The sequence below is a fragment of the Acinonyx jubatus genome, chromosome B1 (assembly GCF_027475565.1).
Source record: "Acinonyx jubatus isolate Ajub_Pintada_27869175 chromosome B1, VMU_Ajub_asm_v1.0, whole genome shotgun sequence".
Taxonomy (NCBI): domain Eukaryota; kingdom Metazoa; phylum Chordata; class Mammalia; order Carnivora; family Felidae; genus Acinonyx; species Acinonyx jubatus.
In genome coordinates, this window is record NC_069382.1 from 18438580 (window position 1) to 18582758 (window position 144179).

A 144179-nucleotide genomic window follows, 5' to 3' on the forward strand; every position below is an offset into this window, starting at 1 on the left:
TGTGAAACAAGGCTTTTCGCTGGACCTGCTCAGGTGGTTCTCTTCCTCCTTCTTCACCTTCTTTGTCTTCCTCTTCCTTCTTTCCCCCTCCCCCTCCTCTTCTTCCTCCTTCTTCCTATAGAAATATCCTTATCTAGGTGGGCCAAAGGTGGATAGGTTTTCTTAAGCGAAAAGCAAGTGTTTGTGTGGAAACTTTTATCTGTGCAACTGCTGAAAACATTAAAACACATTCATATGCACACCCATTTCTTCCTTATAGTAAAAAAAAAACAACTGTAAATTAACTTACTGAAGGAAACCACAAGCTTGTGTATGTATACACCTATACATATATGCACATATATTTGCATATTTAATTTCCTAGGTGAAGTCTTTTTCTCCTTCTAAATTCAAACCTGCCCCAGAAATGAAGACTCCATTTTATGAATGAAGATGAAATATTCGTTGAGTAGTGAATCTTTTCTAATGAAAGAAGAATTCAGGTTAAAGCAAGGGGAATGATCAGTTCTTAAGGACCTTGGGTTATTTTTTTTTTTAAGTTTTAATTCATTTAGATGTTCAAAAAGAAAAATATAAATTATTCTCTAGGTTTCTGCTTAGCACACAAGTGAGTTCTAAGATATTATTTGAGAGCATTAAGACAGTCGAAATTGTCCTGATGTAAAAGAAAATCAATAATATTCAGTAATGTGTAATTGCATTTTATTTTAGCAAATGTTAGAATAATGATATATATGTGTTAAACCACAGGCATCTTAAGGGCTTTAAAATATGTGTATTTTCCAGCTGCCACATATCCTGCCAGATGCTTTGGTTTTTTGGTCTATTCCACAGTTCCGGAATCAAGAAACTTACTCGGCAGAAGTACTGTCCCCCGCATTCTGATGGTTTCCTCCAGCTGTGGGGCTGTGTGCAATTCCCGTCCTCAGGATCTCTGACAATCAAAAGCCTTGGCTTGAGTTTTAAAATGCTGATCACAATAACAGACATTAGAAGAGCTACTTTTAGTTACACGAATTTAGAGCTGAAGAGTTCTAAGTTTTCTTTTGGTATGGTTATTCAGATGAAATTGGAATACACAGTAACGAAACTTACAAGGTTAAAAATTAAAGGCCAAAATCACATTTAAATAAGACATGGAACACACAGCACAATCATAAAGCTGCAGAGTAGTTTCCAAAAGTCACTACAGAAAAATAATCTCATAAACTTATAATGAGTACTATGTACATAAAGATATGTATGCATAATAAAAGCTTAGGTATCTTTGCTACAAACATTTGTGATACAAATAACCTTTTCAGCAAACATGTGCACAGGGGATATTTTGAAACTCACAACACTTGTCAAGAGGAAATTAATTTCCATTTGAAATAAGCTAATATGAATGTCAGAAATGCCCTTTGGAAATTTAATCGCAAAACAAAAGATCATGCCATTAAGGAGTAAATTTACATATTAAAAAAATCTATAACATGTCCTAAATATTGCTTTATTACAACCCAGTTTAGTAAATAATCTAGCTGTGTGATCTTGGGTAAGTCACTTAGTTTCACTGTCCTAATATAAATAACTGATTTGTGACGGTATAGTAGGCATGCGTTCAACAATAATAAAAATAATAACGCAAGCCCATGATACATTATTTTAAAAATTACAAGAAACATTTATATTTATACACATATATGCATAGATATGAATTATTATTTGCATGACTAATGGTGGCTATACTTTCGTATTTCCATGTTAAACACAGGTATACATGCACTTACAAAAAGTTTAATTTTTAGATTTGATGTTTTATAAGTTTATGATATACTCTTCAAAGAAGAAAAATCCTACAGAATCTTCTTTTCCAAGAGTAATAATAAGAGAAAGTTTGTTCAAAAATTTTTTATTTATTTATTTTGAGAGACAGAGAGGTGCAGAGAGAGAGAAAGAGAGAGAGAGAGCCCAAGCAGGCTCTGCACTGTCAGCAAGGCGCCCGACGTGGGGCTCAGACTCAGGAATTGTGAGATCACGACTTGAGCCCATGAGAGTAGGATGCTTAACTGGCTGAGCCACCTAGGTGCCCCATGATTTCTTCAAAAATTTAAACTGAATGTTGAAAAATGTTGAAAAACCGTAGGAGAAATTTTACCATAAACAAAATAAATTAAAATGCATGGCTAGGGCTTTGGAGTGTTTATGTAAAACGCTATAAACTTTTATATTTGGGACTCAAACTAGCAACATCCAATAATTGTTTCTTTTTTAGATTTCCAGAAATCCATGGGTTTGGATGACTAAGCTCTACAGTAAGAATGGGTTTGCACATGTACGTATTTACCTTTGGACACAGACCAAGCAAACAAATATGAAAAGACAAATGAAATAAAAAGTTTGTAAAGATTTGTTAAACTGTGAAATAGGATACAGTCCCATTACAAGAGCAGAAGAAAATTTTTATTTTATTTCAATTTCCCAAGCCATATTTTTAAGAACTCATCAGAGCGACATTCTTGTGGCAATAAAATCAGCATGTTGCTCATATTGGTAAAGGAGAATCAGAAATGAATTCTGGACTTGCTCCAAAATCAGAGACCACAGAAAGAAAATCAAAATTAAACTTTAAAGCTGAAACACTTAAGACTAAACTAATAAAACCTAAGATTTTAAAAATTAAAATAATCCTAAATTTTATTGGCATATGGATATCACTGACCTATCTTAACTATGTTCCATGGTACGGGAAACGAGGTGGCATTATCACTGAGATTAATTTAAGCTGTCACTAAAGACAATGCTGATGAAGGGTTTATTTCATGGTTTATCCTTTACTTTCCTCTCTTTTTAACTGAACAAACGTAGAGCTGAAATGCGATTTTCTCTAAAGAAGTTGGTGGCTCTTTCCTAAGAGATTTCCAAAATCATGCACAACTTGATTTATTCATATGTTCAGTGCGGCTTTTCCAATTTTGTTTTAATATTATGATCATTTGTTTTGTTTCTCTGTGACTTTCTGGTGTGCAAAGAGCATCCTGTGTTCCCTATTTGCTTTTTAATTTTCAACACAAAGTATGGCATTCTGCACATTCAAGGTGATTAGTAAGTGTTTGACTAAAGAATTAATGAATGAAGTAATAGGTGAATGCACAGTAACACTCAGTTGTTCGCAGTATCAGTTAGGGAATTACACACTCCAGACTTTTGTTTCCTTCATTCACGAATGCTGAGAGGGTGCTTAATGTAAATGAAGTAAATGCATCCACAGCTACCTATCAGCTGAACGTAAATATGGGAGATGATGGAAGAAGTACCCAATGGTGCTCAAAGCCCCAGGCAAAAGCTCCGTGGGCAGGAAATTTGAAGTTCTTATGAGCCCCATAAAAAAAACAACAAAAAAAAAACCAACAGAAAAACAAAACAACAACAACAACAACAACACACACACACACACACACAAACTAGATATGGTGACCTTGGCTGCTTAAACTTTCTGGTTATCAGTTTCTTCATTTGTAATATGAAGGGCTCACCTTAATAATCTTTAAATTCCCTGTACATCTAACATTTTATTCTTATGATCAATAGTTGCGCTGTTTAGGCACAAGTTCTTTGGGCTCCTCATCACATTGCTTGAGGCACAGGCATCAAATCATTCTAAAGGATATCAACAGAGGGAAACTATCGTTCCAAAATTACTCTCTGTGCAAAATGCCGCAGAAACATAGAGGCAATAAGAGGTCAAGTGGTGGTGGTGGTGCGTGGTGGGGAGAGAAGGCTTAAGTGTTGAAGAGAAGAGTTACCACAAAATATGGGCCCTAAACCTAGGCTTTCAAGGATGAGTTTTGCAGGGACACAGCAGGGGATGTAATGGAATGAGTCATTCCAAATGTCAGAAACAGCATGTGCAAAGAATAAGGGTTTGAAGTAGTGGGAACATAAAGGAAATTGGAAGTAGTTTGGTTTTGTGGGAGAATTAATTTGTGTGACAGGTCGGAGACTGGAGTTGTAAGCAAGAGCCAGACCTAAAGCACCTTGCGTTCCATGGCTGAGGGTGTAGACTTTCTTATTTGTGCCGTGACAGACCACTAGGAGGCTTTAACATCGGAAGGAAGTGACCGATCATTGCTGACAAAGATCACGATGATTTGCCCTGGAAAGACTAACTCGAGGAAATAAAACCAGAAGCAGTGGGGTCTCTAAAAGGGAAGTGAGGTGACACAACTCCAGGGGAGATGGTGAGTGAGAAACTAGAATAGCGAGTGCACGATGAGAGATACTTGTGAGGAACAATCAACAAATAAGATTCAGTCACAGACTAGATTTGGAATTCAGGGAAGAATTATGAGGCAGAGTAGGAGATTTTTTTTAAGTTGGGCAACTGGGAGGAGATGATATCATTAAATGAGATGGACATTGTAGAAGCATAAACATACTTGTGGAAGAAAGATAATGAATTTGGTTTTAAATACGATAAATTTGGAAGTGCCTTTGAAACATTCAGGAAGGAATAGCCTTTGGCAATTAGACTCACATCCATCAATCTTACTAATCCTGCCTTGAAGTCTCTCCCCCCTCATTCCTTACCATTCTCTGCTTTCCTGCTCTGGCCAGCATCACCGTTTTTACCTTCCTTGAACATGCCACACTTTCCTACCCCTGAATGCTTGCATTTAGTATTTACTCTCTTTAAAATAATTTCTCCCAAAACATTTATGGTGATGGTTTATGTTTATGTTGTTATTATGTATCACAATATCATCTTCTCAGAATCACCATCTAGTACGATCTCAAGTTGTTCAATACCTCAGTCATCTTTATCATCTATTTTATTTTCTGCATTGCTTATCTGACTACCTAAATTAGCCTTGGTTATTTGTGTATTTACTTGCTAATTGGCTATTCCCACCCTCCCCACGTGACAGAAAAGCTCTATGGGAACACGGACTTTGTCTTATTCACTATTACTACACCGACATCTAGACACACGGGGCCTGAAATACACTAAATGCCCTGCAAAATGTATTTAATGAGGAACTGAACTATCGCCATGAAATTATGGAGAGAATGGGCTGATACTCAGGGGGGCAAAGAAGGATTTACTGGCGAGTTTCAACAGTACCAACTCCTTCCAAAGCTGTGGGAGAGTTTCTAGCAATGAGTTCACATCATCAGATGTTTTTTTGTGAAATGAAAAGTAAGATATTTAACCATAATTGTTAAAAAATTACTGTTTCTTTTTCAAATCTGACTTTCTCTCTTCCACCCTCCTCATGTCAGGTGATGTCAAAAAAGACATATTTGAGATCTGGCTTGAAAAGTTAAGTTGGGATGCTTTTAGTTTGATTTTTAAAGGGTGTCTTTATATGGTTTGCAAAATACAAAATTATAAATGCAGAATTATATATGAAAGCAACATTTACTTAGAATGAGAAAGGGAATAGTAAATTACAAATTTTAAAAAGCTAACAAATTCTTTAAACATAACAAAGTCCAGAAAACAACATAATGTTTTCACGTTATTTATGCCTGACATACTTCTATAATCCTTCTTTTCTTATATTTTGGCTGTGTGCTCTTTGACCTGCTCTTCAAATCGAGGTGCTTTTATAACATACTTTTCTTTAGAAAAAAACTTTTTTATGTTTATTTATTTTTGAGAGAGAGAGAGACAGAGAGAGAGAGAGAGAGCATGAGTCGGGGGGGGGGGTGCAGTAGGGCAGAAAGCGGGAGACACGGAATCCAAAGCAGGCTCCAGACTCTGAACTGTCAGAATAGAGTCCAATGCTGGGCTCTAACCCATGAACCATGAGATCATGATCTGAGCCCAAGTTGAATGCTCAACTGACTGAGCCACCCAGGCACCCCTGTAATATCGTTTTCTATAAAAATATTAGAAGGAAAATTCTATTTTTCTGCTAGCATGGTCAATTTAAAAAAACACACACACCAGTTGTTTAAAAAATATTTGTAGCATTGTAACTTGTTAATGGAATATCATACAAGTTTAGGGATTGTTTTCAAATTTGGGGGAAATCTCAAGTTTCTTTCACATAGGAGTTGTTACTTACACACTCACTGATTTTATGTTTGTGCCCTACATACCCAGCAACTCTGATAAATTCTATTTTGTGTAATTGACACCAAAAAAATGGTATGATGTGTTTATCTTTGTATATGCCCCAAAAGAGAGAACTTCTACTACTTGAGAAACAAATTCTCTAATTACATGTTATTCATTCAGTATGAGAAGAATTTTCAGTTATGTACATTTCAAAATCGATTTCTCCTCCATTCTTCAAATGCTTCTGGTGCTGGGTCCCATGGGATACGTTCATATTTCAATGACATCTTTGGTCTTGCCTTTCTGTCACTGCATTAGAAGAGTCAGTATTAGGGGTTATCCCTACTCCAGGAGAACTACTAATAAGTTGACTATATACCTACACAGTTATATGGAAGTGGTTGATGGAAAGAGGAGATCGACAAGATAGGAATTCTCACATGAATTGTTTAGGTAAAGAATCAGAAAGAGACTTAGGGAATAAATGGGCAGAAAGGAAGAATCATAACAGGCCAAGGCAAGTATTGGGGAAGAAACGCCAGGAAAAATTTCATGTCTATAAATATGTTTAAACAATGTTTAAACAGTTCTAAACCACTAACCATTATGAACTGATGTTTTAAAGAATTAAAAATTAAGATGATACAACATATTCGATAAAAGGTTTTAAAATGAAAGGTTTTCACATAAACTTGAAAAGAATGTACCTGTATTAGTTTCCTAAGGTTGTTGTAACAAAGTACTGCAAACTCAGTGGGTTAACCAACAGAAATTAATTGTCTCATGTTTCTGGAGGTTGAAAGTTGAAATCAAGATGCTGGAGTGGCCCCTGGGTGGCTCGATCAATTAAGTGTATGTCTTCGGCTCAGGTCATGATCTCACAGTTCATGGGTTCGAGCCCTGTGTGGGGCTCTGTACTGACAGCTCAGAGCCTGGAGCCTACTTTGGGTTCTGTGTCTCCCTCTCTCTGCCCCTCCCTGGCTTGAGCTCACTATCTTTCTTTCTCAAAAGTAAACATTAAAAAATATATATTAAAACAAAACAAAATAAAATAAAATAAAATAAAATTAAATTAAAATAAAATAAAATAAAATTATATTTAGTGTTATCAGGTAATGAGTAAAACAATGTGATGGTAAGAAAATGTGTCTTGATTAACCAAAACAGTTTGTTCTCTTCTGGTTCCTTTGATTGAGGGAATGCAGGTCACTGGAAGAATGAGTATTTTATTTTATTTTATTAAAGTTTATTAATTTCTTTTTGAGAGAGAGAGAGAGCGTGCATGCATGCGCATGTGGGGGAGGGGCAGAGAGAGAGAGAAAGGGGGGAAGACAAGGTAATTTTATAAGAATGCTGCATATTTAAAGCAATTTTACTCTACCCTCCAGTTTATTTGCCTTACATTGTAGCTGTTTTCTCTGTAGATTTTTTTTTTTCTAAGGCTGAAATTCTACCACTGGGGCAGATTGTACCAAAACAAGCAGAAAGGGTCACAGCCCTTGGTCTAACCTTTGTTATTTAAACCAAAATCTCAAGCCTTTTGAAAATGTAAATTGTCCTGGCCAGTTCACTGAAAAGACAAGAACATACAGTAAAAGAATTATTTTTTTGTAAAACCTAAATCAGCATGTTTTCCCCTAAGCACTTCTCAAGTGTTAAATTTAAAGACAGTTCATTATCATCCATTCTTTGGAGACCAGGAAAAACAATTTAGTACTCAGTAAAATGAGCATGCAATCTACCTTATTAGTTGTTTTTTTGACGGGTGAATGTGAAGAATTTACACGTTCATGCAAGAGAGGCAATAACAGTATTCTCTTGAGAAGACAGAACCATAAGAAAGACACAAGTTGACACTTGCTTAACCAAGTCACAAAAAAACATCTTCACCTGGCTGATGAAAAGTACTAATATATCTAAGAAAGTGGCAGAGAACATGAGAAACAACAATCAATAAACCAAAACTACCACCGGGCATAACATTGACTTTCAAAGGACACAGTGGGCTACCAATTTTTGTGACCTTTGCTAACTTAATTGAAATACTCTCAATAAATCCATTTCTGCAGAAATAGAAAAGATATCAATGCTGTGCAAACTCATAGCTACAAATTAGTACATGTCTGATTCCAGAAGATGCTCTTTTCCGCAGATGTTAGCAAAGCCCCGGGAGGTTAGCTGTTGATGGGTCATGGAATATAGCGTGAAAAGCCACAAAATCAATTGCTAAAGGGGTAGGAAATTGTGGCTTGTAAAATCCACTCTTGTCTTTTGTGTGCATTTTTTTCTTTAATAGACTTTATTATTTTTTTAAATGTTTTATTTGTTTTTGAGAGAGACAGAGAGCACAGGAGAGGGGCAAAGAGAGGAGACACAAAATCTGAAGCACGTTCCAGGCTCAGCACAGAGGCTCAGCACAGAGCCCCACAAGGGGCTTGAACTCACAAACCGTGAGACCATGATGTGAGCCAAAGCTGGATGCCTAACCGACTGAGCCACCCAGGCGTCCCTAATAGACTTTATTTTTTAGAGAAGTTTTAAGTTCACAGCAAAATTGAGAGAAAGGTACAGAGATTTTCCATATGCCTCCTGTCCAAACGCACATACAGCCTCCCCATTATCAACATCCTTAAAACTTACAAATGATGAAACTATATTGTCAAATCATTATTATACAAAGTCCTCAGTTGATATTAGGATGATTCTTGGTGTTGTACATTCTATGGATTTGGGCAAATGTATAATGGCACAGATAGAATAATACATTATTCTACAAAGTATTTTCACTGCCCTACAAATCCCCTGTGCCCCGCCTATTCGTCTCTTCCTCTCCTGAAACCCTTGGCAACCACTGATCTTTTTACTGTCTCCATAGTTTTGCCTTTCCCACAATGTCATATAATTGAAATTACACAGCACGTAGCATTTTAAGATTGGCTTCTTTCACTCAGTACTACAGGCTTACTCATTTTATCGTGCATTGCTTTACTGCTCTTTGCAGATATAATGTTTTTAACAAATTGAATGTTTGTAGTAACCCTGAATCCAGTAATTCAATCAGTGCCATTTTTCCAACAGCATTTGCTCACTTGGTGTCTCTGTGTCACATTTTGGTAATTCACATAATATGTAAAAGTTTTTCATTATTATCATATTTCTTCTGGTGATCTGTGATCAGTGACTACAACTCACTGGAAGCTCAGATGAAGGTTAGCATTTTTTAGCAATTGCTCAGGTTTCTGTAAAGGTCTTTGGCCTATTTTTTAATTGGGTTGTTTTCTCATTAGTCAGCTTTAAGAATTCTTTGTATATTTTGGATAACCATCTTGAGAATTAGTTTATCAATATCCACAACATAACTTGATGGGATTTTGATTAGGACTGCACTCAAAAGAGAAATCAAGTTGAGGAAAACTAACATTTTGACAATATTGAGCCTTTCTATCCATGAAGATTGAATACCTCTCTACCTGGTTCTTTGATTTCATTCATCAAAGTTTTATAGTTTGCCTTATATAGATCTTACACATATTTAGTTAAATTTATATATAGGTATTTTATTTTTTAGGGTCCTAATGTAAACAATGTTATGTTTTTAATTTCAATATCACCTGTTCATTGCTGGTATATAGGAATGACATTGACTTTTGTATGTGAACTTTGTAGAATACAGCTTATTAGTTATAACAGCTTATTAGTTACAATCATTTATTAGTTCCAGGAGTGTTTTTATCCATTCCATTGGATTTTCTGCATGGATTATCATGGCATTTGCAAAGTTTTACTTTTTCCTTCCCAGCATCTTTTATTTGCATTAGGTAGGACTTCCAAAATAATGTTGAAAGAAGTAGTGAAAAAATACATCCTTCCTGTGTTCCTGATTGTGTATTTGTGTACTTTGTTGCTAGGTACATACATGCTAGTATTTTGATATCTTCTTGGAAAATTAACCCCTTTATTATTATGTAATGCCTTTTTAAAAATTTTATTTTAGAGAGAGAGAGAGAGGGAGGGAGGGAGAGGGGCAGAGAAAGAGAGAGAATCTTAAGCAGGCTCAATGCTCAGCACAGAGCCTGACTCAAGGCTCGATCCCATGACCCTGGGATCATGACCTAAGTTGAAATCAAGAGTTGGATGCTCAACCAACTGAGCCACTTGGTGACCCCTATAGTGCCTTTTTCAAAAAAATCGCTGATAACTTTTCTTACTCTGAATTCAGCTTGGCCTAAAATTAATATAAGTTTTTTCATTTATTTTTTAATTTTTTTAATGTTTATTTATTTTTGAGAGAGAGACAGACAGAGTGCCAGCAGGAGAAGGGCAGAGAGAGAGGGAGACACAGAATCTGAAGCAGGCTCCAGGCTCTGAGCTGTCAGCACAGAGCCAGACATGGGGCTCGAACCCACCAACTGTGAGATCATGACCTGAGCCAAAGTTGGTTGCTTAACCAACTGAGCCACTCAGGTGCCCCTTCTGATTATTGTTTGCATGGTATATCTTTCTCCATTTCTTTACTTTTCATCTATATGTGTTTTTATACTTAAAGGGGGTTTCTTACAGACACACATAGTTGGGTCTTATCTTTGATTCACTTTCACAATCTCTGTCTTTTTATTGGTGCATTTAAACCATTCATGCTCAAAGTGATTGTCAATATAGTTGAGTTTATATCTGCCATAATTGTTACTATTTTTTATTTGTTGCCTTTGTTCTTGTTCCCATTTTGTCTTCTACTATTTTTCTGCCTTTTGTAGTTTGTCTTTGCTTTTTATTGAACAGAATAAACAAGGAATTGATAGTTTTCTCAAAATCAACTTTTCTTGTTATTTGAAACTAGAGGAATCCTCTGGAAATGACTTTTAATTTTATATGCTTATTACTTGACATATACTTTTCACCAGGCAATGCCCTTTATTTCCAAAGCCATGGGTTTTTGATCCATTTGCTTCCTATTTTCTAGTTTTGGTTTTTACACATTTTTAAAGTTTTCTAGTCATTGTTAATCTTTTTAATTCTAAGTGTGAAAAATTAGGCCAATGTATTTAGAGCATTGAAAGCAATTTTTAAAAAGATTTCTATGAAGATTGTATTTCAAATAGAAAAAATTTCCTTTTTCCATTTTTCACGGTATGAACATTTTTTTATCATTTGATTTTTTACATCAGAAAAACATCTGATATATTTGAGATCTGAGATATCTTCTCTCATCTAAACTCTCATTGAATTTTTCTGTACCATGTGCAATGTCAAGAGGTCTTGCTATGAAATGTGGAGGCAACAGTCATATTGAAGTGCAACAGAGCATTTATTGGCTTCTACTGGGTTCTTCTGCTTACAAGTTCTGCTTGCCTTTCAGACTCCTCATCAATAAATGAGGAAGTATAATGCCAACTCATACTATTATCACAGGTATTAGCTGAAATGTTTTAATGTAACATATCATTTAAAAATTTCTGAAATATATGAAGGCCCCTCAAACTGCAACATCACCTATTCATTATTATTTTCTCATCTGCACTGCAGTCTTATGTTATTTTTTTCTCCCATATAAACAATCTTGAACGAGAATTTGCATTTATTTGCAATTTTTTTAATGTTTGTGTGTTTGTTTATTTATGTATTTATTTATTTTATTTATTTATAGAAAGAGAGAGTGAGTGGGAGAGGAATGGAGAGAGAAGGAGAGAGGGAATCCCAAGCAGGTTCCAGGCCCAGTGCCGAGCCCTACGTGAGGCTCCATGTTACAATTTTGAGATCATGACTGCAAGATCATGACCTGAGCCAAAATCAAGAGTCAGACGCTTAACCCACTGAGCTGAGTGACTCACTGGGGTGAGTCAGGCACCACAAGACTTGGGTCTCAAGTTTTGAATCCCTAATCATTTGATCTCGCTTTTAGTATGAGCTCAATATACGTTTGTCAAAAGAAAAATATCCTCAATTTTAAGCACTAGTGTAAGCACTTATTTGGCTACTAAGAAAACATAATAGTAATTGATATACTTGAAAACTTACAAACACACCTGAGAAATCCTTAAACTGTGGATGATCAAACTAAGTCATCTGGGTGTCTGAATTTATTCTTAATAAAGTCTTTGAACAGTGTCGACGCAAATGTTTTCTTTCCAATAAACCACTTTTAAAGACTGAGGCTACAGGTTGAACACTTAATACATATTTTCAAGGGTTTTAGTTCTACATACATGGACACGCTTCCAAATTCATCGTGTGGAAGTGAAACTATCTACCTATTCTTCTTATAATAATGGCCATGTAATGTGACTTTCTTGTTTACTCTGATGTCCTTTCTGCAGGCTGCATTGCCCAGCCTATCTTGTCAGCTGACTTCCATCTGGTTTACCTGCTGTGAAGTGGGAAGGAAGGAAGAAGAAAAGGTGCTCCCCCTCTCCTCATTCCTCAAGCTGAGGCTCAGACAGTGACTACATATTTCTGTGGGTCTCTCCAGAAAGACCCAGTGTGGTTTCAGTTTTCACCGGAAAAGCATTGTCCCTGAGCTCTGGAAAATGCCATTGTCTTTGAGACCCCAGCCTAGGGAAAAAGAATGCCTTTCTGGTGTTCCCGCCTTTCATGCCTCCTCATGCTCACTTGATTGGCTTCTCAGCTCTTCCGTAACCCTTGCAGCTAATTCCTAGGATTAAATTGTCCTGTTTCAAAACCAGTAAAAGGTTTATGAGTTTTTATTTTTATTTTGACTGGATTGTGGCAGATATACTCTGCATGATGATATGCTAGGAGTCACCTTCACTGAATACATTTCTTTGGTGTTGTTCTAGGCACTGTAGATTATGATTCTGTTTTCAACTGGAAGTATTAAATTTTACACTTTATATAGTAAATTGAGAATTAAATGAGACTTCTCTTTTTCTAAGAAAATATTTTCTATTATAACAATACACAGCAGCATAACTTTGATAATTAGTTCTAATATATATTGAGAACACATATATAAGTAGATAGAAAGCTTGAATCATGGAATAGTACCATGTTATATGTATTATACATGATATAGATTATATATAATATATAATACTATATATATATATATATATATATATATATATATATATATATAACTTATTCTTATATTAACCCAATAAGGATATTGTGCAACTTAACCTCCTATTATGAAGTTTGTAATATATCTCCAAACTACACCCAGGCTGTCTTAATCCAAGCCTAGAACGTTTCTATTCTGTAAAATCATCCATTCATCCAAGAAAATATCTGAACAGCAGTGGCAGAATATGAATATTCAATATGTATAATATGGAAATTTGTCTTTATTTTTTTCTTTATTTTCTTCCCTACATTAGAAAAGACTCCTTGCAGTACTTTAAGATTAATGTTTCCCTTCCCTCAAGGAAAGAGAATAGAGCAAAACAAGTTTTGTTTTTAATGACTTAAGCTCTGGATTTAATGTTTTAAGCATACAGTATGAAATTACAAGAAGAAGAAAATAATGTATTTGGGGGTGAGTATTAGATGGAGGTAGAACTTCATGAAGATAACGGGAATAAGCAAAAGAAGTTTATCAGGTGGGGAGCAGAGGTCTGGGAACGGATGATGAAAAGATTCCCAACAGGAAAGGAGCCACTATTTGATCAGAGTCTCAAGAGCAGTTCTAGTGGAGAAGCAATTAAGATAAAAAATTCAAAGTCAAGTTGTTTCTGTGTGATAAGGATGGAAGTACAAATTCACTCTCTTGCTCCTGGACTATGTTAACTATCCTGTCCTCTATCAAAATGTAACTTTTGGAGATCTTTATTATCTGGATATTAGACAGGGCATCATGCTCGTTCACTAAATGGTGACATTATCTTAATTAGACTTGATACAATAAAGCCTAAATAAAAAAAAATTCCCCAGTAAAAAATATATATATATTTTAATATATTTTTAAAAATATAATATATATTTTAAAATAAATATAGAACATAAATATTCTAAATATATACATATATAATATACATATATATATATATATATTATTTATATATATGTATGTATAACCATAAATGGTGGCAGGTAAACCAAATAGAGAATCAGAGGCTTACCAAATTGGTGAATTTAGACGTCCAGTGAACTGGAGCATGCCATGAGGTAGAAATTTCACTTTGTACCTTCTATCACCAACAAAGAAGCCCAGGTCTGGATGGGCAATTTGGATTTTGGAGGCAGCATTACTTATTGGGTAAGTTGAAAGGCTACCAGTTTTAAGTGGGATCTAGAGAAACAGAGGGCTCTAGAGCACAGTTGACTCTGCCAGTTCGGCACGTGACCCAGAAAATCCAACATGCTAGACATACCTGTAGTAGATAATGATGCTCTAGGAAGTCTATAACAAGGCCAAATATAAAAGTTGTAGCATGGACCTGTGAGACCTGCATAAGAGTCATGCAACTGGACTGCAGTAAAGACTGAACACCTTAGCACAGGATGTGAAATGGTTTTGCAATCAGATTTTTCCATTGTGAGCTGGATATAGTCAGATCTGCCCATTGATGAATATGAGAATTTGCAACATAACATTATACAATGGAAAGACACTGTATTCATTTTCTATTGTTATATACAAAATCACCACAGACTTAGTGGCTTAAACAATACACGTTATCTCAGAGTTTCTCTTCGTCAAGAGTCTTGGCACAGATTAGCTAGGTCCTCTGCTTTGACAAGCTCCTGTCAAGATAGACTGCACTGTGTTCTCATCCAGAGATCACTGGGGGGAAATGAACTTCCAAGTCCACTCATATTGTTGGAACAATTAATTTCCTTATTATTACAGAACTGAGGGCCCTGGTTTCTTGTTGGCTATAGGTTTGAAGTCACCTTCCATTTATAGAGACTGCCCACATTTCCTAGAGGTCACCTGCAATTCCTTGCTAAATGGCCACCTACTTCATTAAGCCAGCAAGGAGAATCTATGGTAAGTTAGCATGCAAGGCAGTTATATAATATAACATAACACACATGTTATATCCTATCACTTTTGCCAAAGTCTATTGGTTAGAAGCAAGTCACAGGTCCCAATGACGCTTAAGGGGAGGAAATTACACAAAGCATGGACACCAAAACATGGGGATCATGGAGGGCCATCTGAGAGTTTGCTTGCCAGAGGTAAGTTCAGGCGTAGGCCTGTGAAGATTCAGAAGGCACAAGTAAATCCCAAGTATGAGTTGCCCAGGTGCTCTATCACATACATCTGTATCACCAATGCCTATTCTTCAGCTTAGGTAGACTTCAAGAGAGGCACACTAGGATTAACTAATAAAGAAAGAAAAAAAATTATGGCATTCTGCACATTCACTCAGAGAAAGGAACTGATTTTAGGGCAAAAAAAGTGTGAAAATGGTTCCTGGCCACAAGATGCATGGGGCTAAGGAGCAACTAGTAGAAAAGTAGAATAGATATAAAGGGCTCAACTAAGAGCTTGAGGAAAGCACGCTGTATGTTTGAGGCTTACTCCTCCAGAATGCAGAAGAGACACTGAACCAGCAACCAATATGTGGTGCTGGAACTCAAATATCTAGAACACATAATTCTCAGAAACACAAGGTAGAAGCAGGGTTGACCTCTCTCTTCATTGTATCTAAATAATTCACCGGTAGAATAACTTCTGCCTCCCATTCCCGCACATTAGACTTTTCTGAAGAAGAGATAATGGTTCCTAAGAGGGAAATGCACCTCTAGAGGATATAGAAAGAATTTCATGTAACGTGAAGTTGGAACTACCACCTGGTTTCACTGAGTTTCTCATGCCAGTGTACCCACAGGCAAGGAAAGGGGGTACCATACTAATGAGGTAAACCACCCATTCCATGAGGAATTAGTGTTGTTTTTACACAATAGGGACAGTGACAAATATTGTGGACCTCAAAGGAATAACAATGTCCTCCTCTGGTACTTCTCTTCTCAGTGAAAACAGTAAATTGCAGCAATCATGGTCCAACGAGAGAAGGAATTTATGGCTTCGATACCTTGGGGATAATGGTTTGAATCAACCTAACTGGCAAACAACTCAGACCAGCCAAAATGCTTCGTTCTTTATATACATGACACATGAACTCCTTTACTAAATCTTACACTACTTGCCTATCACTTACTCTTCTGGATTTTTCTGTTGGCACATGGAATATAATGTCACGGTGACCTACTGGTGCTCTAGAATGTGCTACTTAGGAGTGTGGGAAGTTAATCTAGGGGAGAAATCTTTTGAAGAAAGGAGTGTGGGAGACAATGGATAAACATTTGTCCATTTTTTTTCCAGACAGATTGTCTTGAGACATATTCCATACACCTCTTTAGGAGATAACATTGAACAGAAAATCAGTTGCCCATAGCTGTGGTTAAATTGAAAATGCATCTCTCTTTGCTCTTTCTTCTTACCTGTTCTGTTCCCCTGCCTCCTAGATCACATACCTCAATAAAATGTTTGCACTTAAGCCTTCACTTTAGCTCTGGTTTCTGGGGAATTAAGGCTAAGATCCTGCTCATTATAGAATATCAATATCCATGTCAAGTTTATTAATTCCAGATGGTCTAAACTCTCTGACATGCAGGGATTCAATTCACTGGAGGATTCTACTCACAGGCAAAGAGAAAAGCCTCCATTCAAACGATACATCATATTTTGCCAGCCAGGCTCAGAAGTAGCTCTCCTTATAGCCAAGGTCTCACACATGCCCTCTAATATGTCCATCAGCATCTAAGGGATGACACAACCCAGCATCCACTACTTTACCCTTCTCTTCCCCCATTGGTGTTATTACTCTGGACTAATTCTATAGCAATACTCCCATGAATTTGAATGGGATGAATTCAAATGGCAACAGCCAGCCACAGTGCCAATTTGCATATCTACAAATCTGGACTTCCTTTCTAGTTTTCCCCTCTTATGTTTCTTCTCCTTTCAAAGTTCCATTTTAGTACGTGGGTACTTCATACTGTGGTTAGTACTGTGAATGAAACAAACAAATTCCTTATGCTCAGTCAATTAACACCTTTACGAATTCCTTATCATTCATTTATCTTAAAAATCCTATTATATTTTTATTTTGGAGGCATTCATTTTACATTTGTTTATGGAAAATATGTCCATTTGAAAAACGAGTTTAAAATAATGAAGATGGCAAAACAAAATAGAACAAATAAACATTCACAGAATCCTTTGTCTAAGTATCATCACTTTGAATAGATAGCTAACATGGTTATTGTGTTTTTATGACCTTAACTCCATCATTAAAATTTACCTGTGAGTAGCAACAATAAATTTCATCCAGGGTCACAACACATTAGATGTTGGTCTGAAGAAGGGGAATCTTGGACCACTACTATTATGGATGATAAAAGGCCAGCTTTTTGTAGAGGTGGGTCTAATTTGGTTGGCACTCCTCCGCCTTACTCTCAGCATCCTCTCTTCCACCCTGACAGAAAACAACCCATATCTCATTTTTTTCCTGATGAGGTTGTTCTTTGTTTTTTTTTTCCGGATCCCAGGTCCATGTGGCCTTGGTACCAGCCAGCTTCTTTCCAAGGAAAACATTTTCACTATCACTTGTAGCCAGAATTCTCTTAATTCCCTTCCCTACATGCACTTTTCATTGTTATTGGTGTTCTTCTCTCTTGAAATCTTTGTAGCCACTATTTCCCACAGTCCTGGCTTTAGACATAGGGGTGTTTCTTTTTTCAACGCATCCCCAGGCTGCATTTGCAGTCTTTCTTTGCGTCAAGGTGTCTTGAGCGGAAGCCAACTCTTTTCTCAAAAACAATGATTTCTCTGTTTCCGCAGATTTACTGAGTTACTGACATTATTATATTCCCTGTGGTTTAAATTTATAATAGGGTTAAGTTGCTAGTAGCCCCTAAAGATATGTAAATTTTGATGAATTGTTACCAAATACAGAAACTTGTTCAAGCCACAAAATGAATTTCTAGTGGTAGAATTTAGGCACCTCTGACAGGTAGATATTTGCAAACTGGAGTACAATATGTCTATATGTTTGTGTGTGTAACCTTGTCTATCATATTAATCATCCATCTACTTACCATTCAATCTAAATAGATCTAGTATTAATGCTAGAAGGGAAACTATCATATTTTACTGAGTGAAATAATGAAGAAAAATGGGGGAAAGTCATGTCACTGGTTGAGAAAAAATGACAGACTCTAGCTGTGCAGAAGTGTAATAGACTACAGATAATTTGGCTAGTAAATTTTCTTTATGTATGACCTTGTTATTTTAACTACACTGAAGCCAATCTCCTACTCTCTTTTACACACTGCAGAACTTACCCAGTTTTTATTAGAAATCAGAATAAAATACAAACAAGTGAGATTTCAGACACACTCACTGTTTACTTCTGGGCAGTTACTACTCTCCTGGCCCTGTACTGCAAGTTGTGGAACTGAAGATAATGCAGTTGATGTGGCCCTGTTCAGAATCTACATGAAACACTATAGATTTGTTTGACATTACAGTTTGAACAAGAAAAAAATTGACAAAATCTAAGTGGTACCAGGTAGCATATTTTGAAACAGGCGAACAGGTGTGGGAAAAAAATCTAAAAGTCAAATATTTATTATTCTCAGTTGACATTGTCAACAACAATGTTTTTTCCATTTGTTAAAATTTTTTTCATTCATTAAAAAAAGCTTTTTTTAATGTTTATTTATTTTTGAGAGAGAGAGAGAGCATGAATGGGGGAGGAACAGAAAGAGAGGGAGACCCAGAATTCAAAGCAGGCTCCAGGCTCTGAGCTATCAGCACAGAGCTTGAAGCGGAACTCAAACACACAAATCATGAGATCATGACCGGAGTCGAAGTTGGAAGCTTAACGGACTGAGCCACCAAGTGCCCCTGTGTGTCCCTTAATAGAAACCACCCTTACTTGTTACATCGCTGCCCCAGGTACTATTGCTCTGGTGCAGCCACTTTCACTTTTGTTTATTTTTCTGGTGTTTACCAATTTATCTATGAATAATGTACACATAATGTTATTTTCTGATTTAGCAATTTATGCATTTATCCGTTGTAGATATTTTGATATCCTATTATAATGGATACAGACTCAATTCTCTATTAGAATTAAAAGAGAAAAAGACAAATCTCTTAGTCATGAAGTGAATTTGTCACACCATACAATTTCAGTGTCAGACTGGATTTTACATTTTATCTAGTTCAGCACTATCTAATCCTTGATTTTTTTCCTCCTAACCACTCCTCAGAGGACATCAGCTTCTGCATGAATTCCTTCAGCCGCTGTGAAATTGTACCTCTCAAAGTTGTCCATTTCATAATTCCACCGCTAAGAACTCTCTCTCAGATTAAAATCTCTATTCCTGGGACTGCTCCATCTTGATCTAGAATTCCAAATGGAATTACTACTACTCCAGCTAACAGATCTAGAAATATTTTGAAGACAATATTCATTTTTTTCCTTTAGTATCCTCTCTTCAAGGTTAAGTATTATAAATTCCTTAAATTATTGTATCTCAAGCCCTCGTTCCATCCCCAGTGCTACCCCTGCAGTTTTACAATGTGTCAATGTCACGGTTAGAGTGTGGCGCTTACAGCGGACACTCTGAATGACACGCAAAACGTGTTGTCACCTTTCGTTTCCTACTCAGCGTTTTAGGAAAGTCATCTCATGGCGCTCACTCACACTGAGCTGATAGGCAACCAGAATACTTTATATAGAGTGCTTTTTTGCTGAGTTTAAATTCCCTTATGCTTGAACTTGATATTTCGGACCCAAGAACAGTGCCCAGTATTTTATCCCTGTTATGTTTCCTTGCTAGTCAGATCCGACATGTTGCTATGTTTGGGACTCTTTTGAATATGAATCCTATCGTCTGTGCTACTTCTCAACACTTTCATACTTGTGTCAACTGCAAATGCTCCTTGCCTGCCATTGGTACCCTTACAGGAGCCCTTAATAAAGACATTCAGCCAGAAACGGTCAAGGTTAGACCCTCTAGGCATCTCCCTGTCAGGCCAACATTAATTCCTTGATAAATATTTCTGAGAGTTAGGTTGTTAAATTGGCTACGATAAGTTTAACACTTTGTAAAAAGAGACAAAGAGAGCCCAAGAAACAAAAATACTACTACTACCAATGACTTTTTTAGATGTTAAGATAGGAAAGAAATAGAACCTGGGGGTTCTATATCATTAGTGTATTTATTAAACAATGTTTTTTTAAAAAAAATAATTGTGATTTTGTTATATGACAAGCAATTATCTATAGGTGTTGGGCAAAGTGGATTAAAGCAAAACACATATTCACATTAATATAGATATTATAACTTAGCTATAAACTTTTGGAGGATGATGACTTTGTCTTGCTGTGTGTGTGTGTGTGTGTGTGTGTGCGCGTGTGTGCATGTCATGGGGACTTACGTGTAAAGGCTACAAGGCACCCAAAAGCGTTTGTTTTTCAACAAGAGTTAGAAACACACGATAAATCAACAACCAGCAAATAATTGCATTTTGCAGTACACAAGTAGATGCTATGTTGTATGGGAATTACTGTTCAGCAAGTATAAAATACGACTTTTAGGAACCTTGTCACCTAGGATATATCTGCTTTTATCGGCAAAGAGATTCTCTGTCCCTGTGAAGTCATCGTTACCAAATTTGACATTTTAACAGTGTGTCAGTATATGCATTAAGATGTTTCCTCTTTCTTCCCATTTTAGGTACTGTTTCCATCTCTCCCTGGGAATGAAGGTTGGCCAGACCATCTGAGATTAGAAATAAAGAGGAAAAATGCCCCTTTAAAATGGAGACACTATAGGAAATGTTTCTCTTCCCTTTGGACATTTTCACGGTAATTGGCTTATTCCTAAACATGCTACTGAATTCAAGATTTTATTTTATGAGTAAACCAGGACTGAAGATAAGATTTGGAATAAATATGTGCTTTCTTGCTTTTATCAAGGTGAATAGCTTGTATGTTACTCCTTGCTAATTAGTAAATTCTGTTGGTTAGCTCTTAAAAGAAAACAATCTAAAATGAAAATTTATGGATACTAAAAAATGTAAACTATCACTATTTTAATGTTTCTCTTTAACCAAATTTAGCAAATAAAAAACTGTTCTATTTTACCTCACTTGAGTTTTGAGATATGTGATTACATTAGCACTGGTTTATGACGGAAACATTCTAATCTCTTGATCTCTAAAATCCTGTATTATTTAAATGGATTAAAGATCTGTATGTGAAACATAAAACCATAAAGCTCCTAGAAAAAAACATAGGCAGTAATTTATTTGACACTGACCATTGCATCATTTTTCTAGATATGTTGCTTTAGGTCAAAAAAAAAAAAAAAACCAAAAAAGAAAAACAAAAGCAAAAATAAACCATTGGGACCACACCAAAATAAGAAGATTGGATAGCGAAAGAAACAGTAAAAAAAAAAAAAAAAACCAACTTAATGAATAGAAGAAATTTGGAAACAATGTATCTGACATGGGGTTAATATCTAAAATATATTACATATATAATATATATTACATATATTACATATACAGATGTATACATATATACATATAATATATATTACATATATAATATACATAGATAATATCTATTATATATCTACAACTCAACACCAAAGGGAAAAATCTGATTAAATAATGGGTAGAAGATCTGCATAGACATTTCTTCAGAGAAGAATGCAGATGGCCAACAGACGCATGAAAAGATGCTCACTATTACTAATTATCAGGGAAATTCAAATTAAAACCACAATGAAATATCACTTTACACTTGTCAGAATGGCTAGAATTAAAACAAAACAAACATAAAAAAAAAAACAGAACAAAAAGAAATAAGTCTGGACACGGACGTGGAGAAAAAGGAAGCCTGGTGCATTTTTGGTAGGAACATAAATTGGCGGAGCCATTGTGAAAAACAGTATGGAGCTTCCTCAAAAAATTAAAAACAGAAGTACCATATGAACTAACAAATCCACTACTATTTACTGAAAGAAAATGAAAACACTAATTCAAACAAATAATTTGCACCCCTATATTTAGAGCACCATTATTTACAATAATCAAGATAAGGAAACAACCTTAGTGTCCATTGATAGATAAATGAATAAAAAAAGATGTAAATATATGCAGTGGAATGTTACTCAGCCATAAGAAGGATGAGATATTGCCATTTGTGAGAGTATGCATGAATTTAGAGGGTGTGATGCTAATTTAAATAAGCCAGACAGAGAAAGACAAATACCATGTGAGTTCATTCATAAGTGGAATCTAAAAAATGAAACAAATGAGTAAACAAACAAGTAGAAACATACCAGTAATACAGAGAACAAACTGATGGTTGCCGGAGAGGTGGGATACAGTCAGAAAAATGGGCAAGATGTGTGAAGGGTATTCAGAGGCGCAGGCTTCCCGTTATACAATGAGTAAGTCAGGGGGTAAAAAGTATACAGCATAGGGGATATTGTCAATGATATTATAACAGTGTTGTATGGTGACAGATGGTACCTATGCTTGTGATCATAGCGTAACATAGACTTGCAGAATCACTGTGTGGTACACCTGAAATTAATGTAACATTATATGTCAACTATACGTCAATAAAAAAATAAAAAATAAAATAAAATCCTGATTTTTTTAGAGAAAGTTACGAAGTAAAAACATTTTGAGTTTAATACACGGTTAATCAGAAGGGAACTTCTTTTATTCATCTTCATGTGTACCTAGAAGAGAACAGATTTGTACCGGCAAAGTGAATGGAAAGGGGGTTTCGGGTATCAAAGAAGTAGGTGAATAGAAAGGTAAGAAATATGTAAAGATACATATTGCCTTACAAAGAAACCAAAGAAAACAAAGAAAGGAATGGAAGGTTTAATTAAATCACACAAAACACAGGACAGTATTATATGACAATATACTTCCAAAATGCAGAACCAATAAGGAATACTATAAATAGAAGTTACTCCAAAGAAACATGAATTGTGTTATAAAACAGACTTTTGGCAACATAAGATTGTATATTAAGAAAAAACATCCTTATTCCCAAAGAAGCGGCGATCTCAAAAAAAGACACAGAGTCCGTAACACTTTAGAACTGGCAGGAGCCTGCACTATTGGTAAATTAACTTCAAGTTTATCTGCCTCTCCACCTTTCCCCTAAAGACATTAGAGAAAGCTGCTGAGACTCATTGTTAGAAGATCCCTCCGTTTGAAGTCACCTGAGATTAAAGGACTCCTAAAGATGGTGTGAGTTTCACAGAGGCAATCAAGTTTCCAAAGCCATTTTTGCTTTGTATTTTATTTACAGCACTACCTTTTCCTATCTGTGACGCTTAGGGAGAAAATCCTTCTTCAGCCTGATGAAACCACGTGGAATAGTAGCCAAACCCCACAACTTTTAGAGTTTCTATCCTGGGGAGACCACACATCTACTGGTCTGTAGAAATAGAAACTACACTAGATCAGGCTATCACTTTCATTTTTATGAGCTCTAGATATTGACTCCGAGCCTCTGAATTCTATGTTGAGTATAACTAGAAGCCAAAGTTTGTAAAATATGTGTGTGTGTGGATTCTCTTGATGATGATTAATTATTTTATAATGACCACAAATTGGATATACAATCAGATTGTATATTCAAATATAAACATAAAAATTACTTTTTTCCCTGCTACTTTAACCCTATGGTGCTGTATTATCTTGTTTTTATTACCCTCAGAAACCTTTATGGAAACACTAATTAATGTAAGTCAACTGTTTAACTTTTAATGTTATTGGAGACTTTAAGTAGGCTTAAAATCAAGTATTTGTGTTTAAAGTACAATCGACGCTTTTAAAAATTTCTCATATATATAAACTATAAAACCTTTTAATTATGGCTTGCTCTGTATATAATGGATTCTATTATCATAAAAGAAATTACTTAACTGCCTCTGAAAGAAAAGTCACAGGGTTTGCAGTTTCCAGCTTATTTTTTAAGAAAATAAAAACAGCAAGCCATTTTATAAAAGGAAATATAATACTCTTTAAAAACTTGTAATTCTGCAAATAGTTTATTGTTTGAGAACACAACTGAATATTCTGGGCAGCACACCGGGAAGAGGTAGAACCAATTCAATTATTGGACATTTTTGGAGGGGCCAAAAATTGCTAAACTCAGGAGCTGCATAGTTATATGCCTCTTGCAAGCAAGCTCAGCATCAAGACAGGGGTTTTAACTGGCTAATAATTATAAATATGTATGAATATGAAGCCATTTATTTCTGATGCCTGTAAGAAACCAGGTGCTAAAACAAAACAAAAAAAATGAATTCTCTTCTTCAAACTTCTTCAGAAGATACAAAGATCGTTCACACGTGGAGACTTAGAGAATGACAACTCACTGCAACACCCAGAGAACACAGAAGGTGAGTAGCACTGGGATCCTGTTGGTTTTTTCAGCCGCAGGGAATGTGGAACCAAGTGTTGAGTGACCGTCCTTGAGGACAGTGTAAATTGTATGCTATCATTAGCCAGTGGTTTGACTCAGAAGGAACAATCCAGAGCTAATAACTACCCAGCAGCCCAATCAGATGTATAAGTGTCTGTATTAGAAATCTTCATAGACTCCAGGAAAATTCAAAGAACTAAATATGGATTCTTCTGCCTGTATAAGGCAATCTGGACTAGTCAATGCAGAAATATGATATTTCCACCATGAGCCACTTTATCATTTATAAATTATGTTTCGATTCTTTGTCTTTAAAAAATTTTTAATGTTTATTTATTTTTGAGAGACAGAGACAAAGTGTGAGTGGAGGAGGGGCAGAGAGAGAGAGGGAGACACAGAATTCAAAGTAGGCTCCAGGCTCTGAGCTGTTGTGGGGCTCGAACCCTTGAACCCTAGAACCAAGAGATCATGACCTGAGCCAAAGTTGGATGCTTAACCGACTGAGTCACCCAGGTGCCTCTTCATTGTCCTTGTTAATCCTCAAAACAATCCTGGAAAGGCAATCCTTGGGGACTGAGAGAAGTTTAAGTGACCTGGATAAGTTCATATGGTAAAAGGTAGAGAATTAATGCTAACCTCTAGTGTGACTTGCTTAAGGAATTTCCTCATTTGTAAAAATAGTGTCTATGATACTTGTCCCTTCTCTCTCATAAGCATTATGGTCATGAATTATGTACAGAGGTCCCCAAATTTATTGAGCTTCATAAAATTCTAGGATCAAACAGTATCTGGGTAAGTTAGGAAAGCCCCTGAGAGCATGCGCCTTCCTGAGAGGAGAGGAGGATTGGCATGAACCCTTTGGATGCTCAGTTGCAACAGGGAATTTTAGCAGAGTCTTACAAAAGGTCTATCATACTCTTTCAGGCTGACTTTCACCTTCTTTCAGGCATGGCTCACTCTGGACTGTGTCATTTAGACTTAATTTTAGTGGGTCTCCTAGTCAGGTGTGGACCCAGGGCTTCCAGAACCAGCACTGGCCATAGCCAGGTAGTATTACATTGTTTCCTCACAGAGCTCAAGGTTGCAACCACCAGGGAGAGAAATGGAAAAAATCACAGGGAACTTGATCCTCCTAGAATCACTTTGTATCTACAATCATGGATTGTTTGCCTCTACTGACCTCCACAGAGGCATCCATGGCTTTCTGATCTGCACAATAACAAGAGAAGGAGAAGGTAAGAATGTTACGCCACGAGACAATCTGTGCTGTGTGGATGTGTGAATGTGGGTGGCCGAGAGGGCCGAGGAGGGGGAGATGGAAGTTGAGAGGATGGTAGTGAGTTAAAAAATAATGCTGTACCCTAACAGGTACTATGATTTGCCATAAGGTACTATGGATTAATTAAAGGACTGACTCTTCCCTCTGGTAGCTTACAGTGCAACAGAAAATACAAGCAGGAAAGATGACAGGTAGGTTAGCAGTTGGGTGCCTCTGGGGGAAGAGGAGCAGGAGTGGGGAGTGATCGCTAACGGGTACAAAGTTTCTTTTTGGGGGTGATGCACATGTTCTAACATTAGATTATGGTGATGGATGCATAGTTGTGTATATATACTAAAAAACCACTGGATTGCACATTTTAAATGAGCAAATGGTATGGTATATAAATTATATTTCAATAAAGCTGTTAAAAAGAAAGATGGAAGAATTTTTTTTTCTAAAACAAGATAAAGGTAGTTATGAATATGTAATTCTCATCTCTGTCTCTGCAATGCCTTTCAAAACCGTTTTATTCTTTCCATTCATTATGCCTCTGTCTTAGTTCAAACCTTCATTTAGCTCTTTGTCCAGCACTTACACATAGATAATAGCATGTGTTTCTTGAAGTGGCATCTGGTTGATTAGTTGTAAGCCCTCTTTTACAGAGACTGCTGCATTTCTTACCACTGCACTCTCTCTCAAATTTTCTTAAAGCACAAACCTGATTAGGTCCTACACTTACTAAACATTTCAAAGAGTTCATCATTACATACAGAATGAAATGCAAACTTTTAGGTTGATCTGTCTTTCTGGTCTTATTTTTTACATCATAATCCTACCAAAACACAATTCATTTGTGGCATACAAAAAACTTGTCTTTGTCTTAAAACATACTCCACTTTTCCACGTCTCTGCTTTTTTCCCTTCTCCTAAATTCAAGCTGTCAAAATTTCACCCATTCAGCTCAAGTGCATCCTCCTACTTAAAATCTTCAATTGCACACATCAGAATTTCAGCCTTTAAAAAATGACACCTTTCTTTGGATTTTAATCAGTTGTGTACGTGTTATTTTTCTACTGTAACTCTCCAGTAAATACAGTGAAGTTGAATTTTCAAAAAATGTCATATCACAAACCTCTTCCTTTGTAATAATAGACAAGATAGATCTTCGCAGAAATGATGCAGAGCAAAATTCCCTTGGAGCCAAGATGGACCTTTGGTCACATCTCCCAATAACATGCATCTTCAAGTTTCTGCTTCTTTTTCTTTTCTTTCTTCCTCCGCAAGCATTTCCATGCACTCCAGACCCTCTTCTCCAGGATCCTCAGCACTGAGAAAGCTCTACTGCTGTCAGCCAGACTTGGTTAGCGCCAGCCTCCAGAATGCAATTTTTATTAACTTATCTCATTCAGGAACAACTCTCAGTCTGAGACTAAATTGTACAAATGGAATACAGGAGGGTAAAATGTCCCTTTGCTAGAAACTGTACAATATTGAGACATTCTAGGGTATTGATTTATGGAAATTAAATTCCTTTGAATATTCTTCCTAGGTGCATTTTCACTGAGTTCACATAGAGATCAGCCTTCTGTTGCATAATCGGAGATGATACAGGTAAATATATTTTAGATATCAGTCTGAGAAGTGATTATCAAGAAGCAAGTAAGATGATTGGTGGGGGGGGGATGGAGAACAGAAATTTGGTTTGGTTATGTGTGTGCGTGCGTGCGTGTGTGTGTGTGTGTGCGTGTGCGCGCACACACATTCCTACATTTACTGCTGCCGATCCCTGTCAAGGTAGAAAATACGGGATGGATTTCGAACCTTAGCGGTATATAAGAATCATGCTCTATAACTTTTAAAAATACAGATCATTGGGTCCTACATTGATTATTTTCAGAATGCGAGGTTCATGAACTAATGTTTTTAAAGCTTCTCAGGTAGTTTGAAAATATCTGGTTCTTTGGCATTTTGGGAACAATTTAATCTTTGGCACATATTTAATGACATCTAGAGTTTTCTGATTTTCCAGAATACTGTCCAGATGTTAGAACTTTTCGCTGTAATTTCCTTGGAAACCCTCATGCAGAAAGACTTTTAGATCTCATTCTATGATAGTCTTAAATGAGAAAAAATAGTTTTGTGGATATTCAACAATAGACTATAGTTCAGTTGAATCTAGCTCAAAGAATCTTAAAAATTATTTATGTCCTTACTTATTATACACACATACACACAGTATATATATATGTATAGATACATATATATATACACACATATATGTATAGATACATATATATATATACACACACATATATGTGTATATATATATATATATACACACACACACACACATATATGGATCATCTTGAAATTTCAAGATATCATAATTGGAATAACTACAAATGTATACTTTGTAATAATGATTAAATATTTTCTTCAAAAAGTAACTATTTTAACTTTACTATATCTGAAAGTATTGGCAATTTAATGTTTTCCTATTGATTAATGATTTCCTAAATGATGGGATAATGATGCAATTTCTAACTCTCCTCATAGTGTCTTCTGCTTTAAAGACAGAACTAATTTATAAAGAGGAAAACCTCACAATAAAGAAAATAATGAAATTCAAAAATTAAGATATGTAGACATTGTTCCTCAAAAAACTAAAAATAGAACTACCTTACGACCCAGCAATTGCACTACTAGACATTTATCCACGGGATACAGGTGTGCTGTTTCGAAAGGACACATGCACCCCCATGTTTATAGCAGCACTATCAACAATAGCCAAAGTATGGAAAGAGCCCAAATGTCCATCGATGGATGAATGGATAAGGAAGATATGGTGTATTTAGATAATGGAGTATTACTCGGCAATCAAAAAGAATGAAATTTTGCCATTTGCAACTACGTGGATGGAACTGGAGGGTATTATGCCAAATGAAATCAGTCAGTCAGAGAAAGACAAAAATCATATGACTTCACTCATATGAGGACTTTAAAAGACAAAACAGATGAGCATAAGAGAAGGGAAACAAAAATAATATAAAAACAGGGAGGGGGACAAAACAGAAGAGACTCATAAATATGGAAAACAAACTGATTGTTGCTGGAGGGGTTGTGGGAAGGGGGATGGGATAAATGGGTAAGGGGCATTGAGGAATCTACTCCTGAAATCATTGTTTCAGTATATGCTAACTAATTTGGATGTAAATTTTAAAAAATAAAAAATAAAATTAAAAAAAGATATGTAGACATTCTATTTGAAGGACACTTAGACTTTATAAGTCTAGTTTTTTTTCCTAGAATATATGAAATTCTTACCTATGGGCATAAAAGTTAATGAACTTTTCAAACTAATTTCTACCTTACCTTTAGAGAAGGAAGGAAGGAAGGAGGGAAGGAAGGAAAGAAGGAAGGGCAAGATCTACTCAGAATAGGTTGAATTTAGACTATATTTTCATCCCCAGCATTGTTTTTTTTTTTAATTTTTTCAAATGTTTATTTATTTTTGAGACAGAGAGAGAGAGAGAGACAGAGAGACAGAGAGACAGAGCATGAGCTGGGTAGGGACAGAGAGAGACACACACACACAGAATCCGAAACAGGCTCCAGGTTCTGAGCAGTCAGCACAGAGTCCAATGCGGGGCTCTAACTGGGGATGGTGAGATCATGACCTGAGGTGAAGTCAGACACTTAGCCAACCGAGCCACCCAGGTACCCCATCCCTAGTATTATTGACTCAAAATTTTATTTACTTAACATAGATCTTTAATGATTATTATAAATGGGTTCATGTGTGTTTATTTTTTAATGTGTAAGAGGAACAAAATGTGCCCTTTTTTGATTAGTGAAAACATGTTTATAATACACAACATATTTAGATTGTAAGTAAATGTAAAGAAATAAAAATCACTTTTAACTGATAGACTCTGAGTCCTTGCGGTTTTTCATGTGAGTAGAAAGAAATCCTTTTCTTCAAAAATATTGTAAAATCTCTTGCCAATACATGATACAGAATTTTAAATAATCAATACTTACTGTTTAAAACCTCTGAATGATTGGTTTTATGTTTAATTTTCTTTTTCATTAGGAAATTCTTTGACTTTTTTACTAAAAGTAGATTATACACTCCTTTTTTCTTATTACTATCACAATACCCTTCTTAGAAGAACATAACATGGATGTCTAAATCAGAATTAGTTATTTTCTTTTGTATTTGAGATTATGTCAGTGCTGTATTATTCAACTAAGTATATACCGAGAGGACCATCAAAGCAACATAGATATAGGTATACATAGATAGATAAATATGAATTATATATAGATATGAGAAATAACTTGATGCTTGATGTCATTATGAGAAAAATCAGAAATATACAACTGAATAAATGTATCACATGTGTCTTACAGATGTCTTGATTCAAATTTCGGGTGTGGAACAGTATCTTTTCTGTTCTTAGAGTCTCTGTAAGTCTAATTGGCCAGTGGTAACCTGTTTCTATTGCATATTGGTATCAGCATGCCCATCTAAAACATAAAGTGAAAAGCTGAAGTTGAAGTATGATGCTGAAGCACACTCAATATTACCTTGCAGAAGGCATGCCTCTTGTGATTGCCCTGGAACACAGAAATTCAAAGAAATATTTCTGTGACTTTATCAGAGGAACAGAAATCAATTTCTTTTACGGAAAGCTTAACCTGCACTTAGACATGTAAATCGGTTTAGGAGACATTGTGGTAATATCCAGCTTCTCCAAGTTTTAATATTTAAAAGTTGACTGTGAGTTGATTTTTATAGTTTAATTTATTCAATAAATCACTAGTCATTCCTACTATAATTCAGGTGAGGGGCTGGAGACACCATGATCAGTCTTGTTCTTGGGAATCTCACTGACTTGATTTTCTTTATTTTTTTCCTCCAACATCAAGCCAAATTCTATAGAAATAGCTTTTTTAAGGTACTGCAGATTTCATGTAGTTTGGCACTCACTTAAAATAAATGCCTTTAAAACTCTTGGGCACACCTAATTATTTTTCTTACAGCCATTGGAGTTATTAAGTACCTGACAAAAAATACCAAGAGGTTGCACCGTGAGGAATATTTCACCAGAATACCCAATATTAGAGCAAAAACATGAACTCTCATGTGTCTAGCATTATGGAAAATTCTGGGTTAAGTGCAGGTGCCCTTTCAAGAAAACTTGATATTAATATTTCAGCCTTGGCCATAAAATAGCACTTCATGTGTTACTTATAATGGAAGATTTATTACCTTCATATCCTCTTAATAATTTATTTCTCCCTTTCATCAGGTATAATCTCATACCACAGCCTTTTGGCCTTAAAGAGTAATTTAATCTATTGGCCCAGGAAACCTTTAAAGCCAATCCTCGACACTGTGTAGAAGTAGGTAGTTCCATTAAGAGTGAGCTATACTTGAGGGTCAGCTTCAGTTCATCACATATCTGTAGGAGTTGCGCCGGTAGAAACCAAATCTTTCGGCTTCCAGTCTCCTTGTGAACAGACTTCCTTTAAATAAGAAGGAAGACAAGAGACACTGAACAAGGCCCACACCAGGGTTTGAGGCTCTGGAAAGTGGTTTTAACAGGAGGTATGTGGTAGCCTTGACAAGAGGTAATTTATACTCATCGGGGGAGATATTCTATAGCAAGGTCGATGGATTCACTTCATCCACAAGCTGGATAAGGAGGTCTATTGTTTGCTATTAACAGAGATTCATTAATTATTCACACTTGTATTTTTCCTGAGGGAGGAAATGATAATGTCATCTACCTTTCTCTGTATATATTTATTATTTTTATTTAAATTAAAAGTTATGCTACAGAGTTTCTCATGAATAAAAGGGAAATATCTGAAAAACAGTTATATTACAAAGAGGAAACACAAATGGAGCCTCCTGAATTTTTCATGAAAACTCACCCAGAAGGCACTACATAGTTTGGAATCAAAAAGCATAGATGCCTTAGGACACATAAACAATGTAACTGAATCAAAGAAATTGCAGAAGTCTTAAAGCCTTACAAATACTTCTCTTTTTGGAAAAGATTTACTGAAGCAAATAAAATTATAAAATTATGCCTAAATTGAAAGATAAAATGGAATGGGAACATAGAATATTGTGATTACTCTTTTTTTTAAATTTCAGCTTTCTTGAGGTATAATTCACAAATAATATTGTAAGACATTTTCAGTTTATATCATGGTGATATATTCATGTGTATATATGTTATATATATATATACATATATATATATATATGTTATGAAAAAATTCCTGCCATCTAGTTAATTTCCACACCCACTAAATCACATTTTTATTTTATTTTATTATTTTATTTTGTTATAATTAGGTGAAATTATTATTCTTGATAAAAGCCACCAAATAAAATGAAGCAGAAAAGCATATGAATATACCATAAGAAGGTCATTCAAAACAATTTTCAAAAAACTTGAAGTATTTATCATTCATTTCTTTGTTCAACCTACATATATGCATAAATAGGGAGAAAATAGTGATAACGTAAGTGTTTTCAGGAACAGCAGAAGGTATAATGATGAAGAGGCAAGATTTCTACATTCAAAGAGCTTAAGATACAGCAGTCAAAACCTATATAAAACAAGCATCATTATAAGGCAGAATGTTCCCAAAAATCTAACATAGATGCTCACAGAAGGAAGGGAGAATTTTTAAAATTTTGTTTTAAACTGAGGTATAACTGACACAGAACATTATATTCGTTTCAGGTGTACAACATAATGATCCCAAAATGGTAACCACAGTAAGTCTCGTTAACATTTGCCACCATAGATAGTTACAGTTTTTTTTTCTTGTATGAGAAATTTTAAGATTTACTATCTTAACAATCTTCAAATAAGCAATACAGTATGAGTACCTATAGTCTCCATGCTGTACCCTGAATTCCATAACTTATTTTTTTTATAATTGGAAGTTTATACCTTTGATTGTCTTCACACATTTCCCCTCCCCCACCAACTCTGCCTCTGTCTGACTTATTTAACTCAGCATAATGTCCTCAAGGTCCAGCCATTTTGTTCCAAGTGACAAGACTTCAGCCTTTTTAAAAAGTTTAATTATTTATCTGGAGAGAGACAGAGAGGGCACACACGAATAGAGGAGGGGAGAGAGAGAGAGAATCCCAAGCAGGGTCCACACTGTCAGCACAGAGCCTGATGTGGAACTCGATCTCACAAACCCTAAAATCATGACCTGAGCCAAAATCACGAGTCAGAGGCTTAACTGACTGAGCCACCCAGGTGCCCAATTCTTTTTAATGGTTGAGTAATATTCTATTATATATATATATATATATATATATATATATATATATACACACACACACACACACACACACACACGTGTGTGTGTGTGGGGGGGGTGTATGTGTATTCATATTTCCTTTATCCATTCATCCATGATGGATACTTAGGTTGTTTCTGTATCTTGGTTATTGTAAATAATGCTGCAATAAACATGGGGATGCATGTATCCTTTTGAGTTAGTGCTTTTGTTTTCCTTAGATAAATATACAGAAATGTAATTGCTGGATCATATGATAGTTTTGCTTTGTTTTATTTTATTTTACTTCATTTTAGTTTTTATTTATTTTGAGAGAAAAAAAGAGAGTGAGTTGGGGAGCAGCAGAGAGAGAGGGAGAGAGAGAGAATCCCAAGCAGGCTCTGTGCTGTTATTGTGCCCAATGTGGGGCTCAAACTCATGAACTGTGAGATCATGACCTGAGCTAAAATCAAGAATCGGACACTTAACAGTTAACTGACTGAACCACCCAGGTGCCCAAAGTCAGTTTTATTTTTAATATTTTGAGGAAACTCATACTGTTTTACACAGTGGCTGCACCAATTAACATTCCACCCAACAGTGCGGGAGGGTTCCCTTTTCTTCATATCCTCACAAGTATTTGTTACTTTTGTCTTTTTGATAATAGCAAAGTTAACAGGTATGAGATGATATCTCATTAGGGTTTTGATTTGCATTCCTTGATGATTAGTGATATTGAACAACTTTTCATATACCTGTTGGCCATCTGTATGTCTTCTTTGGAAAAATGTCTATTCAGATCATTTGCCCATTTTTTTAAATTGAATTACATTTTTTTTTTTTGCAATTGAGTAGTAAGAGTTCTTTATATATTTGGGATATTAACCCCTTGTTATGTAAATGATTTGCAAATAGTTTCTTCCATTCAGTAGTTTGCCTTTTCATTTTGTTAATTGTTTCCTTTGATGTGCAGAAAATTTTTAGATTGATGTAATCTCACTTTTTGATTTTTTTGCTTTTGTTACCTTTCCTTCTGGTGTCAGATTCAAAAAATCATCACCAAGATCAATGTCAAAGAACTTAACATTTATGCTTTTTTTCTAGCAGTTTTATGGTTTCAGTACTTACAGTCAAGTCTTTAACCCATTATAGTTAGTTAATTTTTATGCATGATGCAAGACAGTGGTCTAATTTCATTCTTTTGCATGTGGCTATCCAGTTTTCCCAACACCATTTACTGAACAGACTATCCTTTCTCCATTGTGTATTCTTGGCTCTTTTGTTGTAAATTAATTGACCATATATCCATGGGTTTACTTCCAGTCTCTCTATACTGTTCCATTGACCCTTGTGTCTGATTTTATGCCAATACCATACTGTTTTGATTACAATGGTTTTGTAATATAGTTTGAAGTCAGGGAGTGTGATGCTTCTAGCTTTGTTTTCCTTGAGAGAAATTTTCAGTAACAACAGAAAAGACACACACACACACACACACACACACACCAAACAGTCTGATAAACACAAGCAAAGCAACTAAATACACATTTTTCCAAAGAAGGCACCCAAATCACCAAAAGGTACATGAAAAATGCTCAGTGGGGATTATTTCATAATATATAAAAATATTGAAGCACTATGATATACACCTGAAGCTGGTTGGATGGAGAACAAAATATATATATAAATGTTAATAAAAGAGAAAAGATGCTCAGTCTCACTTATCTTCAGGGAAATACAAATCAAAACGATAATGAGTTATCACCTCATTCCTGTTAGAATAGCTATCATTAAAAAGACAAGCCAGTGTTGGCATGGATGTGAAGAAAAGGGAACCCTTGATTGCTGTTGGTAGGAATGTAAGTTGGTGCAGACGCTATGAAAATCAGTATGGAGGTGTCTCAACAAATTAAAAAACAGAATTGCCACTCACATTATCCAGCAATTCTAGTATTTCCCTTCTGGGTTTGCATCCAAAGAAATAAAAAATGAGTATCAAAGAAGTATCCACACTCTCATATTTATTGCAGCATTATTCATAGGAACCAAGATACGGAAACGACCTAAGAATCTATCAGTGGATGAGTGGATAAAGAAGATGAGATATAGACCACACACACACACACACACACACACACGCACACAAAATGGAACATCTTTCAACCATGAGAACATGAGAAAGAAGGAAATTTGTCATTTGCAACAACACAGACCTTGTAGGCATTATGCTAATATGGGGTCAGTCAGATATGGAAAGACAAATACTGTATGATCTCACTTATATTTAAAAATGCCAGATTCATAGAAACAGAGAATAAAATGGTGGTTGTCAGAGTCAAGGGGGTGGGGAAAATGGGGAGATGTTGTTTAAGGGTATCAACTGACGACTAGTAGATAAATAAGTCCTGAAGATCTAATGTACAACATAGTGATTACAGTCAGTGATATTGTATTATAAACCTCAAAGTTGCTAAGAGACTAGATCTTAATTGTTCACTGCAAAAAGAAATGATAATTATGTGAGGTGACAGGGGTGTTAGCTAACACAGCAGCGCTAATTATACTGCAATATATAAGTGTATCAAATTAACACACGGTACATCTTAAACTTACATAAAGCTACATGTCAGTTATATCTCAATTTAAAAAAAAAGAAGGAAAAGAACTTTTGACTGAGAGTAAGCACCACTGAAGGCCAGCATATAAAAAAACTTTGAAAGATGCATAGGAGTTTGAAAGGTAGATGTTTTGGAGGAGGACATTTAAGGCAGAAGGACAAAAGTATAAACAAAACCATAGGCACAAAAACATATGGGATATGTTCAAAGACATTAGGCTATTTTAAATCTATAGTTATGCTATGATTTAAAGTATGTTTAGACAAATAATTGGAAATAAGATAGAAAGGTGAATTTCAGCCAGATTTAAAAAATATTAAAGATATCTCTAAAATAACTTGTTCTCTGTTGAAAATGCAAAGGAGAACTTTTTACATTACACTTAAAGAAGAGAATGGCTAAATATGGGGACACCAACTTGGACTGTGGGGCCACAGTCCAAGTAAAGGAAAATGAGAACTAAATCTAACAAAACACAATGAGAATGGAAAAGGGGAAAAGTTAAAAGGAAGTTACCATAAAAGGAAAGAATTTGAAACCTAATGATGGAAAGGAGGAAGAGAGCAGCAGTAAGGATTACACTTAGATTTCAAGTTGTGATTACTTAGAGAATGCTTGTACTATAAATAAAACCTAAAAAAAATATACATAGAAGAAACTAATTTGAAAACAAGGGTCATAGAAATGATAAGAATTGTTTGGGCTATGTTGTTCATTTCAGAATATTTAAGTAAAGGTAATGAGCAAGTAGATGGATATGAGTTTGAGTTTGTCAGCTAAGATACAGGTCTCTGGGATTATGAAGAAATAAAATTTACTCATCTAGTGGCAGCCACAAATAACACAGAGAGCAGAAGAGGTAAGCACAGACTTCTTGGAGAATGGCTACTATTGGGAACTAAGTGGGGATAATGGTTATTAGAGCATCTAAGCAAAGTAGCTTAAGCATGTAAATTAAGTACCATTTAATCAAGAAATAATAGGTCCCACTTTGTCTATAGAAATGAGTAGTAGGAAGGTCAGAGTTAAAAATATGACGCAGAAGCAAGAGGGAGCACACTTTAAGAAACAAGGGATGGTTACCATGGTGTAATGTCAAAGAGCAGTCAATGAACATGAAGACTGGAAAAGGCTTGTAGACTAATTTTCAAGGGTTGTGAAAGTTACTCTGCAAGAAGTGAAAGAATAATGAGATTGTGGGGAGAACACTCCAGCTACTCTTCCAAGAGGTTTCTTAGCAAGAGGACAAAACAAACTGATACCTTGAGCGATTGTCAGTGAAGAAAGGCTTTTGCCCAAGAAGGATAAGTTTGAGCACATAAGTAGTTCAGAGCAAATGTAAGAAGAAAGGGAAAAATATAGAAAATGGTGATTTAATGGAATGAGTTGTCAAGAAAAGAAGAAAAGGTTAACATCAAAGTCCACATAGATGGTGTAACACTAAAAAAGTGGAGAAACTATGCCTGGTTTCTTCTTTTCTTTGAGAAAAGAATGAAGAACATGACATCATAGATGTGAAGTCTTTATATAGGGGAGAGTCTACAGAAATCATTTAAGATGGCATTGCTATCCATAGTTAAGTGCAAGAAGAGGTTTAACCTAAGAAGGATGAAATACATTAGGAATAAAAATAAGATTGAAACCCCTTTTCAGACTAATGCAATATCGAATCAGGAGACAAATAACCATTTCTGAGCAGTAGCAAGAGAGAAGTAAGATTGGACAATGGAAATCTATGGTGGAATTAGCACCAGTTAGCTACTTTTTTCCAGCAATGCCAAAATAGTCTGAAAGCAGTGAAAAAAGACCATAAGGACCACTCAGCATTGGGGAATAGGTCAGAAAAGTTAAATAGATGAGAGACTTTAGAGTACTAATGAAAAGACCATTAAAGAGGCTCAATATGGTCTCACAATCTAAAGAAAAAAGTGAAATCAGACAGAGGTTGATGAACCAGAAATATGAAGAACACTTCCAGGGATTAGACCTTACAGTGAGAACAAAGTTCAAGTTAGTTGCTAGTGAAGGCATAGAATGTGTGGAAGGTAAGTTACTTCTGTGAGAGAGAGAAATTTTAACGTTCGAAATCAATAATATTGATCTAAAACCCATAGTGAGCAAAAGAGTAAGCTCTTATTGATCCAAAATGTTTAAGAAGTGAGATATCTGATTAAGTAAATATGCTGACTTAGAATCAGTATTATGTAAATAGGAAATATCCATGTCACATATTTCTACAAGTAATTAACTACATGGGATTTTCCCAGATGAAGTATTATTTTATTGTCAACAATCATGGAAAAATCTGAAATGTTGGACATTCCCAGTCCCAAGTCAATATTAATGATGTGTTTAAGTAACATAAAGTAGTACATATATACTTCTATGCCTATCTTTACTCTTTTATTTACATATATATGTATCTATACATATATTTACATACATATATTTACATATATTTAAATAGATAGATTAGATAGATAGTTCTTAATCTGTATCTAGATCTATACAATTTTCTGCGTAGGTTGCATAGACCTTATGTGTGTCAAAGCTCTTTTTACACAGTGCCATCTTCTCAAACAAATAGGTTACACTTTGCTATGTGGTTGAAAGAGGGAAGAGTACATTGTTTCTATATACTCAGGTGTATAAATCACATCAATAAATGCAAAGCAAGATGTACCTTAGTAGGTTGCTGAAAAACCAAGAGGTAGAAAGGTCTTGAAGGATAACATTAAAAAAAAAAAAGAAAAAAAAAGACAGAAAAAAAGACAGTAAGATGATAAATTGGTCATAACAGGTTTTCTTTCCATGGAGAGAGGTGAACTAGATATGCAAAAGTCAGATAAATGCAAAGCTCAGGACTCCTCTTTTACCTTGCCCTCCAATTATTTAGTACGGTATTTTTCTACATTGTATTTTTGATACACAAAGGGATATATAGTGGGCTGTCAATTTTTTTGTAAATATTACATATATGTAAATAATATATACAACTCACACTTTACCAATTGAATATACTCTGTCTTGAATGATTCAGAAAAGCCTTCAAGATGATGGTTACTGCCAAAGAGAGATTGGTTCTCAGAGGAATTAAAGCTAGTCTACCTTAATCCATGCGAATCTATCTGTATTGTGCAATTCAATTTGGCACATATAAGAAAAAATAAATAAAAGAGGCATAGTTGTTAGCTGTGTTGGACAAGGAAAGATGTGACATTAACTACCCATCCTCTGTTTCAGTGTTTCAGATTACTAATGTACTTCCTCACATTGGATGAGGTGACAAAAGATGTGATATTAATCATTCCCACTGTCCCACACATTGGGTAAATTGCCTACTCTACCCCCAAACTAAAGTCTTTTTTTCTCCCTAAACTAAGTCTTTTGCTTCAGGGAAAGATAGCAGTAGGTTTGGTTTTTGTGAGTCAACTTGGTTAGAAGAGGCTAGATTGAAGTGAGGAAGAGTCATAAATATAGGGGAAATGTGTTTACCCCTCTTAGAAGAGTTCAGAGAGGAGTAGTCCAAGGCTGTGGGTGGTTCTGTTATCCTCAACATATGGCTTCCGAGATTTCTCTGGTCAGCACCAAGCTAGAACACTAAGCAGGAGAGAAAGCCCAGGACAAACATCTTTAAAGAGACAGAGAAATAACTTGGAAGTAGCAATTATCACTTCCATTAATATATCACAAGCTTGAAATTAGTCCCTGGCCGCAACTGGCTGCAAGAAAGCCTGTGAAATACAGGCTTTAATAGGGTATCCATTGAGAAAATGAAAATAGAGAGATTGGACTGTGGGACAGCTGGCTTTTCTACCATCCATCCCAATTGAACTAATTAAAATGTGTGCTAATTTCAGCACTTCTGCTTTATATCTACACCTCAACATGCTCTGGTTTGTGTGTGTGTGTGTGTGTGTGTGTGTGTGTGTGTATGGTGTTTTCCACACTTCCCTTATACTTAACTCTTTATAGCCAGACGTGCTTTTGAGTCATTTATTTTTGTTAAAGTTGTTGCATCTGTCTTAGTCTGCTCAGGCTGCTAGAACACAATACTATGAACTAGGTGGCTTAAAACACAGCTTCACAGGGGCACCTGGGTGGCTCAGTCAGTTGAGCATCCGACTTCAGCTCAGGCCATGATCTCACAGTTCGTGAGTTCTCATGAGTCTGAACCCCACATTGGGCTTGCTGCTGTCAGCACAGAGCCGGCTTCGGATCCTCTGTCTCCCTTTTTCTCTGCCTCTCCCCTACTCATGCTCTCTCAAATAAATAAACATTTTATGCATATCATTATGCATATAATTATGCATATAATTATATAACAGCCTCATAGTTCTACAGCCTGGGAAGTCCAAGATCAAGGTGCAGGCAGACTCAGTTCTTGGTGAGGGACCTCTTCCTGGCTTGGAGATGGCTGCCTCCTTGCTGTGTCTTCACATGATGGAGAGACAGAGAGAGAGAGAGACAGACAGGGAGACAGAGACAGAGATTGAACACTGTTTTCTCTTTCTCTTCTTAAAAACAAAACAAAACAAAACAAAACAAAACAAAACACTAATCCTATCATGAGGGTCCCATTCTCATGACCTTATCTAATCCTAAGTACTTCCCAAAATCCCATCACGATGAAGGTTAGGGATTAAACACATGAATTTTGGAAGGATACAAGCATTCAGTCTATAACATCATCCAAAACTGATATATCTGTTTCACTGGCTTGTTCACTCCTAAGACCTATTTACAGAAGGGGGAAATAAATTGCTATTGGCTCATATGTTTAAATCCATTTAGGAGGGGGAAAAAAAAAAAGGAAAATAAAGAATCCCATGTCCAAGGCATTGTGATTTGTAAAACTTGTCTGTATGTCATTTACTCAAGTTAGTGCATTTCAAGACAAAAAGTATCAAGAAACATAAACCTAAACATATTTAAACACCTGCGATTCCAAAGTGTTTCATGTAGTCACTGGTTTTTATATAATGATCATTATAAAAATATTTCATTGAATAGAATTACAGATAACTTAGAATGTAGTGTGAAGCATTTAGATAAATAAGCAAGTTAATTTTAAAAATAGAATAAATATTAATTTATTAACAGAGTAATACATTAACATACATGTTCTCATTTTATTTCCATTAATCTGTAAGATAGATATGGAACAGGAATTAAAACAAAATTTCCATTTTACAGAAGAAGAAAGGGAAGTTCTGAGAAGGTAAATGACATGCCCACCACCACCCATCTGGTAAGTGAGCAGAACTGAGATCAAAACTCAGTTTTTCAACATTTTCTATTTTCAAGGTAATATTTCCCATGAACCCCCTACCAAACAGGAATTCTTGTTAATTTTATTTGCTATCCTAGAAGGTGATAGTATTCATGAGCTCCTGTTACAAATTTTATTTTGCTTCCTTTTTCTGTCTAGAGGATGTAATATATAAAAATGTAATTATTAAAACACATTATTCAGAATTAGAATTAAAACTATTTTATCATTTTAGGCCCCATGAGATATAGGAGACAAATATTAAATATGCTAGTAATATAAAAACAGATGATTTTTAATACTAAATTTACAATCACTCAATAAGTGATTGTCTGAATAAATTTTACTAAAAGTATGTCATAAGCCATCAGTTGGTTAGCAGCTGAGTATATGCTCATGGGTGTCAAAATAGTAGGATAGTTTCTAGGTTCAAAGATTATAGTTAAGAAAGCATTACTATAGCGAGAGAGCATCATATAGCCATATAATATTTCTATACTGCTTACAATTACAGAGTAATTTCCCACCTTTTTCTCTATTCAATAATACCTCGTGATCTACGGAGGGCAGGTATTATTATTTCAATTTTACAGATAATCTCTGGACGAGCAGTTTTTAACGGTAGATATTCAATCTTTAAACACGCATTGAGAAGCCGCTACGTGTCAGATGTGATTCCAGATGCACTGGGGATGGGAACCAAAAACAGGTTGCTTCCCACGGGCCTTCCAGAGTAGCACAGAAAATGGAAACATGATCCATCACTGTGATGCTGTGATCACTATGATACCAGTAGAATATACAGTGAATAAGGGGAGGTAGAAATGGTTTTAACACTCAGCAGGGAACAAGTGTCCCGGTTATCTGAATTGATTCTAGCACCCTTTTAATGACAAATTGAGTAACCATGAGATTCTGATTATAAATGTTATTGGAATTAAAGAACATCAGGATGTGTTAGAACTGTTAGAGTTAGTGGAGTTCAATTTTGGCTTTCCAGAGGGTCAGTGGTTGGACAGGTGCAAGGGTAAAGGGCCATGCTGAAAAAGGTCATCATACTTGTAAAACATGGACTTTTTAGGAAGCAGAGTGTGTCGGGACGGAAGTGAGTTGACCAGAGTGACAGAGGCAAAGTATGAGGGAAAAAGTAGGAAATAAAGCTTCACTAGCAGTATGGCACAAAATTATGGGTGACCTCCCGCCAGGTAGGAGAATTTCATTTTCATCTAGAAGGCAATAATAGAGCAGAGGAGTTTTCGGAGCAGAAGAGTGACATAACAATAGCGGCATTTCGGAAAGATGATTGCAGTGGAAGGATGGATTAGAGAAGGAAGGCACGGGGGAGGGTAATTAGTTAAAGAACTGTGTAGTATTCCAAACATGAAGGGATAGAAGTCTGGACTTTGGTCTTCCTAGAAAGAACTGAGAATGAAGTAAATCTGAGAGACCTTCTAGAAGAAAAAAATTACTGAATGCAGCGACAGCCTCTAGGAAATTTCAAAACAGGAAGCATCAAAAATAACTGTTGTCTTTGTACTTATTATACTTTTCATCTCAGACCTTCTATTAATTCTTTATGACCTGCCATTTAAGCAACAGTAAGCATTTAAACATTTAAGAAGAAATGTGTCTATCATTTTGTGGATAAGTGTGTTGAAAAATAAAATGAGGTAAGAGACGTTGAAAGTACACTGCATATAATAAGTGCTCAATAAATGTTCATGAAGAAATTAAGCTTTAAATTACCAAACGTACAAAGTAAGTACTTTTTGCAGAAATTAGCTTTCGGATCTAGGGTTGTCACACTCCAGCCATATGAAGCATGAAGGCAAGAACAAAGAAACGGAGATGTTAAGTGTTATAAGCAGTGAAACATCACCAGAGAATGCTTCAGAAGAAAAAAAATGATGTGATCACTTTAAAAGGTGACCTATTAAAATACAAATGAGAAGTATCCCTTTTAGTTTCTATAACAGGTAAAATACTGGACTGACAAAATTACCCAAATATAGATTGGCAATACCAGAGTTCATTTCGGAAAGAAAAAGCTTCTGTTTAGTGACAAGAAAATAATAATGAAATCTTATCTTTGCCAATCTTCTGTATAGGATAGTAGCTGAATTTTTATTATGACCTAAAGGTGGGTGGGAATAAAGACACCCTTAGGCTATATCATGGGATGAAAATTTTGAATGATGAAGTTAATTACAAGTACAAATCTTCCAATATCTTTAAATCTAGATCATTCTCACAGATCACAGAGTCCAGTTTGTGGGAGAATGGCTTCAATTAACATAATGAGGAATGAAATCATAAAATCACTGCTTGAATGTTCAATATGCCATGTTGCTTATTCAGGTCAATGTATAATACAGTAAAATTTGATATTTTTGTTTGTAAATGTATTTGTGGACAACTGAAAAAAAAGAAAGCCAAACCAAACAATAATACACAAATTTATTAATTTCATAAGCAAGAAAATTGCCTCCACCTCCACAAAAATTGCCTACCAAAAATTCCATTCACCTTACACATTCTAACCACAAAGTTGAAATAGTTTTGAAACATACAAAATTTCTGTGAAATGAATCTCTAGTAAGCTAGTTGATTTGGAAAATGTCACTTTATTCATACGTATTCAGAAATTAACTACAGAAATCCATCTCCAAAGCATGCATATCCCTATGAACTCATTAATTGTCTTCATTTACATGCTCAGTTGAGTTTGGTTTTGTTGAGTTACCCAGATATTTATTGATGCATTCATAGGTCTCTCCCTTCCAAAATCTTTTCAGTGACTTATAGCTGAAATTAATCTGATTTTGTTCTCTTACAGAAGTACTTCATTCATATCTGTTTTAGAACACTTACGTAGACATTCTGCTACAGATAAGTCTTCACTGGAATGTATAGGGAAGTCATTAAATACTTTTTATAATTTTTTAATGTTTATTTTGAGAGGAAGAGGGAGTACACATCTACACGGGGGGTGGGGGCGGGCAGAGACAGAGGGAGAGGGAGAATCCCAAGCAGGCTGCACACTGTCAGCACAGAGTCTGACGCGGAGCTCGATCCCACAAACCATGAGATTATGATGTGAGCCGAAATCAAGCTTAACCAACTGAGCCACCCAGGGACCCCAAGACTATATCTTAAAACAGAAGTCAGACATCACTTCTTAATACTGGCCAAGCAAGACAAAGGAACTATAGAGAAAATGAAAGTTTTTTTGTATTTAAAAGACAATATAGGAAACTGAATGAATTAATAAAGCCCCTGAAGTCATCCTAAATAGGTCCTACTGAAGGGAATGCATTCTGGGCAACTGTTTCATTGTTTTGTCTACTTAGTGTATTTTTATGGTATTGAACAGATTTTGGTCTTTAGGAGGCAGATTAAGTGTTTGATTTCCTCTTTATACACAACATATCTATGTATATATTCAGGACCATCCTTCAGTGTTTAAGTTTTTAATGGAAGAAAAAACATGGGAGCACAGAAAAAAGGTAACACTGGTTCTGACATTAACCAACTGTTTATTCGTGATAAAGACACAACATTCAAACATCCTTTAGCTTAAAATGAGTGACTATTGTCAATAACCACTGAAAACTGCATTTAGTTTCAACCTTAAAATTATTTGCATACGCATTTTCATTTCAAGATAATGCTTTATTTATTTATTTTAAAATTTATTTATTTATTTTGAGAGAGAGAGACAGAGAGAGTGAACAGAGGAGGGGTAGAGAGAGAAGGAAAAAGAGAATCCCAAGCAGGTTCTGCATTGTCAGTACAGAAACCAATGTGGGGCTCAAACTCACAAACCGTGAGATCATGACCTGATCTTGTGGGTTCATGCACTGCGTTGGGCTCTGTACTGCAGTGCTGAGCCTGCTTGGGATTCTCTCTCTCTCTCTCTCTCTCTCTCTCCTTCCCTTCCTCTCTCTTTCTCCCTCTCTCCTTGCTCTCTCTCTCAAAAACTTAAAAGATAGTCTTTTCTCACTCTGATTTCCTTATCTCTGTTCTCCTACCCCAATAAATATATGAAACCTAGTAAGGACCAAAAGAGAATTCTTCTAATGGTGAAATAATATTACAAAAACTCTAGGTGTGAATTCTAGAAACATGTAATTTTATTTGTTTTAATTATTATTTTTTTTAATGTTTATTTATTTTTGAGAGAGACAGAGACAGAATGCGAGTGGGTTAGGGGCAGAGAGAGAGGGAGACACAGAATTCGAAGTAGGCTCCAGGCTCTGAGCTATCAGCACAGAGCCTGATGTGGGGCTTGAACTCAAGAGCCGTGAGATCATGACCTGAGCCGAAGTCGGACGTTCAACGGACTGAACCACCCAGGCGCCCCAAACCATGTAATTTTAGATACATGCATGCCAATTATCAGTTGAGCTCTTTCTTCTTTTCACTAAATGACAATTGAATTTCCACCAGAGACAAAATGTCACTAGCTAGCTCAGGGACATTTCTCAACATTTAGTGTTTTTACAGAACTAAATACTAGTTTATTATCATGTTCACTTTTAATCCTTATTATAATCAAGTCAGAAGGGTCTTATATATCACACATGAAAAACTAATTCACAGAGAGTTAGGTCATCTACTTAACAGAATTAGTGGCAAATTCAGGATGTCTTAGTTGGAATTTAAGTCAAGTTTTCTGATTAAAATCAAGCGATAATAGTGATACTCTTTGCCAATTCATCTGTAGAGGTAACAACAACTTGTAACTTTCCTAAAGATTTTTCTCAAGGAGAAACATCCAAGTTTCTAGATGAATAAGAGGTTACATCTTAATAACCTTCAAAACATATCACTACTCCCTTAAAATAAGCCTGCAATTGTCAAGCTCCTGTTGGTTAATTTCCTTTGCTAGGAAGACTTGATCCCATTTTCATTGCTTTCCTGCTGGCAAAAACCTGCTCATGTCAAATCATATGTATTAGAGCACTTTTGATTTTCTCTATAATTCATCTTTTTTTTATAAGAGCAGTATGTGCCCATGATAAAACTGTAACCTGCAGAATAGGAAATAGGTTTAGGAACAATGTAAGAAGACATTTTTTTTTTCTATAATTAGAAAAAATTGAACAGTGAAATAGGCTTTCTCTTAAAGAAGTATTTATCACTCTACTGAGGCTGGTATTATGACCACATACCAGAATGGCAATGGGAAGAAATTTGCATTGATTGAGAGATTAGTTTTCTTATCAAAAGGTCATCTAGGGAGTTTATTAGTAGTTCCCCCCACCCCATGGTCCTGATTATCTGTATATTAACTAGATCCCTAAGTCATTTTAATAATCTGGCATTTTTGAAAATACCACCTTAGATGGTTACTAACAGAACTTTTATTTCTGAGAAAGTAGTTGCTTTAGGGTGGGAGGTCTTTGAATTGTTAAGCTGTAGAACCTAGCTTGAGTGTTGAAAATCGTTAATGAAATGCATATGACAGTGTGGAAACAAGAAAGATAGAAAGGAAAAGAGGAGAGAAAGGAAGAAAGAAAGGGAGAGAGGGGGAGAGGGAGAGATAAGGGGGAAGAAAAAAGAAAAGCTGGACTCACATGAAAGAGGGGTATTTAATTCTTGGGGAATGCATACACTAAATTCAGAGATATGTAGGATAGAGTAAGGAAGAAATTAAATATGATTAAAATCTATAGTAAAATACAGATTGGGTCTCTGGGCAATTTTTTTTTGTTTGGTCCTCCACTGTCAGAAAGACTTTAGGTAATGGGAAAAGAAAAAGAAATCTCCTCAAAAACTCAAGAACTATTTGAGCAGAAGGTAAACTAGGAAAACAAATACCAAATCTTTACAGTGTCTTGGGTGGATATAAGCCTTTCTTTTTTTTAAAGTAAAGGTATGCTGAGATACATGTGTACTTCTATCTGATCATAACATTTTAGTTTTGATAAAATTATAAATCAAATAATTTAAATTTTCAAACAACTTCTATTTTAGAGATTCTAAACAGACTTTAAGGATGACCATATGTTCTAAGATTGACATGATTCGCAATCCAAAAGTATAAACAGCTTTTCTGACCAGCTCTTAGAATGAAAACCATATAAAACAATCAACAAGACACTTGCCTCTTTATAGGTACAGCAAAATATACTTAAATAACATTTCTACAAGACAAAAAGTTGAAGTTCTTTCAACTTTTTTTTATGAATAATACATCATAATACAACTTGTATGGTGTCACTGCTTTAATTTTTTTTTTTTTTTTTTGAGAGAGAGAGAGAGCAAGACAGAGTATGAGCAAGCAAAGGGTGGAGAGAGAGGGAGACACAGAATCCGAAGCAGGCTCCAGGCTCTGAGCTGTCAGCACAGAGACCGATGTAGGGCTTGAACTCATGAATCACAAGATCATGACCTGAGCCCAAGTTGGATGCTCAACTGACTGAGACACCCAGGCACCCGTCACTGATAACCAACTTTATAGTGAATTTTCCTCCTGAGACAACTCAATTTCAGTGAGAGATTAGTTATTCATATACATATATTCTCTACACAATGCAGTTTGCTGTGCATAAATATGAAAGAGTGAAAATGATTTGTCTAATGAACTCAAAATACAGCTAAATATATTACTATGGATAAGAGTGGTCATTCTTGGCATGAGAGGATTTTAGATTAATATAATTTCATTACATATATTTTATTATACAGTTTGACAATATGTTTGCTTAGAATATTTACTATATAGCATTCATAGGTGAATTACAAAAGAAACCCCCTAGAAAACAGCATCATATTAAATGTTTTATCATTTATAAAAATATTTGAGTCGTTCTTCATAGGAAAATCATCTCTTACTCTGGATTCATAGTATTTGCGAAGTCTAAATATCTTCTTGTTTAAAAGACAACTGTTTACTGATTTCTTTCATTCATTTATGTACTAAAAAAATCAATGAGCAGTTTTCACATGGCTTTTTTTAGTTTTATTGTGTAAAAGGTACCAGGAATAAAAGAAATGATTATGACATGGTTACTGTCTTTTAGGAGCTCAGTGTCCTGCAGAAAGTAATGCTCAGGGGTAAAAAATTGAAAGTAATTGCTTTTTTTCACACTAGAGATATAAATGATGTAGTTTTTATATTAAGACTTAAAATTACAATAGATGGGGCATCTGTGTGGCTCAGTTAGTTACGTATCAGATTCTTGATTTGGGCTCAGGTCATGATCTCACCGTTCATGAGTTCAAGCCCTGTGTTGGGCTCTGCTGGAGATTCTCGTTCTCTGCCCCTCCCCCACTCACTTTTCTCTCTCTCTCTCTTTCTCTCTCTCTTTCAATAAATAAACTTAAAAAAGAAAAGACTTAAAATTACAATAGATCCAAGCACCTCAAACCTTCCCCCACCCCAGGTTCTGCCCCCTGCAAGTAGCTCTAAAGCTACCTAGAGATGTTTACAGTGAAGCAGGACACCTACAAATGCGATTGTGGACCTCAGGCCTGGCCTCCATTTTGTAGGGTTGGGGAGCGTATCAAATGCAAGTGCCAATCTCACATTTACTCTGTTCATGGCAAACATCTACTCCCAGAGTGTTAAAACTTCCCGTGATCCTGCTCCCTTGGTGCACAGACCTGCACATTCCCCTAGGCACCCTACACCGACTGGCCGGATGTGTGCATACTTATCACAGGCTGTGCCCCCCCCCTCCTGCTCCCGGGTACAGGGCTGCCCCACTGGCCTGGATTTTTTCTTTTGAAGTTTATTTATTTATTTTGCGAGAGACAGAGACAGCATGAGAGGGAAAGGGGCAGAGAGAGAGAGGGAGAGAGAGAGAATCCCAACCAGGCTCTGTGATGCCAGCACAGAGCCTGATGTGGGGTTCCAACTCATGAAGCCGTGAGATCATGACCTGAGCAGAAACAAAGAGTCCAATGCTTAACCAACTGAGCCACCCAGGTGTCCCTGGGTTTTTCAATTCAACATGTGCAGTGAGTAATCTCTCATGGCATTCTTTTATTGAATAACCACATAGAGATGAATTTGCAGTATATTCTGTAATACAGAATAAGGAAGGCACCAGGGAAAGTATGAAATGGCTGAATTTCCCTTCAGTCTTTATCTGCCATCCCTCTTGTACTGAAACCATCTCTGTTCTCTCATTGCCCTTTAAAATACTAGTTACACAATTTCTTTATTTTTTATAGAGCACTTTGCAGTTTATGAAGCTAATCCATATGTTCTTTCATTAAGGAAGACACTAACACTTGGGTGTGAATTAGTTTAAGACTTTATCCTCACTATATACAGGATACAGATAGGGTAAGTCAAAATGATGAATATTTTATGATAGTAACAATAGCTCATTTTTTAAAGCATTTAGTATTAATCATGTATAGTCATAAGTAGGTTATATGTAGTGCTTCATTTGACCTTTAATCCTAAGGAGTAAGTATCACCATTATTCTTTACAGATGGGAAAAGCGAGGCAAAAAGATAGTAAGCGATTAAGACTGCAAGTGTAGGGGCGCTTCAGTCGGTTAAGCGTCCGACTTCAGCTCAGGTCGTGATCTCGCGGTCCGTGAGTTTGAGCCCCGCGTCGGGCTTTGTGCTGACAGCTCAGAACCTGGAGCCTGCTTCTGATTCTGTGTCTCCCTCTCTCTCTGACCCTCCCCCCATTCATGCTCTGTCTCTCTCTGTCTCAAAAATAAATAAACGTTAAAAAAAAAATTAAGATTGCAAGTGTAGCCCAAGTGCTAATACCAGAGCCTGGATGCTGATCTGTGACCCATCCTACCAGCTTCTGGAAATTTTGAGGCATCCAATATTTGTGTCAGGTCAATCATTATTGTGCAGAGAAATGACCAAGCTCCATAACACAACATGTGGGTAACTGCTTAATTCTAAAATTAATCCTATGGGTGACATTCAGCGCTAGATCAGATTGAGCGAATAGTGCTGCTTCCTTAGAGGGGTTCATTGTAATCTTCCTAAAACCACAAGAAACAGAGAGTTTGATGTCTTAGAGTCACTTCAAGGTTAATTAACTAACCTTAATTGATAGTCATTAAGATCAATTCTCTACAAAGATTAGGAAATGACAAAGATATAAAATACATATTTTATATCTGAAAATGTCACAGAGTCTAAGGTTTTCCTACTACAAAGTGAAGTAAATATTAGTAATGTTCACTTTGTATGAAATATTTGTCCCATTGTCGTCCTCCTAGCTTCTTCTAATACAACTAGACCCCTAGTAATAGTTAAAAGAGGAAGTAGCTTCTCAAACACAGGCAGTTGCAAACTAGCTAACTGGATTCTAGGTCAGTGGGTCTTTCTTTACATGTTTATTGTACATAATAATTTTCCTCTTGGGGAAAATGTGTTGTAACACCCCTCTGCTTTATTCTCTCTTTATACATTGTAAATGCAAGGACTCTGGTATTCTCCAGGAAATTACAGCACATCAGGGCACACAGAACATCCTACTTTCCAGAGAAAACTTGGGAAAAAAATTACATATAAAAGCTTCACATCAAGACTAAATCCCTATATAGTCCCTTGGTTTGTATCACCATCAATCAATACTAAGCAATTGCAATTAGTTAGAAGAGAGCTAAACCTTAGAGTTGCTGAACAGATGGAAAAACAGAAAAGAAATGAAGCTATCTACCCTGATCAGAAAAACAAAACCACATGACCATTTTCTTCTCATTGATTTCCCTCCTCATTAAGATGTGTTCATTTACGTGCTTTTATTTTAAAGGTTCTGGTTAGAATCTTGAAACCAGAATTGTCTTCAGTGAAACATTTTTCTCATTATTCTTCTTCTACAGAGGTAAATTCCAAACTGTTTGGGGAAAATAATTATTTATACTTTAATGAACCATCTCCAAATACAAATAACCCAGAGACCTCTTTAGCTCATTCTAGTGTTAGATGTTCCAGAGTCTTCAGCAAATACTCACTCTGATGACAGTAAGGAGTATAAAATAACTACAACACATAATTTTTGCCTTTTCATATGTCAAAATTCAAAGTTAAAGCCAACACACAAGATAAATAACAAACTTCATTAGGATGTGAGTCATCAAGATAGTCCACTCAGCAGGGGGAAGTTCTGCTGTACTTATAAGACAGATAAGATTTACATAGAGGAAAAAAACATAGGTCTTTCCAGAAAGAGAATAGGAGAATACTAAAGCAGAACTGTGGAGGCTGGAATGCAAACAATGTGTTTGGGGGAACAACAAGGACCTTATCAATCAACTTACTGAAGTTAGAGTAAAGAGGCTTCATTCATAAATGGAAAGTATGTATTCTATAGATACAGTAAAACCTTGGTTTTCAAGCACAATTCATTCTGGAAACATGCTTGTAATCCATAGCATTTGTATATCAAAGTGAATTTCCCCATATGAAATAATGGAAACTCAGATGATTTGTTTCACATCCCCAAAAATATTCATATAAAAATGATTACAATGCTGTAATATACAAAATAATAAAGAAAATAGAAAATACAAAAAAAAATAAATTTATCTGCACTTACCTTTGAAAACCTTCATGGCTGGTGTGACGGAGACCCCTGTTCACCTTGAAACCTTCTTCGTTTTCTGTTGATGTACCCGGCGGTTTACTTGTGAGGTCAGTGTACAAGGCCTTTGCCTTCTTGCAGACAAAGTTCTCAGTCACAGTATCACCTGCTAGATGCTTCTCACTTATCCAAACCAGAAGCAACTTTTCTACATCTTTCAGAACACGTGGCTATTGCTTTCAGATTCTCATGACTCCTTTTATTGCATCTAGGCTCCTAATTTCTTCTTTCTTCTTTAATATTATGCAAATGATCGACACAGACTGCTTACAAAATCTTGCAATTTCAGCCACTTGCACACCTCATTCATGCTTCTCAATGATTTCCTTCTTAACTTCTGCCCCAATCATCTCCTTCTTCTTACAGCCTTTCTTTTCAACCTTGTTCTGCATGGGGGCCCTTGTATATGCTTGCATGGATGTTGACTACAGTATTAATAAACTCTTATCATATACTGTATTTAATGTAAGTGGCAATAAGGCAGCAGAGGAAAGGGTCCATATCTGCAAGCAGCCTGACCTAGAAGGAAGCAAAGCATTCCTAAGCTTACTCTTGTATGGAAAAGCAAAGGACAGTCTGTAAGTGCTTTGAAGTGACAAAAAATACACCAGTGCCAGTTGCGGGTACCTTCCAACGTTTTGAAAAATCGCTGATTTCTGTAAAGGCCTGAGACCGAGCATCTGAGCATGGGAGATGATCATCCATAATCCCACAGAAGAGAGAGCAAGTCAGTGAGAGAGAGAGACAGAAGAACCATGGCTCAGTTATGATCACGTGACATTCGGGCCACGTGCTACTCATATTGAGAGACATCGTTCGTTGAACAAGTTAAAATTTATTAGAAATGTCTGCTTGTCTTATGGAACACTCATAGAACATGTTAGTCGCAATCTAAGGTTTTACTGTATTAATATAGGGATGAGTGATTATACACACACACACACGATTTGAAAAGTCAAATAGGATTGATACGTTCAGGCCCTTGGAACGCAAAGAAACTGGAATTCATTTTGAAACAAGAAGCAATTGAAACTTCATCTTACAGTTCAGCTGAAATCTCTGTAAATCTCTCGATTTTACAGAAATTTAGTGATGATAATGATCATTCATCTACTCAACCAATATTTACTGGGCATCTATTCTGCACAAAGCACACATTCTTCACATTTAATGATCTCAGACAGTGCCAAATAAAAATATATAAATATAGGAATATGTTTATAGCACGTTTAAGAGAGCAATAGTAAAGAGGTGCAGAAGTAGAAAAAAGGAGCTGCACTGAATTGATCTGTATTGGGGGTGATAAGGGATGAAATATATTGAGTATTAGTCAGATAAAAGAGGGACGGGAAATCCACACAGAAGACATAACATAGAGAGGCAAATATTGGTGTCTATGAAACTACAGAGAGATGGGTATTTTTGAACATAGTAATATTTGTTGTCTTTATAATTGCCTGGATTAATTTTATGAAGCTAATGAGGTTACCTAGGGTTTAAAATAAAAAGGAAAGCAATTTTTAAATTTTCACAACATATTTTTATTTTTTATTTAAAAAAATTTTTAAGGTTTATTCATTTTTCAGAGACAGAGAGAGACAGAGTTTAAGGGGCAGGGAGGGGCAGAGAGAGAAAAACACAGAATCTGAAGCAGGCTCCAGGCTGTGAGCTGTCAGCACAGAGCCTGATGCAGGATTCAAACTCATGGACCGTGAGATCATAACCTGAGCTGAAGTCGGACACTTAACCAACTGAGCCACCCAGGTGTCCCAAAATTTTTACAACATATTTTAAAGTAATTTATACTTCAAGTCTAATATTATTTTGTAATTGGTATATGTCGTGTGAGTGTGTGTGTGTGTATGTGTATGGTATGAATATTTCCTGGAAACTCAAGAAGCATTCTGAAGTCATTTGATGCTCTTTTTCCTTCTGAATTCTTCCTCACTTTCAAAAGATTATTATAACATTCCACTAGATGTGGTTGTGAAAGGGGGAGTTATTAGATTCCCAACATGATAGAAATGTGTGAAATATTAGATTTGTCTTATTTCTAAAATAGGGACAGTGGCCACTCCTGTCTGGAAGAATGCCATTTCAAATGATTAGATTCTGGCAGACTGGAGAGAACAGGTGTATTTTAATTAAATTATTTTTCAATTTAATCTGACACAGTATGTAGTCTCTGTGGATTTTTCCTCAATCCTTGCATGAAGGTAAAAAATTCTGAGAATAAGTAGGTGTGATACTCAATACTTTCTTATTTAGAAAATGGAGATATACAGAGAAAGTTTAAAGCCAGATCTATTTGTGTATTAAAGGATATGCAAAGGAAGGTTTGAAATACTCAGAGCTACCTTTAGATCTAATAAGCTACTAATAGTTTTGAACAGTAGAAAACCCTGGATGTTTAACAGTAAAAGGATCCAATGGTAAGATGCTATCCTGAGAAATTTCAGTATCCCAAAACTGGGAGACTGAATTTCAGACTCCGTAGGCCCCAAGAAGCAAAAAAGAAATTAAGGTATTGGGGATCTGAATGACCTATGCAGCTATAAAAGGTTGAAAAGCCATGCTAAAAGTAAAAATTATGACCTATGTAATTAAAATTCTCTATTGGTCCGATGATAATCACACCAGGAAAATGAGTGCTGTCAAAGAGAACAAAATGCAAGGGGAAGGGAGTGAAAAAACAGGACAGACTAGGTGGGCACCCAGACCAAGTTATTCCCCATCATTTATTATCCTATTTAAGGATCAAAATGGGATATGAACGCAATATTGCAGTTTCATGGGGCACTGATGGAGCCACCTGTAGGATCTTTGGGATCGTAAAGACTGTGTCGTCACTTCCTTTGCCAAGAAGCTCCTATGGAGGCAGCTAGTGGGCTGAGGAAATGTCTCACTGCCTCCCTTCCCAAGAGCCGTGCCTCGACCAAACTTAGCAAATTCTCTCAGCCTTCAGAATAAAAGGAGCGAGGTCCTCTGTCATACACTCTAAGACCCACTTTAGACTTCCCACTGGGCTCATTCTTACTAGTAAAAAATACCACTGATTACAAGCGAAATGATCAAACTGCTCTCAGTTGTATGTAGAAAGACCACAGCCGGATGTGGCTCTAGTTGTAGTTAAATAAGCAATAGGTCATCCTACTGGATGTAAGGAATGAGTAGGTTGAAAGCGGACAAACATCAAGCCTCTCCGATATGTATTTTCTGAGACCATACTGTTGGATGATGGATGCTCTCTAGAAGTAGAGCCTAAAATTCAAAAAGGGAATGATGGGAAAGTGGTTTAATGGAGGCCTAAACTCTGGACGAAGAAGGAAAGCAAAGTGAGGCAGTTACTATTTTCTTGCTGAGTCAGTGAAAGGAAAAAGGGGAAAACTATGTTACAGAAAAGACAGAAAAAGAATTCCATACGCATGTTTTCCCAAATCCCCAACCAGGTTGCCATGTGTCTTAAACTGAGAAGTCGAAATTCCTAGAGGGCAGTGAGAAGTCTACTGCGATGTATCTGAGACATCGAGGTCTGGCTCATTGGGATTGCCCAAATATTTCTGCTTAAGCACTTCCAACTTAGGAATGTTTATAGATGATAACAGGCACTCACCAGAGCATAAGCTTGTCAACTCTGCCTCCCGTCAACAGATGCTTTTATGATTACACTGTCATTTTAGTCTCAGCCGTTCTGCTGTCTCAAGCAGTGGCTTTCAAATTCTTTGACCAGAACCTACTGTAAGAGCTGTATTTTACATCTTGACACATAAATATAGACATAAGAAACTGAAGTGAAAGAATCACAAGATAATACCACGTTGGAGGTACTTTGGTATTTCCTTTTGTTTGCTATTCTATTTAATCTTATTGCTTGTCACAATTCACTGGTGTTTGGCTCGTGACCAACTTATGGGATGTGTGTCATCTGCAGTGTCAAGGTCCAAGATGTATTTTTTTTTCCTTTTTAATTGAAGCAGATTCTGTTCTTATTTCTTCCAAAAAACAAAATGAAAATATTCTCAGAGACATTAAATATAATCAACATACATAAAAATAAATTAATTTAAATAAAATAAAATCAGTATATAAACAACAATAATTTCCTGATGAATCTTAATGATTAAGATGTAGGTACCATTGATCATTTGTACTATGGAGCATTTACGTGGGTCCCAATGGATCATGAACATTAAACTTATCAACCACCTGATGGATATCATATCTGGTGGTATGATGGCTCTATACCATCATACCTTGCATTAAGAACAAGGGTGAGTACAGATGGAGAATGTTTATTATACTCTGTTATTTTGGCCTGTGTTTATTCCTATTATTCACATATAATATTAAGATTTTGAATACTGTTTTTCTTATTTATCCTAGTTTCTCTTTGGGAAGCAAAACATACTCACAAATAAATTTCCTTCTAAGTACATATCTATAGCCAGAGGTTTATTTACAAACTAAGAGTTAACTCTATAAGTCACTACAGCTTTTATCTTTGATCTGTACAGCCACTTTTTGTGAAATGCCTGTATCTAGGAAATACATTTCCAGAGAATTTTTAATGTTTCAATCTTCCTTATATCAGATATATTTTTTTCTATGTACAAAACACCTAAGGAAGCAATTAAAGCAGTTAATAGCACATCCAGAAAATATATTCAGTCAGTAATGTTGACTGAGGAAAAAATTGTTATTTAAGGTTTTCATGTTTGTTGTTCCCTTTCACTAGGTGTAAACAGCCTTAATGATTTGGCCAAGTTGCCTGGGTTAGATTTATGCTGAAATACCAGTTGGGGTTAAAACAAACAGTCCAAATTCCACAGAGTGGGGAAATCCCAAGTGCCACCAGATTTATAATTCATTCTCACATGCAAAATAACCATTATGGTTTAGGAGAAATAGACATTATAGGCTAATGAAGATAGAAACATGACAATTTACTACAGAATCCAAGGGCAATTTATAATTTCATTTGCAAACTGATTAAGGATGAATCAAGATATAATATTCTAAATGAAAGTTTTGATTAAATTATTTTATTCACAAACTAAGCATGATTGAAGTCAACTAGAGTTCAGAAAAAGGAGAAAGATAAATTATTAAAAGAAAATAACCAATTTTGGACAACTTAAGTCAGAGTTATAAAGCGAAACAAAGACAGGTGATACTGGGCTTTGGATGGGATGGAAGAAAGGATAATCAGAGAAGGCCTCACCTTAGGAGGCAGCTAGAAAGGAAGACTTGAGATGAGATATTCCATAGGTATGTTCTACTTCCATTTTACAACGGAAGAAAGGTAATCCTAGTGAATTTGCATGTTATTATTCAGACCATTTCAAGATTTCTTCCAAACCTATCATATTAACTGGTGAAAATCTCATTTTTGAGGTAGCTATGGTTTAAGTAGGCTTCTGAAGTCGCTGGCTGTTTTCTCTGCACTTAAAATGATGTCCAAATTGTAACAGAGAAGATGAGGCGAGAATCAGCCTCTCCACAAAGGACTGCCTTTGTTTGTATCATGTTCCTCAAGCTTTTGATCTAGAACTGAAATCAAATGCTTGACCTAAATTGAATCAAATTAAATACCTAATTTGGGGTTTTTATGTATATATATTTTCAATGGCAAATGAAAGTTTATGAAGTAGAAAATATCTCAAGGTAAATACAAAATCAAAGAGAAATTTGTACCTTGATATTTTCAGTGAAATTTACCAAAATACTTTTTTAAGGAATATATATATAATTTTTTTTCCTCAAAATGAAGAGAAAAAATTATCTTAAGTGAATTAAAAAGAAGTGAATTGTCTATGAAACATAAATATGTAACTATAGACTTCTAAGGCTGAAAATAACAATGGAATGAAAGGTTAAAAAGTAGTTTCATTGGATCACCTGGGTGGCTGAGTCGGTTAAGCGCCCGATTTCGGCTCAGGTTATGATCTTGCGGTTCAGTTTGTGAATTCGAGACACGCATTGGGCTCTGTGCTGATAACTCAGAGCCTGGAGCCTGCTCCAGATTCTGTGTTTCTCTTTCTCTCTGCTCCTCCCCTGCGCGCTCTCTCTCTCTCTCTCTAAAATAAACATTAAATTTTTTTTTAAAGTAGAGCTTTGTTGTATCTTAAAATTTTTTAAGAGAACTTTTATTTTTTTTTTCCCAAGCAGTTTTAGCTTCACAGCAAATTGAGAGTATAGAAATTTCCCATTCAGCCTGTCCTGCCTGACACATGCGTAGTTTCCTCATTACTAACTTCCCCCACAAGAGGGTACATTTTTGCAGTTTATAAACTTTCATCATGATCATCCACAGTCCATAATTTACATTAGGGTTCACTCTTGATGTTATATATGCACAGCTTTGGATGAACATATAATGGTACGTATTCATGATGTCCTAAATTTTCATTTTACCTATTCGTCCTTTCACTTCAGCCTCTGCCAACCACTGATCCTTTTATTGTCTTCATAGTTTTACCTATCCCAGAGTATCTCAAGAATCATACAGCATATAGTTTTTTCAGATTGGTTTCTCTCATTTAGTAATAGGCATTTAAGTTTCCACCATGTCTTTTCATGGCTTGAGAGCTCATTTATTTTCAGCCCTGAATAATATTCCATTGTCTGAATGTAGCACTGTTGAACCATTTACCTACTGAAGGACATCACAGATGATCCAAGTTTTAGAAATTATGAATAAAGCTGTTATAAACATCTGTGTGTAGGTGTTTAATGGAAACAAACTTTCCACTCCTTTGTGTAAATACCAGGAAGAATGATTGCTGAAATCATATGGTCAAAGTATGCTTACTTTTGTAAGAAACTGCCAAACTGTCTTTCAAAATGGCTGTACTATTTTGCATTCTCTCCAGCAAGGAATAAGAGTTCCTGTTGCTTCACGTCCTCCCCAGCATTTTTTGGTGTCAGTATTATGAATTTTGGATATTCTAACAGGGGTGTAGTGGTGTCTTATTGTTTTAATTTGCATTTCCCTGATGACATATGATGTGGAGCATCTTTTCATATACTTGTCACCATTTGTAGATCTTCTTTGGTGAGGTGTTTGCTAAGGTCCTTGGCCCATTTTCAATCAGGTTGTTTGTTTTCTTATTGTTGAGTTTTAAGAGTTCTTTACACATTTTGGATAATAGTCCTCTACCAAATGTGCCTTGTAAATATTTCTCAGCTCATTGGCTTGTCTTCTAATTTTTGTGGTAGTTTCTGTTGCAGAGCAGAAGTTTTAAACTTTAATGAAGTCCAGAGTATCAAATTTTTTTTCATGGATCATGCCTTTTGAGTTGTATCTAAAAGTCATCACCATATCAAGATTGCATATGTTTTCTGTGATATTACCTTCTAGGAGTTTTATAGTTTTGCATATTACATTTGGTTCTATCATTTACTTTGAGCTAATGTTTATAAAGAATGTGTGTCTACATTCTTTTTTTTTCTTTTTTTTGCACATGGATTGTTTCCCTCCTATAATTTTGAAGTCTTCAAATACAGAACATTCAGTAAGAATTCTAATGTATTTGAAAGTTTTATCACTATTTTTTGTTGGATTAACTTTCAAAGTGATCAAATTTATCAGCTCACAAACTCTCATAAATGGAGAGCAAAGCTTCCAAAAGTTCACTGATGAGCTTGACACACATTCTGTCTCTTTTTCACACAATTTCCTTTTTTCTTTTTTCTGTAAGAGGCAGAATAAATTGTCATCTTTTCTCTTGTCACTTCCTATAGTGAATATTTTTCTAATGACATTGTAAAAGATGTAATTTATCCACGGAGTTTAACATTTTTATGTTTTATCCAGTTACAATCATTTCAATATGAATCCTGTATGTATGTTCTGTCTATCAAAGTGAATGGTTACAGAAAATTTAGCCTAAGTATTTTCACTAACATTTTCAAAATAATTCACCCCAGATTCTAATTTTATACAAAAGAATACCTAAATTTTAAATCATCTTTACTATTTACAATAGTGTTAAATCATTTCTAAACATTTGTTTATTTTGGGGGGTGCCTGGGTGGTTCAGTTGGTTAAGCATTGGACTCTTGGTTTCGGCTCATGTCATGATCTCACGGTTCAGTGGGACCCGGCCCCACTTCGAACTCTGCGCTGATAGTGCAGAGCCTATTTGGGATTCTCTCCCTCTGCCCATCCCCTCCTCACGCGCTTGCTTGCACGTTCTCTCTCTCTCTTAAAATGAATAAATAAACTTAAAATAAATAAACATTTAGTTTATTTTTAAAGTTAGAAAAAGCAACACATGTCACATATGAAAACATTTTCCATGTAAGATTAACTAGAGTGGATGTACAAATTGATGTATCATTGCCCATCTAAATTGTACTCCTGCCTTCCTGATTCTACCAACTTCTGATAGGAATTCCATAAAATAGCTTATTAGAATTTTAATCAGTCTGCAATTAATTAAAAGGCTAATTTGGGCATAGCAGACTTCTTTACAATGTTGATTCTTTCTCTCTATGGACACTATATAACTTTCCATTTACTGAGGCCTTATCTTGTGTCTATCAGTACAGTTATATAATTTTCTTGATATGAATTCCAAAAACTTAACATCATTGTTTTATCATCTCTGGATATATCTGGACTTGTGACCTAGATGAAAATTCAGTATGAACTATAGGAAAAACATACTTATTATCAAGAATTGTGACATGTCTAGAGTTTACCCTGCTTGTAAGCTAACAATTTAACCTGCTCTGGTTTACTGAATGCTGCCAAACAACATGAGGCTCCTGGGTCAGAGACAGAGCAGTTTATTACTCACAGTAGGTGCCAGAGCCTTAACACTTAACTCCAGTTCCAAAGGGTGTTATGAAGATGGCCAGGTGACACCTGCATATGCAGTAGATTGCATTAGAACAAAAAACTAAACTCCACTCTCTTATCACAGGGTATTAAGGAGTTCTTGCTCTTTGCTTAGGAAGGAGGCATTCTCTCCTTTAAAGACTGTAAACAAACCTGTCCTTTTCTCAGGGGAGAGTTGTTACCTTGATCTTCCAACACTATTTGCTATATAAACATTCTTGTAGAGATTTTCCAGAACAAGGCATAGTTAATGTCTCTCAAGATGTTCAGAAATGTGAGTTTAAGTAAAATTTCCTAATTAAGACCACAGAATCATAGTATATTAAAGCTTTGATTCATATTTTCCTTTTGTGAAAAGTATATTGATTTCTTTTTTTTTTCTGGGTAAAAATAGATTGTTCAAACAGGTACACATCATTCAGATAAAGTGAGACTCCGAGGTAATCTTGGTAAAAATATAAATGCTTGTCTTTTGGTTATTGCTAAATCCTAGTATCTATTTTGGTGCCTAACACACAGTAGGCACTTAGATAATATCTGCTGCATAAAATACATGGATTAAACAGATTATTCATTGTTTTTCTTTTCCTCATTCCTTTTTTGTCTTAAAAATTTTTTTTTTCTTTCAGAAAAAAGGATCCACTTTGAATTATCTGTATATTTGGGGGATAAACTTTTCAGGTGGCCTAAGACTCAGGGTATCTTTTTTGACTTCATCATTAAACACAAACACAAAAAACATAATGAGAGGTGTTTAACCAGGACCATCAAAGCTGGTATGGGTATGAGAACATATCATTGTAACACCCATAATCTCAGAGCCTATAATTACTAAATAAAGTGATCTTTCTCAAACAAAAATCTTATTATTTCATTCTTTCATTGAAACTTTTAGAAGGATTTTTGTCTTTAGGATCATTTAAAAACTCCAAATCATGTGATTCATCATGTAGCCTCTAAGGCCATTTTGATAAATAGCCTACAAAATAATTTTACTAAACTACTTGTCTTTACTTGAATATAGCAAGCACTCATTCTTTCTTTCTCCCTCTGGCTCTCTTTCTTCCATGTGTTGTTTCCGTCTTGTTTCTGTATGTCTACATCTAATATTCCATATGTTTAAATCATTTGTCCCCAAATAAGTTCGCATGTTAATTCTGTTGGGAAATCGCCCTTGAATCCTTACTAGAATGAGCCAAAGATCCTGCTTATGAAGTGGTGTATCAACCTGTATATTTCTCAATCACCAAATTTATACTATATAATTATTGATCTATTGCCCATATCCTTTCTGCAGTGTGAATCACTTGTTGTATGTTTTAGCATTTGACCCATTTGTAAGCATTTGCTTACAGGATCACTCGAGAACCCTAGGGTGCTCATTGATTGTGACACTTCTTATTCCAAGAAACTTTATTTGGATCAGACAAGGGGTGTTCACAGTAATTTTTTTCTTAACTCAAGGGACTGACACCTTACAAGGAATTATTTGCTTAGTACTAATTGAACATCTTCTAAATGTAAAATTCTGTGAAGACTGTAATTGAATAAGAGAGTTGCTCCTCTTAATGGGATTAAAGTTTTGGGAGGTAGACATGTATAAACATAAGACAAGCTAATGGATAAAAAGTGAAGGAGGGGCAAAGAACTATCTTGAATGTTTCATGAGTATTATTGTATAAAACATCTACATGATCCAGTGAGAATGAGCAGCTGGATGCAAAAACAAAAACAAAAATAAAATCAAAAGAACAACAACAAAAAAACTCATTTAAAGTAAAAATTAAAAAGAAAAAGATTTAAGGCTTAAATATTTGGTTTGAATTTAAGATATACAATTATAAATTTATTCTGTAATTTTTACTTTAAAACCAAGAGTTTTCTTCTGAGTATGGTTCCACAGAAAAGAGTCCTGTGTGATTTTATTACATAAATCATAGCCAAGGTGTCTCACTCAATGTATTTCAGATTTTTTTGAAGCTTATTTTATTATTTATTCTGAGAAAGAGAGCATCCATGTGCCTGTGAGTTGGAGAGGGGCAGAGAGGAAGGGAGAGAGAGAATCCCAAGCAGACTCAGAGCTGTCAGCACAGAGCCTGACCTGGGGCTCAATTCCCTAAACTGTGAGATCATGACCTGAGCTGAAATCAAGAGTCAGATGCTTAACCAACTGAGCCACCCAGGCGTCCCAGAATATTTCATATTTTTAATTTTTTTTTAATGTTTATCATTTCTTTTTGAGAGAGAGAAACAGAATGCAAGAGGGGGGAGGGACAGAGAGAGAAGGAGACACAGAATCTGAAGCAGGCTCCAGGCTCTGAGCTGTCAGCACAGAGCCCAGCATGGGACTTGAACTCACGGACCATGAGATCATGACCTGAGCCGAAGTTGGACGCTTAACAACTGAGCCACCCAGGTGCCCCAGAGTATTTCAGATTTTTGAAGAGAAATGAAATTATAGAAGTTTGGATGAAGAAAACATTTCTTCACTTTTATGATCTCTCTCCACACGAATTCCTCAATCTGACCTCCAGCAATTCAATCAAAAATATATTTATTTTGCCTTTATAGTATAAAGCTCTTAATTCAGTATTAAATATAAATATCCCTGTTCACACTCACATATCATTGATTTATGTAATAATTATAAAATTATAATAATAAGTACATTGCATAAGCAGGTTTTGGAACATATCTAATTTATACTTACAATGCACTAACACATTGTGCTGTTCAATAACTTTGTCATTTCAACCAACAGGGAAAGGAGGGGGAGAAAAAAGTCTAAATATTTTCTTATAGGCAAAGCCAAGTTGCTCATCATGTTTATTAAAACAATTTTCTTTATTGATAAAATTGCAAGATCATAATACCCAGTCAATTTACACTGCCATATTCTAAAGCATGTGTCCCCTTAGAATATATATTTATATATAAATTAGGTTTTTGTGGTTATTATACTGCTGAAAATAATTAGAGGCTTACCATGTTTCTCTAAGTATCTAATGATAGCGATCTTTTTTTTTCTATATTAAGCTTATTAAATTTGTTCCCAATGAAATTACATATATGTGTACATATAGATGTGTATATATATGTGTACAACCTGCATTATCATCATCGCAATGTTTAACACTGAGGAAACATATGACACTGGTTAAAATTTGTAAATAATGAAAACTACCATCTATTATTAAGCCACAGCTATTTAAGAATACTTTGTCTAAGTCATATAGGAAACCTATAAAAGAGACAGAAGTACCCTTATTTTGTAGATGAAAACAGTGAGAAACAGTTCAGTTAGATAACTTAAGTGATCACATAAGGTAGCTGCTTCCAATACTCTTTTGGATCTAAATTCTGTGCTCTGTATTTTATGCTAAACTCTACCACCTTCTGAAAAGACATAAGCAGAGATATAGAGGAAAACAAGCGAAACACATTAGAAAAATATCAGGGCAAATAAATTAAACAAGATTCTATTGGAATTAACTAAACATATTGTGGAGACTTCCACTTCTGCCCATAAGGGGTTAACAACTACAGGCAATGCTGAGAGCAAATTATTAGAAACTTGGTGGGGGGGAGGGGCAGCGGGAAATGAAATTGCTTTCCTTGCTTTCTACAAACTTTAAGAAGTTGTGCTTTCTTTTTCATTTAGTTTAATTTTTTTTTTTAAATTTCACTGGGACTTCTTCTATGACCCATATGTTACTTAGAAGTATGTTGTTTAATCTCCAAGTATTTGGGGATTTTCCAGCTATCTTCCTGTTATTGATTTCACATTTTATCCCATTCTAGTCTGAGAGCCACACTGCATGATTTCTATTTTTGTAAATTTGTGAAGGCGTATTTTTTGGCCCAGGATGTGGTCTATTTTGGCGAATATTCCAGGTTGTGAGCTTGAGAAGCATGTCCTGATATTCTGCCTACTGGGTCTGTCCATTTCTCATAGAGGGCTGTTGAAGTTCCCAACTGTCACAGGAGATTTACCTGTTTCTCCTTATGGTTCTATCAGTTTTTGTCTCACATATTTTGACAGTTTCTTGTTAGGTTCATGCATATTAAGGATTGCTGGTCTTGGAAAATTGGCCTCTTTTTCATTATGTAACATCCTTCCTTTTTTTTTCCCTTTCTTTCTTTTTCAAATTTTTGTTTAAATTCTAATTAGTTAACAGACTGTGCAATATTGGTTTCAGGAATAGAACCCAGTGATTCATCACTTACACACAACACCCAGTGCTCATCCCAACCAGTGCCCTCCCTAATGCCCATGACCCATCTAGCCCATCCCCCACCCACCTCCCTCCATCAACCTTCAGTTTGTGTAACAGCCTTCTTTATCCCTGATAACGTCCCTTGTTCTGAAATCTGCTCTGTCAGATATTACTGTAACCATTTCTGCTTTCTTTGGATTAGTGCTGGCACAGTATCTCTTCTTCTATGTCTTTACTTTGAATCTAAGTTTTTATATTTTATTTTACTTTATTTTTTTAATATTTTTAATATATAATTTTAATTTTTAATATTTAATATATTTAATTTTTAAAATATATATGTATGTATTAGAGAGAAGGAGAGCACAAGCAGGGGAGGGGCAGAGAGAGAGGGAGACAAACGAAGCAGACTCCAGGCTCTGTACTGACAGACACAGCTGAACTCACAAACTGTGAGGGCATGACCTGCACCAATGTTGTATGCCTAACCCACTGAGCCACCCAGGCCTCCCTGTTTTTATATTTTAAAGCGGGTTTCTTGTAGACAACATAGAGTAGAGCCTTTTTTCATATCCACCCACACAATTTTTAGTTTTTAGTTGGTGTTATTTAGACTACTGACATTTAAAGTGATTATTGATATGGTTGGATTAGTATCTATCCTCTTACTGTTTTTTATCTGTTGCTCTGTTCTTTGTTCCTATTTTTGTTTTTGACTCTTCTTCTGTCTTTAATGGTTTTAATTAAGCATTTTATACAATTTTTTTCTCCCTTCTTAATTCCATTTAAATTATACTTCTTATTTATACTTTTTTTTAATGGTTGCCCTAGATTTGCAATATATACTACAATTAATCCAAATTTGCTTTCAAATAACACTATACCACTTCACAAGTAGTACAGGTGTCTTATAATAACAAAATGTTCCTAATTCCCTTTTCTTGTCCCCGTATCACTGCTTTCATTTATTTCACATATGCATAAGTGTATGTGTATATATCTGCATATATATAGTGTATACATATGTATAATCAAATAGGTTGTTGCTTTTGAGCAAAGACTTTTGAGCAAAGACTTGTATATAAGTCTTTTACTTGTTATATAAACTCTTAATTAAAAAAACCTTGGGGTGCCTGGGTGGCTCAGTTGGTAAAGTATCCAATTTCAGCTCAGGTCATGAACCCACGGTTCCTGAGTTCGAGCCCCGCATCAGGCTCTGTGCTGACAGGTTGGAGGCTGCAGCCTGCTTTGGATTCTGTGTCTCCCTCTCTCTCTGCACCTCCTGCACACGCTCTCTCTCTCTCTCTCTCTCTCTCTCTCCCTCCCTCAAAAAGAAATAAACATTAAAAAAATAAAAAAAAAGAAATGTTTAAAAAAAGCCCTTTTTATTTCACCTTCCATTATTCTTTCTCTAATGGTCTTCCTTTCTTTAGGTAGATCTGAATTTCTTACCCATGTCATTTAAATTCTGAATCATTTAAGCTCTTCATCTCTGAAGAACTTCTTTCAACATTTCTCATAAGGTAGACGTACTGGCAACAAATTCCCCGAGTTTTCAATTGTCTGAGAGTGTCTTTATTTCTCATTCACTTTGGAAGGGTAATTTCACAGGGTCCTGAATTCTAGGTTGGTGGCTCTTTTTCTTTCTACATTTTAAATATTTCTATCCACTTTATTCTTGCTTGCATGGTTTCTGATGACTATTATATATGCTCCCCTGTAGGTAAGGTGTTTTCTTTGTTGTTGTTTTTCTTCTGGCTTCTTTCAGGATTTTTTAACCTTTGATTTTCTGCAGTTTGAAAGTTATATGGCTACGAGTTGTTTTTTGTTTGTTTTTGCATATATTTTGCTTGGTGTTCTATGAGCTTCCTTGATGGGTGGCTTGGTGTCTGATGTTAGTTTGGGGGAAATTCTGTCATAATGCTTTTAAATATTTGTTCTGTTCCTCTCTCTCTTCTCCTTCTGATATTCCCACTATGCACACGTTACAACTTTTGTAGCTATCCCATAGTACTTGGGTATTGTTCTGTGGGTTTTTTTTTTCAGTCTTCGTTCCTTTTTCAGTTTTGTGGGCTTCTATGAAGATAACCTTGAGTTCAGAGATCCTTCTCTAGTTGTATCCAGTTTTCTGATAAGCCCGTCAAATACATTCTGTATTTCTGTTACAGTATTTTGGTCTCTAGTACTCGTTTTGGTTCTTCCTTAGGATTTCCATTTCTCTGCTTACATTGCCCACCTGTTCTTACATGCTTTCTACTTTATCCATTAGAGACCTTAGAGTACTAATTAAATTCCCAGTCTGATAATTCCAACATCCCTGCCATATCTAAGTCTGGGTCTGATGCTTCTTGCCCTTTCTATTTAAACTATGTGTTTTTTGTTTTGTTTTGTTGTCTGTTATTAGATCTTATAATTTTTGTTGAAATGATGTAAATGGAACTTTAATAGAATAGGAGTAATGAATGGGAGCAGGAAAAGCGTTCACTAGCACTATGATTAGGTCTCAGTCTTTTAGTGACCTTGTGCCTCTGGACAATGAATGTCACAAGTACTTCTCAGTTTTTCCCTCCCTTAAGTGAGATGGGCAAGAGGAGGCTAGAGCTGCGTATTTCTCTTACCCCGGTCTGGTTATGCTCTGATGAAACCATAGGTTAGGCTCCGGTAAAAGAGCTTCTCTTGATTGGAGGTCTTGTTAGAAATAACATAACATGGGGCACCTGGGTGGCTCAGTCAGTTGAGTGTCCAGCTTCGGCTCAGGTCATGATCTCATGGTTTGTGAGTTTAAGCCCGCGTCGGGCTCTGTGCTGACAGCTCAGAGCCTGGAGCCTGTTTCAGATTCTGTGTCTCCTTCTCTCTCTGCTCCTTCCCTGCTCATGTTCTGTCTCTCTCTCTCTCTCTCTCTGTCTCTCTCAAAAATAAATAAACATTAAAAAATTTTTTTAAAAGAAATAACATAACATAATGGTCTAGCTTACTTCCAAATGGTTACTTTTCCCTTCCCCCTGCCAGATGCATGAGGGGATTTTTCTGCAAACTTCACTGTCAGAGCCTGGTACAGCTTGTAGCAATAAAACTCACAAAGATGAGGGGTTCCCTATGACTGAACCTCCCCACACAAGAGTTTGTAATTTTCAGACGAGTCCACACTCAGCCTCTGGCAATACTTTAATTACAGTTTCGGTTTCTGTACCTTGGTCCTGGTTCTCATGGGTTTCTGTTCATATTGGTATTATCTATATCTGCCTGTCCGTTTCTCCAATTTGAGGGCAGTGGTTTTGCCTGTGACCTCAATTCTCTAACAGATGTAAGAAGATTTGATTTTTCAGTTCAGTTTTTTACTTATAGGATGGAGTGATGACTCCTCTGCTCCTTATATGATGAATCAGAAAGTGGAAGACATATATATTGTTTTAAGCTGATACATTTATGCCAATTTTGCTATCCAGCAATAGATTGTGAAACATTCGCAAATTAAAGCGAAAACATATAACAAAAACATCTTAATAGTTGTGGAAAACAAAAAAAGGAATGATCAAATTAAATACCATTTCATGTTAAAAATTCTCTGCAAGCTAATAATACAAGGGAGTTTTCTCACTGTGATAAGTAGAACCTATAAAACTCCTGTGGTTCAGAAGCAAGGCAACGACGTTTGTTCTTACCGTTTCTATTCAACATGGTATTAAACGTTTTAGCTACTGTAGGAAAGCAAGAAAAAAATGAAGCACTTACAGATAAAACAGGAAGAGATAAAGCTCATTCTTATATGTAGACATTGTGATCAGGTGTGTAAAAAAAATTCCCAAAGAACATTAAAATAATCATCATCACGGGCACCTGAGTGGCTCCATCAGTTAGTTAAGCTTCCACTTCCGCTCAGGTCATGAACTCGGGGTTCATGGGTTTGAGCCCCGTGTCGGGCTCTGTGCTGACAGCTCAGAGCCTGGAGCCTGCTTCGGATTCTGTTGTCTCCCTCTCTCTCTGTTCCTCCTCTGCTTGCACTCTGTCTCTCTCTCTGTCTCTCAAAAATAAATAGATTAAAAAAATTTTTTTAAGAAAAATCATCGCCATCATCGTAAAAAACTACCCGGAACTAATAAGTGAATTTAGCAAGTTATGTGATGCCAGGTCGATTTCTAAAAAATCAGCTATAATACTATGTACTAGCAAAAATAGTTAAAATTAAAATTTTAGAGACCATTTATAACAGCATTAAAATATGCAATAATTAGGGATTATTATTGTAAATGTAAATAATTTTGATAATTTTACAAGAAAAGTAACCCTATCTTACAAAAAGCAAAAAAAAAAAAGAAAAAAAAAAGAAAAAAGAAAAAAGCCAATTTTTTTTTATCTGTGCAAATTTCTTATTTATTTATCTATGTATGTATGTATGTATGTATGTATTTATTTATTTATTTATTTAGAGCATGAGCAGGGCAGGGGCAGAGAGAGAGAGGGAGAGAGAATCCCAAGCAGGCTTCACACTGTCAGCACGTTGCTCAAACTCACGAACCATTAGATAATGACCTGAGTAGAAGCCAAGAGTCAAATGCTTAACTGACTAAGCCATCAAGGTCCCCCTGTCTGTGTAAATTTCTAAGTAAGCAGGTAAAATTTCTAAGTTTCTCATTATCAACCTAGGCAGAGGCATATATAGATTTGTCTCCCAAGTAGACAAATTATCAATGAAAAATCTTAGTCCAACAAAAGTCACCAGGTAACAAATATATGGATTCATAGGAAGATAGGAAAAAAAAAAACCAAATTAAGACAACACCAACAATCTGACTCACTTCCTTATAGTCCAGTGGAATCATAGAAAGAATATGAATCTTTAAATATCCTAATGCATGTAAACTCCCCTTTCTCTCAACTCTCATAAAAACCAAACAGAAAACACCAAAACTAGTTGAGAAACGCAGAATAGACACAAGCACTTCAAAATCAATACAGGAAGTGCTCAATTTATAAAATGAGTAAAATTTTATATAGAATTACATTCACCTGATGAATTAGAATTATTTTCTGCCCCTTATGGTTCTTATCGAAATATAAAAGGCATGTAAAGAATGTGAACAGGGAAATAAGCAAACATTTTCTATTTTACATGACAGCATCCTATGACTGATAATCCAATTATAAGGAAAAGGAAGAAAGGAAAGGATGGTATCTTTTACTTTCTTTTGATAAAAGCAACAGGAAGGAGATTGGAATCAGGAAAGATAAGTTTGGTCTTAACAAGCTGATGCTCACTGCTGTAATTACCTACTGAGTCTATTTTTGATCCTGCCTACTTTGTGATACTTGATATCATAATGAAATGCTGATTGTGTTTACGAACATTTGCAAGGTGCTCATTTACTACTTATTTGCAGTTGGAAATGGTGTTTTGTGTATTGAAAATGGCTTGACCAGCTGAAAATAATTCCATATCATTTCAATTAAATGGAGACACTCTTTGCCTAAACTCAGTTCTAAAGAGCATTGTTGTAACTTGCAAGACCACATCCTGGACAATGTGGGGGCCAGGTGGGGGAAGAAGCCATATTATGTGTAGAATTCCCTTCAAGCACAAACTATGCTGTTGCATTTGTTACCAGAAATGCACTTTGAAAATGAAATGATTGTTTTATCACTCAAAAATGACCAATAAATTTGTATCCGAAAAACCATGACAAGCTTTTCAAATAATATATCAAACTCTGAAATGCCTTCTTTTTTTTTTTTTTTTTTTTTTTTAGTGTTTATTTTTGAGAGAGAGAGAGCGCATGAGCGGGAAGGACAGAGAGAGAGAGGGAGACAGAATCTGAAGCAGGCTCGAGGCTCTGAACTGTCAGCACAGAGTCTGACTTGGGGCTCAAACTCACCAACCGAACCATGAGAACATGACCCGAGCTGAAGTTGGACACTCAACTGACTGAGCCACCCGGGCACCCCTGAAATACCTTTTTAATATACATATACAGAAAAACTAAAATGACTTTATACTCACAAAGTTTCTGTCATATTCTCTCTTAAGACACTCAAAATTCAATAGAATAGGCAAACTCCCATAACTATTATTAAGCAGCTATCAGTAAGCAATTATTAGAACTCTAAATAGAACTCTCGATCAATAACACTGATTAAACATTAGGCTTTGAACTTGAAAAATTATTAATAGTTGTTTAAAATTTGTCTACAATGAAGATTAATGAAATCAGTAATGGTCAGTCATCTGCTGGGTGCCTGTTCATTATTAACATCATGTACAGCGTAATTTTATTTCTTCCTCAAACTTGAGGAGAATCTAGTATTAGTTTATTTTTACAGAAGAAGGAAACAGGCTCATGGAGATTAAAGGATTTGACCAAGGTCACAAAGGCACCAAATGGTAAAAATAGAATTTGAACAATGGTTTGTCTGATAATATAACCTGTAGGTCTTCTTGTTCATTGTATTTATTTCCTTTTTTCCCTAAGATATGGCATACAGGCAATTTTAAATTCAGCAGCTTGAACTGGCCATTTCCATCAGCTAAAGAGTTCCAGAATTATTGGCTATTACACTAACTCGATGGCCAGAAGATTTTATTCCAGGAGCACCTCCATCACCAGTAAGCTGACCAGTAACTTCACCTTCAGGCTTCAGTCTCCTACCATCTTTCTGTCTATAAATCAACTGGAAGATACACAAAAGAATAGGGATATTCTTAAGAAAAATACATTTTTTTCTCGGTTAGTTACACTTCCTTACATAGCTATGTAAGACTCAATATTATGGATAAAATCACAATTTGTTTTACCCATACGTTACTTATAGACATGTAAATTGCTTTATGTTTTTACTATTATAAATAACACTGTGAGGATGTTTCCTTTTGTATATATCTTTGTAAAATTTTTCCTTAGATTATTTGCATTCCTAGAAGTAGAATTTTTTTTAAGTTTATTTATTTATTTTCGAGAGAGAGAGAGAGTGCAAGCAGGCGAGCAGCAGAGAGAAGGAGAGGGAGAGAGAATCCCAAGAAGGCTCTACACTGTTAGTGCAAAGCCCGATACGGGGCTCAGACTCACAAACCGTGAGATCATGATGTGAGCCGAAATCAAGAGTTGGACGTTTAACTGACTCAGCTACCCAGGTGCCCCTAGAAGGGGAATTATTAAAGAACATATTTATTTAAAGTTTTATACAAAGCACCTTCTTACAGAACAGTTTTATAAATAAACATTTTCTAAACCCATAACAACACTGAATGTCATTATCCTTTCTAATGATTTGCCAAGACTACAGGTCAAAATAGTATATAACATATTTGAAATGTTTTTCAAACAATTCCTAATGATGGCTGTTTTTCCATGTATTTAGTCCCCATTTTCCTTGCCTCTTCTGTCAATTTCCCAATTATGTTTTCAGCTGATTTTTATTATTTACTGATATGTAACATATAAGATACATGATGTATAATAGTGCACAATATTAAGTACACAGCACAATGACTGTATTAGTTATTTATTCTGTGTAAAGAGTTACTTCCAAACTTAATGGCTTGAAATAAGCAACAATGATGATCTCAGTTTATGTAGGTCAGAGCAGCTCAGCTGGGTGCTTATGAGTCCTGGTCTCAGAGCAGCTCAGCTGGGTGGTTATGACTCTGGGTCTCTCAGGTCTCTCGTGGCTGCAATCAGGATGTTGCACAGGCTGCAGTTACCTGATGGCTTGACTGAGGCTGGAGCGACCACTTCCAAGAAGACACTAACATGGCTGGAAAACGAAGAGCTCAGTTCCCGGGTGTTGCTTTACCCTACGACCAGGGCACAAGGCTGCCTGAATGTCCTTACCACATAGAATCTAGACTCCCCCTGACTGGGAGACCCAGGGAGAGGACAAGTGAGGAGGAAGCCTTTTATGACTTCATCCTGATTGTCACACACTGTGACTTCCACTTTATTCTCTTCATTAGAAGCAAATCACTAAGTCTAGCCCACATTCAATACGTTTATGAGGCTGTAACTCTTGAAGAAGTTTCAGAGAATGTGTGAGCATATTTTAAAGCTACTACAATAACTTTTTATATACACACAGATGCATTGATATGGCCCAGCACTCAGATGAAGTTACAGAACTTTTCTAATACACCATAAGTCACTTTTGCCTGCTCTTGAACTTCATATACAGTTGATCTTGAGCAATGCAGGGGTTGGGGGCACTGACCTCCACACCATTAAAATTTGAATAGAACTTTTGATTCCCCTAAAACTTAATTACTAATAGCCACCTGTTGACCAGAAGCCTTAGGGACAACATAAACAACTGATTAACACATAATTTCTAAGTTATATGTATTATATACTCTATGTACAATAGTCGAGAGAAAATAAAACATTATTAAGAAAATCATAAGGGGGAGCTCCTGGGTGGCTCAGTCGGTTGAGCATCTGACTTCAGCTCAGGTCATGATCTGAGTTCAATCCCATCTGAGTTCATGAGTTTGAGCCCCTATCAGGCTCTCTGCTGTCAGTGCAGAGCCCTCTTGGGATCCTCTGTCTCCCTTTCTCTCTGCCCCTCTCCTGCTCATGTGCAGGCTCATGCTCTCTCTCTTTCAAAAGTAAATAAACATTAAAAAAAAAAAGAAAATCGTAAGGAAGAGAACATACATTTACAGTAGTCAATATTGTACAGTACTGATAAAAAAAATCCACATATAAGTGGACATGTACAGTTCAAAGCCATATTGTTTAGGGGTCAACTGTAAATAATATTATATTTAAAGCATAGGACTTTTGCTTGACTTTTTCCACTTAATATTATGTATGTCAGATTTATTCATGTTGTTGCATGCAGCCATTGTTTATTCTTTTTTATCACTGTATTCCATTGTACAGAAGTACATTTTATCTCCTCTACTTTTTAGTTACATTGTTTTCACATTATAATTTTAGTGGTTGCTCTTTTCAATATACATCTTTGACTTAGTGTAGTTTACCTTAAAATTAGTACTTTGACTAATTCTCAAAGAATGTAAGAAATGTGCAACATTTCAACTCCATTTACAGCCAGTATTCTTTCAAAGTTTTACATATTTATCCTTTTTTGTGCTTTTTATTCATTTCTGTAGTTCTGTCTATCTGAGATCATTTTCCTTCAGCATGAAATATTGTGTAGCATTTCTTGGAAATTTAGATCTGATGGTAAAAATCTCTCAATAATTAATTTCTGAAAGATGTCATTATTTAACCTTCATTTTTGATGGTTATTTTGGAAGAATATAGACTTCTAGTCTGACTACATATACATGTTTTTCAGCACATTAGAGATATAATTTCATCACTCCTGGGCTATCTAATCTATTGGAAGTCAGCTGTCAATCATACTATTATTTCTTTAAAGATGATGCTCCTTTTTTCCTGTGAATGTCTTTAAGATATTTCTCTTTATTGGAGTGCCTGGGTGGTTCAGTCGTTTGACCATCAGACTTCAGCTCAGGTCACGATCTTGTGGTTGATGAGTTCGAGCCCCACATCAGGCTCTTTCCTGACATCTCAGAGCCTGGAGCCTGATTCAGATTCTGTGTCTCCCTCTCTCTCTTCCCCTTCCCCACTCATGCTCTGTCTCTCTCTTCTCAAAAATAAATAGACAGTAAAAAAAGATATTTCTATTTATTTTTGAATTAAAGTAGTTTGACTATGATGTGCCCATGTGTGGTTTAATTTGTATTTATTTTGCTTCAGAGTTGCTGAACTTCACAAACTCATGTATTTCATGTTTTAAGTCCTTTATATCTATAAATATTGCCATAATCTTTCTTCTCCTTCACTTCCATTCTCTTTCTCTCACTACACATATATTAGACTTTTCAACCATAAATGTTAATATCCCTTTGATAAACAGATACACTTAATATACCACAGTCAACTTAATGTTTTACTTCATGGTTTGTGCTTTATTCGCATTATGCTTAAAAACGTTCTCTACTTCAAGATCAAAAGATACTTTCACCTTCATGCCTTTAGTCTTCTTACAATTAATTTCTATGTGTAGCATGAAGCAGGAATTGAATTTCCTTTTTCCTCTCGCTCTCCCCTTCTTTCTCCTTTCCTCTCTTCCTCCCTTTTTCTCCTTTCTTGCTCACAGCTTCATTCTCCCTCTCCCTCATCATCTCCCACCTTCTCTCCCTCTATTGTCCTTCCTTCCTTTCTTTCATCATCTGCCTCACTAATTACCCCATGATCATTTGCTAAAAAGTCCACCATTTGTCTATAGATCCACAAAAACCATATCAGTCTTAAATTAAATGTCCATATTAATTAATTTCTTGGCTTTTTATTCTTTTTGCATTATTCTTCTATTAAATTTTCATTACTGTATTGTCATAATTATCACTGCTTTATAATACATTGATAGGTGGTAAGCAACCTCTCTCACCTTGTTCTTACTCTCCAAGAGGATTGTGACTATTCCTGGATACTTATATTTTTATATACTTTGAGTATCCAGCTTATGAAGTTATAGGGAAAATTTACTGAATTTTGATTCTATTATATAGAGAAACACTTCAGGAAATTTGAAATTTATTCATTTGATCTTTTAAACCATGAACCAGGTATATCTTCTCATTCATTTAGAATAGGTCTTCTTACTAACTTCTACAAAACAAGCTTTTTAAAATTTTTTTTAAATGTTTATTTATTTTTGAAAGAGAGAGACAGAGAGACAGATGTGAGTGGGAGAGGGCAGAAAGAGGTTGAGAGACAGAATCCAAAACAGGCTCCAGGCTCTGAGCTGTCAGCACAGAGCCCAAGGTGGGGCCCTAACTTAGGCACTGTGAGATCATGACCTGAGCTGAAGTTGGATGCTTAACCGTTTGAGCCCCCAGGCACCCCAAAAGTCTAATGTTTTTTGTAAGTATTACATATCATATTTTAAAATATGCACTATATTTTTAATGTCATTAATGGAAACTTACATTGTTGCTTTACAAAAATACATTTTATAATGATTTATTTTCACTAGTTGTTCTAAATATTATTACTTTTGTAACTTGCCTATAGATTCCTTTAGATTTTCTACACAATTATATCATACTTAAAGAAAGATTGATTCTTCTTTCCAATCTTTTATACTTTACTTAGTGGGTAAGGACTATATATTATTCCTGTGGAATCTGGGTGGCTCAGTCAATTAAGCATCTGACTTTGGCTCAGGTCATGATCTTGCGGTCCATGAGTTCAAGCCCCGCGTTGGGCTCTGTGCTGACAACTCAGAGCCTGGAGCCTGTTTCAGATTCTGGGTCTTCCTCTCTCCCTGCCCCTCCCCTGCTTGCATCCTCTCTTTCTCTCTCTCTCTCAAAAATAAATATTCAAAAAAGACTGTATTTTATTCCTCAAACGTTTGACATACCTCACAAGTGTCAAGAGATCTTATACTTAAGTCATCAGTTCTAGAAATTAAAATGTATATATTTCATCAAAATTTCATATTAATTAGTTAATGTCCATGGTGATGTTGGTTGATTATAACGATCTCATATATGTAATTATTTCTTTTTTTCTAATATTAATTAGTTGTGCTTTCAACAAACGTTTGTTAATATGTTAATCTATTCACGGAACCATTTTTATGTCCTTGTTAATTGACCTTTGTTATATTTGTTATGTCCCATTTTAGATTTTCACATTTATTAAATTGTATGCTTAGTTCATTAATTATTAGCATCTCTTCTTTGATAATATGCAGGTGATGCCATAAACTTCTCTCTCAGTACTGTTTTAGCTGTATACCATGAGTTTTTATATTTAGTGTTATATATTTAAATGTGTTTTACATTTAAATGTATATATTATCTAGTTCTAAATATTTTCTACTTTATTATGACTATTTAAATTTCTGTATTATCTAGAGGTATGTTATTATCTTTTTATTATAGAATTTAATCCAATTTCACTGGCTATTAAAGATAGAAATCAATTGACATTTGGCAAAATTTGTTTATAGACCATCTTTTGTCAGGTTTCTAAAGTGACCCATGAGTGATTAAAAAGAATGTCTGTGGTACAAACATTGGGTGTGCTACCTATTTGATCAAGCTAGCTAAATGTTATTGTGCAAATCTTTTATCATCTTTGTTCTTTTGCTTGGCCAATCATATATGAAAAACAAAAGCCATATACCTTGTCTGTAGAAAATAGAAATTAAAATGAAACAAAAGTATTACTTGTAATCTCACCATCAAATGATAATACTTTAATTTTATTTTTCTAATTAATCACTTGAACCCTTTCTGAAATATATTGTGTACAAATTTTGGATATAAATCAAGATAGAGATATAGACCAATTATCTCCATTCCTTAAAAATCTGCTACCACATCTTTGGGGTTTACTTAACCCAAACAAGTTAGGCCTGCATATCTCCAAACATTAGTGTCATATCACTCTACTATTGGTGATATATCAGAAACAGCTACGTGGTGTTACTAATGAATACTAGATCTACATAGTCTGATACTTGTTTTCTACCTGGGCAACGTCTGGCTAAAGATGTAAAGTGGAACTAGAGATTTTGGTAAACCCTAGGCATGACTTCAATGAGAAGCTCACTGAATCTCAAAAAGAAAACAAAGTAAAGGTGACAGTTTCTTAGTTTAATGTCCTTTTCCCAAACAAATTTGCCGTCTTCTCCCTTAGAGACTGATTACACTGTGTAAGAGGCAGACTTGTTCAGATCACAAAAGATTTTATTATACGCCTCCCACTAGCTTTGATTTTCTTATCTATATATTACATTTGATTAACTTAAAAGAGGTTTTTTTTTCAAGTAATTAATGCCATTCTTCGCCTGTTACAGATTTTCAAGAGACCATTTTATCAATTAGCTTGCTAATAAAAGAAAGTTCTTTGTTGTTGTTATTTCAATTGGAAGACATAGTTTTCCCATCCAATTCTCACTTAGTCTCATAATAAAATTATGTTTTGCTGTCCAATCCATCTTATGAATCAGGTTGCTAATAAAATTTAGAGTGATAAAGGATTAATTAGTGACTTATCTGAATCCTGAGAGGATTTTCATGGACTATATTGATTTCTCTTTAATCAGTTTGTGATAAAGCTAATGTGATGTTAAAGAAAAAACAATCCGACTCTTGTTAAAGATAGGGAGGAAGCCTTCACTCCAAAATATTACTACAATAGAGTTTTCCACTAAGGGAGAAAGATTGGCCTCAACTCCAAATACAACAAGAAAAAATGGGGATTGTTAGACAAGGAGCAGAGTTGTGGGGGAGGGGAGTGGATGGAAAATTATGAAGAGCGTAGGCTAATTCTTGCTCATCTGACCTAACAGGATGCTTACTGAAGGAATGCCTAGATGATCAGACATCACTTGGGGATAGTGAGGAATCAGAAGTTTGGTCAGATATCCAGGGTGGCCACATACTGGAGGATAGGGATTCTCCCTAAACTGACTTAATAGGATTTTTGCTGACTTTACAAGGACTGAGACTGAAGCCTGAGGTTGGGCTTAGTGGAGCAGAGAACAAAGAGGAACTTGACTGAGGTTTGATAAAAGGAGAAAAGTTCTGTCAGGTGATATAACTTCATTTGCATAGAGAATGATGGCTAAGCTGGTACCCAGGCATCTAAGTATTCCAAAGAATAAGTAGTATAAATCAATATACATGTGAAATAGTTAAAATTCAGTAAAATAATAACAAAATTTAAAAAGCCATATAAAAAGAGGTAATGTTTTCAGCAAGATTCTACTTTATATTGTATAATCTAAAATTCTAAGATGCTTCTAAAGAGAATATTAAGGTTCATAAACTCCTCCTTTGCACTTTTCAAGCACACACACACACACACACACACACACACACACAAGGTTGTGACAGGGTTAGAATCTAAATTACTCAGTTCCACAGACCACAACTCTTTACACAACAGCTGGATAATCTATTTTCAGTCTGGTATATTTAGAATATATTGTAACCTTCAAAATATCGGGAATTATCTAAGAGCCACTATTCTACCTTGACAGACATAAAATCACTGATGTAGAATTTAATGCTGCAAAATTTTGAAAGAAGATTTTTGGTAATAATTTTGCATAACAGATATTAGAGTCAGACAAATGTAAGTTGAGTACTTGAACTATGATTTATTAGCTCAAAGGCTTGATGTCAGTGATACAATCTCTCTGAATCTTATTTTCCTCATTTGAGGTTAACAATAGGAACCTATCCTTCAGGTTCATTATGAAAATTAAGCAGCATTTTACATGTAATGTACAGGAAACAGGGTGTGACACATTGTGAGTATTTGATAAATAACTTTTATTATTATAATTTTCTGCAACAATAAGAAAGTCATAATCTTCCTGACAGACTTGAATGTCCTAGCTCTTACACTATGGAAAATCTAGTCTCTGCATTGTTCCAAAAGAGGAAGCAGACATATAGAAAGTCTATTCCCAGACTTGCTATTTTATTTATTTTAAGTATTCAACAGAGGAAAGGAGTAAATGAAATGAGAGGAGCTTTGCCAAGGGAACTAGCCTTTTTATAGTGTGTCCTCCGATTTTAAAAGGAGAAGGCAGCCACTTTTCAGAACTACCGTAAAACAATTAAATAGTCATCCATTGTTACTGCCAGTTATTTCCATAGTCCACCTCCCTTTGGGAAAAGACTAACCCACAATAAATGTATTTCCTATACTTGAGAGGCCACACAGGTATTCACATTTTACAGGGAGTAATATTTTCTTTTGCAGTTTCTCCCCAAGGTATTTTATATCCTTCTAAGCTATAGCAGAAACAGTAAAATTTCAAATTCAGTGAGCTAAAAAAAAGTCTAAAACCTTGAAAACTAAACAGACAGAACTATAAATGTACATCATTATACCATTTAAAAATTGGTTTGCATCATTTAATGCTATAACATGCTTGTATGTAAACATATTCACATATATCACTAATAGAGGCACATACATAAAATATACAGTATGTTAAATATGCTATTTATTTTTATTAAACCAAATTAGTATTGTTGATTCACTATATTGTACACCTGAAATGAGTATAAATCTGAACATCAACTATAATGGAATTTAAAAAATAATAATAAAATTACAAATAAACAAATTAGTATGATGTGTTTTTCTCTGGAAAATAAGACAAAAAAGGTTTTAACTTCAATTTATAGGTGACAATGCACTTTTACATGTTATGTTGCTTAACTGAATTTCACAAATTATATTCTAAATGAAAAATATACGCTTCTAATAAACAAATCTCAGAAGACAATGATGTGCCTCAAATGATTATTTTTGGCCAAATATTAAGTATTTGCTGAAACAAAGTATGTCTATATTCTTTCATTTTTAACTTTTTTATGTTACAGTGCATTTTGCTATGTTGTTTCAAAAAAGGTGACATATATGAAATTAATGAAAAATAATTGTAGTAAATTATTATAAGTGAAATTATTTCAAAGATAAAGCCTACTACATCTCACAGAGCTATATTTAAGGAGTAGTTTCATATTAGACATATACTGTCAAAAGTTTATCCTCTCAGTTAATATTACAGAGCAATGATCACTGGTAGCCCATGCTGCTATAGTTTTTATACATGGCCCATCAATTTAATTTTTTCATAGTAGCATGAATTTTAAACAAATCTCCCAAGTGATTTTTCAGGTAGTCCTCAGAAAACACTTTCAGAAAGATCGATTTAGAGGACTGAAATTTTATTCTTCATATTCTAACTACAAATAATTTAAAATATATCCAAAAGTGAACATGTGAGGTCAGCTCTGTGAAGGCTTTGTTCCTGAGGGTTACATGTATTTCACTGTGGACAAGTGCAGTATAATGCATTTAAGGAGATTGATCCATATTAGATATGAATAATGGTCTCCCACCTCCCAGGAAAGGTGCTTGATAGGCTTTATTTCACACCATATGTTGGAAACTTTATACTGCTTATATGTATATTGTAATTTTATGTCACTAGAACAACAATTACAGGATATATGTATTGTGATATGTACCTCATACAAAAATGATCTCTGTGAAGTTTCCCCTAGTGCCTTTTATGGTGCTCTAGGTGTCTGACGTGATTTTTTGGAATACTGTAATTATATTTAGAAATGATACAGGGGCACCTGGGTGGCCCAGTCGGTTAAGCATCAGAGTTTGGCTCAGGTCATGATCTCATGGTTCGTGAATTTGAACCCTGCTTGGGGCTCTCTACTGGCAGCGCAGAGCCCTCTTCAGATCCTCTGCCCCCCTCTCTCTCTGCCCCTCCCCTGCTTGTGCTCTCTCTCTCTCTCTCTCTCAAAAATAAACATTAAAAATAAATAAATAAACTACTAAAACTGAAACAGGAAGAAATAGAAAACTTGAACAGACTGATAACTGGGAAAGAAATTGAATCAGTAATTAAAAAACTCCAACAAACAAAACTCTAGAGCCAGACAGCTTCACAGGTGAATTCTATCAAACGTTTAAGAAGAGCTAATACCTATTCTTCTCAAACTAGCCCAAAAAATTGAAAAGGAAAGAAAATTTCAAAATTCATTCTATGAGGCCAGTATTATCTTGATACCAAAAGCAGATAAAGACTCCACTGAAAAAAACAACAAAACAAAACAAAAAAACAAAAAACAAAAACACTACAGGCTGATATCCCTGATGAATATGGATGCAAAAATTCTCAGTAAAATACTAGCAACCCAAATCCAAGAATACATTAAAAAAAAACCATTCCCCATGATCACATGGGATTTATTGCTGGGTTGCAAGTGTGGTTCAATATTTGCAAATCAAACAATGTGATAAACCACATCAATAAAAGAAAGGATAAGAACCATATGATCATTTCAATAGATGCAGGAAAAGCTTTCAACAAACATCCATTCATGAGAGAAACCCCAAAAAAGTAGGTTTAAAAGAAACATACCTCAACATAATAAAGACCATCTAGAAAAAACTCACAGCTAATATTATCCTTAATGGGGAAAAACTGAAAGATTTTCCCCTAAGGTCAGGAACAAGACAGAGATGTCTCACCACTTTTATTTAACATAATACCGGAAGCCCTAGCCACAGCAATCAGACAACAAAAGCAAATAAAAGGCATCCAAAGCAGCAGGGAAGAGCAAAAGTTTTAATATTTGCAGATGACATGATATGCTATATAGAAAACCCAAAAGACTCCACCAAAAAAAACTGTTAGAACTGATAAACGAATTCAGTAAATTCTCAGGATACAAAATCAATGTACAGAAATCGGTTGCATTTCTATGCATCAATAATGAAGCAGAAAGAGAAAGTAAGGGGTCTATCTCATTTACAATTGTACCAAAAACAATAAGATACCCAGAAATAAACATAACCAAAGAGGTGAAAGTCCTGTATTCCGAAAACTGTAAAGCATTGATGTAAGAAATTGAAGATGACACAAAGAAATGTAAAGACATTCCATGTTCATGGATTGGAGTAATAAATATTGCTAAAATGTTTGTGCTACCCGAAACAACCCACATAATTAAAGCAATCCCTATCAAAATACCAAGAGCATTTTTCACAGAGCTAGAACATATAATCATAAAATTTGTATGGAACCACAAGAGACCTTGAATAGTCAAAGCAACCTTGAAGAAGAAAAGCAAAGCTGGAGGCATCACAGTTCTGGACTTCAAGTTATATTACAAAGCTGTAGTGGACAAAACAGTATAGTACTGGCACAAAAATAGGCACATAGATTAATAGAACAGAATAGAAAATCCAGAAACGAACCCACAACTATATGGCCAATTAATCTTTGACAAATCAGGGAAGAATATCCAATGGGAAAAAGAGTCTCTTCAACAAATCATGTTGGGAAAACAGGACAGCAACACACAAAAGAATGAAACTGGACCTGTTTCTTACACCATACACAAAAATAAACACAAAATGGATTAAAGACCTCATGTGAGACCTGAAACCATATAAATCCTGGAGAACACAAGCAGTAACTTCCCTGACAGTGGCCATAGTAATTTCTTTCTAGATAAGTCTCCTGAAGTAAGGGAAACAAAAGCGAAAATAAACTACTGGGACTTCCTCAAAATAAAACTCCTCTGCACAGCAAAGGAAACAATCAATAAAACTAAAAGGCAACCTACAGAATAGGAGAAGATACTTGCAAATTACATATACCTATATATAAAGGGCTAGTATCCAAAATAGATAAAGAACTTATAAAACTTAACACCCCCCAAATGAATAATCCAATTAAAAATGGGTAGAAGACATGAATAGACATTTTTCCAAAGGAGACATCCAGATGACTAACAGACACATGAAAAGATGCTCAACATCACCCATCATCAGGGAAATATGAGTCAAAACTACAATGAGATATCACCTCACACCTTTCAGAATGGCTAAAATCCACAACATAAGAAACAACAAGTGTTGGTGGGGATGTGGAGAAAGGGGAACACTCTTGCACTGTTGAGAGAAATGCAAACTGGCAGAGACACTCTGGAAAACATTATGGAGGTTCTTCACAAAATTAAAAATATAGAACTACCTTATGATCTGGTAATTGCACTATTAGGTATTCACCCAAAGACTACCAAAATACTAATTCAAAGGGATACGTGCACCCTAATGTTTATAGCAGCTTAATCTACAGTAGCCACAGTATGGAAACAACCCACCAAAGAAGATGTGGTATACATATATACAATGGAATATTACTCAGCCATAAAAAAGAATAAAAATTTTGCCTTTTGTAAAGACATGGATGGAGATAGAGACTATTATGCTAAGCAAAATCAGTCAGTCAGAGAAAGGCAAATACCATATGATTTCATTCATATGTAGAATTTAACAAACAAAACAAATTAGCAAAGGGGGTAAATAGAGAGAGAGGCAAACCAAGAAACAGATTCTCAACTATAGAGAACAAACTGATGGTTTGGGGTGGGGGAGATGGGCAGGGGGATGGGTTAAATAGGTAGTGAGGATTAAGGAGGCACTTGTGATGAGCATACAGTGATGGATAAAAGTGTTGAATCACTATATTGTACACCTCAAACTAATATTACACTGTATGTTAACTATTTGGAATTTAAATAAAAACTTAAACCCTCAAAATTTCATAAGTCCCTGCCTTCATGGAACTTGAGATTATTTGGGGACTAGAAGAAATAGAATTTAAAAATATTGATGTTAGTGACATGATGAGAACAGTACAGGATTCTATTGAAATAAATATTAGAAGAGTAATTCAAATAGTGGCACCAGGGAAATTTTCTTTTTTTCAGTACATTGTATTACGGAGAGACCTTAAACATTGGTAGGAACTAGCTAGATAAAGAAGAAAATGGAAAGAAATGTGTTTCTAACAGAAAGCCATAGGTGAGAGCAGGCTATGTTCAGCTGATGGAAATAAGTTTGGCCTGTCAGGACCAGGTGTTTAGGGTGTGAGAGATGGCAACTGTGAAGTAAAAGAGGACTAAGTCAGACAGAGTCTTGAAAAGCACGCTAGGGACAGTAAAGGTCAGAGCAGTGGGGAACCAGTGAGGTTTGTAAGCTAACATGATCATATTTGCCTTTTAGAAATGTCAATCTAGCTACAGAACTGAGACTGGACTGTAGAGAGAGAAGACAGGAGGCAGGAACACCACTTAGCTTCTATGGAAGCCCGAACTGATCAATAAAATACATGAATACAAGACAGTCATTGAGGAGGTAGTATTTCTAGGTATTTGTGAATCATTGGATGAGGTGAGTGAAGATGGAAATATAGCCAATGGAAATTAGGTTTTCATATAACTCAATGGGTAATGTCAGCCTTCCTTGAGATAGAAACCACAGAAGAAAGAATCTAATGGAAGTCAACAACCATTCAGTTTTGGATATGTTTATGTTTTCTATGGGATCTATACGTGAATCTGACACATGGGTCATAAAATATAAGATTTAAAGCTCAGGAATGATATAGACATGTAGAAAACAAATAGCAAAATGGCAGACATAAATAATGCTTTATTAGTAATTATATTAATGTAAAGGGGTTAAAAACTGCAATCCAAAGGCAGACATTGGCAGATTTAAACAAAAAAATCCAACAGTATGCTGTCTACAAGAGACACACTTTAGATTCAAAGACACAAATAGATTGAAAGTAAAAGGCTAGAAAAATATGTACTATGCGAACAGTAACCAAAATAAAGCTGAAGTGGCTGTACTAATATCAGGTAATATAAACATTGAGACACAAAGTATAGCTAGAGATTAAAAAGGATATTTCATAATGATAAAATACCAATCCATTAGGAAGACATAAATGTGAGTATTTATGAATATATACATGAATTAAAAACTTACAGAACTGGAAAGCAAAATAGTTGGAGATGCTAAAATCAATTTCAGTAATGGGTAACACAATTAGGAAAAAGATCAAAAGAAAATGCAAGACGTGAAAAAACTATAAACTCACTAGACCTGACGGACATCCGTAAAAAACTCCACCCAACAACAGAAGATTACAGATTTTTCTCAAACTAGTGCAAGTGAGACATTCTCCCAGTAGAGAACATCTGTTAGACCATAAAGCAAGCTCCAATAATTCTAAAGATACTGAAGTCACATAAAGTATGTTTTTCACTAAGTGTAATGCAGTTTAATTAGAAATCAAGAAGAAATAAATCTGAGAAATTCACAAATATGTGGAAATGAAACAATACCTTCCTAATAACCAATGAGTCAAAGAGGAGATGCCAGTGAAAACTTTAAAATGTTAGAATATATTTTGAGATGAATGGAAAATGAGTACACAATTTATCAACATTTGTGGGATATATAGCTAAAGCAGTGCTTATAGGGGAATTTAGCTATAAATGACTATATTAAAGCTCAGAAAAGAGATCTGAACCTAGCTATAAACATATATTTTTTATCATCAATGTATAGATCAAGGGGTTTTGTTTATTTATTACTTTTCCTTTGAGTTGTTTTGTAAGTCTTAAAGCAGCTTATAAAAAAGTTGAAGAATACACCATTGATGATTGATTGATTCATTCATTTCTATTTATTTATTCATTTTTATTGAGGTACAACTGATATACACTATATTAGTTTCAGATGCACAACATAGTGATTTGATAATGCTATACATTATGCAATGTTCACCCTAAGTGTAGTTACCCTAAGTCACCATACAACATTATTATGATATTATTGACTATATTCCCTAAGCTGTACTTTTCATCCTCGTGACTTCTTTATTTTATTACTAGAGCTTTTTCTTAATCCCCTTCACCTATTTTGCACCCCCTCCCCACCCTTAACAACCACCAGTTGGTTCTCGGTATTTATAATTTGGTTTCAGTTTTTTGTTCATTTATTTTTGTTCATTTGTTTTTCAGGTTCCACATATAAGTGAAATCATATGGTATTTTTCTTTCTCTGCCTGACTTGTTTCACTTAGCATAATACCCTTATGTTTATTTACAACAACCAAGTTATGGAAGCGACTTAAGTGTCCACTGATAGAGGAATGGATATAGATCAAGAGCTTTTATTTTTGTGGTTTTGGATTTCAAAAACTCTCTGAGCCTTCTGATTTTGAGTTCAAAATTGAGTGTCAATGTGCTTTTTTGTTGGAGGAAAAGCTAACTTTCATCAGATTTTTAAAGGGATCCATAAACCTTAAATCAATTGAAAACTGATATTAATAGTAATTAAAACTTTAGGAACAAATAAAAAGTATTCCATACCTCCACATATGATCAAGAAAAGTGAGGAGATAATTATGCTAAGGCAGATTTATGGGACATACTAAGTGTCAGGACAGGACAGGGGGCTTTAAAAATAGACATGAAAATGATGGTTGTCAAACCTCTGTAAGAGCCATATTGGAAGACGCCTCAGAGAAAGCATCAGCACCAAATGCTGTCAAAGTATGTAGGTTAAATCCTAAGTGGGATTTAACTATGGCAATTTAAGGTTGGAAAACGTGCACAGCTTTGCCAACAAAAGGGTCCTGGTGGCAGCTGGGCACAGCATGTGTGAAAACCACACTACACGGAGGGTATACTGAGCACAGTAGAAAGTGACAAAGTTAAGCTATGAGGGTTAATAGTTTATTCAAGAACACATGCTAAGTGTCCTTATCAAAACAAAAACAAAAATAAAAGAAGACAGGGAAACTTTGAGAGTGTTGGGAGGTTTGCCCCCTGATTGTGGTGATGGTAGCATCGGTATTTACAGAAGTTCAAACTGTACACATGAAACGTGTACAGTTCATTGTATATCAATTATACCTCAATAAAGCTGTTAAAAACTTTTAAAATAAAATAATAGGACCTGAGGAAAAAAAGACGTTTGGCTGGGGAAAAAAAATAAGAAGACGCTAAAACAAAAATAAAGTTTCATGATGGTTCATAGCTTAGCCTTTAAAATCATCATCAGAGTGGGGTATGGTGTCTTTAATCACATATCCTCTGTACCTATCTCAGTGATAGAAGTAATCCCAGAAATGCTACGACTCTAACCCATAACATAAGTTCTCAGGCTTCTGGTCTTCATAAAAAGAATCATAGCCTTCAAAACTGTCAAGGTTTCAGAGAAGGAAGTGTTTCCTACTACTTGTGACTTGAGAAATTTGTATTATGGAGGAGAAAAACAACACATCATTGAAAAAATTATATAGGTCTGTGCCTGTGTTTTACTTCGTTTTCCATACAGGACCAAATTGTTTCTTCAGTTGAGAAAGTAAATTCAATGGCCTGAAGACCCAATGACCACACAGTTGATGAGATGGTCCACTCACATAACTTACCCAGCTATCTCGTGGCTCTCCTCTGGTGGATGGATGATTAGTTAAGACGCTTGTGTTTAGAAGCTCTTCATTTCCTCCCAAAGAATTCAAGGGGACATTGAAATTGCATTCATAATTATTTCCCTTAGGTCTACCATTTTCCTATTCCTCTGTCATCTTAAAATGTAAATTTTCCTAAAAGTGGTCTCATTTAGCAATTTAATGGGAAGTAGTTGATGAAATTCCTTTCTTGCATGACTCTTTATACCAGGGCCGCAGAGAGACTCCTTAGATAGAAAGTTGAGTGAGTGAGAATTGAGCTGCATTCAGCACAGCGGGAACCACAGTGACCCTCCATCAATTCTCCAAGGTCCCAGCACTAATTATGGCAACAAACATAAGCATTCTGGAGTAAGACAAGAAAGAAAACAAGCATTTCATGTTGATTTTGGTGCAGGTGCATTTATGTACATTTTTGAGAGGCAACCTTAGCCACGGCTAGGAGTGAGACGCTGATAGACTGCCTAAGTTTTTGGTTTTGTTTTTCAATGTTCACATATATCTTTACTGCTTACAATGATCTCATATAGTTTTGATCCTCACAAGCACCCTGTGAGGTAGGCAGTTTTTAGTTATTCGTTCTCTGTAAACACTGAAAGGTGCCAAGGGAAGTTTGCTCTTAGATCAAGTTTCCATGTGTTGAAAGAATCAAGAGAAGTTTTTTAAAAAACTGTTTTTCTTTTTTTTTAATGTTTATTTTTCAGAGACAGAGAGAGACAGAGCACGAGTGGGGGCAGGGCAGGGAAAGAGGGAGACACAGAATCTGAAGCAGGCTCCAGGCTTTGAGCTGTCAGCACAGAGCCTGACGTGGGGCTCGAACTCATGAGTTGTGAGATCATGACCTGAGCCGGAGTCGGACACTCAACCAACTGAGCCACCCAGGAGCCCCTAAAAACTGTTTCCCTAGCTTTAGTTTTAGAAATTACATTACACGTTTCTTATTTTCATAGCCTATCCTTTACAGAGAAGATGAAATGTGTCTGAAACATACCTTTGGATTCTTTTGAGATTCACTCTGACTAAGCTACATTTTTAGTTGAGAGAAGCATTTGTTTGTTTTTCTCACATTCTTTGAAGTGGGTGTTGTATCCAGTTACAGGAATTCTGAACATTAGTGCTGAGTTCTTACCTTTGGAACCAGGCATATCATGATTTAGGTTTGAAGAACTTGCAGTCTCTCCTCTGATGTGTTCAGGCTGAGTTTCCTTGCAGGACCAGCAGTGTTGACCTTCAATGCTGACAGAAAGCTTCTACATTTATGATGATGTTTAACTATTGTACTGCATCTTTCACACGCAAGAAACAATGCATTTTTGGAATTTTTGTACCTTTTCACCACTTTTACTCCTTTCAACAATACATTTTTGTAGTTTTTGTGCTTTTTCACAATTTTTGCTTCTTTAAAACCATGTATAATTTCTTTGAAGAAGTTTCTGTGTTTCGGGTGTCAGTTTGGGCTTGGGTTTGAGGCACAGTCCAAAATTACTCGGAACCAGAAACTGGAAACAGTATGGACACTTTTATTCAAAAGTGTTCTTATCATCACGTGATGAACCGTGGTGGAGGCAGTGGGCCTGGCGTGGGCTTCTATCTTATCATTTCTGGTTTTCTGGGTGAATCCTGGTGAGATAAGGAAACTCCTCCAGAAGTGGAGTTTCCAGTATGTTCCTTATTTGTGGAGGGGCACTGGTGTGGTGTCTTAAGGTCTGTGTGCCCTATCTATAGATTGCCCTATCTATAAATGCCCTATCTATAGATTGAGGGTAATAATAGTACCCACCTCACATGGATGTTGTGAAATTTAATTGATGTAAAGGTTTAAAACAGCTCCAGGGTGCCCGGTGGCTCAGTCAGTTAAGCGTCTGACTCATGATCTCAGGGTTTGTGAGTTTGAGCCCCTGCATTGGGCTCTGGGCTGACAGCACAGAGCATGCTTCAGATTCTGTGTCTCTGACTCTCTCTGCTCTGGCTCTCGGTTCACAACTCTGTCCCTCTCTTTCAAAAATAAAGAAACATTAAAAAAAAAGATTTAAAACAATGCCTAGTCAAACAATAACATCTTAATACTTCACAGCTAACGTTGTTATGATGACATTTAATCTCAGGGAGTTTTGTATTCTTATCCACAGGTTGGCAGAAGAGACCAGAGAAGCATTCAAGTCTCTGGCCTACAGCCTTGGGCTGATACACAACAGAGCCAAGATATAATCAATCCTCAAGCACTTTTTGCTAGATCACAGTGCCCCACAAGTGATTAATGTACTCCTGGCCTCTCCTGCCTCATTTTGTACTCATGATTTATGTCTTTGCACTTTATTGTGAGTAATATGTTTACACAAAGTCAGAAAATTGTATCATTGAAAAAAAAAAAAAAGAAACCAGAAGTGAGGCGGTCAGGTGTGTAACAGTTACAGCAAGATATTTTTGTCAGTTTTAGCTCAACACTTCCAGTATATTCTGCCATCTAGCCAGACCTCAGATCTGTCTTAAAGGCAAAAATCCAGAGGAATTTCAATTAGTTCCAATTTCAAAATAGAGGATTTTTACTGGACTCATGCAAACACAGACTATGGTGTTAGATAGATAGATAGATAGATAGATAGGGAAATCAGAAGACCCAGCTCAGATTTTTAAAACAAACATACTTCTTAGGGAAAATGAAGTTAAATAAAATTGTCATCAAAAGCTCTTACACCCTTTGAAAGTTAAACTACACAGTAAACTTGGATTACCAGCATTTTTCAGGCTGTTGCTTTGCAAAGTGAAAGCACCTTCCATTCACTAGAGACAGAAAGTGACTATGAACCTTCAGAAAGTTAAGTGCAGGTGCCATGTTGTTAATCCCAGCCTAGAAGATAAACTTTATATTTCCGAGAAGACTGTCCACAAACCCCGACTGTATTGTTAGCATAGTTTAAGAAGTTTTGAGTCAAGGAAAGGGGATTTACTTTTTGTGCTGCCAAAGCTTACTGGGTTTCTAGTCGAACACAGCCAAGAGGATAAACCGCGAAATAATTAAGAGGAGGTCTAAACTCAGATTTGTTCAGCTTGCTTCTTAGAATAGTTAATATTAACTGACTTTTACATTTAGATTCACTTAATTTGGCAAATGCCATGAAAACTAAATCACATAAGCTTTTCTACACTAACACTCTTTCTAGGACTGGGAAAAACTTATGAAATACTTTAATTTTGAGGTGTTCTACAAAGAGTCAGACTACAATAAAAAATGACTTTGTGAATAACAGCCAAACATTTTGATTGTCTTGAAAAATAATTTCAAGAAATAATTGATTATTTTAATAAATAAATGAGTAGCATCTTTATACTTTATACTCCTTCATACATTTGCCCTGAAATGAGTGAGTAGTGACTATCTTTAAAGATATTTTCAATGACTTTGTTATACTGTTGGACAGTTTAGGAAAATCAGAAGGTACTGTTTCTAGAATTCAAATGCAACTCAGCATGATATATCTGCTTCAGAAGCCCCAAATCCCTGAGACTCCATTCAATGGCAAACAGATGATAACCTTGGAACCCCAGAAAGAGGCAGAGACTATTTCATGCTTCTACTACAGACCCAGTTAAATGGTTTCAAGTGTTTTTTAATTGCATGGATTGAAATGTACAAAGAAATGGTGGATTAGACAGTGGAGTTTTCCTCCTACTTCCCTGCTTCATTTTGACAAGATTTCCCCTGCAAAATCAGAAATAGAAAAGAACTTCCTCTTATTCATGGTGATTATGTACCAGAGCACATTTTTAACATCTGGTTGTGTTATCCTGGAAAAGCATGGCCTATGTGGTGTAGGCTCAGAGAGGCTCAGAGTTCAGGGAAAAGAGATGAACGGCTAAAAAGCCATTTTAAACAAGCTCCATCCTTTGTTTTCATGCTTGGGAATACATGCTATTCAATAGATAGTCCATAGCAACCTTTGTAAAAATCTAGTTTCCTTTACTAAATATTGCTTTCACATCCTCCTTTATATGCCCAAACTTTGAGGTCTGAAGGCATTCAAGCCAAATTAGTTATCATTTACAGGTGCTGATGAACTAGGTGTTTTACATTACCAGAAATCTTCACCCAGTTACTAAAATATATCCATTTTTTACAAATGGGTTAACTGGGAAATGTAACTTGCCCAGATTTATAAGAGATGAGATGCTCAAAATGTTTGATTTCAAAATTCACACTTTAATTTTTGTGTTTATTTATTTTTCAGAGAGAGAGAGAGAGAGAGTACGAGTGGGGGTGAGGCAGAGAGACAGGGAAGCCCAGAATCTGAAGCAGGCTCCAGGCTCTGAGCTGTCCACACAGAGCCTGATGTAGGGCTTGAACCCACGAACCATGAGATCATGACCTGAGCTGAAGTCAGATGCTTAACCAACTGAGCCACACAGGTGCCCCTCAAAATTCACACTTCAAAACTACAGTGTGTGTTGCCTCTCATTATTTCAAAAAAAAATCTGTAATTTGGAAAAAAGACTATTTCAAAATATTTCTAATCATTAGCTCAAATTCATTGACAAATGTTTTCATTTACTCCTCTGTCTCTCTCATACACACACACATGCACTCTGGCATACAAATATATACATATATGTATATGTTTTTTCTTCATTATCTTAAGTTTTTATGTGTGCTTAATTTTGAAAATGGGCTGTTTTCTTGCTTTTTAAAAATATCTAGCTGATAATCATTTCATTTGAAATGGTTATTGTTAATTTTGCCTTCTCATTCCCAGAGTCAAAACCTATCTTTTTAAACCTCTGACTTTGCCTTATTTTTCCATCTATGTCAAACTTCTATGCAGGAACCAGGGTAAAAAGAATATTTAAGAGGAAGATAATAAATAGGAGAATGAAGGCTCATCCTCAATGTATTCAATTCTTCAAATTTTCCATTATTTTATATATTTTATGTTAAAGAACAGTACAGAGCGGTGCCTGGGTGGCTCAGTCGGTTAAGCATCCAACTTCGGCTCAGGTCATGATCTCACAGTTTGCAGGTTCGAGCTCTGCATTGGGCTCTGTGGTGACAGCTCAGAGCCTAGAGCCTGCTTCTGATTTTGTGTTTCTCTTTCTCTCTGTCCCTCCCCTGTTCATGCTCTGTCTCTCAGAAATGAATAAACGTTAAAAAATTTTTTTTAAAAAGAAAAGTACAGAATAATCTATTATAAAATGTTACACTAAAACTTGACAATAAAAGTGAAAAATCTGATTGCAAAATTCATTCTTTTTGACTAGTTAAAAGAGAATACATAAAAACTTCAAAACATTTAAAACAAATAGTGTTTCAATGGTCTCAAGTGTTAGAAAAGATAAATAATTCATAAAAATTCAAAGAATTTAGTTCTGCTATTTCCTTAAATGTAGGCAACAAATTAGTTTACTCTTGAATCGAGAAAGAATAAACAAATGAATTAAATTCTATTTCAAGACACCCATTCAGTATAAAAAATTGGTGTCAGAAACTAGCATTCCAATAGAAAATTTGCCTGTAAATACAAGTATTTGCACAAACATTTAGTCTTCCATTCATGGCCAAGAACTTTAGATTCAATCACTATTATATTCAAATACGGTCTTTATTTTTGGAAAGAAATATTTTAATACTTTATAATGGTGATGTTGGGACCACTGCCCCAGTTCACCGATATGTCCACAAACCAGGAAGCTCATCTGAAGCTTCCTCTAAAGTTTGTATTGGGATTTCACTACCTAGACATAATTATTAAACTATTGGTCAGGGGCTTGAACTCCGTCTCCAGCTATCCCCTTCCTTCCCTAGAGGTCATGCTGACCTAAAGTTCCAACTCTCTAATCACATGGCTGATCCTTCTAATGATCAGCCTCACTCCTGAAGACAGATAGGCACCCTCACACGTAAACCATAAATCACCTCATTAACCTAACAAAGAAACTCCTATTGTTAGAAAATTCCAAGAGTTTTTGAAGCGTTGTCCCAGGACCTGGGGATTAAGATTAAATGTATTTCTATTATACCACAAATCCCCATTATGTGTTCATTTTATCTGGTATGATGATTGATATAGAGCTTCTAATACTTTATTCTGCCATATACACTTTAATATTCTTCCTTTTTTGTTGTTGTTTTTGAGATTACTTTCCAAGGCAATATATTCCTTACATAAAATTCACATATAGGGTTTTATATACATAGAGAGTAAAGGAGAGAGAGAGAGAGAGAGAGAGAGAGAGAGAGCGCGCATTTACAGGAGCAAGAGGGAACACAGCTGCTACTATAGTTAAATGAGATTTAAAATAAAACAAGAGCAAAAAAAGTTCATAGATTTGAAATGCATGATGGTTTTCTACTGGTAGCTTAAAATTAATTCGTTACAGTCAAGACAGTTTAGGGCTGAGATTAGAACAGACCCAGATTCCAGGAACTTGAGTCTGAATCCCTCTTGTACCCCAACTGTAGAGATGGAGGGACCTAAAGTACAAGCAGGGATACAAGATGAAGCACCCCTGGGGGTGTCTATAGGGTTCCTGAAGTCATGAACATTTTGGAAAACTCCATGTCAAAAGCCACAGAAAGCCTTTCAAAGCAGGAAGAGGATGCCAGCATCTTCACAGAAACTAAGGTGGTAAGGAGGTATGGGACATTTTAGCAATCAGAGATGCAAAGTAAGTGTGTTTAGGGCTTGAAGCTTAGAAGCCCACAGTCAGCCCTGTGCCAGTTTGTCAGAGTCTTAGACTATTATGACTCCAAGTGTTCTATGATGGACTATTGTGCCAGTATGGTCCACGTAGACAACTGTTTGATTGCCTGGTCTTTCCTGAAACCTTCGTCTCTTCATTTCAACTTGTCTTCTGAGTTGTAGTCTGTCCTGACCCATATCTTCCCCAATTTCACTTGCTTATACATAGTCCTAACATTTCCCTTAACTAGACCACTGGTCCACAACATTGGCTACCCTTTAGAATCAACAGATGGAGCTTTAAAAGGTGCACTCTTAAGTCTACCTGCACACTAATTAAAATCCCTGGAATTAAAGCTTGTGTATTTGTGTGTGTGTGTGTGTGTGTGTGTGTGTGTGTGTGTTTTCAAGCTCTCTGGTGTTTTAATGTCTATCACCACACTTACCTGACAGGGTCAACTTCTACATGTAGTAGTTATAAAACAATAGAAATCAATAGCAACGCTATGGTTAGTTTGAATTTTGTTGCAAGGTACCAGACTAAATTTAACTCAACTGCTCAGTGCATGAATTTGAAACGCATGACCAGAAAGCATTTTTTTAATTTTTAATTTTTTTAATGCTTATGTATTTCTGAGGGGGGGGGAGGGTCAGAGAAAGACACACAGAATCTGAAGCAGGCTCCGGGCTCTGAGCTGTCAGCACAGAGCCCAACATGGGGCTCAAAGGCATGAACCATGAAATCATGACCTGAGCTGAAGTCAGACACTTAACCGACTGAGCCACCCAGGCACCCCCAGAAATCATTTTTTTGAAAAATAGTAGATAATCTCCCAGAGCAAAATAATAACTTTTTTGTCCCTTTAAGTTAGGGGAAGCTACACAGTATTATTCAAATCAGGCCCATAATATCTCTTGTGTGAGATGCTAGCACAGTACATTATCAGATGCCCCCACATTGCCTAAATTGGCACAAGACCAATTAAGAAGAAGAAAACTAGAGCAATAGAATTATAGTTGTCGACGTCAGAAAGCCTTTATACTATAATGACTGATTTTTTAAATAAGTAAGATCAAGAGAGAGAATATTTTCCAATTAGTGTATCACTTCTGTTATGGATAGGTTGGCTAAGCCAATTAAGTATGGATCAAAGAAGAATGCAACCTGATAGAGACCAATCCATTACTCTCTCACTCTTTTAAAGATTTTTATTAGTCCCTGTCATTCTAGAATGATATCAGTTATCATTCTAGGCACTGAGGATATTGATTAAGATAGATGACAAGGTCCTTGGTCTTAAGGAATCTACATTTGTCAACAGGAGTCAGATGAGAAACAAAGAATGCAAAGTGTAATGTTAGGTAGTAATCAATGCAATGATGCAATAATGCAGAATAAAGGGATAAAGGATGATGGAGGGATATGGTAATTTAGAACAGGTTGCTAATAAGGATTTGTCAAAATGGGTGAAGTTTGCCAGAGATCTGAATGAGAGAGAAAGGCGTACAAATACCTAACAGAAAAGCATTTGGGGCAGAAAGAACAGAAAATGCAAAGGCCTTAAGGCAGAAATGAATCTAGAATGAATGATTAAGGGCAACAGAATTAAAATATAGTGAGTTAGTGGAGAACAGAAGATTCAGTTTGAGAAACAGTGAAGGCCCAGTTCATACAAGGCCTTACAGACCTGAAAAAAAAATCCGAAAAAAATAAAGAAAAAAGAAGGGAAAATAGCATTAAACTCTTGTTTATAATTACCACAAACTGACTAATTATAATATAGTTTTTCACAATTTTAATAAATATTATGTGGAAAGAAGCAGTATATGGTCAAACAGATTTAGAAAATAAACAGATTTAGAAAATACTCGATCAAAATGGATCAGGTACATTTCTTTGCTGTAAAGCCTCTGATGGCATTTCATAATCTGATTTGTGATCAATCAAAGACAGAGACTGTAATCTGCATTTTTGAAATTTACTGTCCTTGATAATTTTCTCACTCATAGACTATCTTTCAGGACTAGAGTTCTTGGCCAAACACCATCAAAAGTTCTGTATGGAGAGAGATGAGTAGCTCACACAAAACTAGATCTGTGCTTTAGTCTGAAAGTGATTTCTCACTTGTCAAAGGAATATGCTGAGACAGGAGCATTTAAGAAATAAATTAGACTTTGTGGAGAGAAGTTTTTAAGGAGATTCACCCTTTAGAAGGACTGACTCGCCAAGTAAAAAAATTCAGCAGATACTCAGTTCTTCCAATATTTCTTCTTGCCCTGTTCTCCCCTCTCCTGTGTGTTCAGTTGCATATACGTTAGGCTGTTTGGTATGTCCCCACCGCTCTCACATGCTCTTGAAGTTTGGATAATTTCCATAGACTTGTCAAGCTCACTAATATTTGCTTCAGTCGTATAGAGTCTAATAACAATATTCTCGCAGGAAATCTTCATTTTCTGTTACATGGTTTTATCTCTAGTATTTCCATTTGTTTTTTTTTTCTTAAATTTTTTTCTCCACTAAAATTACCATCTGATTTTGCATATTGCCTACTTTTCCCATGAGAGCCTCTCACATATTAATCATGGTTAGTAACTTCCCTGTGAGATGTTCCAAGACTTGGGGCATATCTGACTCTGCTTTGGATTGTCTCCCCTTTTGGTGTGCTTCCTAATTTTTGCTGTTGAAAGCCAGACAACTCTTTTTTTTTTTAATTTTTTTTTCAATATTTATTTATTTTTGAGAGAGAGAGAGAGAGAGAGAGACAAGATGTCGGTCGGGGAGGGGCAGAGAGAGAGGGAGACACAGAATCTGAAGCATGCTCTAGGCTCTGAGCTGTCAGCACAGAGCCCGACGCAGGGCTTGAACTCACGAACTGTGAGATCATGACCTGAGCCGAAGTTGGACGCTTAACCCACTGTCACCCAGGAGCCCCGCCAGACAACTCTTTTCAGACTATAGACACTGAGGTAAATATTTTTTGTAACTCTTGGAAATGGGCATGACTTTTCTTCTGGTAACCTGCTGTGTGGAGGGTTGAGTTAATCTAATTAGGAGGTGAGCTGGGTTTGCAGCTTGTTAGGCTAATGTTACTCTCAGGACACCACAGGCTTAATCCTCTAGAAATATATTTAGGATGGGAGTTTGCCAGAGGCCTTTTTTCACATGTCTTCTCTTTTTTTGCTTCTGGTCTTCCCTGGGAGCTATGTCCCAGAGAGAGTCTGTCTCTTACCTATTGCAAGTAAATTACATGTGACTAGAAACTTGCTAACCTGGCAATGTGTGTGTGTGTGTGTGAGAGAGAGAGAGTGTGTATGTGTGTGTAGGGGTGTTTTCTCTGTTGTTCTCAATAAGCCTCAGTCTTAGGCAGGCACCATACTCTTGGTCGCAGGGATGTGGCATCCTCAGTTCACCGTTCCTCACATACCCTGTCCTTCCCCCACTCCCATCCTCCACCCCACACACAGATTAAGGCTTTGTCCTTGATAATTTTTTTCAAAGATCATCTCCCATAAGGGAGATAGGGAAGAAGGATCTTGGTGAAATTCCTCACTTCTCTTGCCATGGCTACCATTTCCCTCCCCCAGTTCCATACAAGGGAGACTTTCTTGGGATTTCCCCTATATTTCTATGAGTGCCCAGTAAAATTTACATAGAAAAATTCTGCAAGAAGGTGTGAACTTCCTCTCTGCTTGGGCTCCCAGGGTCTTCACCCTAGATGGGCAGGGTACACAGAGTTTCTACCCATTTTCCATCACCTGGGCTGAGCTCTTCTCACTGGCTGCATCTTACCCTGGTAAAGCAGGCAAGGCATTTCCTCTCTTCTTGAGGGTACCTTTCTCTTCTTAGATTTGGGACCGGTTGGTTGTCTTGCTCAGCTTCCTGGAGGTGGGCTCAGACAAGTTATGAACTTGCTGTTTATCATTTTTTGATTGTTGTAAGGTTGAAACTACACCCATTTCAGCTCTCTGTGTGTGAATGGGAAACCAGTCAAAAGGTAAACAGACAAACAAACAAACAAACAAACACCCTGCCAGGTCACTCAGGCAATACCTAGTTTATTCATGGTGCAAACAGTTCTCAAATGATTATCATACCTGCCAAGTGTCATAATATAATCACTGTTGCAAAAATCAAGGACACGGCTATTTTCTTTGTAGAGTCAATAATTTACAGGAATGATAACTGAAGGCCTCAATGATTTTGTGAACTAGAGCTAGGTAAAGTGACTATTTTGCTCATCCTGGGGTGCAAAGGTTTCCCCTGTGCCAACCAGAGGACACAGTACGTACAGTCTCGTGCAATTAAGTCAGGGGACATGTCATATTTGTTTTATACCCATCTTCCATCTACTTAAACAAGAGGTTATAATTAAAATGATTTTTGTCACGTTGCACTTATTTTATTGCAAGGTTTAGGCTAAGTTCTCCCTAACCGATCTTTTCCTTGGGTTTCCAGTATTCCAAGAAGCATTTAATTCAGGATTTCAGGGAGAACACCTGACTCCTCACTGATACTGGTACCTAAAATTGGGAGGAAAGTAAACAGAATCCACTTCTTTACAAAATCTGCCTCTCAGCTTTTTCACCTAGAAGACAGATGATTCCATATTATGCAACAGTGATGTTTTTTGTCACCAGTGGACTCTTCAGTGGCCAGATCTATAAACCGCAAGTCTCATTCATATTGCATCACAACTCTCATTCACAGCGACCAGATTTGCAGGGGCAGAATCTGCTTTTCTGGACCGGAGGAGGACACAGGGCATTCCAGTGTCCCATCTCCTCAATGAAAACGCACACCTACTCAAAGTATTGCTATTTCGTTTCTGTCCCGATGCTCTTCCTCCTTCATGGTGCATTTCCTGTCCCACCACCTCTCTTGTACCTGGTCCCAGATTCGATCTTCACCTTTCCTGACCTGCCAGTGACATTCATTTCCTCTAATACGTTCTGTGACACTTGATTATATCCTGTGTTATATCTTTCTCCAAACATTTCATGGATCATGTCATTCCAAAATTACTCAGGTCCCTAAGGGAGGAAGCATGTCACTCTTACTTTGCATTTGCATGCTCCCTTGCACGTTGTCAGGCGGACAGCAATCACGGGACAAATACTGAGTTGAAACAAGTTTAAATTTCTTTACTGAAAAGGGAGAAAGAGTGGGAGAGAGACTTTGGTGATAGGTAGGAATGACATGAAGTTTAACGGGGGGAAAGAGTCTGCTGACCATCAAACTCCAGAACTGAGGAAACAGGCTGAAGTTGCCACAAAATCTCCCCTCTGATTTCTGCCCTCCAGGGTTACCTGTCTGCCCTTCTGTGGCCCAGAAGCCCAGGCACATTCCTGAGGCTGTGCCTTGTGTCTCTCCTTCACGCCTCCTTTTCTGTCGTTGCAGACGCTTCCGCTTTCTCACACAAGCACTGCTGCAGATTCTCTTGGGTTTCAAACCTCCCATCAGCTGCCCACACTGCGGGGTCTTCCCTCACAGGGCACCCAGAGCCGAGCAGAATCGATTTCCCTAAGCATCATCCCACTGCCAGGGAATTAGCAAGCTTCCAGAACCACTTTGGGGGCGACTGTGTTCTACTGTTTGGTGGGAAGGGCAGCTCAGAAATGCCAGGATGGAACTGCTCAAAATGACCCGTGTGACATCTGTGGTGGAGCCCAACACGCAGCTGTCGGCGTCATCTCAGCCTGGGACGCTGCCGTGGTCAGGCTGGCACCCTGCTATGCCCATCTCCTCAACAACCCACCGTCTTTATCTGGTTTATGGCTTCATGTTTCCATCAGTGAGTTAGTAGACAGCCGTGTCCCTGTGATAACAGAAGCTGACGACAGCTTTCGCCGCCCATCTGCCAGTGAACATATGCTGGTGTAATAGAGGATTTGCGTATTATAAATTGCCACATGACCTCCGGCTTCTGCAGGTTTATGGCTGTTCCTAGCATGGTATTCGCTGCAGAGTGGTTCAAAATTGCTTGCTGAGTACACGGAATACACTGTTCTTGTCCAAGATGCCCTCCCAGACTATTGCTGAAATACCAGTGTATTTCACAGCCTAAAACATTGAATCACTTGAGTAAAAAGTGCCGGAAGCCGAGCTATCCAACCAGCCTGATGGCAGGGCCCGGGCGGTGGACAGATCGGGACCGCAGGGCGGCCCGACAGTGAAGCTTCTTGTACTCCCGCTTTTATGTAATTTGGCCTTAAGAAAAGTACCTGGGGAATTGTCTGCTGGGGAATTGCCCACGACAGTCCCCCTGGGAAAAGAACTATTGGGGAAGGAAATAAGGCTCCACGAGGAAATTGTGCAGCCCTACATTTAGCCCTTGCCACCCCATGTAAAGACTCTTCTACCTAAAGGAAGGATAGCTTCATAGATTTCTCAGCCAAGGAAGGAACAAATGGATTTGAAAGCGCCACTCTGGCAACAAAGGAGTGTATCTATGGGCACAATTTACTCCAACCCCTAGGCCCACTTGGCCCCCAGGAGGCATTCTAGATGATGACTGAACCTAGTCAGTTAAAGTACAGAATGGTTCATTAGTTCCTAGGTGCATTGTCTCTCTGAGAAGGTGTAAGGCGTGGTTCGTAAGGCCCTCTTGGCCCCCTCCTGGCACCTCAGGCTGAGGCTAACACTTTTGTTCCTCAAGCCACAAATGGTGCAGGGAAACAACTAAGAGGTCATGTCCCTGTAACTGTTCCACTTGAGGTGTTGAGAGATAGATGACCTTTCATAAAAACAGCAAAGCAAATGCTCTATAGATTATAGATAAACGTAGATACATAATGAAAATGATGTAAGAAATTAATCAATAAGCAAAGGGCAGGAGGAAACGTTATGAGAACATAACCATGTTATTCCTTAAAGGGTGATTACACATAGAGACATTTTTAGAATTAGGAAATGCCAGAAAACATAGATGACGTACGCTACAAGGAAACTGCTCACAAATATCATGCCACGTTTGCCACAATAAAGCTGCCAGTTCAACACACTGCTGTTGTCTGTGCCCATTTTTATTTTTGTTTTATTTTTATTTTTTTCACTTTTTCACTGACGCCGTTCATCCTTCAGGAACCCCTGGACCTGCTGGAGCTGGACTCCGGCAAAAAAAGCATTATTCAGTGCTCTCTCTCTCTCTCTTTTTTTTTGTCAGTGACCTTCAGTTGCTTGTGAGAAGAAAGTAAAGCTAGAAAATAAAGCTGCTGTATATCTGGCTTCAATTTACTGGCCACAACATTCGCAATTATTTTTGGACCAATAATGTCATCAAGTCTTTTCAGAATTTCACAGGGGGAATAAAAAAAAGAAATAAAACAAAACAACAACAAAACAACCTCTTGGATGCTGCCAGACTCTAGATCCGCTGCTTTTTCACTGAAAGATGAGAAATTTGGCAAGCTGGAACTCGATTGCTTTCATACGTATTAAAAAGAGTAAAATGAGTATCTCTGGCAAGGAATTTGGGAATGGTTAATTTGAAATTGAATCACAACTACAATACGGCTTCCTAAAATGAATTTTCAAAATATTCTTTAGGTATGCAATTTCAAATAAAACTCCAAGCAAACATCACATTTAAAAATAAGGTATGCATTTAAATATAGTTGTCCCCTGCAGAAAGTGTCAGCCAGCCAATTCCTTGAAATCCGTATCATATGGTATTTTTGAGTCACTATATTAGTGTGTAAAAGTAATTTATGATTTTCAGTAAAGAATCTTGAAATTTACTTATTTGACACTAATACCCACAGCCAGGAAATTTCAAATGCGGGGAATAAATGATCGTTATTCCAGAAATCCGAGGCTACTGACGACGCTGCTCCACTGTTGTGATTCCCATTGTTTCCACATTTCGTGGCCATTTCTTCCAGGTACATTCATTCCTGGGGAGGCTTGCACCTTCGATGGTTACCTCCTCATGAAGAATTCTCTCTCTGTCTCTGTCTCTCTTTCTCTTTTTCTTTCCTCTCTCCCTTTCTACTCCTTCTTTTGGCACAAATTTATTTACTCAGTTGGGTTCATGTTATATACAACATTGGGCAGCTTACTTCATTCACTCCTAACAATGTATTAAGGTTATCTTTCTACTTCCATAAACACTGGGTTATTTCATTCAGTTTATCTGCAGGATGCAGGATAGAGCTTCACTGAATAATAATTTATTTTTTTAAAAAAGATAGAATAAATATGTTTACATTTTTTAAAATAATGCATGCACGTGGTAAAAGGATATCAGGCTGAACAAAAGAAAGCAAAATGGAAAGCAATAATCTGTTTCACTGCCAGCTGTACTTTCCAGAGACTACGGTGTTAACAGCTCCTAGATTTTATGGTTGTTTCAGCTATAAGAAAAACAATTGTGTCTTGTCATCTGATTCCTAATTTGTCAAATTTATATAATATCTCTTTATCTTCAAACCACTTCCACCCTGCCACCATGATGATGAGGAACAAATTTACACTACCCTCAGTCCTTCTTTTCTTTCTTTTCTATGTTTGGATTTGATGCCATTATTATTATTATTATTATTATTATTATTATTATTTTCATCATCATCATCACTGTTATTATTAGTGGTAATACAAACTTGGTGCATGTTTTTATACTTTTAAATAAGACATTTAAATCTCTACTGCTTGATTTATCAAATTCATCTGATTTTTATATTAAGATAATACTAGATGATACTTGTCATTAGTGATGATTCCCAAATGTCAGTGGCTTAAAACAATAAGTGTGGTTCATTTCTCACCCACACCACTGTTCAGTTTTTGTACTAGTCAGCTCTCCTGGAGAGCTTTATTTCTCCTCAAAGTATTTATGTTATTTTATTTCATATCAGAGTATTAAAAGTTTACAATAATTTCTCCAGGAGTCATTTTTTGTCTCTCAAGAGGCCTTTTTAGTGAACACTTATGTCTTCAACTTGGGAAAATTGGTGGATATAATTTTTAATTATTTGTTTTTCCCATTGTTACTATTTTCTCTTTGTCAACTTGCTAGATTTCTACAATTCTTAATATTCCTACATTTTACAATTCTTGGTAGTCTTAGTTTTTCCAGGGTTGATCTTGTCACATTTCCGTTCTAAAATTCAGTCTTTACAAAATACATCATCCATTCTTGATAAAAACTCTCAACAATATAGGAATAGATGGAACACCTCAACATCATAAAAGCCACGTACAGAAGGCTCACTGCTAATATGGTCCTCAGCGGAGAAAAACTGACGGCCTTCCCCCAATGGTCAGGAGCAAGACAAGGATGTCCACTCTCACCATTACTATTTAACATAGTACTGGAAGTCTTAGCCTCAGCAATCAGAAAACAAAAAGAAATAAAGGGCATATAAATCAGCAAGGAAGAAGTCAAATTTTCACTATTTGAAGATCACATGATACTCTATGTAGAAAACCCAAAATGCTCCACCAAAAAATGCTAGAACTAACATATGAACTCAGCAAAGTCACAGGATATAAAACCATTGTGAACAAATCTAGTGCATTTCTATGCACCAGTCACAAAGCAGCAGAAAGAGAAACCAAGGAATCAATCCCATTTGCAATTGCAAGAAAAACAATAAGATACCTAGGAATAAACCTAACTAAAGAGTAAAAGATCTGTACTCAGAAAACTATAGAAGACTTATGAAAGAAAATGAAGAGGACACATAGAAATGAAAAAGCATCCCATGCACATGGGTTGGAATCACAAACACTGTTAAAATGTCTGTACTACCCAAAGTATCTATACATTTAATTCAATCCCTATCAAAATACCACCAGCATTTTTCACAGAGCTAGAACAAACAATCCTAAAATTTGTATGGAACCACAAAAAATCCCAAATAGCCAAAGCAATCTTGAAAACAAAACAAAGCTGGAGGCATCACAATTCCAATTTCAAGCTATATTACAAAGCTGTAGTCATCCAGACAGGATGGTGCTGGCACAAAAACGGATGCAAAAACCAATGGAACAGAATGGAAAACTCAGAAGTGGACCCACAACTATATATGGTCAACTCATCTTTGATAAAGCAGGGAAGAATATCCAAAGGAAATAAAGATGGTCTCTTCAATAAATGGTGTTGGGAAAACTGGACAGTGACAGGCAGAAGAATGAAACTGGACCACTTTCTTATACTATACACATAAGTAAACTCCAAATGGATGAAAGACCTAAATGTGAGGCAGGAAACCATCAAAATCCTAGAGGAGAACACAGGCAGCAACCTCGGCCAGAGCAACTTCTTACTAGACGCATTGCTGAAGGCAAGGGGAACAAAAACAAACCTGAATTATTTGGGACCTCATCAAGATAAAAAGCTTCTGCACAGTTAAGGAAATAATCAACAAAACTAAAAGCCAGCCTATGGAATGGGAGTTGGTATCTGCAAACTACATATCTGACAAAGGGTTTAGTATCCAAAATCTATCAAGAACTTACCAAACACAATATCCAAAAACCAAACAACCCAGTTAAGAAATGCACAGAAGACATGAATAGATACTTTTGCAAAGAATATATCCAGATGGCTAACAGACACATGAAAAGAGGCTCAATATCACTCATCACCCATTAAATACAAATCAAAACCATGATGAGATGCCACCTCACACCTGTCATAGTGGCTAAAATTAACAACATAAGAAATAACAGGCGAGGATGTGGAGAAAGGGAAACCCTCTTGCACTGTTGGTGGAAGTGCAAACTGGTGCAGGCACTCTGGAGAACAGTATGGAGGTGTCTCAAGAAGCTAAAAATAGAACTACCCTACACTACAGCAATTGCACTATTAGGTATTTACCCACAGGATATAAGATTACAGATTCAAAGGGGTAATGTACACCAAAGTTTACAGCAGCATTATTAACCCAAACTATGGAGAGAGCCTAAATGTCCATTGGCTGACAAATGGATAAAGAAGATGTGGTATATATATGTATGATGGAATATGACTATGGAACTAGAATGTATTATGCTAAGCAAAATAAGTCAATAAGAGAAAGACATACCATACACATGGAATTTAAGAAATGAAACAGGTGAACATATGAAAAGGGGGGCAGGGAGGGTAGAGAGGAAAACAAACCACAAGAGACTCTCAACAATAATAAAACAAAATGAGGGTTGATGGAGGGAGGTGGGTGGGAGATGGGCTAGATGGTGATGGGTATTAAGAGGGCATTTGCTGTGATGAGCGCTGGGTGTTGAATGTAAGTGATGAATCACTGAATTCTACTTCTGAAAGCAATATTGCACTGTATGTTAACTGACTAAAATTTAAAATGAAATAACATAAAGTTCAGTCTTTAAATTCAGAATTTCTTTTATAATTTTAGAATATTTCAAATTTTTAAGAAATTACTTTTCTCTGATCTTGGTTTGTATTTCCATTGCTGTAGTAAATGCCTTTTCAGTCTCTAGATTATGTACTTAGAAAAATTGCTTCTGAATCTCTAACTGAACTGTTTCTTCTGTATTCAATTGTTCCAGTGGTTTCTTGTGACTGTCTTTCATACAGTTGATTTTTCTCAAATATCTGTTGATTTTCACAGTAGTTCATGCACACATAAATGAAAACAGTTGATTAGTGTGATGTGGCCTATGTTGCTTCCTCCATTCTTGACAACTCTTAGTTTTCCAGAAGGACTCTTTTTTGAATGGGAGAACAACCAGGAAACCCATTTAAACCGAACACACTGATGGAAGATGTCCCGTAGGTGTGGTCAAAAAAGGGTTAGATTAGGTTTCACAGAAAACTGCCTCTGAGACACAAATAAGCATGTGTAAGTTTATTGAGTTGCTCTCAAGATCAACTCCTACTGGAGAAGAAAAGAAAACAGAAAGGGGGTAGAGGGAGAAGTTGGGCCATGATACAGTCAACACAAAACTTTAGCCACCCCCACAGAGTTCTAAAACCAGACAAGCCCTCCATAGTTGCCCTGATTTAGTCAAACAAGTTGAGTCTTTATATCCTTGCATGAACCAGTCATTGGAGGATACAGGATGCTGGAAGAAGGGTGATATGCCCTTGGTGAGCAGCTTTCTTAAGCCTAAGATGCTTCCCCAATAGTGTAAGTAAATGAAATCTATTCTTAGGTAACACACCCAGCATTGGTAGAATGAGTCCTTCAATACAAAAGGGACTCTGTCACAACATAGTATCCATCACAGGGGCATGCAGACAACCTAGGAACTTCCATATTGTAAAGTAAGAAGGGCTTTGGTGTGTGGTACAACTTTTGCTTTTCTGTTTCTTTCCATTGGGGAAAATTGGTGTTCTATCAGGCTCTGCTTCTTCCCTGGGTTCCAATGTCTTTACTAGAGGCCTCCAAGATACGTAGCCTACTTTCTTTAGAGATAAGGTCACTGTCTTCTTTTTTTGAGGTCAAAAGTAATAGCTATCAGCCATTCTATTTTTATAGAGAAAGGAGACAACTGTCTCAAAAAAATGCTTTATTAGAGCATCATGTGGTCACCCATGAGTGCCCATACTGTTTCTTTCATTGAGTTACTCCAGAGTTGGGGAAGATCCATATTTTCCTCTGATGTCTTGGGTTATGGCTTCATCTTTCTTTAAGCATCAATCCCATCTCACCTGCTATTTTCTTTGGAAGTTTTCAAAAATCTGGTCTATTCCTAGAACTTTCCCTTCTGCTTTTGCACCACTAGGGCTTTTTTCATTTCATTTGTGAGCAGCAAACTTATGCATTAAGTCCTCTTCATGACTGCAAATGCCAGCTCAGTAGAATGGAAGCGCAATTGGTTAAGGTTTCAGGTAGACATAGACCCAGTTCCAACACTCATGACCTCTGTGACTTAAGGCCATTTATATACACTCTCTGACACACAGTTTCTTTTTAAAGTGGGAATAATAATATATACTACATCACATTAATATAAGGATATAAAAATGTTTAGCACAATGCTTGGCACATGAACTGCCTGCAAGAAATGACCGTTCTCCCACACCCTCTGTATCCCTCATAATGACTTTCAGTGTGCCCTATATTCTCACGAAAAAGTAGAACTTTGATACTTTAATAAAATCTAAAATCTATCAGAAGACCAGAGTGCAAAAAACTTTAAGGATTTAGTGAGGCCTGGTATATTTTTAAAGTGGCTTAACAATGTGACAGCTTAGGCAATGGTGCATATAATATTATCACTGCTGACTACTACCTTGAGATTTCACAAAATGTCATATGTAATGGTGACAGCATTTTACATTACAGCTTTCTTGCTTAACACCTTTTCTTTTAATAATGTTTTATCTCTTATTCTTTATAAAATTGATTGATTAAAATAAAGATAAACTAGTTATTACCTAGAAGCAGGAGGTCAATCACAGAGTACCATTGATATATTAAATTCAATTAGAATTTCTCAGTTGTGATAGTTACATGGCATGAAAGAAATATCACAGGACATGGCCTTCTACTTGCCAGACATTTGACTTTGCTTTAAGCCAGTTACTTTAACTTTTAGCATCAGGGTCCTTAGCTCTAAAACCAGAATAATATGGTCTCCCGGATTAGCTTCTTTGGGCTACTATAACAAAGTCCCACACGTTGGGTGTCTTAAATAGCAGCAATTTATTCTCTCACAGTTCTTAAGCTAGATGCCCAAACTCAAGGTGTTGGTGGGTTTGGTTCCTTCTGGATGCTCTGAGGGAGAATCTGCTTCATGCCTCTCTCCTTGCTTCTAGTGATGGCCAGTAACACATGACCTCCTTTGGGATGTGGTGGCATTACTCCAACCTCTGGCTCTGTCTTCACATTGCTATCTTCTCACTGAGACTTTTCCCCTATGTTTTTACGTGCATTCGTGCATTCTCCTCTCTGTGAGTCTGTGTCCTAATTTCCCTCATCTTAGATTGATAACAGACATTGGATTAGGGCCTGTTCCGATTTAGTGTGACCTCATCAGAACTTGATTATATCTGTGAAGACCCTATTTTGACATAAGGTCACATTCACAAGTGCTAGGGGTTAGGACTAATCTTTCTGGGGAGGAAATTTCAATGCATATCAAGTTCTAAAGTTAAGAATTTTTTTATAGCAGCTATATTATTTAAGACATTTTGTGTCATGAACCAGAAACCCAAGCAAGCAATAGATGAAATGTTTTGAGATGGATTGTGGAATACCCCTCAGTTGAGCTGGATGCTATAAACAAAGGGAAACTGAGGACAGCAATGTTACTGAAAACTTTTTTTTTTCTTTATCTCATCTCTGCCCAACTACATACCTCTGCTCCATTCTTTGCTCTAGTGGCACACAAACTTTCTCTATTTTCCACTTCCACAGCTGGTTACCAACAGGTTCCCAGGACTGAAGCAAAATGTCACACAGAAAGGTACTATCTGCTGATGAATCTCTCAGTAGATAGCATGGGTGTGGGGAAATAGGAAAGGTCCTGGAAGCTTAGGGGGTGGGGGGTCTTTATTTTATTTAGTTTCCTCAGTTAAAAAGAAGGTAGACTTATTTTCTGACAGCAAAGAGATTTTGATGGTATAAAAATGTCAATGTTAAAGTTGTGTTTAAATGCTGTTCAGAGGAATGATAGTCAGTGATGAAGAGCCATGGGATTGAGGATGTTTTAATACCCAGGGTGAAGCTGGACACCATGTGTGTGTAACAGACCGATCTTCTCAGATGGTTGTCATCAGTAACGGTGAGGAACCTGTGTATCAGATGATTACTAGGTTACTATATCCAACAATTACCAGGTAAGCTCAGCACACTTGCAAAAACAACACAAGGGGACAATTTCAAGTTCATTTAAAATTGACTGTTTTAGAATTTCTTCATGGTAAAATGACTCATCACAAAAGTGATACCATATAAAATTGGTCACAAATTACTTTTCATTGCTTTATACATATCTTCAATCCTTTACTTCTACAGAAAAACATTATTTTTTCAGAAGTCAGGGCTTCTGAGTAAGTAGGCTTGGGGTGACTGTTTTTATAACAGGAACTCCCACAGAAAACACACTTGTCATTTGTAAATATATGTTATGTATGCTTATTTCCTCACTGGAGAAACTTAGGTAAGAACCTTTGGCTCTTTTGTAAATCCAATGACTCTGGCAGAGTCAGAGAGAACAGGAGGCAGCCCAAACCCTTGTCACACCAATTCAGTATTTTCTAATGAGACAATTAAAAATTATCTGAAAAAAAAAAAAGGACTAAGAAGCACTTTCTTGCCAAAATTTTAGGGTTTTTCTTAATCTCTTTTTTTTGGTTTGTTTACAATGGAAAGTCTAGATAGAATATGATTTAAAAATCAGTTCAAAGAAAGTGGGAGCATGGTAAACCACTTTCCTTATGACCTGGTCTTCTATCTTTCCTTTTTTCTTATCTTTTCTTTCTTCCCCTTAGATGAACTCTCCTCTTGATATTTTTCTAACTTATCTATCCTGATACCATCTCCCACTCTTCAATCTCCCCTTTTCATTCTCCAAACAGCCCTTGTCTAGGAAAGATCTTTCTGGAAGCTTTGCCACAGGTATGCGATTAAAAACTACCAAGTTTTTCTTCTTTCCGTTCAGTGCGTATTGATGTGATCACTGACAGAAAAAACAGAATCCTGTTCAATGTTTAACATGGTTTTGTTGATAAAGGAGGGGTAGAGGAACAGTGTCTTTGTGATGAATAGTTTTCATTGTTTTTTAATTTATGTTCCTTAAAGCAGGGCTCTCCAGGCAGAATATTTGATTGCAAAAAAAGGAGACTTGCATTCTTCTCTCAGTTTTACATTGATTTTGTGTTCTGCTTGAGGCCTTTGCACTTATGAATGTAAAAAATGTTTTAAAAAATCTAACTATTTTAGGTGTGCCTCTTGATTGTGGTCATTGGGGTGACCATTTGCGTTTTTCATAGAAAGTCCGTGCATGTATAGGCTTCACATAGAATTGTATGTAATAAGCTTCCCAAGAAGTTGTCAGTTTGTGGATATTAAATGGGGGTGCAATCATGGCATAGTGGATTTTATTCCCTTGAGATCATAGTTTTAGGAGTCTTAGTGATTATTTCAGTTAAGCATGGTCAGCTGTCATGTGAGTGATCACATTATGTCTACTATTTTTTTGTTTCCCCTTCCAGCACTCCATTGGGCACCAGATGTCACCATTTTCTCCTATGGCATTACTACTGCCTGATTCATCCATGACTTAAGCTGCTTAAGCTGTGAAGTGTTCCCTGTGTTTGGGGATGGTGGAAGAGAGCATCTCAATGGTCCGAAAGAAGGATGGATAAGGGCCAGCGTCCCAGAGAGTTATCAGGGAACAGCTGCTTTTTTGTTAATAGCCCCTTCCTACTCATTAGATTTCTAGTATCAGACAGTATGATATTCTCAGAATTCCTACACATTTTGACTTGCTAAGACTGTGTGTGTGTGTGTGTGTGTGTGTGTGTGTGTGTGTGAATACATGCTGCTTTTTAGGAAATGGTAATGTTTTACTTGAAAATGACCTCAAATTTATTGAACATCTTAAAAATCAGAATACTATATCCTTTGCCCATAATCACCTATTTTTAATACTTTTATCCATTTGTGTTTTCCATTTGATTTTTCTTTCTCTCTAAATCCACCCATGTGTATTTCATAAGAAACAGAATATTCTCTTACAGGGCCACAGTACAGTTACCAATTTTGGGAAATTTAGCATTGATATAATCTTTTAGTCTAAACTACCATCTATATTCTAATTTTTCAAATGACTTGCTAATGTTCTTTGTGGGTTTTTTTTTTTTTTGCCCTTTAACACATGATCTAGTCTAAGATCAGATATTATATATACATTTTAAATGTTTTGCTATTGTTTTGTTTTGAGAGAGAGAGAGACAGAGAGTGATGAGCAGGGGAGAGGGGCAGAGGGAGAAAGAGAGAGAATCTTCTGCAGGCTCAATCCCATGAGCCTGAGATCATGACCTGAGCTGAAGCCCAAAATCAAGAGTCAGATGCTCAACTAACTGAGCCACCCAGGCACCCCTATTACATATATAAATATGTATATTTATATTTATACTTACATTCAGTTTTCATGTCTGTTTATTCTTCTTTCATCTGGAATAATCTAGAATACTTCCACAGGATTCTTTGTCTTTATAACATTGGTTTTTTAAAAAAAGAATATTCCCTTTGCATGTGTCTAGTGTTTTTTTATTAGATTCAGGTTATGGATTCATAGCCACATCACATCTGGGGTCATATGCTATTCATCTGTCCTACATTAGGGATATTAATTTTGATCACTCTGCCAAGATGTTATCCAATTTCTCTACTGTATAGTTATTATATTCCCCCATGCAACAACTAAGTGATCCATGTGGAGACACTTTACGACCATGCAAATATCCTGCTTCTCATCAAAATATTACCCTGGACTTCATACTTATTGATGATTTTTGCCTAAACTAATTTTGACTAAGATATCTTTAAAGTGGTGATTTTTCCAGTTCCAGCACCCGCTATACATTTACTAGTTGGCATTCAACATTCGACTGCAAGCAAGATTAAGTCTAGATTTTAAGTCAGTCTGTATTACTGGACCTGAATTTGTACACTGTCACACATACACATACATGCAGCTGTGTAAGAATCCTATATCATATATATGTATACACACACACACACACACATATATAAAATAAATGATGAATCTTTATTTTTTACATTATTTTCTAAGACTTTTTTTGTTCTCATATTGCTAGTTTGAAAATCTGAGACTGTTATTCTCATCAGCATAACCCTAATTTCTAATCTCATCAAAGAACCAATATTGACATCTCTAGTAAAATTAATATTCTGAAACTGATGAGGTTTCGGGGTGAGATGGGGGGTTTGGAGCTGATGGCCAAGAAAGAATTCTTGAAGACATGTTTGGTGCAAAAAGGTGATTTTATTAAAGCCCAAGGACAATACCTGTGGGCAGGAAGAGCTGCCCTGGGGCTGTGAAGAGTGGCTCCTTATGTGCTATAGAGGCTGGGGTAAGGTCAAGTCAAAAGGGAAGCTTCCAAAGAGATTTTCATATGCTAAAGAATCACAGAATACTGGAGACCTAGTTACTGTCAAGCTAAGGTTGTTTTTCCCTCTGGCAAAGCTTTAATAGTAGGGAGCTCCTGGAGAAATGTTGTACTCTGCATTTGCCTCAAGTATTTGCCAATGGGCTGCAGGTTATAAAGAAATTTAACTTTGCCTGCCATTTCCTTCTTGCCTCTGTTCTCCATATCACTATGGAGGGTGATGTTGGGGCTCCGGAAACTGAGTACTCAGGTTACTGGAGATTAGGCTATTGATAGGATTGCCTTTTTCTTGTAATTTTCTAAGATATTTGTAAACGTATAGATACTCTAATCAGTTTAACCATTTGTTGTTTGTCCTTTCCTTTGTCCTTGGGCAGCCGGAGTGCCTGAGGACTGTCACTGATATCCTGCCGGGGGGAGGGGGTGCAGGTAATGCTACTTGTGCTTGGTTCTCATCTTGTCTTCTGCTCCCTCATCAAAAGTATGATTTTTTTTTAAAAATGCTTTTGCAAAAAGTTTACCGGTAACTCTGAGTTGATAGTTAAAGAAACTAGAACTGAGGGGCGCCTGGGTGGCTCAGTCGGTTAAGCGGCCGACTTCGGCCCCGGGTGATGATTTCGCGGTCTGCGAGTTCGAGCCCCGCGCCGGCTCTGTGCTGACAGCTCGGAGCCCGGAGCCTGTTTCAGATTCTGTGTCTCCCTCTCTCTGACCCTCCCCCGTTCGTGCTCTGTCTCTCTCTGTCTCAAAAATAAATAAACGTTAAGAAAAAATAAAAAAAAACCCAAAAAACTAGAACTGAAACTCACTTATCACCAGAATTAAGAAAAAAGACAAAATGAATTTTATCTCTGCTCTACATGCAGAAGAGAAATAAACAAGACTAATAATTGGACATAAAAATACAGCCCTTGATTTAATAAAAGAAAAAGATACAGAAGCTGATACTCCTTTTTGTTTTTTCATTAGTTATTACCTAATTTACATTGGGTTTATGTGAACTGATTTAAACACTGATCTTAGTATTAGACATGGCCCAGGAAAGGAAAAAAAAATTACATTACGTTAAAAGAAGCATTTCAAGCACTTGAAAATACACTAACCTCTCTGCTTTTGGTTGGCAACATGTAGATTTGCTCTTCTGTCCTTTACCTTGTTCTTTCTGTTCCTTTCTAGTCATTAAAGTAAAGTAAGAAAGAGGGCACTTAGTTCTACTCAATTCTGTTGAATGCTCTGTTGTCTGACAGCTAAATGTCTCACAGGCTATAAAGTATTAGGTTCTTGCTCCTCCTCCCTTCCCTTGAACACTCCTTCCTGCCTCCTTCTTGAGAGCTTGTTTGGAGGTTCTAGCAGGGGAGCACAGCTACTCCTACAGCCTTGACCGAAGAACGGTCCTCCTTTATCCGGGAAGGTCGTCCTCTTCGACCGAGCGCGCAGCTTCGGGAGGGACGCACATGGAGCGGTGAGGGAGGAAGGGGACACCAGCTAGCCAGCCAGATCAGCCGAATAAACCCTGGCGACCATGGGGTGACAGATATCGCAGCCAGATCACCCTCACATCCCCTTACTGCCTCCTTCTGCTTCAAAGCGGCAGGAAACGGACTGACAAGAAGCATGAAAAATGTAAAACCTTTTCTCAGAACATAATACCTTAATGTACTAACTTGAAAGTGCTTGATAGCGTAACTATTATAAGACCAGAGAAGAGAAACATAGCAAAAAAGTTACCGAAATTATTTTTATGACTCTTTAGCTAAACATCTTAGCTGAATCTGTAAGCGTTGACATACAAACGGACAGAAGTGGCCTATTCCGTATAAGCCTGTGTTTCAACAAAAGATAATCAATTTCTCCTTAAGTAAGAACATGGAGTTGAGTTCATTAACTGAACCAAGCGCTGAGGGAGCCCAGAGAGGTAGGCCAAAAAGGAGTAGTGACTAGCGCCAGCTCCATGAACAAATTACTGCACTTAACTTTCTTGGCTCCAGGGAATAGGAAGGAGGCATTAGAGCTGCTGAATCCCAGACAACAGCAGGCGAGAAGCTGGTGCGAGCAGGAAGGGAGGAAGCAAGGTGGGGGGTGGGGCTTAAAGTTGCTCTTGGATGTGAAAAGGGGAAACATGTTCTAAACACCTCCATTTTCTCATTGGTAAAGTTGACTCTGTCCTTAGAACTCATCAGCAAACTGAGGGAATAGGCCGTTAGATTTGAGCAGGGAATGGATGCTTTCTGACTGATAAAAAGGGGTGGAAACAAAGTTCCAAACAGCTGGGAAAGAGCCTTGGAAGATATGCATGCTTTTCTCCCTAGGTACCACTGCCGTAGGGTAACCTTTAGCTTCATTGTAATACATTTACTTTGCAGTTTTGACACCCCTCCCTCCATGGTGGGAGGCTGCCATGACATTTCCAGCAAGGACATATAGGGCTACAATCTCTCCCTTGTGACTGGTAGGAGGAGTCCCTTCAATGATTAGAAGCAACCTCAGTCAGAGACCGCCTTAGCTATGACCCGTAAGTTATGCAAACATAACAAAAAAGACATCCCTGATCTTCGTGCTGTTGCTACCTCTGGGCCTCCCCATCTCACACCTTGAGAGGGTACTTTGACCACAATGAAACCCTTGCTTGCTTAAGAGTTTGGCTCTGAATTCTGTCTTGGCCTAACTCAAGACCTAAGGTCAGGAACCAATATCCACTGCTAACAACTGTGGTCCAGAATTTGCCTTTCATAGTGTTGTAAAGACTCAAAAGTATGAAAGGAGTCCTCGTAATGCAAAGCCTTGCACTGTCCTGCCAACACTCAGTCTCCATTTCTAGGTAACCGGCTGCCTCCTCACAGATAACTGCCGAAAGCCAAGTAAGATCGCTCCCAGTTTATTGTGCTTGAGCTCTGACTGAAACGTGGCCTTGTTAGATTAAACAAGGAGGCCATTAGATTGCCGTGGCTCTAATGTCATGATGGTCGACGTATGAAAACCAAAACTTAAGCCCGCAAATGCCTCAAGGTTACGGAATCAAAACAACGAGGACAACCAATCACAAACAGCAAACTAGGCTTTAAGCTGTAGCCAATCAATAATTTCCTTGCTTTGTTTCTGCCTTTTCTCTATAAAAGTCCCTCCTTGCTCCTGTTCTTGGAGAGTTCTGAACCATTTCTGATTTGACGCTGCTTGAATTTAATTAATTTTTGCTCTAATAAGATCTTAAAAATGTTTAATACATTTCAGTTTATCTTTTAAAAGCCTGAAGGTATTGAAACATTGATATGAAAGATAAAGAAAAATTCAGAGTCCTATCTCACAAAAAGCAAAAACTTAGATTGTTTTTGAGGGAGGAAAGCACCACTCCGACCAAATCTTCAGTTATGCAAACACAGTTGTTCCCTCTTATCCATGAGGGATACATTCCTAGACCCCCAAGGGATGCCTGAAACCACAGGGAGTACAAACCCTGAATACACTATGTTTTTTCCTATACATACACACCCATGAGAAAGTTTAATTTGTAAATGAAGCACAGTAAGAGATTAAAAGCAATAACTAATAAAAAATAGAACAATTATAGCAATATACTGTAATTAGAGTTACGTGAATGTGTGGTCTCTCTCAAAACATTGTACTGTATCGAACTGTAGTCACCCCTCTTCCTGTGATGCTGTGAGGGGATAAAATTCCAAGGTGATGCAGAAGCGAGGTGAATGACTCCAGAGTGGTGACATAGAGTTCATGAGGCCACTATTGATGTAATGACGCTGTGTCAGAAGGAGGAGGGACTGTTTGCTCTGGTGGCTGACTGTAGGTAGCTGAAACCAAGGACAGCAAAATTGTGGATAAGGGGGCATTACTGTATACCCTAGAGACCACAACAGGACAGGCATCTCTGAAATGTTGTGCTCCATGAAGGAATTGCTCTATATGATAATGGAAAGCGGTATCTGTGTATCATTTTTTAGCTACTTTTTATCTTGTTCCCTTCAGAGTTTTTATTTGCTTCTAAGTAAGGACTGGGATTGTTCTGGGTCTGGACACTATTGCTTGTTTTTTTTTTTTTTTTTTTGCTGTTGTTGTTGTTTTAAAGAGCTCTGCTTTTTTTGTTTTCATTTGTGTATAAGAGTCCAGGAGCCAAGGACCTGAATATGAAGCTTCTCTTTTCATGGGCTACAATGAGATGGTTGTACGGAGGGCGGGGCCAGGCCCATTTGAGGAGGGAAGGGTGGGTTCAGGGAGGGCAGCGTCCTGGCCACAGGCATTGGTCCTCTTGGGTTCCACAACATTGTTCCTAGGACCATTCCTTGTAGAAACGTCCCTGTATTCTCATCTGTTGATGCAGAGGATGGGTACAGATCATGAGAAACGGACAGCAAACAGAAAAACCCAGAACAGGAGAGTCACACAGGGGATTTCTTCCCAGACAACAGGACACACAAATGTGGAGACCTGCAGACAGAAATTCCAGTGAGGGCAGCCAGGGGCTTGCCAGTAGCTGGCATAATAGGGGCATTAATACGAATGTGACTTGATTTATTTTGCCACTGGATGAAGGCAGAGTTCCTACTTCCTTGTTCATTTGGGTTAATGCTTGGAACGTTCCTCAGGATGAGGCCCGGAGACCAACAGTTTCTTTGAAAACATGACATTCTGTAGGCGTTGGCCATGCATCTGTTGTTTTGAAATAGTTTAACAGTTTAGATGAGCTACAACCCAACACAACTCCCAATGATGGTGATAAATAACAAATTACACTGGAAGTTAAGGGACTTAAGGGAACAAGCAGGAGAATGTAAGGGAGTGGAAATCAGGGTACTCCAGTGGGCACTTCTGTGTCACCATAGAAGGTCACTGTGAGAAATGCGATGCCCCCAAGAGGGGAGGGCAGAGGATGGGTACAGAGCCTGCAGGAAGTATAAATATCCTTTATAACATTTGGTCTCTAGTTGGGCTGGAATTTGTATTCACCACTAGTCTTTGAGAAAAGCTCACAGATTTTACCTAAAAACAAAAATCCATCAAAAAGATACAAAGTCTCCAATTCATTGTAAAGCTTGTAGTATTTCAAGGTTAAAACCTAGCCCCTAGTCAAAGGCCTCCAGAGAGATGGGCCAGCTAAGGAAGGGCAGGGTGCAAACTGATGCTGATGGCAGCTGAGAAGATGTTGATGGGCTGTTGGAAAGAGATCGCCTTGCCATGTCAAGCCCCTGCCAGCTATAATTTCAAGGGACAGAAGTCATTAGTTTGCAGCGTTATTCTCTTTGTACCAATAAAACTTGTATTTGCCTTTCTTTGCAAGCCTCACTGCTCTGTAACTCAATGTCAGACAGTGAGTGAGACCTGTCTTAGCAACAGTGACAACCACAAATTTCAGCAGCATAAATGTTATACACATGCATCTGGTTTTCTGAAGGTGAATCGAGTTATTTTCTAAGCTACACCATGATTATCAGTTAAATACTGATGATCTTACACAATCCAAAAGTTTATAACATTTTATTTTCTAATAAGAGAAATCATACATTTAACTCAAAAAGAAAACTGAAGTTATAGCCTCTTGTTTCACTGAATCAATTGTTTGAAATCTGATCACAAAGCAATCAAAGGGATTTTTCTCTGATTTGTTTGGAGGTAATCTAGCAGTCAGCTGCTAAATTCCTGCTCTTTGGAGAAGAGGTAAATTTAGCTTGAAACGCCCAATTCTACAAGCTGTGTAAGTCCAACGCACTCATCATTATTTATGTGAATTACTGTGGACATATGTTCCCATGGTCTACTTCCCTGGTGCTGCTTCTATTATATCCCATGCAAACCCTAATGAGGATTTTTTTTTAATGTTAACTGATTTAAAAAAAATCACTTTCAACAAGCATCCAGTGAAATTACTGTACTTTACCAAAAGTAATATTTGGTGGTTATGGAAGGAATCACATCGTATATGATTCAGTCATCCAACATTCTGAGTTTTCTTCTTTTTTCTCACTTTGTGTTACTGCCTGTCTTTGTCTTTCTTTTCCTTTCTTCCTTTTCTAAAGATAAAAATAAACCTCTTTCACAACAGTAATACAGGGAGCGAAGCAATCACCTTTTTAAAACAAATGTGGTATAATTGTCATATAACGTTGTTAAGATATAAAACATGTTGATTTTATACATTTATATATTGTAAGCTAATTACCATCAAAGGGGTCGCTAACACCTCTATCATGCTACACAACTATCATTTCTTTTTTGTAATGAGAATGATTAAGATCAGTCTTTTAACAACTTTGCAGTTTAAAATACAGTATTGTTGATTATAATCACTATGCTGTGCATTAGATCTCCAGAACTTATTTATCTACTAGTTGTGTAGTTGTGAGTTTATAACCTTCAACATCTCCCCAGTTTCCACACCTCCCAGCCCCTGGGAACCACCACTCTACTCTCTGTTTTTATGAGTTAAGTTGTTTTAGATTTTCCACATATAGGTGACTTCACAGAGTTTTTCTTTCTTTGGCTGACTTATTGCACTGAGCGTAATGTCCTCAAGGCCCATCCATGTTGTTACACATGGCAGGATTTCCTTCTTTCTCATGGGTGAGTAATATTCAAACACACACACACATACACATAGACATCACACATCATACTTTCTTTATCTATTCATCCAATGACAGGCACTTTGTCTATTATGAATAATGCTGTAATAATGCTGCATGGACATGCAGATACTTTGTGTGTGTCCTATTTTCATTTCCTTTGGATATATACCCAGGAATGATATTGCCAGATTGTAAAGTAGTTTTATTTTTAATTTTGAGGGGAACCTTTATAATGTTTCCCACAGTGGCTGCACTAGTTTGCATTCCCACCAACAGTGCACGAGGGCTCCCTTTCCCCACATCTTCACCAATAGTTTTTATCTCTTGTCTTCTTGGTATTAACCATTCTAATAGGTGTGAGATGATAGCTCATTGTGGCTTTGGCTTACATCTTCCTCACGATTTGCAATGGTGAGCATCTTTTCATGTACCTGTTGGCCATCCGTATGTCTTCTTGAAGAAATGTTTATTCAGAGCCTCTGCCCATTTTTAAAATTGGATTGGTTGTTTACTTTGTCACTGAGATGTATAAGTTCTTTATATATATATTTTGGATATTAATCCCTTATCAGATATATGATTTGCAAATATTTCTCCTTTTGTGTAAATTGTTTTTTCATCTTGTTATTGGTCTATTTTGCTATGGAGGTAATTTTTAGTTTGATGTAGTCCCACTTGTTGATTTTTCCTTTTATTACTTCTGCTTTTGGTGACATATCCAAAACAAAAAACAAAAGAAACAGTCATGGCCACGACCTATAGCAAGGAGCTTCTCTCTATGTTTTCTTCTACAAGTTTTACTGTGTCAGATCTTATGTTTAAGTCTTTAATCCATTTCAAGTTAATTTTTGTAAGTGATGTAAATAAGGGTCCAATTTCATTTTTCTGCATGTAGGTATCCAGTTTTTTTTAAGCCATTTGTTGAAGGGACTATCCTTTCCCCATTCAGTGTTCTTGGTTCCCTTATCAAATTAGTTGACCATGTATGTCAGGATTAGCAATCAATTTACAAACTCTGAGTATACCCTTGAGATCTCATGTTCTACTCCTATAGCTCATAAAAATACTTCACACAAAAAAGTAATACTGCTCTTCCTAAGAGGACATCTAAGGAAATGAAATGTCCACATCTTGTTATTTAATATAGTGATACCTCATATTAATTTAGTATTTAACACTTTGTAAGGTTCTTTTGTGCACAGAATCTTATTTAATCATCACAACCACCCTATGAGGTAGATATTATTACCTTTTTTTTTTTTTACAGTTGAAGAAAATAAGGGTTAAAAAATTTAAGTCATTGCTTACAGATGCCATTCAGTGGGAAAATTGGAACTTGATGTCATGTGTTTGCCTTCCAATTCTGTACTCTTTTCTTATTTAAAAGTTTTTTTTTTTTAATTAATTTATTTTCTGGTAATCTCTACACACACATGGTGCTTAAACTCATAACCCTGAGATGAAGAGTCACATGCTTTCCAAATGAGCCAGCCAGGTGGCCTGTACTCTTTTTCCTATACAATGCTGCCTCTTGTGTTATCATGGCCATTACCATAGCACCACATATTTGTAGGTATTCTATTTCAGTTGTGACTCATTAAATGTGACCACACCACTCTTCAGCTTCTTATATAAAGAGGTGAAGCATACTCCTCCACACCTTGAATTTCGACTGACCTTGTAACTTGCTTTGATCAAATTATCTGCAAAATTTCACGCCTTCCAAGCCTTGGCCTCTTTATACCTTGCAGCTTCTGATCTCATTTTCTCGGAATGTTTCTGACAGTTTGTGAAGAAATCTAGAATGAAAGACCATGTAGAGAGAGGGGCCCAGCTCTCTCAATCATTCCATCTTTCAAACTGCAGCTCAGAAATAATGAGAGCAGCCAATTGAGCCCCTCCACCTCCAGCCATCCTGCCTGCTGAAAGCAGCCACTGGAGTGAGTTGAGATGAGACCAGTGGAAGACATGCCTCTGTGAACACACAGGGTCAGTGGAAATTAAAGATTATTGTTCGGGTATGGTTTGTTACACAGCAATAGATAACTGATACAGCAAGCATTATTAAAATCACTGTAAGAATGCAGAAGTATCTCTAATATTCATTATATTAAAAGAAAAAAAAGTAATGTTGATACAAAGGAAAGTCAGATTAAGAAAGGTTATTTTATATACCCAACTATTATTATTTTTGTTTCCTGAATACAACCTAAAGCATATTAGGAGTTAAAATTGTAACAAGGTCAAAAAGAACATAATATCCTACTATTAGAAACCATAAAAATTTTAGGCAGCGATAGAATTTCAGCTGCATTATAAGACTTTACTTAGTTTTATAAAATGGAGTTTTTGTTTTTAATTATTTACTAGACCTTACAATAGTCATTGCGGTGGTTTGAATAGTCTACTTTTTATAAGAAATTGAAACTAATAAGAAAAGCAGTTGAAATACAGAAATTTTACTGTTTAAAAAGCTCAAGCTTTTTGTGATAAATTGCTTCCCATGTGACGCTGGAGTCAGACCTGAGTTCAAATCATGGCTTTGCCACCCACTAGCTTCATGACCTTTGGCAAATTCCTTAACCTCTCTAAGGCTTGATTTCCTCAAGTCTCAAGTGGTTGGCATAGTACCTGGCAGATAATAACATTTACTTTTTTTAAATAAAATTTTTAATGTTTATTTATCTTTGAAAGAGAGAGAGAGAGAAAGAGAGAAAGAGAGAGGGAGACACAGGATCCAAAGCATGCTCCAGGATCTGAGCTGTCAGCACAGAGCCCGATGTGGGGCTCAAACTCATGAACTGCACGCAAGATCATGAACTGAGCTGAAGTCAGACGCTTGACAGAATGAGCCACCCAGGTGCCCCATAACATTTACTTTTAATCAGTTTCTCCTTTCTTTTAGAACTTTCTGTATCAATATCTTAAAAATAAAATAGTGTGAAAATCCAGTTTTGGTGGCCAGAAACATATTAGAGAAAATATATTCTCCCTTATTATAGAATAATTTTCCATCAATTCTTTTGGTTTTTCAAGGTAAACAACAATATTATCTTTAAATAATATTGAATTTTAAGGCCAAGTCTTTTTCTAAATGTTTACTTCTATTTCTTCTTTTGTTACTATTATATGAACTTGCTCATAATGCAAGTCTTTTAAAGTGAGTTACTTATAATGATGAAAAGGGCTTAGTACTATGAACAGCTAGGAAAAGGATGATTTGAATATTTAAAAAAATGTAGAGTCAGAGGTAATGGCAGTATTTCAGGAGTAAGGAGAACTATGAAGATAATCTAAGGTATCAAATATCCGTTTTTGAAAAAATACCAGCAAAACTTCTAAAATAGCTCTGTAAGTATCTTGGGCTATGCTGTGGATCTCAAACACAATCCCCAGACCAGTGTAGAGAGGGCTGCCTTAGACACAACTGAAGAGTTGGCAAAAAAAACTCAGATATCCACACTCTAACCACAGATAATCTGATTGACTAGTCTAAGATGAGTTTAGAAATTTGTATTTTTAAAAGTGTCCCAGATAAATTATGTGCATCTTACTTGGAAACCAATATTGTAATTGGCAGTGGCCAAGCAATAGACCATATTTTATTTTATTTTATTTTTATCCTTTTTGAGACAGAAAGAATGCAAGTAGGAGAGGAGCAGAGGGAGAGGGAGAGAGAGAATCCACACTGGGCGAGGAACCCAATGCAGGGCTCGATCTCACAACTGCGAGATCACAACCTGAGCCAAAATCAAAAGTCAGATGCTTAACCCACTGAGCCACTCCAACCCACCTCTTTTTAAATAGTTATTAAAGCATATTATATTTTATCTATGTAAAAAAAGAAACTCATTCATAATTCTCAAACAGTTCCAATAATATGATTTGAAGAAAAATTATGACATGGTCATTATTTTTATGTTTCTTTCTGGTTTGAAACCATCTATGTGCAAGGTACCTTACATTAATCATTAGTTGTACAATACATTTTAAGTTTACAAAGTTACTGTACATCTGGTCTTCATAATAGCCCTGTAGGATAGATAAGAATAGAAATAAACATCTGGGGGATCCTGGGAAGATGGCGGCGTAGGAGGACGCTGGGCTCACCACACGTCCTGCTGATCACTTAGATTCCACCTACACCTGCCTAAATAACCCAGAAAACCGCCAGAAGACTAGCAGAACGGAGTCTCCGGAGCCAAGCGCAGACGAGAGGCCCACGGAAGAGGGTAGGAAGGGCGGCGAGGCGGTGCACGCTCCACGGACTGGCGGCAGAGAGCCAGGGCAAAGGGGCAGCCCGCCGGCCAAGCAGAGCCCCCAAGTCTGGCTGGCAAAAGCGGAGGGACCGGACATGTGTGTTCTGACAGCAAGCGGGACTTGACATCTGGAAGGTTATAAGCTAACAGCTCTGCTCAGAGAATGGGAGGGTTGGAGGACAACGGGAGGGAGAGTAGTTGAACCCCTGATGACAGAGCTCAGCTGGGCGGGGAACGAAGGTGCTAGGAAGCACCATCTCCCTCGCCCATCCCCCAGCCAAAATCCCAAAGGGAACCAGTTCCTGCCAGGGAACTTGCTTGCACTGCGCAAACACCCAACGCTGTGCTTCTGCGGATCCATCCCTCCAGCGGGTCTGACTCCCTCCCAGTGCAGCAGGGCCCCTCCCGAAGCAGATCTCCAAAGTAAAAGCGACCTGAGCCTGCCCCTCCTGCCCCTGTGCACCTTGCTGATCCACCCCAGCTAATATGCCATCCCCAGTACCACAAGCCTGACAGTGTGCAAGTAGCCCAGACGGGCCACGCCACCCACAGTGAATCCCGCCCCTAGGAGAGGGGAAGAGAAGGCACACACCAGTCTCACTGTGGCCCCAGTGGTGGGCTGGGGGCAGACAACGGGTCTGACTGCAGCCCCGCCCACCAAAGCAAGTTATTCAAGACAGCACAGGGGAAGTGCCCCGCAGTCCTGCACCACTCCAGGGACTATCCAAAATGACCAAACGGAAGAATTCCCCTCAGAAAAACGTCCAGGAATAACAACAGCTAATGACTGATCAAAAAGGATTTAAATAATATAACAGAAAGTGAATTTAGAATAATAGTCATAAAATTAATCGCTGGGCTTGAAAACAGTATAAAGACAGCAGAGAACCTCTTTCTACAGAGATCAAGGGACTAAGGAACAGCCAGGAGGAGCTAAAAAATGCTATCAACGAGTTGCAAAATAAAATGGAGACAACTACGGCTCGGACTGAAGAGGCAGAGGAGAGAATAGGTGAACTAGAAGATAAAATTATGGAAAAAGAAGAAGCTGAGAAAAAGAGAGATAAGAAAATCCAGGAGTATGAGGGGAAAATTAGAGAACTAAGTGATGCACTAAAGAGAAATAATCTACGTATAATTGGTATTCCAGAGGAGGAAGAGAGAGGGAAAGGTGCTGAAGGGGTACTTGAAGACATAATACCTGAGAACTTTCCAGATCTGGGGAATGAAAAAGGCATTGAAATCCAAGAGGCACAGAGAACTCCCTTCAGACATAACTTGAATCGATCCTCTGCATGACATATCATAGTGAAACTGGCAAAATACAAGGACAAAGAGAAAATTCTGAAAGCAGCTAGAGATAAATGTGCCCTCACATATAAAGGGAGACCTATAAGACTCGTGACTGATCTCTCTTCTGAAACTTGGCAGGCCAGAAAGGAATGGCAGGAGATCTTCCATGTGATGAACAGAAAAAATATGCAGCCGAGGTTCCTTTATCCAGCAAGTCTGTCATTTAGAATAGAAGGAGAGATAAAGGTCTTCCCAAACAAACAAAAACTGAAGGAATTCGTCACCACTAAACCAGCCCTACAAGAGATCCTAAGGGGGATCCTGTGAGACAAAGTACCAGAGACATCGCTACGAGCATAAAACATACGGACATCACAAGGACTCTAAACCCATATCTTTCCATAATAACACTGAATGTAAATGGATTAAATGCGCCAACCAAAAGACACAGGGTATCAGAATGGATAAAAAAACAAGATCCATCTACTTGTTGTCTACAAGAGACTCATTTTAGACCTGAGGACACCTTTAGATTGAGAGTGAGGGGATGGAGAACTATTTATCATGCTACTGGAAGTCAAAAGAAAGCTGGAGTCGCCATACTTATATCAGACAAACTAGACTTCAAAGGCTGTAACAAGAGATGAAGAAGGGCATTATATAATGATTACAGGGTCTATCCATCAGAAGAGCTAACAATTATAAATGTCAATGCGCTGAATATGGGAGCCCCCAGATACATAAAACAATTACTCATAAACATAAGCAGCCTTATTGATAAGAATGTGGTAATTGCAGGGGACTTTAACACTCCACTTACAGAAATGGATAGATCATTTAGACACATGGTCAATAAACAAACAAGGGCCCTGAATGATACATTGGATCAGATGGACTTGACAGATATATTTAGAAGTCTGCATCCCAAAGCAACAGAATATACTTTCTTCTTGAGTGCACATGGAACATTCTCCAAGACAGATCACATAGTGGGTCACAAAACAGCCCTTCATAAGTATGAAAGAATTGAGATCATACCATGCAGACTTTCAGACCACAATGCTATGAAGCTTGCAATCAACCACAGGAAAAAGTCTGGAAAACCTCCAAAAGCATGGAGGTTAAAGAACACTCTGCTAAAGAATGAGTGGGTCAACCAGGCAATTAGAGAAGAAATTGAAAAATATATGGAAACAAATGAAAATGAAAATATAACAATCCAAACGCTTTGGGATGCAGCGAAGGCAGTCCTGAGAGGAAAATACATTGCAATCCAGGCCTATCTCAAGAAACAAGAAAAATCCCAAATACAAAATCTAACAGCACACCTAAAGGAAATAGAAGCAGAACAGCAAAGGCAGCCTAAACCCAGCAGAAGAAGAGAAATAATAAAGATTAGAGCAGAAATAAACAATATAGAATCTAAAAAAAATTGTAGAGCAGATCAACGAAACCAAGAGTTGGTTTTTTGAAAAAAATAAACAAAATTGATAAACCTCGAGCCAGGCTTCTCAAAAAGAAAAGGGAGATGACCCAAATAGATAAAATCATGAATGAAAATGGAATTATTACAACCAATCCCTCAGAGATACAAGCAATTATCAGGGAATACTATGAAAAATTATATGCCAACAAACTGGACAACCTGGAAGAAATGGACAAATTCCTAAACACCCACACACTTCCAAAACTCAATCAGGAGGAACTAGAAAACTTGAACAGACCCATAACCAGCTAAGAAATTGAATCAGTTATCAAAAATCTCCCAACAAATAAGAGTCCAGGACCAGGTGGCTTCCCAGGGGAGTTCTACCAGACGTTTAAAGCAGAAATAATACCTATCCTTCTCAAGCTATTCCAAAAAATAGAAAGGGAAGGAAAACTTCCAGACTCATTGTATGAAGCCAGTATTACTTTGATTCCTAAACCAGACAGAGACCCAGTAGAAAAAGAGAACTACAGGCCAATATCCCTGATGAATATGGATGTAAAAATTCTCAATAAGATACTAGCAAATCGAATTCAACAGCATAGAAAAAGAATTATTCACCATGATCAAGTGGGATTCATTCCTGGGATGCAGGGCTGGTTCAACATTCGCAAATCAATCAACGTGATACATCACATTAATAAAAGAAAAGAGAAGAATCATATGATCCTGTCAATTGATGCAGAAAAGGCATTTGACAAAATTCAGCACTGTTTCTTAATAAAAACCCTTGAGAAAGTCGGGATAGAAGGAACATACTTAAAGATCATAAAAGCCTTTTATGAAAAGCCACAGCTAACATCATCCTCAATGGGGAAAAACTGAGAGCTTTTTCCCTGAGATCAGGAACACGAGAGCGATGTCCACTCTCACCGCTGTTGTTTAACATAGTGTTGGAAGTTCTAGCATCAGCAATCAGACAACAAAAGGAAGTCAAAGGCATGCAAATTGGCAAAGATTAAGTCAAGCTTTCACTTTTTGCAGATGACATATTATACATGAAAAATCCGATAGACTCCACCAGAAGTCTGCTAGAACGGATGCATGAATTTAGCAAAGTTGCAGGATACAAAATCAATGTACAGAAATCAGTTGCATTCTTATACACTAAGAATGAAGCAACAGAAAGACAAATAAAGAAACTGATCCCATGCACAATTGCACCAAGAAGCATAAAATACCTAGGAATATATCTAACCAAAGATGTAAAAGATCTGTATGCTGAAAACTATAGAAAGCTTATGAAGGAAATTGAAGAAGATATAAAGAAATGGAAAAACATTCCGTGCTCATGGATTGGAAGAATAAATATTGTCAAAATGTCAATACTACCCAAAGCTATCTACACATTCAATGCAATCCCAATCAAAATTGCACAAGCATTCTTCTGGAAACAAGAACAAGCAATCCTAAAATTCCTATGGAACCACAAAAGGCCCCGAATAGCCAAAGTAATTTTGAAGAAGAAGACCAAAGCAGGAGGCATCACAATCCCAGACTTTAGCCTCTACTACAAAGCTGTAATCATCAAGACAGCATGGTATTGGCACAAAAACAGACACATAGACCAATGGAATAGGATAGAAGCCCCAGAACTAGACCCACAAAAGTATGGCCAACTAATCTTTGACAAAGCAGGAAAGAACATCCAATGGAAAAAAGACTGTCTCTTTAACAAATGGTGCTGGGAGAACTGGACAGCAACATGCAGAAGATTGAAACTAGACCACTTTCTCACACCATTCACAAAAATAAACTCAAAATGGATAAAGGACCTGAATGTGAGACAGGAAACCATCAAAACCCTAGAGAAGAAAGCAGGAAAAGACCTCTCTGACCTCAGCCGTAGCAATTTCTTGCTTGACACATCCCCAAAGGCAAGGGAATTAAAAGCAAAAATGAACTACTGGGACCTTATGAAGATAAAAAGCTTCCGCACAGCAAAGGAAACAACCAACAAAACTAAAGGCAACCAACGGAATGGGAAAAGATATTTGCAAATGACATATCGGACAAAGGGCTAGTATCCAAAATCTATAAAGAGATCACAAAACTCCACACCCGAAAAACAAATAACCCAGCGAAGAAATGGGCAGAAAACATGAATAGACACTTCTCTAAAGAAGACATCCGGATGGCCAACAGGCACATGAAAAGATGCTCAACGTCGCTCCTCATCAGGGAAATACAAATCAAAACCACACTCAGATATCACCTCATGCCAGTCAGAGTGGCCAAAATGAACAAATCAGGAGACTATAGATGCTGGAGAGGATGTGGAGAAATGGGAACCCTCTTGCACTGTTGGTGGGAATGCAAACTGGTGCAGCCACTCTGGAAAACAGTGTGGAGGTTCCTCAAAAAATTAAAAATAGACCTACCCTATGACCTAGCAATAGCACTGCTAGGAATTTACCCAAGGGATACAGGAGTACTGATGCATAGGGGCACATGGACCCCAATGTTTATAGCAGCACTCTCAACAATAACCAAATTGTGGAAAGAGCCTAAATGTCCATCAACTGATGAATGGATAAAGACATTGTGGTTTACATACACAATGGAGTACTACGTGGCAATGAGAAAGAATGAAATATGGCCCTTTGTAGGAACATGGATGGAACTGGAGAGTGTTATGCTAAGTGAAATAAGCCATATAGAGAAAGACAGATACCATATGGTTTCACTCTTATGTGGATACTGAGAAACTTAACGGAAACCCATGGGGGGAGGAAGGAAAAAAAAAGAGGTTTGAGTGGGAGAGAGCCAAAGCATAAGAGACTCTTAAAAACTGAGAACAAACCGAGGGTTGATGGGGGGTGGGAGGGAGGGGAGGGTGGGTGATGGGTACTGAGGAGGGCACCTTTTGGGATGAGCACTGGGTGTTGTATGGAAACCAATTTGACAATAAACTTCATATATTGAAAAAAAAAAAGAAATAAACATCTGTCTTATTACCACTCAGCTGGCTAGACCCCTTTAATTCCTTACCATATTGTCATCATTTATTCTCTCACAGTTCAAGGTACTTACTACTCCTAGTTCTCCCAAGCACATGATGTTGAATTACATTTTCATGCTTTTTCATGTGTGGATCCAATTTCTGACAATGTCATTCCTGGTCTTGTTTTCATCTGTGAAGGACTCCACTCTGTTAGCTTTGCTGGTTTGATGAGAAAGACAACCAGGAAGACATACACTCAATTCTGCAGCCGCCAGGGGTTATCTGGGAAGGCTTTTGAAAGTATCCAGGTGCACAGAAACTATACTCATGTCCCTTCTCTTCCTCTCAAAGGAGCTCATTTTATTATCCACAAAAATATACAACAGAAGGAAGAACCCAACTTAAACTCTGCATAGAAGTTGATCTATTTGCCTCTGGACCAGCTATTCTCAAACTTTTTTGTTTAACCTCCTCATACATAAAAATATGGCAATAGCATGTGGGAGACATACAATTAATTATCCAATTATTTTAAAAAGCAGAGTATTTACACATTTTGGCACTTTACATATTATTAGTCACCTCATAATGTATCTCACAATTAGCCGGGACACCCCACTGTGCTGTGTCAACCTACTTCTCTCTGTAATCCTTTGTTCCAGATAGAGCAAAAACTCAGCAACCTGGTCACACCACAGGCTTCAGCTTGAAGTGTTAGCGTAGTGACTTAAGAGCAAATCTCTCCTGCACACTATAGCAATCAGACTTAAAATTAGTGATGAATGTGAAGATAATCTACTTTTTGCCCTTCACTGATGTGGGGATGCTGGTAATGCCATTGATTAAGGAAAACAAACAAAACACTCCTGAGAGTTAATTTTCTCTCACATGACTACAACACTCAAGACTCTTCTGACACCAACACATGAGAAGATGTTCAACATCACTCATCATTGGGGAAATGCAAAAAAATGACAATGAGATATCACCTCACACCTGTCAGAATGACTAACATCAAAAAAAACCACACACACACACACACACACACACACACACACACGAAACAACAGGTGTTGGTGAGGATGTGGAGAAAAAGGAACACTTGTGCACTGTTGGTGGGAATTAAAACTGAAGCATCCACTGTGGAAGACAGTATGGAGGTTCCTAAAAATATTAAAATAGAATTACCATATGATCCAGTAATTCTACTAGATATTTAGCCAAGGAATATAAAAATGCTAATTTGAAAAGATACATGAACCCATGTGTTCACTGTAGCATTATTTATAAAAACTAATATATGGAAGCAGCCCGAATATCCATCACTAGAAGAACAGATAAAAAAACATTAGCATATATATATATAATGGAATATTACTCAGCCATAAAAGAAAATGAAGTCTTGCTATTTGCAACAACATGGATGGATCTAGAGAGTATAATGCTAAGTGAAATAAATCAGAGAAAGACAAACACCATATTATTTTACTCATATGTGGTGCTTAAGACAAAACAAATGAACAAAGGGGAAAAAAGAGAATAATAAAAAATTAAATACTTAACTACAGAGAACAAACTGAGGATTACCCGAGGGGAGATGGATGGGGGCATGGGTGAACTGAGTAACAGGATTAAGAGTATACCTGTCTTGATGAGCATCTTGGTAATGTGTAGAGTTGTTGGATCACTATTTCATACACCTGAAACTAATATAACACTGTGTGTTAACTATACTGGGTTTAAAATAAAATAATAATAAAAAAGATCTCTGAAAACAGCTGTCAGACATCAAACAATTCTGTAACACCAGTTGGGTGTCCCACAATTTGGTTCAGTCCTGACACTACCTACTGTATTTAGCATCAGATCCCACAGGTTAAGGGATCAGTTCCACAGGACTGCCTTCACTTTATAGGCCAATTGCAAGTTTCAGGTTGTCACTCACTTCTGACAGACTGACTATAAATTTAGGTTCCCATGACCCACTCCTGTTGGCAATTTGCTAGAATGGCTCATAGCACTCAGGGAAACACTTATGTTTACTATCTTATAGTACAGTAAGGGTATAATAAAGGATACAGATGAACACCTAGATGAAGAGATACGTACGGCAAGATCTGGAAAAGTTGCAAGTACTTCTGTCCTTATGGAGTTGGGGTGTGTGAACACATCGCACACGTGGATTTGTTCACCAACCCAGAAGCTCTCAGACCTACTATTGGGATTTGTATGGAAGCTTCTTCATATGGGCATGACTGATTACTAACTCCATTTCCAGCCCCTCTCTATGTAATGGGGGAGGGGGTTGAAAATTCCAAGCCTCTAATAATGGCTTGGTCCTTCAGGTAACTAACTCCCATCCAGGAGCAAATCAGGAGCTCACCCAGAGTTGTATCAATATAACAAAAGGTATTCCTATCACAGAGGAAACTCCAAGAGATTTAGGAGGGCTCCTATCACTCAGCAAATGACAAAGGTCTTAAGTAGCTCTGTGTCAGAACCTGGGGTAAAAAACTAAATATTAGAACAAAAGATTCACCCAACATCACTATTTACAAGGGTTTTACTTTATTTTTTTAAATGCTTATTTATTTATTTTGAGAGAGCAAGAGAGAAAAAAAAAAGCAAGAGCACAGGGGAGGGGCAGAGAGACAGACAGAATCCCAAGCAAGGATCTGTGCTCTCAAAGCAGAGCCCCATGCATGGGGCTCAGTCTCATGAATTGTGAGATCACAACCTGATAATCTCATGAACAAGAGTCAGATGTTTAGGGAATTGAGCCATCCAGCTACCCTTGCAAGAGTTTTAGAAGCTGTGCCAGGAACTGGGTGCAGAGACCCATTTACTTATCTCTTATTATTTCCTAACCATCTAGACAAGCAGTCTAAAGGTACTGTCATGCAACCTTTGCAAAAACTCACTTTCCCCTTCTCTAGAGCATTCTTGTTTCTGTTACAGAGACATTTCATCACATGTGAATATTTTCCATCATCATGAAAAATCATTCTCCAGGCGGAACACTTGGGTGGCTCAGTCGTTTAAGGTACGGGTTCTTTCGATTTTGGCTCAGGTCTGGATCTCACAGTTTGTGAGACTGAGTCAGGAGTCAGGCTCTGTGCTGAGGGTGGAGCCTGCTTGGGATTCTCTCTCTGTCTCTCTCTCTCTCTCTCTCTCTCTCTCTCTCTCCTCATTTTTCTCTGCCCATGCCCTGCTCACATTCCCTCTCTCTTTCTCTCAAAAATATACATTAAAAAAATAATACTTTAGGGACTCATTCTGCTGCCTGATCTGCTGTATAAATAATCAGATCTGATTTTTTTTTAATCATGTATTACTGAAAATACCCTACTCATGCAAGAATTTTTTTTTTTTAACTTTTAATTGCCAATACTAAAAGGTCTACTCGATTACTTTTACTGGTTTCACTATTTGGATCCTCCTACTTAAAATTTCCATAGGATTTCCAATTTCATATAATTTGTAACCTTAAAGAGTACCAAAATGTTATGAAATGCAGTGTATATCCTAATCTAATGGATTATCTCAACACGCAATTTAATTTTTGTATGTTCGTGACTGATTAAGTATAGACTCTCCTTAAACAGCATATAAGAGTTTTTGTCCAGAGATACTGAGGAATCCTTCCTTTGTTATCCAGAAGTATTGGTGTCATGTGGGTGGGACATGACCCTGCTTTCTGTCTTAGGGGAGAATCTCACGGTCTTCTTAAATTAGGGAAGTTCTATACGGAGATTCCCATGGAGATTTTATTAGACTGTCTCTTTCTCTATTTGTCCTCAAGAGAGGAGGGACAGTAGATCCTTATTTCTACTTGGGTGGAAGTGAATCATACCCTATTCCCTTCCTACACCTGTCTTCCCTATAGTTATGAACTGGGAAGGTTTCAGTTTTTTATTTTCCTTCCTTCCTTCCTTCCTTCTTCCCTCCATCCCTCCCTCTTCCTTTCTCCCTCTCTCTTTCTCTCTTTCTTTCTCCTGAGGAGCCAGGAAATATATCAAAAGAGTATCACTCTAGAAGATGAAAAATTGTAACTGTCTCTCGCTAGTCAGCTCCCTTGACACATTCACAGCGTAGGAAGAGACACTAGCAACTCACAGTTTCTGTTCCACCTCTAGAGAGTGTTTCATCTGAATATTCTTTTGCTCCCGACCTTTTCTCTTTCTCCTTGGTCATGCTAGTCTCTGCTCAGCTCATGTTTCAAGCTCCTACCACCTGTAAGCTCAATGTTTACCCAGAAGAAAGAAGTTCCAGTAACTGGGCACTGGGTCCTTTTTAATATCTGTTAGGTTACAACAGTCTTATGCTTTATCTGAATGTGGATAAAAATTTTTCTATTGTCTCTGAAGTGGACTAAGTGGCTTAGGGCCTGTGAGTTGGGAGTCTGTCTGATCCCTGTTTCATTTCTTCATTGGTGGGGGGGCTGCTACTGGTTTCTTCCCAAATTATCCAAAAGCTATTATAGTAGACAACAGTGAAGGGGTGCCTGGGTGGCTCAGTTGGTTAAGCATCCAACTCATGAGTTCAGCTCGAGTCATGATCTCACAGTTTGTGGGCTCAAGCCCTATATCGGGCTCTGCACTGACAGTACGGAGCCTGCTTGGGATTCTCTCTCACCTCCCTCTCTCTGTTCCTCCCCTAGTCACTCTCTATCTCTCTCAAAAACAAATAAACATTTTTTTAAAAAAGACAACAGTGAATGTTGAATTTTTTTCTAAGACAAAACAGTCTAATCTCATTTAAGGAGTCCCATTTTCTGTGTTAACATGACTTGGACCCACACTAGAAAACACACAGTCTGATAGCACCGAAAAAGGACTGTGGCTCTTTCTTAAGTCTGTTTAAATCTCTGAAGATAATTATGTCATCTGCAAATATGTTCGTCTAATCCATCTGAGAAAAGATGGCACCAGCCTCAAATACACAGTTTCAACCAGAAATTGATTGTGGTGTGAGCACACATGTGTATATGTCTGTGTTTGTGTGTGTGTGTGTGTGTGTGTGTGTGTGTGTGTGTTGGGGCCGGGGTGTCTCAGTTCATACTTAGCCCTACTAGGAATGCAACATTTTGGGAAAAGCATGGCAAGGAGGCATTCTCAGGCCACCATGGATACATTAGGCAGATTTGTTGTCGTCCCTTCAAGGTAAATGAATTTATGTAGGTGAACAGGATTTCTGTAAACCTGTGGCCACCATGCAAACTGGTGCAGTCACTCTGAAAAACAGTGTGGAGGTTTCTCAAAAAATTAAAAACAGAACTAGCCTACGACCCAGCAATAGCACTATTGGGTACTTATCCAAAGGATACAGTAGTGTTGATTTAAAGGAGCACACGTACCCCAATGTTTATGACGGCACTATCAACAATAGCCAAAGTATGGAAAGAGCCCAAATGTCCATCAACTGATGAATGGATAAAGAAGATGTGCTTTATACACACAATGCAATAATACTCAGCAATGAGGAAGAATGAAATCTTGCCATTCACAACAACGTGGATGGAACTGGAGGGTATTATGTTAAGTGAAATAAGTCAGAGAAAGACAGATATCATAGGATTTCACTCATATGTGGAATTTGAGACACTTAACAGATGATCATAGGGGAAGGGAAGGGAAAATAAGATAAAAACAGAGAGGGAGGCAAACTATAAGAGACTCAAATACAGAGAACAAACTGAGGGTTGATGAGGGTGGGGGGTTGGAAATGGGTGATAGGCATTAAGGTGGGCATTTGTGGGATCAGCACTGGGTGTTATATGTGATTAATCACTGGATTCTACTCCTGAAACCAAGACTACACTGTATTTTAACTAACTTGAGAATAAAAAAAAAAATCAATCACACAGGAAGACTGCAGTACAGAGAGCCATATATATGTGTATGTGTGTGCATACACATATGTATGCATGTATTTGTTTTAGAATGGCTTTCTTAACACAGCCAAAATTGTTGATCTTTTTATTCATATCTTATTCCTGGTCACTACTTTGAAGACTATCTAGAGACTTAGAGCTCTCTTGAGTGAAGTTAACATTTACAACAGTCCACATCTGTCCTGGTTAACAAATGAGCCTGGCAAAAATGATCTCTATTAGAAACTCAGCAAGAGTTTGGATGGAGAAACCATCCAAAAGCAGATAAACATAATACAGAAAGAAAAACTACTGTCCAGATGTGAGATCCTTTTTCTAAATGTGCTAGTTATAAATTAGCTTGGTTTATCATTTTATCATTCATTTTCCTCTCTAGATTCTCTTTTATATAATTATAAAATCGTCTTTATAATCCCCATTTTTCCAAAAGTGGATCCTTGCTCACTCTACACGCCCCTTCAACTCCGTGTCTTTAGAGAAGATGATCCTGGAGAAATAAAGGGAATAAAAATCCCAACCATTCCAACTTTCTTCTTCATGTAATTCTGCCACTTAGGGAACTATTATGTGGGACACCATACAATATTAATGTTGTAGGTTGGAGAGACAGTCACATTTCTTCATTCTAGTAGGTTTTCAAACAGATACTTTCTGGAATTTTCAAAAAGTCTCACACTGGGTAATCATGTCCCAGACATTGAACTTGTCAGAAGAGAACAGGTCCAAAAGTATTTACCTCCAACATTCCAGAATCACACAGTGATTGACATTTAAATTTAATGATGGTTTCTTTTTTTTTTTTTTTTTTTTTGCTTATATATTTATTTTGAGAGAGAAAGAGAGAGAGAGCTGGGGAGGGTCAGAAAGACAGGAGGAGAGAGAGAATCCCAAGCAGGATCCACACTGTCAGTGTGGAGTCCAATGTGGGACTCAAACTCACAAACTGTGAGATCATGACCTGAGCTGAAATCAAGAGTCTGATGCTTAACTGACTCAGCCACCCAGGGGTCCCTCGTTGATGGTCCTAACATGAGGCAGCACCCATACTTGCTGAATGCAATTTAAAAAGCTCATTCCCTAATGTAATGTCCACTGAGAAAGTAGACAAATTAACAGAGGTCAACAGTTCCTTAATTTCTCCATTAAAATCCCTGTCTTAGTTTTTCTGTTAAAATTCCCCATTTTGTTACATCTCACCAAAGCCTCAAATATTTGAGAGAATAAAAATTGGGTGAATAAAACCTCCTAATGTATTTGTCAATTTAAAAACTGCCACATTATTCAGCATTTATGGCCGTGCCATAACCCAGTGTTTCTCAAAAGTGTGTTACGAGAGTGGAAACTTAAGACAGTGATTCAAAGCCTTTGCATTAGGGGTGTCTTACCACAGCCTCATTTCTTTTAGCCTCCAGTCCATAAAAATAGTAGATATATTGAAATTCTATCATATATATTAAAATTAATTTTGCTTTGTGAATTTTATGGTACCTGAAAATTACCGAAGTTAAAGCAATAGGGTTTAAACTTGTCCTCCTCTTTATCATTTACAAATAATCATTTTAATTCGTATCATCTTTAACTTATAATTATAGAACAAACATGCTATTTTATTTTATAAGGAAGGAAATAAAAATAAAGTCAATGGTAACATTTTGGTGGCTATTTTTTCCTAAAACTCTTCTATAAATGTTTATTTATTAAATAATATGCATGCAAATACAAACTTTTAGACACTGTTTCTTCCCTGTACATTTATTTGTCTTTGTAAACAGGATTACATTTTTTTTTTTTTTTTTTACTTTCTTAAATCCCCACTTTATTTTCTAAGTTTCTCTCTTCAGGCACTAAATTAACCCAGTAGTCAGTGTTATCAACTTAGGGTGATTGTTTCAGATCTAGCTCTATTCCAATATAATCCAATGTAACATAGAAACACACATACACTTATGGTCACTGTTTACTTTTTAAAAGAGGTGACAAACTGTGATGCAGACTTCTCTGCTTTTTGCTCACCTCTTTTGACAATGCATTATGGAACGTCCTTGTCAACTAGAGCAGCTTTATCTCATTCTGTTTGTGGTTGTGGAATAAATACATGATGTATATACATCACAACTATTTCCCTCTGATAAAGGGCATTTATATTGTTTCCAGTTTTTTAAGATTACAAATAATGCTGCATTAAGCATTTATGGATATATATCCTTATAATGTGGGGCTTTGCTACAGATCCCCCGTAAGGGAAGATGTTAAATCAAAGCATATATGTCTTTTAAATTTTAATAGACATTGCCTAACTGCATTCCAAAATAGCTTGTATGAAGCAGATTCTTCAGGAAAGAGAATCAATTTTCAGTCCTCATTAGCAGTAGGTGATACCTCTCTACTTAATGTTGCTAATTTAATGGGTAAAAATGAAAACTATGATTACCTTTGAGTGATCTTTACAAAATTTAATAGAAATCATAATTATTTTATGTTTTGAATTTTATTTACATCATTTGTTCACTTTGCTGTAGAATTAGGGCTTATTTGTTATTGGTAAATTTATTTTCTCATTTTATGTTATTTTATTATTATTATTATTATTATTATTATTTATTTATTTATTTTTTTGAGAAAGAGAGGGAACACTATCTGGGGAGCAGGGCGGAGAGGGTAGGGGGGGAATCTTATCAAGTTTCACACTCACCAGGGAGCTTGACACAGGGCTCGATCCCATGACTCTGGGATAACGACCTGAGCCAAAATCAAGAGTTGGATGCTCAACCAAATGAACCACCCAGGTGCCTCAACTCTCCATTTTCATATAAACTATTGTGAGTAAATATTTTGCTCTAGGATCTTATATATCCCAGAAGATAAAATTGATACATTCAATGAAAGCATATCCTAGGTAATTAAATTATCATTTATCTGGAAAGTCTTCATATTTTTGGAAACTAGAGTACAACAGGGAACAACTGGAAAAAGTTATTAACATTACATTATTAACAATGTACGATGAATGAAGATGTGGAAATCATGGCTTCAAAAATTATGGAAATAAATTAAGATTATCCAAAATACAACCCTAGAACCAGAGTAAGGGATAAGTTTTCTACAGGGCTTGTCCTGTATTCATGAATATGATGAGTTAAAATTTTTTCTCAGGGTACCTTGGCGGCTCAGTCGGTTAAGCGTCTGACTTCAGCTCAGGTCATGATCTCACAGTTTGTGGGTTCAAGCCCCGTGTCAGGCTCTGTGCTGACAGCTCAGAGCCTAGAGCCTGCTTCGGATTCTGTGTCTCCCTTTCTCTCTGCCTCTTCCCTATTCATGCTCTGTCTGTCTGTTTGTCTCTCTCTCTCCAAAATAAATAAATGTAAATTTTTAAAAAATTTTTTCTCAAAATTCAAATCTAGAAATGTCTTTCATGAAATTATTTAACAGGGAAATCTAGATCTTTTCTGCTGTTCTTTTACAACCTTTTTCTTCCCCCTGTTCCTCCAAAGCCTAGAGTTAAAGCTTGTTGCTTGACTGAATTCTTGGAGATAAAAGGTATCCTAGTACATCACAGAGGAAAAGCAGATCAGTTGCGGCTGACCTTACTGCCAAACACCAGTGACAAATCCATACACAGCTGGGAGAAGATGGTCCTGTAAACATCATCTGTGCTGTACTGGTAGAACTTGTATACAGAGAGTTTAGGAGGCCATTTTACAGCGCAGATGTGGGAAAACCATACAAGCCAGAAATTACTTTTGATTCCTGGAAATAAATTATGCCTCAAGAATCCTTAAAGCCAGTATTTTAAGAGATTAATGTTCAGTGGTCTGAGGCTCATCTAGAGACCTCTGACATCTATCATCATTCCAGGACACCTACCCATTTCTGAAGATATGTGCTCTTAAAAAAATGCAAGAGTTATTCAGCCCATTTTCCATTTCAACCCATTTGTGACTGGTTAGGACCATACACACTTATGGAAAGAGACACACTTTGTTTTTCCTGGGTTTTTTGCTTTGCTTTGTTTTGTTGTTGTTGTTGTTGGAAAGAGACACTCTTTGAATCAATTTGGAGAAAAGAAAAAGAAAGCCATCTTGTCTATGAAGATGGTGTGCCTTTTTTCTAGCATCTCTTTACTATTTCAGGGCTTCTGGGATCCAGGCAACGGTGTCCACTTTTGATAAATGTTCTATTTTTTCTGTAGGAACTTTGTCTCTTTAAAGCCACTCACATATGTAGACCCTAGTAGTTCTCAATAGGTAAATATCTATTGAATGAATAAGTGAACAAATATTTATTTTAAATAAATATTACATAAATATTGAATAGTTATTAAATATGAATTTTGTGTATTAAACATATTTATTGAATGAATAAATGAGCAAGAGGTCTCATCATGAGCTAAGAAGTGTAAGCCAAATCAATTTCTCTGTATCAGAAACCAAATCACTTAGAAGAGAAGGCTGGAAGATAGGAGCATTATATCTCACTAAAACCGATGGAGAAATCATTCCAGGATTTTAGTGCAGGCTTGTCACTGTGGACATTCATACTTCATTATTCCTGCCTTTGCTGCGTATCTTTGGGAATGCAGGGTCCTTATGTCTCTAGACTTCTTCTCTTAACTGTTTAATTTTATATATTAGCTATATAAACATCAGTTTAACATACAACATCAGTTACTTTTTAGAGTATCTTCTTCATTTATTCATCTTTCCCTCAAAATGTGTGCCAGCTTTTGCAGCTAGATATCCCAGACCCTACATTCTTATAGAATTTCAGAATTTTCTTTCTTTTGAAAATGTCCAGTATTATCCAACGAATATTTTAAAATAGCCAGCTAATATTTTTTATTGCCTCTGATGTATCAGGTACTGAGGACATGGAGATATTTACTAAAAGTTTTATTTACATTACTAATCTGACCTTAAATTGTCATTTTATGTATTGCACATTAAAATATTTTTTTAGAGGCGCCTGGGTGGCTCAGTCAGTTGAGCGTCTGACTTCAGCTCAGGTCATGATCTCACGGTCCATGAGTTCAACCCCTGCTTCAGGCTCTGTGCTGACACTCAGAGCCTGGAGCCTGCTTCAGATTCTGTGTCTCCTTCTATCTCTGCCTCTCCCCCACTCACACTCTGTCTCTCTGTCTCTCTCTCAAACATAAATAAACATCAAAAAAAATTTTTTTAACTTATATTGAAATACATTAAAAAGTTTTAAGTGGAATTATTAAAAACATAAATCGCAACAGTTTACTAAGCCCATTGTAAAAGTAATGTCACTGTTTGCTATCTTTCTTAAAAAGTCAATCAAGAGTATGTGAATACTGGGGCAACCTGGTTGGCTCAGTAGGTTAAGTTCTTGATTTTGGCTCGGGTCATGATCTCAGGGTGGTTGAGATTGAGCCCCATGTTGGGCTCACTGACAGCACAGAGCCTGCTTGGGATTCTCTCTCTCCTCACTCTCTGCCTCTCTGCTTGGTCTCTTTCTCTTACATAAATAAACTTATAAAAAAAAGAGTAAGTTAATAATAAATAAATGATATGTTTGTGATGCTACTTTCAAAATTAACCACATTTTTTTTGAAATATGTCATGGAAGGCGTTTTTAGGGAATTTAAGGCTTACTTTTTTTCTAGGTATAGTTATCTTAGCCATTTTTGGAAAGCTAAAAAGTCCCCATAAAAATATGTCTATTGATTATAATTCCTACATCTTAATCTTTCTTATTCACAGGGTCTTTGTGGACTCAAAAGCACTCCATCACAATTTCTGGCAACTTTTAATTTGGTATGTCTCCCAGAGGCATAGAAACAACTAAAGAAATTCCCAAGGAGCCAAGTCAGGGTTATTTGAACTTGTCCACTAAATTTTCCATTCCATAACATATACATTGAGCCCAATTCATGCTGTAAAATTTTTGATCTAGCCAATCAAAATTAAGTAAAATAGGTTAGACTTCTACCTTTCAGAAAGGCAAGGCAAACATTCTATTTGGTAATAGCCATACTACTCAATAAAATATGTCCCTCTTTGTTCATTTTTATACATTTATGTTTTTATATAGCTTTCAAATCTGAGATTTAAATGGATTTTAAGATACTATAAAGGCAAATAACAATGTTTTAAATTTGTCTCTCTAGGACTTTTGAAAAGCACATAGCATGAACTAACTTCAGATCAAATACTTAATGATAAAAAAAATCTAATTATCTTGATAAAGAAGAAAAATTGTTTCCTTACAAAACAACATGGCTACCATACTATACTTCAATCATGTGCAATTAATTTGAAAGCTGTAGGTATCTATCTATCATCTATCAATCTATCAATCATCTATGTATCATATATCTAATTTTGTTTACACAGCTCAGTTCAGAATTATTTGCTCAAGAAAATGCCAAAGAGAAAAGATAAACTCTACTTTAAAATACATACATTTTGAGAAATTTAAATTTTGCTCAAAATGCATTAAATTAGAAAATGTTTGGGGTGCGTGGGTGCCTTAGTTGGTTAAGCAGCGGACTTCAGCTCAGGTCATGATCTCATGGTTTGTGAGTTCGAGCCCTGCGTCGGGCTCTATGCTGACAGCTCAGAGCCTGGAGCCTGTTTTGGATTCTGTGTCTCCCCCTCTATCTGCCCCTTGCATGCTCATGCTCTTTCTGTCAATAATAAATAAATGTTAAAAAAAATGTTAAAAAGTTTTCCCAGATAGCTAACAATGAATGGAAAAGTAAAGGCAAACAGTGTAAACATTTTTCCTCTAAACTGGCATGATGATGTTACAGAAAAATCTCATTATTTCCAGAAAGTACTCTTAATTTAAAAAAAAAATATCTCTTTATTTGAAGTCATAGAACATGCTATAGAGTTTAAATTATTTTAAAATTCAGCAAGATATTTTAAATCTAACATTTGTTTTTAAAAATATGTGTTGCTAAGGAATTCTTGTTTTAAATCTACTTGCACCATAAAATCTTATTTCTGAGATACACAGTAGAGAATGTTTACTACCTAGGCACTAAAAATAAGACTAAAAAAAAAGTGAACACAAATTACCTAGTCTGGGTTCAAATCCTAGAAGAATGGTGTAAACACACACACACACACACACACACACACACACACACAGGCATGCACAGAAGAGGAGGAGGGAGAGAGGGTGATCTGTTTCTTGCCATATAATAGGCAGCTGTTATGATTTCTAAAATATTTCAAAAATCATACAGTATGAAGAGAACTTAATCATCCTGGTCCTTCAACTGTTTTTGAGATTTTTAACATTAATGAAAATGAGTAACAAGATATCCTAAGCAGTTCAGTCTTTGTCCAGGATTCTTTCCACACCAAGTGTGAAATTTTTAGGAAGTTAAGTCAGTAAACTTGGACCATATCTAGAAGCTCAAAATGAATGCAGCATCCTTGGTTAAGCCAGGTTGCTCATCCTAATGGGAGCTGGCAACACCTCAAAGGGGACTGGCCAGTGTTACCAACAATAACTAGTTGGCTGCAAAAATAACTATAATGGCCAAAGGTCTAGTTAGGCTTTGCTTCTTCCTTCTCTTTCATCTCCTTCTTTTTCCTCTTCTTTCTCTTCCTTCATTTCTTTGTAAGGTATAAATTCACGTGGTAAGGGCAATCCAAAGATTTCACAAGAGAAAAGATCTTGTTGCTGACTCCCATTTCCTCCCAGAGACGACAGCTCTTACCAGTTCCTCTCTACCCTCTACCGCTATCTTGTACCCTCATGGATACCTATACGTGCATGCACTTCCCGCTGTCTTTACTCCCTCATTCTATCATATTCTGCATATTGTTATATACCTGATCTTGTTTTATTAATCATCTATTTTGGGGGAAAAACTCATCTTTCCAATGTTTTACAAGAATTGCATCATACATGTTCACCATGACTGATTTAACTAGTTGTATCATGATGGATGTTTAGGCTGCTTCCAATATCATATTATAACAAATAAAGCTACCTACATGTTGGGGGGAGGATTAAGACATTTTCATATACATGTATAAATACATCAGCAAACACATTTCAAAATGTGGCATTTCTGTGCCAAATTCACCCACATTCTAACTTTTACAGTAGCTGCCGCATTGCCCTCTATAGAGTTCTTACTAATTTATTACTCCTGCCAACAAGGTGTGAAAGTGCTTTACCTCACATTCCTCATAGTATTAAGAAAAATGGTGGTATTTGCTAATCTGACAAGTGAACAATTCTCTCTCATTACACTTTTACTTTCATGTTTTAACAATGAAATTGAATAACTTTCCATATCGTCTCATTTCATTTGTATTTTACTTTCTGCCTAACCTTGTCAGATAATTCCAAATCTTGCTAATGGTTTGGCAACATGACACTATAACTCACCTGAATTTTGTCTTCACGTGGATCATGGGATTTCACCACCCAATTTCTCTAGTAGTGTTCCATGAATATAGTAAAACTCATGGACTACATCATTTGGATTGTTTAAAAAACAATGTAAGGCCCATTGCCATTCTCTTCAACAATGATTTATACAAGACCAAATAATGCAAATAATTTCTAAACATCATCTCACTTAAATAGTTCCATACAGTTTTACTCTTGAAGGTATTTGAAAAACTTGGTTATATCATGATTTGCTTGCATTTAATGAGTTATTCTAATCTTAACCCTTGGGGAGTGGTGAACTACTATAACGATGTGTAAGGTACCCTATGTGTCACTCTGTATTTTTTCAGTGGTTTGAGCCAGAAAGCTGATCAGCATTTTAATTCCTCCCCATCATCCACTCCAACATCTTGTCCATGTTTCTTGGTTTCAGTGACAACATGGTATATTTCAAATCCATTTGAACTGACTTTATCTTCATACTACACCACAGGTCAAGGCAATATTCTCTCTGACCAGGATTATGAATCTATTCCTAACTGGCTTCTCCACAGCCATTCATAGACCCCAATTCATCTTCCACTGAATAGCCAGGGTGATTGTTTCATAACTTAGTTCATGCCCAAATGCTTTCTATTGTCCTTTAGCAAAAATTAATATTTAGCGTAACTTGTAAGTGTCCTAGCTTTCTAACTGTAAAGTATCCCTTTCTTCCCTCTTGCTCACTTGTGCATTCTTATCACTGGCATTTTTCTTTCTTATGTATATAAAACTCTTCCTCTTGAGACATTTTAACTGATTCTACTTTCAGCCTGGAATACTCAGCATCTCACTCTTTACTTTTGGCCCCAGTATATATGTTATTTCCTCCCAGAGGTAAACCCTGTTCTCTTGTCCCATCTGGTATTTGGAGTCCTATCTTTTGGAGAATTGGTGTTTGACTTGAAAAAAAAAATGCACATGGACTCGAGGGAAATGAAATTTTTTGAACAAAATTTCAAACTTTAAATCTCATTTATTGGAATTACCTTACGTTCTTTTTACCTTTCATATTTTAAATTCCTACGTCCTTAGGTCTACTTGTTTCTTTTGGTACTAATGGAATTTTTGCGATTAGCTTTGAAAAGTACTGCTGATGAAAAGAATCTCAGAGAGATGAGAAGCGGAACA

General features: G+C 36.6%; 1 long non-coding RNA gene across 1 annotated transcript; it reads right to left on the reverse strand.

Moving 5' to 3' along the window:
* Positions 1–688: 688 nt before the first annotated feature.
* Positions 689–89167, reverse strand: LOC128314336 (uncharacterized). Its single transcript, XR_008295862.1, has 3 exons — positions 88592–89167; positions 51499–52062; positions 689–934 (listed from the first exon to the last, which is right to left on the reverse strand). It is a non-coding gene; the product is annotated as an uncharacterized LOC128314336 (long non-coding RNA).
* Positions 89168–144179: the final 55012 nt, after the last annotated feature.